Source organism: Pipistrellus kuhlii, unplaced genomic scaffold (assembly GCF_014108245.1).
Source record: "Pipistrellus kuhlii isolate mPipKuh1 unplaced genomic scaffold, mPipKuh1.p scaffold_m20_p_16, whole genome shotgun sequence".
NCBI classification, from domain to species: Eukaryota; Metazoa; Chordata; class Mammalia; order Chiroptera; family Vespertilionidae; genus Pipistrellus; species Pipistrellus kuhlii.
Window position 1 is genome coordinate 5,580,156 of NW_023425471.1, and position 144,179 is coordinate 5,724,334.

General features: G+C 39.0%; 1 protein-coding gene, 1 long non-coding RNA gene and 1 pseudogene across 3 annotated transcripts; 2 read left to right on the plus strand and 1 right to left on the minus strand.

Moving 5' to 3' along the window:
- Nucleotides 1-5,267: 5,267 nt before the first annotated feature.
- Nucleotides 5,268-112,130, minus strand: ADGRG2 (adhesion G protein-coupled receptor G2). 2 transcript variants are annotated; one of them, XM_036439779.2, is made up of 29 exons: nucleotides 112,057-112,130; nucleotides 77,684-77,726; nucleotides 67,406-67,521; nucleotides 48,147-48,179; nucleotides 45,528-45,572; nucleotides 45,398-45,421; nucleotides 43,707-43,745; nucleotides 41,814-41,855; nucleotides 39,498-39,551; nucleotides 33,024-33,079; nucleotides 31,970-32,025; nucleotides 29,471-29,510; nucleotides 28,962-28,999; nucleotides 27,181-27,275; nucleotides 26,181-26,247; nucleotides 25,312-25,697; nucleotides 22,631-22,802; nucleotides 22,292-22,448; nucleotides 20,881-21,024; nucleotides 20,042-20,164; nucleotides 19,399-19,444; nucleotides 19,171-19,274; nucleotides 18,251-18,372; nucleotides 15,295-15,563; nucleotides 14,367-14,466; nucleotides 13,487-13,770; nucleotides 10,891-10,992; nucleotides 9,502-9,654; nucleotides 5,268-6,055 (listed from the first exon to the last, which is right to left on the minus strand). In XM_036439779.2, the coding sequence occupies exons 3-29, from the start codon at nucleotides 67,518-67,520 to the stop codon at nucleotides 5,871-5,873; spliced, it is 3,051 nt and encodes a 1,016-aa protein (XP_036295672.1). In that variant the 5' UTR covers nucleotide 67,521; nucleotides 77,684-77,726; nucleotides 112,057-112,130; the 3' UTR covers nucleotides 5,268-5,870. The 2 variants fall into 2 exon arrangements, with proteins under 2 accessions (XP_036295672.1, XP_045438263.1); XM_045582307.1 differs by lacking the exons at nucleotides 45,398-45,421; nucleotides 45,528-45,572 and having other exon boundaries at nucleotides 112,057-112,129.
- LOC118720126 lies at nucleotides 33,310-35,262 on the plus strand (annotated as a pseudogene).
- On the plus strand, nucleotides 46,885-67,531 carry LOC123652431. Its single transcript, XR_006741779.1, has 3 exons — nucleotides 46,885-48,181; nucleotides 54,092-54,098; nucleotides 67,415-67,531. It is a non-coding gene; the product is annotated as an uncharacterized LOC123652431 (long non-coding RNA).
- Nucleotides 112,131-144,179: the final 32,049 nt, after the last annotated feature.

The following is a 144,179-nucleotide window of genomic DNA, read 5'->3' on the forward strand; positions in this document are numbered from 1 at the left end:
GGATTGATGGTCTGATCGCTGCTTCTCTGTCTCTGGATCTGTTTATGTTCATCAGTTTATGTTGTTCATTATATTCCACAAATGAGTGAGATCATGTGATATTTAACTTTCCCTGACTGACTTATTTCGCTTAGCATAATGTTCTCCAGGTCTATTGGAAAACTTTCTTAAATTACTCAGCAATTCATGTGATGTACCTCCATGCAGAATTTACTGTGGTCTAGGGCAGAGGTTGGCAAACTCATTAGTCAACAGAGCCAAATATCAACAGTACAATGATTGAAATTTCTTTTGAAAGCCAACTTTTCTAAACTTAAACGTCTTCTAACGCCACTTCTTCAAAATAGACTCGCCCAGGCCGTGGTATTTTGTGGAAGAGCCACACTCAAGGGGCCAAAGAGCCGCAGCTTGTCAACCATGAGTGTAGGGGTAAATAAAACTAGACATTAAGTTATTGCCAATTAAACCTCTTTTGTAATCTGAATATGTATACTTACTAGAACTCTGATATATTCTGCATCTAAGAGCTGGGATCATTGCTTCTTTTCATTACTGCTTTACTCACATTGAGTGCTTCTTCAAGAATCCATTTTGCAGCCATAATAAATAACTGATGACCTTTGCTTATTACCTGGCATTTCCATCCAGTATAGAAACATTTTCATTTCCTGATCTCATTTTTTACACATATACACCCTTTTTGGTATATACCCAGCCTACATTCTTAGGCTTTGGTCTGTGTGTCAATGTATATTATCATATGAGCTATATTTTTCAATCAGCTTGAAATTCAGGAATAAAACCAAGAAGGAAGACTATTACTTATTAACTTTTAATAAGTAATAATAGTAATAATTAATGTCTTTTTTTTACATTTGTTTAAAATCTTGCTTGGCGTTGACTTGTATTGACATAACCTTCAAACACGTGGTATCTACAGAATGTGTGAAGTGCAATTAACAAGTTTTGCTTGAAAAAGTTTGTGTTTGGTTTGGTTTTTGTTGCAAAACTAGGGCTAAGAAATGGCCGATGAAGAGCATATTCGGCACTGCATGCTTTACGAGTTCCAATTAGGAAGAAAAGCAAGTGAGGCTGCAAAAAACATCTGTAGTGCTCTTGGTCAAGATGCAGTTAGCGCCAGAAAATGCCAGCGTTGGTTTGAGAAATTTCGCGAGGGAAATTTTTCGTTAGATGACAAGAGTGGTCGAGGCCGTGTGTCCAATTTTGATCAAGAAGCTCTTCAAGCTCTTTTGGTGCAAAATCCTCAAATTACCCAACAAGAGCTTGTGACAACTTTAAATTGTTCACAAAAAACAATTTCCAATCAATTGCGTGCACTTGGCAAAGTCCAAAAGTTTGGAAAATGGGTTCCTCATGAGTTGACCGACAACAACCGTAATCAAAGAGTCACAATTTGCAGTTCACTCCTCTCTCGTCAAAACCGTTTGCCGTTTTTAGAGCAAATTGTTACCGGAGATGAACAATGGGTGCTGTATGTTAATTTGAAAAGGCGGCCTCAATGGGTGGACAAAAATGAGGCTCCGCAGCCCACGCCAAAATCTGACTTGCATGCGAAAAAAGTGATGTTGTGTGTTTGGTGGAATTTTAAAGGAATTCTTTATTATGAACTTTTACCATCTAACCAAACCATTACAAGTGCAGTGTATAGTGCCCAATTGGAAAGGTTAGCCCAAGCTTTAAGAGAAAAAGAACCCGCGCTGATTAATCGGAAGGGCGTAATTCTTCACCACGATAACGCACGACCGCATACTGCAAGAATCACTGCTGAAAAACTGCACCAGTTGGAATGGGAAGTTCTCCCTCAACCTGCATATTCTCCTGATATTGCCCCTTCCGATTACCATTTGTTTCGTTCTTTGCAAAACTTTCTTCTTGGAAAAAAATTTAATAATGAAGAATGCCTCAAAAATGCATTGACCGAATTTTTTGCATCAAAATCACAAGAATTTTACAACAGAGGGATTAAAATGCTTCCTGAGCGTTGGGCACAAGTAGTAGAAAACAACGGCAACTATATTGTTGATTAAATTTTGTTGTATTGTTTAAATAAATTCGATTTAAAAAAGTATTAGAAAACGACATTAATTATTACTAGACCTAATAGAAGCTGTGCTATATAAAAATGAGACATGTTTTAGTATCCTTGTGTCCCTGAGATATAAAACCTCTACCTCTTGGTCCCCATACCCATGAAGCCTTTTTCTGGTTGGGATCCAATAGAAACCTGTTTCTTGATCATTTCTCAAATTTTTGTCAGAAAGCAAATATGGAATGTGATGGGGTATGTTGTTGTTCTGTAGCTGGTTCATGATCTTCATAAAGGTGAAACCCCAGAACTGGATCCCGGAGTAACAGCAGGTCTGATTTCTCCGATTCCAGTCAGAGTATCTACCCATTGTCTTGCCACAGGGACTTCAGCCAAGGAAGTCCCCAGAGAACCACATGTCAGCATCCAAAACAGAAACCAATAAGTGGGTTCAAATCTTTGACTTTAAAGAAAGGCATTCCATCTCTGACACAGAAGAGAGAGTCCATTCTAAACCAATTTGCTGAAAATAGACAATTAGCTAAATTTAGTTAATTGACTGGAAATAATTTTGCTTTTCATCACTGCTCCAGCTTCCTATAGCTAGTTTGAGGTTGAGAAGTAAAGATTTCTTCCTGGTGAAGAATATAGGTATTTAAAAGAACATATTCTCAAGCAATGTGTTCAATTTTTGTCCGCCTTAGCTTTTTGATACTGTACCTAGGACTAAGGTAAAAAGAAAATACTGATAAGAATTCTTCCTGTTCAAAGTTATGTTCATATGACGAACATATGAACATAACTTTTATTATCATTCAGACTCCAACCATAGCAGCAAGGAGCTGAGGCAGAGGTAAACTGAATAGTCTTTAAAATGCTGTTATGGAGACAAAATGACAACATACAACTCCACTTGTTAAAGCGCCCTTTTAGTAAATTAGCTCTCTTCAAAATGGCCTTCAACAAAATAACCTGTCTCCTGGGTAACCTCATTAGATACAACCAAGTATCGCAAATGAAGCCATTTCACCATTGCTGCCGAGAGCTGCTCATTGAAGTTAATAGAATTACTTTATTAATTAATGATTGCAGTGTGTTTGGGGAAAAAACTTATTGAATGTTCTGAGGAAATAATTCAAATACTGGCCACTCCTGTGACACTCCTCACCTCCTTGTATTGGCACCACCTTCAGTAGAGTCACAAATTGTGGGACCAATTTTAAACCCAAAGGAGGATGCTTCTCAGGAACATTCTCTGTCCCACCCCTTATCAGTCTGAAGTAAAACAGACAAGACAATTTGACTTAAGGACACAAAACAGGAAAAATAAGGGGGGTGGGACCTAAAGGACACCAGACACTGTGCATCCTGCTGTGTATACTTTGGCCTCATAATCTGCTTCATATTTGGTTTCTGAGACCTTACCTCTCAAATCTAGAGTGTCTCACCATGTTGGCCATGTGGGCCAATGGCAACATGCTAATGCTGCGACCCTTTAATACAGTTCCTCGTGTTGTGGTGACCCCTGACTATAAAATTATTTTCGTTGCTACTTCATAACTGTAATTTTGCTACTGTTAATGAATCGTAATGTAAACATCTGTGTTTTCCAATGGTCTTAGGCGACCCTGCTAGCGGTTCTCAACCTGTGGGTTGCGAAATTACAGTTATATAAATTGCAGGATAGTTCACATTCCCAATAGTTATTCCCCCTTGTCACTATACACTCTTTGAGACTAGAGCTCTTATTAAAAAATAACTATAGCTCCGGCTGGGCCAAATAGAAAGGTTGAGAACCACTGTGTTAAAGAGATAAGCTTGAAAGAATAAGAGGAAAAGGAGAGAAATCAGAAAGTGATTTTCATGAGACAGAATAAACCTTGCTCTAACTTCGAAGTCGCAGTGTGCCTGTTGTTTGCCAATCTTAAGGTCATCTTAATCTGGGCTGTCCTTCTACTTCCATGTCACATCTCCAGGGAAAGGACCTGAAAATGTTTTCTCTTTCAAACTTAAAAGAGTTAACTGCAAATTTATGGTTTAAATGTATTTTTATTGGTTTCAGAAAGGAAGGGAGAGGGAGAGAGAGATAGAAATGTCAGTAATGAGAGAGAATCATTAATCCGCTGCCTCCTGCATGCCCCCCACTGATGATCAGCCTGCAGCCCCGGGCATGTGCCCTGACTGGGAATTGAATCATGACCTCTTGGTTCTTAGGTCGACACTCAACCACTGAGTCATGCTAGCCAGGTTGCAAATTTATTTTGTCAATTTAATATTTTGGTCAATTTTAACATATAAATACAAGACAATTAAATAAATTGGCGAAGAAATATTGCAAAGGCAAATCAGTACTCATAGAAGTATATTACACTATTGCGGTGGTTAATCTGGGATACAACATTCACTTGAAATATATGCGAGGGAACCTTAGTGAAAGACTCAACCAAAAGGTTTTGATTAACTAAAGAGTTGTGAAATGCTCTGAACAAGAACACACTTGAGACACTGCTCACACAGCTGTAGGTGGGAAGCACGATAGACTATAACTAGGAGCAATAGGGTTTGATACATATGAAAATAATAGCATTGCAGGACAGTTCACCATTCCCAATAGCTAGTCCCCCTTGTCACTATACACTCTTTGAGACTAGAGCTCTTATTAAAAAATAACTATAGCTCTGGCTGGGCCACAGTGTACCAGTCATAACAGTCAACAAAGTACCATGCAATTGCTTTTTAAAGAACAGCAATATGATTTTTTCTTTATATACATCTCCTTTAAAAAGTAATCCTTTTGCTACTCCCCTTTTCTGAAAGGCTCTGGGGATTTGAGAAAGAGGCAGTGTATGTATCTCCTCCTCATTCACGATTTTGCTGACATAGACTATACTTCCATCCCTCTCTGTGACCATGGCATTAAACTAAACATCTTGGTGCAGATTCCATAATTTAATGATTAGGGATAAGGCCAGGAGATGGGTATCGGATGCCATGTTTCCTGGTGTATACAATTTACACTCTGTACAAGGGTGCACCCTAGTGGGGCTAAAATATGGCCCCCACTCTGCCAAACCATGAGCCCATGGGGCTGTGTCTGTCTAGTGGGGTACCTTTTTTTTTCTTTTTTTCTTTTTTTAACTTGCTCAAAGGCATTGTATAAGCTAATTGTGCCATCATCTGCTTACATTTTTTCCAGTTTGGCTGGCATCATTATTTCTTAATTTGAATGAAGTTTCTGTGTTTCACATCCCATGTAATCTCCAAAAGGAATTTTCCAACTCAGTGAACCAGCAAGACTTTTTTTTTTTAGTTATCACATTAGACACAACAACACAACCATGATTCTACAAAGAAATAAATTTACACACTAGAAAATAAATACAAAAAAACGAAGAAGTAATATTGCTAATGTGTGAGTCACTAGAATTTAGCTTAGTATTTACAACAAAAGCATTCACAATTAAACTCACCAACAGGCTGACGTCAACAGTTGCTTTATATGATGTTATCAAAGATAACACAACTTAACCTCTTTAAAAGGTGGCTGGAAATGAACTACTTATATTTTCTTTAAAGAAATCTTTAGGAAGTTGTTTAAAACCAATCTTCTTTTAAAATGAAGGATAAGAAACCAAGTTGCAAATGTCTCAGAATGTCTTGGCTTTCTCTTCCAATTGTAACCACTGCCCTCACTTAGCTTATGCTCCTCCAGAAGTTGCTGAGTATAAAATGAATTGATTTTCGTACATCTCACATTGTGGAAAAGGTAAAAATGGACATTTTCACACTATCAAGCGTCATGCTTTGATTTCAGAGAAAGGAATCACATTTGCTCAATAAAGTGTAAGCTTCCTCGTTTTGAAGTCCTTCTGAGAGCGATGCGACTTTTACCATTACAGGAATCTTCTTTCTCATTAAACATGTGCTGTTTTCCAGTGAAATCATGAAGGCACACATCTCCATTCTGAACACTGAAAGAAACACCATTCTTCTCTGTAGGAACATTCCCTATGTAATGGAAAACAAAATTGGTGTCATGAAGTATCCACAGAAAGCATTTTAAAAATACACAATCTCCAACATCACTTTATTATGTTTTAAAATGTTCATGATATATTATTTTATTTACTTTCATTCCTTCCCTAAGGCCACTCAAAGTAAGCAAAACAAATTGGAGAATGTTTCCTCTATGACTGTTTTTAAAAATGCAATGCTCAAAATATGGAGCAAAACAAATTTGATTTTAAAGGGCCCATTTCCTAACTCTGGTTGAACATATTAGTATATTGACTTCTTCAAGTGGTAGCCCATATTTAATATAACCTAATATGATAGTCTGATCTACCCCAAAAGGTTAAGGTTAACAGAGATGCCCATATGTCCTCTTACAAGGTTCTTGGTTCCCTAAGCATCCTATAAAATAAAACTTTGTACCAGAGAAATCCAGAGCAACAACAGTTATGACAAGAAAAAAAATCATTTCTTGTAAACTAATAGTAAACCAGCCCCTCTGACTGGATCAGGATAGGCTTGCTTCCCAAGGGGAAACCAATTCCTACAATAGAGTCTAGGCCAGGGAGCTGCTGGGCATGCAGAAACTGTGGTTTGGATCTGGGCCTCCCTGACCCCAGGATGACCCTGAAGTGTGTGTGTGTGTGTGTGTGTGTGTGTGTGTGTGTGTGTGTGTGTGTTGGGTGGGATGGGCAAGGGGACATGCACAGCAGCTGAGACTCTCTGGTTACTTTATAACATTTTAGGCTGAGCAGTATTAAGCTGTCAGTGGGACACCCCCCCCAGGGGTCCTAGACTAGAAGAGGGCACAGGCCAGGCTTAGGGACCACCCTTGAGTGCATGAATTTCGTGCACCAGGCCATTAGTTAGAAGACAATGTGGAAAGCTGAATAATAAGCCAATTTGTTCATTCCATAACTATAATAATGATAACAGTGCTGAGAACTTTAGAAGTATTATGTCATTTATTACCCTACTTGATAGTGCAATTATTATCTCCATCTCAAGGTGATGATGAAACTAAGGTTTTAAAATTTAAGTGCTTTGCTTAAGGTTAAATGGCTCAGAAGTGATGGAGTCAACACGTGATGTTTCTTCCAAACTGAGCTTGTGGCCCCATGTATCAAGTGAGAGGGCTATTGGTACACAAACCTTTAAGCCAGCCAGTAACTGAAATATGTAATATTCACACAAACTACGTGATAAATATTGTTAACACAGCTCCATCTCTGACATAGCTGAGGCAGCTGTCTTGATTTAAGCATTTTGATTTGAGGACATTTTGGTGCAGGAACAATTTTACCTGGTATAATAAAGCATTAAATTTCCAGAATTTTTGCAAGTGCCTATCCCATCCCTTGCCCATTCCAGATCCTGGTGTGCAGATTGAGGAGTCGGGGATATCTATCTGACATGTATTTTATGTGGTATTAAACACTTGGCCATTTTGTCGGCCTAAAATGCAACCTCACTCCTATCATCAGGCATCAAAAATAGCTGTGCCAAATCAGCAATGTTAGACAGCTGTGCAAACTCTGCTGCTTCCCTGAAGGATGGCAACATATTGATGGCAACATTTGCCGACCACTGAGATAGGGACTTAATCACAAGGAAAAACAACAGCCTGTAATTATTGGAATCGAGAGTCTAGGTCAGTAGTCGGCAAACTCATTAGTCAACAGAGCGGCAAACCACCGCAGTTTGCCGAGCCGCAGTTTGCTGACCACTGGGCTAGGCAAATGAGGCTTCATGTCAGCGCTTCTAGAATATGCAAAATTCTGGCTTTTAAGAGCCCCTAGCACTTCTATCTAAGCCAGTGTTTCCCAAACTTTTGACATATGTACACCCCTTCTATAATTTTTGTAACGCTGAGTACCCCTTGTACTCGTGAGAACGAAGAATTAGGCGCAGCTAAGCACAGTGCAGTGCATATCCCCACCAAACTCCGGTGCAACGCGTACCCCCACCTAACTCTTCCCGTACCCCTGGGGGTACGCGTTCCACACTTTGGGAAACACTGAAGTAGGCTTTACTGATATATTGTAATTCTTGATTCACCTCGCACCTCTGATTTGTCTACTTTGAACTTGCTTTGTCATAATAACTTATGAATCAGCATTGTCACTGGCCCACCCTACACAGAGGACATTTCCCAATGTCTAAAGACATTTTTTAATATATATATTTTATTGATTTTTTTACAGAGAGGAAGGGAGAGGGATAGAGAGCTAGAAACATCGATAAGAGACAGACATCGACCAGCTGCCTCCTGCATACCCCCTACCGGGGATGTGCCCACAACCAAGGTACATGCCCTTGACCGGGATTTAATCTGGGACCCCTCAGTCCACAGACTGACGCTCTATCCACTGAGCCAAACTGGTTTTGGCTAAAGACATTTTTAATTGTCATAACTAGGGGTGAATGGGGAGGGTTCTATTGGTATTGGTTGGATGGAGCCAGAGATGTTGGTAGATATCCCAGAATGTACAGGTTGAGTCCACCGCAACAAGGACTTAACTAGCTCCTAATGTCAACTGTGCCAAGGTTGAGAAACCTCAACTTACAGGCATCTTCGGGGAGGTTGGAAAACTATTTGGTAGGTGTATGTATGAACTTACAAATTTATTTGAATTCATCATGAAAATAACTAATATCCTAAAACAATGAATAAAGGCAAAATCTCCAGGGAAGGAGAAAGTATATAAGCATCATTTAAGTTATTATAAAAATGCAGAAGATATATTAAGAAGCCAAAGAAGACAAGCTTTTATGAGTAATAAACAATACACTCTTATGAAAGAAAGAAAATGTAATGGAAGTTTTATCTAGATGTGTCAGAATTAGTGAGTAAGCCAGGTGCAGCAGCAATAATCTGTTCATTATTGACCATGTTGTGATGACTCATGTGGTGACAATGTATGTCACCAATACTGGTTATAGTATTTGATATATTTATGGGGATTTGGGCACTGTCCCAAGGCAGCTACACTGTGGAAAATAATGAACAAACATGACAAGTGAAAAATAGGAAAGTTTAAAAGGGTCAAAGATGTGTATGACTATAGATAAAGTAAAATTGATATAATTTTATCAATTATCTTAGGTACTGCTTGCTCAGATTTAACACAGAAGTCTTTGGGTAATACTTATATCGGGATTTCAAATGTTAAAACTTTTAGGTTTGTCATCAATTCCCATCATAAAAAAAACTGAATCTTAAAAAAACACACAAAACAAAACAAAAACAACCAGATGTCCAGGTATTGGCTCTAAAGTGAATACATTTGGATAATCTTTCTATTTTATAAAGTAACCACACTTTGACCCACTTGCCATATATGTACTTGCTTGCTTTGCTTAGCAAAAATGTCATTCTAAGATAATCATACTTTAATAAAATAAACACTAGCTTGAGAAATACTATATTGAGAAATACATACCATTCCCGCTCACAAGTCCTGAGCAATCATTATTCACTAGCAGAGTGGTGGAGTGGGTGGAGTTACTATTTGACTGTAGGGAATTTGAAGAGCTGGACACGCCTTGGTTTACAGTCTGCTTCTTTAAACCATTAGTAGCCGTTTTACTCCAGTCTGTAGTAGAATAAGCATTACAGAAAAACAGGGCGGAATGTTGAAACTCAAAGGCAAGAGACAAATCACAGTGTAACTTGTTCTAGCGACTGATCTCCCACTTCCAGATCTTATAGAAAAGTCATATAGTTCACAAGTTGGTGTGATAACATGTATTTTCATTTGAGGCTATATATTATGTATTTGTCCTTTAAATGACTACCTGGTTAAAAGTAACATATTCTCATGGAACTAAAGGCCAAGTTAATTTGATTATGTCTATATACACTGAGTGGACAGATTATTATGATCTCTGAAAGCATAATAATCTGGCCACTCAGTATATATAATAGAGGCCCAGTGCATGAATTCGTGCATGGGTGGGGTCCTGCCAGCCTGGCCAGGGGGAGAGGACATGGGCAGTTGGCCGGCCTGCCAGCTGGTCAAACTCCTGGTTGAGGGGACAATTTGCATATTAGCCTTTTATTATGTAGGATATATACTGAGTGGCCAGATTATTATGCGTTCAGAGATCATAATAATCAGGCCACTCAATGTATATCCATTGAATTAGGTAGTACTTCAGAGCCAAGGACTGTCGTAAGAACATATTGACCATGTTGTGATGACTCATGGTTCTTAAATTCATGCAAATGACTAAACTACATTTACTGTTATTTTCTAAATATAGATCTTGTGCAACCGGATTTTGCAGTTCGACAAAGGTTGTATTCATGGGTGGTAATCATGTGAAAGGAATTTAGTTTTCAGACAGTACTTAATTTTTCTTATTTTCCTAAAAATGACCTATTTGCTCTACAAGCCAACAGGATCTGAAATATTATAACTTCAAAATAACCAAATGTATGCTATAACCAAACAACCAAATGTATGTAAGTTTATATACAAGGTTGAGTCAAGATTTAAAAAGTTATGAAGGTAAATATTAAAAATTAGTTTGAGTAAATGGGAAACATTAGCTCAAAAGGAAATAAATTCTAACATGTTCACTGTTGTTTCAATCAAGAAGCCAGACATTAATTCTATTGCTCACTAAGTTCCCAGATATGAATAATTATTATTTTTTAATTCTTTAGGCTTTTTTTTTACCTCTAATGTGCACAATCAATATTTTTTATTGTGCATGTTCCATTCATTGATTTCCATATCCGATAACCCTTTGGCATATATTGCTTTGAATCTTATACATTTTTTCCCTCAAAATTTAGAAGGATAAAAAGAAAAGTAAATCATTACCAGAATTTTCAGCCAGCCGTAACTTTCCACAACAAAGATACCGCCTCCATTGCTTTCTGACATTCTCTTTTGCTACACAGTAAAAGATGAAGATGAAGAATCCTATGGGGGTGGGGGGAGAAGACCCATAACACAATAAATTCCAAATTATGACCTTAATGTCATGAGCTTCCTTTGCACAAAAGATAAAATCTTTGGCAAAGATATAGGCAAAGTGAAATTTACAAATTCAGACTGTCAAATTACAGTGGAGAGGGGAGGAAGATCTGGGGGAGATAATAGATCAACCGAAGGACTTGTATACATGCATATAAGTACAACCAATGGACATAAAACTCTGAGGAGGGAGGGTATGTGTGTGAGGGAGGGAGGGGGGCAAAAAAAAATCGATAAAATATATTTTAAAAAAAGAAAAAAAAGAAATTTACAAATTGGAAAAAAAATTTAAAGTCTTGGATAAGTTTGCTTATCAAAAAGCACCCTGGGACACTTTCTATGTATGATTAAATATATTTATCTGTATTTCTAATATTAAGCTCACTGTCTCTTCTCACATTCTATCTGTGGCCTTCCCTGTCTTTGGAAGTACAAGCTATCCACTCGGATGCCTGCTCAGACCTAAGCTCCTACCTCCCAGCTCCTCCGTATTTATAATTGACTTCCAAGCTCTGTCTTCACCATAGGTCTCAGATCCCTTGCTCCTCCTTTCAGGCCCTCGCCAGGTCTTCCCTCTCTTCCTCTCAAGCCTGGGGCACTGCAGCAGCATCCCCCTGCCTTCCTCTAACCTGCTCAAGGAAACTTTCCACTGGCGTCCGGTTAAGAAGAAAACAACACTCTAGTCTTGAACAGGCCCTCAGGCTCCACCTCCTACATACCTCTGTCCTAGTTTTGCAATCACAGGCCTCACCACACAGCCCCGTTACTGTGACTCCTCAATGCTTTCCCCAATAAATATTTGCTGAATGAAGGGGAAAATTTGGAGTTCTCCGTCTCCCCAAACCCCAATTTATCTGCTTTAAAAATCTTCATTTAAAAACAAGAGGTGTTCCTTTTCAGGTGCCCACTCTGAAGACTGGTATTTTGAATACTGCATGCACACCTTTGTTCATTTGCCACCCTCGGTGGCTACTCTTGGTTGCCTTAGGGGAGAAGTAGCATGTATGAAAGAGATCAAAACGGGGTTAGGCAAGTCCCAAACCAGAGCCTATACCTATTTCTCCTTTAATCAATACCAAAGCCCTGCAAATTAGTTTCCCTTTTATAAATGAAATAGTACATTTCTTCTATCCGTTCATATTCTAGTGAAAAGACATTCTGGGGAAATGAAGAGACAGGCAGGTTCAGTTTCCCTTCCTAGGCTGATGCTCTAACCACTGAGAGCACTGGCCAGGGCAGCAGTTCCATTTTTAATTTTTTGAGGAAACTCGATACTCTTTTCCACAGTAGGTTGCAGCAGGCTGCATTCCCACCAGCAGTGTACTAGAGTTCCCTTTCTCCACCTTCTCGCCAGCACTTCTTGTTTGTTTTCTTTTTCTCTCTCCAAGTATCTCTTACTTATAGCATGCCATTGTTGACAAATAAAACTTTTCTATTTAATACTATGCAGTGCAGCATCTAGATATACCAATTCAGGAACTGGTATGTTGTAGGTTAAAATTCATAAATGTATGTAAACAACAAGCATGTTAGACACTTGAATTCATTCTCAGGTTGGGTTTACTTCGAAAACAAACAAATTGATCTCTTGCCTAAGAACTATAGGAGAATGCTATGGAAGCTAAAAGTAGCAGGAAAAGACGAAAAGAGGCTAATGAGAATGCAATTATCGATAAAAGGCATCCCAACAGAGGCTTTGGAATAAAAGGGAACCAAGGGATATGGATTATTGTTATTTAATGTAAACCTATTAGGCTGCTTGGCTTTTAATGCCAAAGTACTGTACTTCCATTAAAAATTAATTAGAGCTGGTAAGTCTTTTGTAACACTGGTCTAAAAGAATTAGTATTTTGCTTTTCCACAGAATATAGCGAAAAGGGTTCGAAATGACTCCAGCTGGGCTTCATTACCAAAGGGAAGCTCTTAAGTAAAGGTGACACATGAAACCTGACCCTTTCCTGCTGCGTGTCCCACAGAGCAATGTCTCAGGTTAGCCACTGGTCAGGCTGCTGTCACTTGGGTCTCTATATTGACTCCATATTTATCATTGTCTCCAAAACACAGCCCAAGGAGGTCAGAATGGTGAGACCTCACAGGACCATTTATGGCACATGTAGTTTTCTCTATGGATGTTCTATTTCAATTTAAAAAAAAAACTTTTTTTTTTAAAGTAAGAAACCAAGTGAAGGAAGAGTAATTGACTCTCAGAAAGAGTTCCTGGCAGGCTCCCTTCAGTGTGTTCTCTTTGAAGGGATGATGGAAAAGGTGGGGGAAAGTACCACTTATTGAATTGAATGAACATCTCTTCCAAAGATCTCAAAGTGCCCTTTCAAGGATGCATCTTAAGCAACTAAATAAACCATGTTGATACTCTTTTAGTAGTGATATTTTTAAGTTCAGCTGTGATCACTCAGTGGAGATTTAGTACTGTAGAGCTTACCTTGTAAAGTGTTAAAGATGGCAAAAAGGTACATGAAGGTGATGTTAACTGGTCCCCAGGCAAAGAAGGCAAAGCCCCAAGTAATTCCCAGTAAAAATGTAAGGCCGGCAACGCTCCGCAGGTCTTGAATACTGGTTTTTCGCTGGGCTCCCAGTTGCTTCTTCTTTTTAATTCGACAGAGTTGAATCAGGACCACAATGAACATGCTGACATTCAGCAGAAATATTACACAGAAATATCCCACAACTGTAATATAGAATACAGCATTGCTGTTGATCCAGCAACTGTAATTTGGAGGGGGAAAACAGGAAAAAACATATTACCATACTGAAATATAGTTCAAAATGCTGCAATGAATTTATATCAATTTACTGAAACAGTTCTACAAGTAAAAAAGAAAAGAACACGATAAAATCACTTTTCTCCACAATCATTTGTAACTCTAGGGAAAAAAGGCTAAAATAATTTATTTTAGGATACTTGGTGGCTGAAAGTATTTAAAAATTATTCTTTGATAACTTTCAGGATTTTGCTCCCTTTAAATCCTCGTGATTTTATTTCATGAGTTTTTACTAACATAACTGGTATGTCATTTTTATCAGAGACTTATAAAAGTATTTTCAAAATATTTCCTCCTAATTTGTTTGTTTTAATGCTTAAAACAACTAGTTTTATCTAACTAGTTTATCTAACTTCATATATATATATATATATATATATATATATATATATATATATAAAATCTTCAAAGGTTGCTGTAAATATTACTGGATTTTATTAGCATGAGAGCTGGAGTCAATATGCTGATTAGACCCTCCACTTTCTTGGGGAATTCTGTTTTCCACTTCACTAAATAGTCCCTTGGGGACTTTGTACTTACAAGTCATCTGATGAGCCACTAGGGAATTTCCCATAGGATCCAAGCCCGTAGTTATCTGGGGATATAGTCAGGACAATGGTCACAATCACAGCTGGTACTCCTGGAAGATGGGAAACATTGGTCACACATAGTTCTAATAACCATAGGTGGTGAGAAGAAAAAATAGAGATCACAGTTTATTTTCTTTTGGCAAAAGGGCTGGTGAACTGTTCACCAAATCCAGTTTCTCTTCCTCCTTGGCACACAGCTGGACATCTCCCAGCCTCCCTTGCAGCTAGATGTATGTGGCCACATGACTAGGTCTTGGTTTATGGAATATGGACAAGTGATCTACTCCACCTCTAGGCCTGTTGCATAAAAGCCTCCTGTGACACCTTCCACTCTCTTCTCCCAAATTCAGGGCAATTTTGGAAGCCCTGTGTTGAGACAGAGCAGAGTCTCCAGAGGCCTGGATCCTGAATAACTACAAAATAAGTTAACTGATTCTGCTAACTATACTGTTCATGTGTGAGAAATTATCTTCTTCTGAGATTTCAGGGTTTATCTACTACAGTGGCTTATATCCTTAGTTATAGAACTTCTGTTCATCTAGACTTCAAGTGGTTCTCAATGATGGCTATTCTGTAGTTTAGTTATAATTTTAATGTCATGTGAGGAGGTGAGTGCTCCATTTACCTACTCCATCATCTTGACTGGAAGCCCTCCTAAGAGTTTTGTGTTCATAAACAATCCAGGGGAAATATACAGGCATTCTAGAAAGAGACATGACAAGGTTGCTCTTTGGGCAATGCAACATATAAGAAGAAGAAAGCTGTTTTAGAAGCCTGCCAAGTATAACCTGTGTCATCAGTCTCTGTGTGATTAAAAATCACAACACTGAAGAAGAAGCAGAGAAAGCCAAGGTAATGTATAAGCAAATGATACGTACCCCAACCGACGATGCAGAATTTAAGGATGTATTTTCGGATGTAAGTATTAAACACTTTGACAAGGGCCAGATACATATGGAATGCTTCTAGGCCCATCCATGTAAATGAGACCAAGAGAAAATAATGCAAAAATACAGCTGCTGAGATGCAGAGGCCTCGCCAGTCATACAAAGCAACCCATGAGTCCAAGAGAAAAACCAGGTTCAGCAGGAGCAGAGCTGCACAAAGCTGGATGAGAATTTTGGAAGGATAATCCCTTCGGATCTTTCTAAAAGGAAAGGACAATAAAAGAATTAGCATCCCATTCTCCTTTGCGTCCATATATGAGTTTTAAGCAATTTAATTTTATTCTTTAGTAAACCTCTATAGTAGTCCCTCCTTACCTAACAGGAATATGTTCTAAGACCCCACCCCCCCCCACCCCTCACAGTGGATGCTTGAAGCTGTGGATAGTGTCAAACCTTATATAGACTATGTTTTTACTATAAATATATACCTTAATAAAGTTGAATTTATAAGTTAGGCCTAGTAAGAGATTAAAAAATAACTACCATGTTTCCCCAAAAATAAGATATCCTCCAGAAATAAGACCTAGCGCATGGAAAGATAAGACATCCCCTGAAAATAAGACCTAGTGCAACTTTGGGAGAAAAAATTAATATAAGACACTGTCTTATTTTTAGCCGAAACCGGTTTGGCTCAGTGGTAGAGCATCGGTCTGCAGACTGAAAGGTCCCAAGTTCGATTCCGGTCAAGGGCATGTACATTGGTTGCAGGCACATCCCTGGTAGGGGGTGTGCAAGAGGCAGCTGGTCGATGTTTCTCTCATCAACGTTTCTAGCTCTCTATCCCTCTCTCCTCCTCTCTGTAAAAAATCAATAAAATATATTAAAAAAAAGACACTGTCTTATTTTCAGGGAAACAGGGTAATAACAAAATAGAACAATTATGGCAATTTAGTAATAAAAGTCATGTGACTTTTTATATTTTTTAGTTCAAACCTATTCCTGGATCTGTTAACCATCTCTTACTTGGCTTGGTGTTACTTGTTTCGGGAGATCTCTTGCTGAAGTCTTCATACAGTAGGTTCAATACTTTCTGGTGCAACATGTTGCCATCAGTCAGAACATGTTTTCTGTTCATGTCTTCCACTCACAAATGTAATGCCTTTTGCATCTTAACTATCATGTAGTTGTGGCTATACCTTTTATAATTTGACTTATGACAGCAAAACTAGTACAAATTGCTTTTCCTTCTTCATAATTTCATAGATAGAAGATTCGTTCTTAGTAACCTCAGCATACAATTTTTTTCTTGATTTATTAAGTTAAAAACTTTTACCTTTTCACTTAAAGGAAGCACTTTACAGCTTCTCTTTCACATATCTGAATTTCCAATATCACTACTCTTATGCTTTGGAGCTAGTATTAAGTAAAATAAGTGTTACTTGAACATAAAGCACTATGATAACCAAGACAGCTACTAAATGAATAATTGGTGGGTAGTGTACTAGCATACAGTGTGGATATACCAGACAAAGAGATGATTCATTTCCTGAACAGGATTGAGGAGTATGGTGTGATATTTCATCATGTTATTCACTCAGAACACTGAGAAACTTAAAACTTATGAATTGTTTATTTCTATAATTTTCCATTTAATACTTTTGGACTGGAGTTGACAATGAGTATTTGAAAACTGCAGAGAGCAAAACCGTGGATAAGGGAGATTGTTGAATGTGGGTAAATTTCCTCTCTTTGAGTATCTCTGTAGGCATTAAAACCAACAACAGAGGGAAAATCTAAACAGAATCATTGGTGGAACCATATGGAAATTTTGTGTTCGTATTTCTGTGGAACCTTTTACATGCTGACTGTTGACCCATCCTTTTAAATAGTTTGTAGTGGAATCTACTGAACAACCCCCTCCCCCATTTCTCCCAAACTACTTCTAGAAGCATTGCTACTGCTTCTCATACAATAGGTTCCTATATTCAGATCTTTAAAACATAGCCAGATTTCCCTGTTATGTTATTAGTGAAAATGAGATCATGGAAAGAAGAGTTTATACTATACCTAAATGAAACAGACATAGGAAAATACAGCTAATTGATGACAAGTGCATATTTATATGTGTGAAATTAGATCTGGTGAAATCATTCTGAGTAATGGTTGGCTTATGGTAATTTAGTCTCATTAATAATATTTTCAAGGGTCCACTAAAAGATCTGTATTCACAGCTGGACCTTAAGTTTGGCATTTAAAGTAAATTTGTGCATTTCTTGATCATGGTCCAAAATCTACATTTCAGAACTTACATATCATTTCACTTAATGTAAGAAAAATACATATTTTCTTCTTTTCTAACAGAATTTGTTGGAATTCCCCCCCCCAAAAAAAAGTTACCAAAGGGACCCTTCTGTAAGCTGAGAAAGAGATGCTATTACTTGGAATGTTATTCTTGCTTTGACCTACAAAGCCACACTTATCAAGTATCTATATTTTTTAAAAGTATGTATATCTTTCAGTGGAGCTTTACACTCTTTATTCTTCTTCACCCAACATGTGTTAATATTAATCTTTTGTGTTTGCTAAGTATAATTTAGAAACATATTATATTAAACATATCTCTTATTCCATACATTAATCTATAGTCTCTTTCAGATTTAAGCTATTGGGTTTCTGGGTGTTCATCTTTCATTTTACACTTATTGTAAACTAAGTACCAGGAATCATCTTAGGGTATGAAGATGACTAAGGCACAACCCTTGCCTTCAGAGAGTGCATAGACTAATGGAAGGAATCAAGTGTATAAACCAAAAAGAATCATATAGGTGGCTCCACTAGATGGTTGTACAGGATAAGGCAGGCTGAGGAGTGCACTTAATTAATATATTTTGGCAATGGAGGTGAGCACTGTATCATATCATTCAAGTTTCCAGTTGTGGATACTCACTCAAAGGCTATGTAGGTTATGAGAGTAACTGACAGAAAAATTGATGAAAGCCCACAACCAATATATGTGATAAACGTCAGAGCCATCATTTGAGCCGCTGGCAAGGATGTTCGAGATAGGTCCTAGAAAATAAAATATTGTTTTCAAGACCAAATATTTTCAAGTAAATAAAAGAATCATAACTTACAGTGATTGAGTGTTCTAAGTGCCCATCCATAGTTCATTCAATAACTGGTAAGGTAGCCACAATTATTATCATTAAGTAAAGATAATGATATTGAAACCCAGAGATTAAGTAAATTGCCCAAGGTCACACAACTATGAAGTGGAGGAGCCAAGAACCAAATTCAGGTCTGGCTAATTGCAAAGCCCATGTGCTTGATCAGTGTCTTATAGTACACTAGAGAAGCACTGGGCTAGGAATCTATAAAGACTTGAATTTGGCTTCTAGGTCTTTTATTTTTTAGTTCTATGACCGTGGACAGTTACCTAACAAATGAGTCTTAATTCTGACTTCATTAAAATGACAGTAACAATGCTGCATTCTACCTGTCTTGCAGGACTGTTGGAGAGATTTAAATAAGATAATTTATATCAATGTGTTTTATAAAAAATGTAAAGTGCATTGCAAACTAAACATTTTCATTACCCACTTTAATCTGAATTTCCTAGTCCTCCTAGCTATTTAAATAAGTAAAACTTAAATGTAAAAATAGAATGGGAAAACATACTTCCATGATCAAGTATTTTCCTTCAAGTACACTTGCTTAATTAGAAGAGTAATTTCATTGGTCAATAATTTTGCCACAATACTGTATCTGCTGATTTTTCAAAGTCATCTAACAGATTAGACATTATGGCATCATGCCTAGCTACCTCTCAGACCCAGAATCTAAGGCCAGGTAATTTGGGGATATTACCAGTAGGACGCCAAAGCTCGTAAGGTGGCTGCAGCTACAGATGGTTTCGTTCAGCCTCCTGTCTTTGACGGAGCAGCCATTGGATGACCAGCCTCCTCTGCCACCTGTTGGCATTGGGAAGAGTATTTGTTCAATCAGCAAGGCCACAGCACTCATGACTGCCCTTTCACCCATATACCCCTTCCCCCACCCACTCAAGACTTTGAAAAAGGTATGACTGGAACCTACCATTTCTGCCCAAGTCCCAAAACACGCATCTTACTGTTAAGTAATCCTGCAGTAGAAAGATACATCACAAATAATTAATTTATTGTACTGAAAAAGAAAAGCCATTGGAAAAATAACTGAGTTAAAAAAATTTCAGAATCTCATTCTTAATTTTTGGAAACTTGTTATTTTACACTAGGAGCAGCTCGGGAGCCTTTTATAGGTCAGCACTTCTTAAACTCAGCAATTGTGCTAAGAATCACCTTGAGGCATTATTAAAATGCACATTCTGATTTAGTGTGTCTGGAGTGGGGCCTAAGAGTGCAGACTCCACTTTGAGTAGTGAGATCATAGCCGATGCTCAATGTGAACTGAACTGTTTTGTTTTCTCTTTGGAGGTGAGGATCAGATCTGCAGCCACATATTGAAATGCACTGAAATCTGGCAGTTGATAAGAGCTTGCTTTTGCATTGTTCCTTTTGGACATTAGGTGGTCAGTTATTAGGCATGTTGAAACCCAACGGAGTGACTAAGTGATTCTAGCCTTACACACTGCCCGAGTTTCTAGGTTCTGCTGGATCTTTTGTTTTCAGGCCATGTCTTCCAGGTATAGTTTGCACAAGGTGTTTCTGGTCAGTGAACAGCCCAGACAGGACTTTCCCACCTGGCTTTGGTCGATGTGCTTTAATGTAACTGTCACGTTTCTCGTCAAGTTCTTGACAGTCAGATTTGCAACACTTGATGATATGACATAGCTGATCAGAGAGAGGTTCTCCAGAGAAGGGTCCTAGCACACAAAAGAATCAACAGGATGGCAAGGGAAAACGAAATGTTATCAGAGAGTTTTAGAGCTTGAAGGGACTCAAAGGACTATTTAATCCATATGTTTATTTTATGACTTAGGTCAGAAATTGAGGGTCAGGAATAAAGCGACTTTCCCAAGAACCATAATTAGAAGCAGAACTTGTTGCACTCTACAGCGCTCTAAATACCAAGTTAAATTTTACGGATTGACCCAATAGGGCCTTCATGAATTTTTTTTAAATGTCTTTATTTATTAAGATGTTACCTATGTGTCCTTCATGAATATTAAAGGAAACATAACATTAAGCCATTTAATATATGTGCTGTCAAAGGTAGCACGACATCAAGCCACTTAAGCTGTCTGTCTTTGAGCAAATGACTTAACCTCTCTGTGCATACATGTCCTCATCTATAAAATGGGAATAATATATAGTTTAATAGTTCCTTCCTCACAGAGATGTTGAGAGTATTAGAGTTAACATTTATAAGAGCTTAGGACAGTGCTCAGCATTGGTAAACAGTATCAGTTATTGTTATGTATCATCACTAGCACTCTTAGGTCCTGTTCAAAGATAAATTGCAGCTTTTCAGCAATTCTTTTTACTTATACCGGACTTAAGATGTGTGAGGATTAAAATAAGCATAAATTCCCCACTCCCAAATAAAACTTAAATTAAAACCAGTTCACAGCAACTTTACCTGAAATAGGGCAGGTGTTTCAAAAAAGTTGAACTGAACCCTGGAAGCTAGCTCTACATCATTAGCTGGTAAATTACTCATCAGCGATGAGGGCAGAGAAATAATACCAATACTATTCTTAGGAGCCTCCGTTTCCAGAGAAACCTGAAAACCAAGTAAAAGATAATAAAAACATCTGGGGCTGGTATAAGAAGAAGTTAGAAAACATAACCAATTAAGATGAAGAATCATGTAGGGGCATTTCTGTGTGGTGTCTCTGTGTATAATCAGTTCTTATTTCTTTGCTGCAAAATTAGAGAGGGTGTGTAATAGGGAGAGGAGGCTTTGGAGTAGGAAAGAAAACATTTTAAATATACACAGAAACAGTCAGAAAGTATAAGATATTATAAGTCAATTATATTGCAATAAAGTTGGGGGGCGTTGACCCCAAGGAGGGTCTACAGTGTATGACTTATCATATATCATATGGTAAGTCATACACTGTAGACCTCAAGGAAACCACAGCAGCAATATACCAACTTGGTGACTTGTTAGGGCAAAGTCTTCATAGAACCACATGCACTAAACTTGTAAATTAAATTAATAGGCAGGACTTGGTTTTATGTGGGTGTTTCCAGCCCCCAATCCCTCTAATAGGTGGCTAGAAAACAATTAGAAGCAAGATTGCTATTCAGTACCACTATTCACACCAGGGTAGTCATAACACTTCTTAAAGTATCAGAGTGGGTTGATAAGTAGCTAATGCCCCTGCTCTCTCCCAGCTATCTAGAACCCTCCACTGGATACTTCCCCCAACTCACCCCACCTCAACTTCCACAATCCAACTGCTCTAGGTCCAACAGTGACCTCTGAGACCAGCCAAAACCAATGCCCTTGTTTTATGTTTTTATTGATTTTATTTTATTTTTCAAACTGTAATAGAACATTAATTGGAAAACTACAGGGGTGGAAGAAGTAATTCCTAATGGTGCTTGGGAGAGGGAAAGGGAAGGAAAAGGAAAAGGCATGGGCATGCTCCCCAGAGGGGACTGTTTTTATTAATTTTCAGGACAGAATAAGGGAGAGTGATAGAGAGAAAAACGTCAATGAGAGAGAAACATAGATTGGCTGCCTCCTGCATACCTGCTACTGGGGATCAAGTCCCAAACCCAGCATGCGCCCTGACTGGGAATCAAACTGGTAACCTCTTGGCTCATGGGTCGACACTCAACCACTGAACCACACCAGCTAAGCAATGTCCTTTTTTAAAATTTTTATTCTGTGGTGACTCATTGTTCTAGAGTTTAAATATTTTTAATATCATCCCTGACTATAAGCAGTAATTGCTTCAATTATATACTCTATCATATATCATGATATATGAGAAATCATATACAAGAAAAGGCTGTTTCCACATTAAATTAGGATATACCTGAAGATTAGTAGGGTCTTGAGCAGCAAAGGTAGTCATGTTGAAATTACTGGAATTCACTCTGATCACAGCCAGAGCCAAAGAAGGGGAGGTTAGACTTATGGTCTTGGTTGAAAAATTCAGCTGTAAACCAATGTCATCCACTACTTTTAGCAATCTGTAAAGACAAATGGCAGTTCAAATTCAACACTCCCACTTTGTTTTTCCCAGTCTAAGCAGAAATAACACAGAGTAGCAATTTAACATTATGAAACTCATAGTGGGAGAAAGATACTTGGCTGTAATTAATCATGTAAGAAGCATTGTTATCACTATATGGGTCAGTTTACTAAGTCATACCTTTGGGCCAGAGGGGCCAGCAAGGCGGGTGGGGAATGGAGGAGTTTGCTGACTTGATTTATCATTTCTCCTGCAAGGTTAGGCTCCAAGCTGCCCAAGGACAGAATTTTCTCCATCTGAGCCACTTGGCCCTCAAGGTCAAGAGCAGTGATGCCACTGGTGTGAACAGTTTCTACAACAGAGAACCAAATCATTTTATGAACACATAATGAAAGAAATCATTAACGAAAAGAAACACAGACCTTGTGATCTAGCAAACCCACTGCTATGTATTCACCCCAGGAAAGTGAAAGCATGTTTATTGCAGCCTTTTCCAGCTTTGTTTCCAAAGTGGAAGCAAACCAAATGTTCATCAACTACAGAATAGATAAACAAACTGTAGTCCACCATACAACAGACTACAGTATTCAGTAATAAAAAGGGATGAGCTACTTATATATGCAACAACATGGATGAATATCCAATGTCTTATATTAAGTGGGGGGAAAAAGCCAGACTCAAAAGGCTACATACTGTATGATTCTCTTCATATGAAATTCTAGGGGGAAAAAAGTACAGTATAGGGAAACAAAACAGATTAGTGGTGGCCAGGGGACGGGCAAAGTGGGTAGAAGTTTGACTACAAAGGGATAGGAGGAAACTCTTGGGTTAGTGGAAATGTTATATATTTTGATGGTTATATGACTGTGGTGTTTTTCAATCTCATAGAACTATAAAATTTTCATTCATCCATAAGAATTGGATAAAATTTAGCGTGTGTACATTATATTTCATGTATACAATATACATTATACATTGACATCCTTAATATTGTCAATAGTAAAAAATATATTTAAAAGGAAACCTAACTAAAATAATATGTAAAAGCATATCAGTGTATTTAGTGTATATTCAAGCATAAATATACTTATATTTAATTTATATCATGCATACAGGAATTTATATGGGTAACTAGAAGTGCTTTTTATGGAAAACATAATGTTGTTAAAATTACAAGCCTGATTTTTAATAGTGTTTTTAAATAGGAAACAATGATACAGACCTGTCTAACAACAAAAAAGTCTCTTAATTTGACCACTTAACTTCCTATTTCTTATTTTGCATGTTCCTTTCTAATCTTTATCCATGTGTTATAATATACTGTTATGAGCATGGTGTGCAAACTATTTATTGTTATTTTCACTTCACTCAAGGCTTGAGAAATGCCCCCCAAGTTTTTGTCTAGTTGTTCTTATGCACAGTTGTGTAATAGTCATTTTGTTATGTGAGTCATTGTGAGAATATCATATTTCATCATCCCTCTTCTATGGAAACATTAAGTTATATCCATTTTTAGCTCCCAGATAATACCCCAGCACATCTTTTATGTATATGCTACTTTGCTTCCTCATTGCCTGAAACTCAATTATTGAGTGGAAGCACAGTCGCAAGAGGCCACCTTGCTGGCCTTTCTGTGTAGCTTGCTAGGTTGATTCTAAGAATGGAAGGGGATAGCTTTGGAAAGGTAGACAATTTTAAGCTCAGGCTAATGAACTTTATTTATTTTTTAAAATATATTTTATTAATTTTTTACAGAGAGGAAGAGAGAGGGATAGAGAGTTAGAAACATTGATAAGAGAGAACCATCGATCAGCTGCCTCTTGCACACCCCCTACTGGGGATGTGCCTGCAACCAAGGTATGTGCCCTTGACCGAAATCGAACCCGAGACCCTTGAGTCTGCAGGCTGACACTCTATCCACTGAGCCAAACCCGTTTCGGCTGAACTTTATTTTTCATCGCCCACTAGAATAGAGCCCCAGTGACTTTATATGGCCTAAAATGTCCATATTTATTTTTAAAATTCTGCAAATATGAAGAAATATCAAGTCATTTGGCAGAAGTCTAAACTTCCTGGGGATGCTGGCATCGTGGTGGAAGGGGCAGGGATCTCAACCTGAGTGCCAATCTCATGACACCAAAATTTGATTTTGCCTTGAAACATCTGAATTCTAGAGGAAGACCTACTTCTTACTCACTAAATTGAAATTCTGGAGAGTGTCCAGAATTCTTTCTGCTTTCTTCCTTCTTCCCTTTAGCCTTTATCCCTAAACCTACTTTGTTTCTGGGGAGCCCTTTGCAGTTTCCAGGGCTTCTCATGTATACCATTGTTCTCAACCAAGTGCTGTTAGTGTGATTATTTTTATCTTTAATTTCATAGGCTGAGTCAGGAGGAGCAAAATGGCTTATCCCAGATCACACCTCCAGTTAGAGCCCGCGCAGACCCAGGACTAGGCCTTCTGAATGCTTTTCTTTTCCTTGTGGCTATCTTGGCTCAGTCCCAGCTGTCACTCTGTGACTGACTGATTTTCAAGAACACCAGTTTTTATTGTTTTCTGTCTAAATGGGGTTACTGTGTTTAACAGTTCCAAAGTTTTCACTTAAGAATGTTTGAAAAGAGTGACCCAAAAACTTTTTGTAGAAGAAAACTATAAAATAGCTCAGCTTGATAAAATGAGATCTGTGTTTGCCTCAAAGCTGTTTCTCTATTTTATGAATGCCTGGAAGAAATCTCTTGAAATAAGAAGACATCATAAAAAGAAATGATCAGTGTGATCTTATAGATATTTACAGATTGGCAGCTGCATTTCAGGGACCCAAAATTAAAACAAAATTAGGAGCAGCTTAGCTCCTCATATTTACCTGTCTTGTCAGGAGGTGCGCTGGTCATGATGACCTTCACCAGGGCAGATGTGGTGGGAGTGGGAAATGAGGATTTCCCAGGTGACAGGGTGTAGGAAAGATCAGTTTGGGGACTAGGGGTAGAGATAGTTCCAGATTGGGGGAGCATGTCAGTGGTAGGGCTAGAAGCTATGGGAGTTGAAGACTGGACAGAAGGAAGGTGCATCGCTGCTGTTGGGCTCTGGGAGATGACAGCTGGAGACTTTAGAGGTGTAGCTAAAGAGAGGGCACTGGAGACCTGGGGGGAAACTGTGGCCTGAGGAGCAGCTGGGATAGAATTGCCGGAAGAAACTGCTGGGCCCTGTGGATAACCAACAGCAAGACACGAAATTGGATCCTGCAAGTCACTAAAAGGAAAGAATCAGAGAGATGCATGTGAGACAAATGAGCTACAGAGAAGTGAATCTCCACCTCTAGCAACCATCTGATACCACCCGGAACCCTGGGCTGCACCCTAGACCAATGACATCATCATCTCTGAGGGTGGGAGGCAGGCATCGATGTTTTCAAAAATTCCCCAGGTGATCCTAATGTCCAACCAGGCCTGAGAACCACTGCACTATAGTCTGGACCCATGCTGGAGTCCATGAACCAGCAGCATTTGCTTCACTAGGGAGTCTGTTAGAAATGCAGAATCTCAGGTCCTGCCCAGACCTACTGATCAGAATCTGTATTTTAACAAGATCCTCAGTGATTGATATTTGCAGTAATGTTTGAGAAGTGTTGAAATTGAAAGCCCTTATGCATTGTCAAATTTCAAAAATTTCTTAGCCAACATGGCAATTAAATGTTATTTTGTTAGGAAAAGGGTCAGCATGTTTGCTACATACCACTGCAGTTTTTCTAATTCTTCTGGGGAGGAAGGGCAGGGTATTCTGACAGAACAGCAGCACTGTTCTGGAGGAGACAAAAGGAAAGAAGAAAATGCATGGTTAAGAATATGGCAAGATAGAAGCTCAGATCCATCAAGTATTATGGTCCTTACACTGACTGCATTTTAAAGAGCATTTGTCTAAAACAGGTGATAAAATAAATTGGATGGCATTATATTGAGTGAATAACTTGGGGGAGGGCTATATGCACATAATATCAATCACTCTTCAGCAATTTCTAAGAGTAATTCAGAAGTAAACAGATCCCAGTGGCAAGTGATTCAACACTCCAAATAGATCTTTCCTTCTCAACAGGGTTTATAATGTTTTCAAAAAGTACACTGAAATTTTATTAAGAAAGAAAGGCCCAGCTGGTGTTGCTCAGTGTTTAAGTGTCAACCTATGAGCCAGGAGGTCATGGTTTGATTTCCAGTCAGGGCACATGCCTAGGTTATGGGCTTGGTCCCCACTGTGGGATATGTAGGAGGCAGCCGATCAGTAATTCTCTCTTATTGTTAATGTTTCTACTTATCTCTTTCTGTCCCTTCCTCTCTGAAATCAATAAAAACATTTTAAAAATAAAGAAAGGAAAAATCACCTTTAAAAAAAATTTATTGATTTTTTACAGAGAGGAAGGGAGAGGGATAGAAAGCTAGAAACATCGACCAGCTGCCTCCTGCACACCCCCTACTGGGGATGTGCCCGCAACCAAGGTACATGCCCTTGACCAGAATCGATCCTGGGACCTTTCAGTCCGCAGGCCGATGCTCTACCCACTGAGCCAAACCGGTTTTGGTGGAAAAAATCACCTTTTAGAGCTCCCTAAAAACTTCCTAAGAACAAATGAGTCAAAGTAGAAAGCTGTAACATATGTACGTTTCTTAATTATATCTTCAGTTTTAAAAAGAATGCATCAAAGCCATATGAAAATGAACACAGCAACATAGAGACAACTTACCCATCGGGTGAATCTTTACTTTTTTCAAAGTCGTCACTGCATCACATATGTTCCTCGTCTTATTCAGTTTTATTGTGAATGTGCAATTCAGTGTGCTATAAAAAGAAAAATATACAACTATAATAGAATGTTTCTAAATTGGAAACCTATCTACATATTTGTAATTGCTTTTTGAAACTTAGAGTGAGGAAAAGAGACAGTGACAATGTTATCTTGCAGTGTTACCTATAAGCTTGTAAACACCCAGCTACCATGGTCTGAACTTTATACAAAAGATTTTACAGGATAAGAAATTTATAGGGGTTTACATTCACAGATGTTGCAAAGCAGAGGACCTGCTTTATTTATTTTGTCTACCTGCACAATGAACAGGCAAGGGTGAAACTTGGCTGCAAACACACGTATCTTGACATCTAGAGTCTTACCCCCAGCTTTAGGTATTTGAGTTTCCATTGTAAGAGCCCTTTCAAATACCAGCCTAGATGAATATCAAGGACTTAGGCCCAAATTCTCTCTGGCAATCCAATCTGGATTATCAGATAACTAAGAATTTAAGACATTCTCTGTTTCTTTCTACTTTAATCTTGGTTTATGTGGAAAAATATTAATATTGCAAAGAACAAAAAGAGGTAAGTGAAGTGAACTAAATACATATAGTGGATAGGGATTTGGTGTACAATTTCATAGAAGACTTGCCATTATTTGTATCAATGAATAGTTTGATGAGTAGAAATCTGTCATTTTCTAGAATTTTTACTCTCATAGAATGCTGAAGGTTCAGGTAGTGGAGCTTGTTGGTTTATGCAGTCAGGACAACCAATGGACGCAATTTAAGACGATAATCTACACATGCTCAAATAATTGTCGGGCAATCTCAAATTCACCTTTGCATGCACTTTTTAATTTCTTCTTTTCTCTTTCTTTCCTACCCTTTCCTCCCTCTCCATCTTCTCCTGTGTTCCAGATTATGTTCCTGCTTCTTTGACTGTCCTTATCTCTGATTGGACCACTGTGAACCATTTCTTGGTCAAATTGGTGGCCCTTAGGGCTAAGGAACTGATGATCCTTAGCCTCATAAAACCGAGGCCAGCATCCCCAACAGAACCCTTCTCTGTGTTTCACAAAGAAATGAGAATATACTTGTGACAGACTGATGAATGTTTGGAAGAATAAAAATTCATATATCCAAAATGTCATTAATATATGTTTATTTTAGAAGAATACCTTCAAATTTGCAACCTAAGACTCCTCAATACTTTATTATTCATGAGTCAAGAATAATCTACAATATATATATAAAAGCCTAAGCAACTGAATGGCTGAATGACCTCAACTGGTCACTATGAAGTGCACTGACCACCAGGGGGCAGACGCTCAATACAGGAGCTGACCCCTGGTGGTCAGTGTGCTTCTACAGCAGTAGCACTGCTCAGCTGACCAATGGACACCAGACACAGGGCTCATGGCTGATGAGCACACTGCGGCAGTATAAGCCTCTCCCAATTGATAGGGACTGACTTGGTGTGGGCCTAACTGGGTGCAAGCCCACAGCAAGCACAGCAGGACTGGGATAAGTGGGAGTGGCAGGCAGGAGCTGCAGGTTGTGCTGGACTGTGGTTTCGGCCTGATCCCCGCAGGCTGGGCCGAAACTGGCAGTCCGACATTCCCCAAGGGGTCACATATTGCGAGAGGGCACAGGTCAGGCTGAGGGACCCCAATGGTGCATGAATCCATGCACAGGGTCTCTAGTGATATTTATAAAAGTATTAAAAATAACTGACCTTTGAGCTTCTGCTGTGGCACACACTATAAAATAAGTCTGAAACAAACGAAAAAAAAATATATATATATATGTTACTTTGACAGTTGAAAGTGTCAGACAAGACAACCCTGGACTAATCAAGCATTACTGAATCTTAGAGCCCAAGAACTCCTAGGGATCACCCAATTCACATTTCTACCAGATTTCTGATTTATGATCAAAGCTATTCAGACTATACAGCCTCTGCTTAGATACCTCTAATGTCACGGAGCTCATTACCACACAAGAGAGCTCATTCTTCTGGGTCCTTGTTTTAAGAGACTTTCAGTTTTACATGAAGGAAAATCCACCTCCTTGTAATGTTTATCCATTGTGATTTTTTTTTTTTTTTGTAATGGAACTAGTCCATTCATTATTTTACATAACAGATTTGGGGTGATTTGAATACATATCACCCCAGGAATGCAGAACTCCATGCTTTCCCCAAAAAAACAATCATATGCAAAGTACAGGGTGTACTATGATTACCTCACTTAGGGTTTGCAGGGTTTTGTTGAGCTCTGTTCGTCTGTTAATAAAATGAAAGAAATTGACATGAAGGAAGCTGTTGGTGATGTTAAATTCAAAACAAGTTAGGTTTTTAGCAAATGCATTAGTCATATAGTATTTATTGCTTGTAGTATTCACTTTGAAGAGATACTGGGTATATTAAGAGACTCCTATGTGGAGAAAATAAATTATTTATATGACAAGGGAAACGAACCAGACAGAACCTGTATTGGTACCAGCCAACAGTTGCAAGATAGAAATTTATGGTTGAACAATCGTGTTATTCATTAAGTTACTGCAACTCCCAGGCAGCCTCTGGCAGAAGGCCTGAGGAAGAGCTGGCTGGCCCAAGGCAAAATTTCTGAAACAGGCCCGCCACTCACCCTGGAAGCTCTGGGCCTATGGTTTCTTCATTCTCTCTCCAACTGACCCTGCCACCCTCTAGCACTCTCTAGCCCTGCCTTCCCCTCCTCACAACTTCTCTTTAGGAACCTTCCTTATTCCTCTCCTCCAATTGCACTCTTACAACATTTGCATTTTTCCAATGTGGCAGAGCTTCATGTGAGCTTAAAATAAAATAAATCTAGTTTAAAAATTCGTCTATGGCCATACCATCCTGGATGTGCCTGATCTCATCAAATCTAGTTTAAAAAATCACTCTAAGGCAGTGGTTCTCAACCTGGGGTGACCCTGCACCTCAGGGACATCTGGAAATATCTAGAGACTTTTTTTTTCTTGTTACAATTGGGAGGGGGAGTGCTACTGGCATCTACTGGGTGGAGACCAGGGATCTGTTCCACATCCCATAATATACAGGACAATCCCATATGACAAAGAACTATCAGGCTCAAAATACCAATAGTACTAAGGCTGAGAAACCCTGCTCCTAGTAATGGGCAATTGGTTGCTCCAGGAAAGATCTAGAGAGAAGAAGGGAAGGATGGTGGCAGTAGTAGTCAGCTTTTTGAGCTGTCAGGAACTACTCTTCCATAACTATGCTCAGAGACCACCTACTTTTTGGGGGTTCCCTGACCGTTCCAGTCATGTCCAACCTGTTCTACATTCAGACAGAACGTACTTTGGTACCTTGTAAATGTGACCTTCACTATAGGGATCATATTCTAGTGTTATCATTTGTTACCATTCTGCATCTTTCCTACCAGACTCCATACTCCTTTTTCTCAAAATGGCCTCATGCTGGAACCACCAGCGGAACACTAAAAACGCTCATGCCTACATCTCAGTCCCCAAATCCTGATTTAATTGGTATGGAGTGTGCCTGGGCATCAGTGTTTTTAAAAGCTCCCCAAGTGGTTTTAATCAATTTTCAGTCTAGTTTTCTATTTCAGAGAGTTGAGGTTATTCCCATTTGTATTCCCCAGCACATAGTAGTTGATCAACAAATATTTAGTGGCTTTAAATGAACTCATCTCTATTTCAAGTCTAGTAATTAAGATGAATTGCAAGTATGCTAAGTTGTATTCTATTTATAAATTTTTGAGTTTTAAAAAATGTTTCCTATCACTACTATTGCCCATCTAAAGTTTAAAATCCCATTAAGGCATTGGTTATTTCATACATATTCTTTGAATACTTAGAAAAGCTAGATTTTTATCAGGAGGCAAGAAAAAAAAAGACATATAAAGGACATGAATGACATCCCTGCCCATCCCAATTAGCACTATAACTTTTTGCCACTATAAACTCACAAGAGCACTAGGAATGTTTGCTATCTACCACATGGAATCATGAATTATTTTTCTCTCTACCTAGACACTGCTGAATCATCAAAAGCAGACAGGTCAAAATGCTAATTAAAGAATGAACCTTAAGAACAGTTTTGTTTTGTTTAATTTGACTTAGGAAAGGTTTTTCTCTTCAGTGTTATCACAGATACTCATTAAAGCTTAAATTTGGTGAAAAAATTATGAAACCTTCATTTGAGAGGTAGTAGTAAAGTGGAGAATAGATGAATTTTTTCTCTGAGGCTGCTTCCCTGCCATGAGGGCAAAACATGAAGTTTCTCCTGCCAATGGACAGGGTAAGACTGTCCTGGCCTAAGCCAACTGCTGGCCCATATTTTGATCTACTGTCTAACTGGGGCATCTATTTGTAAACTGAGGTCTATTTAACAAAGACCTCTCTCTGAGTTGTAAATCACTGATGCTTCGTGAAAGCATGAACAAATGGTATACATGAAGTCTTACCTTGAACCGTTCTTTCAATCTTGATGGCTATCAAGTCATATTACTCAAATAGTAATTCAAATGGAGGTAATTTAATAGCATCAAAGAGAACAGCCTCACAGGGATGTTAATTGATGACAGGTAATATGTTTATAGTTTGCAAAGAACTCAAGAACCTTCTCTACAACCTTTAGGTCTCTTTCCTATTCAGTTTCCAAAAGCAAAGATAGCTCAACAAGTATCTTTCCATAGTTGATTTCTTAAGATTTAAATAAAACAGCACATTACTCACTTCAATTCACTTTGAGACAGGACTCCAGTCAAGGTTCCATTAGCCATATTCGGATTCTGTTAGAAGCACAAAATCATTAAGAATACAACAAATATTGTTTTTTAAATATGTTTTTATTGATTTTGTACAGAGAGGAAGGGAGAGAGAGATAGAGAGTTAGAAACATCGATGAGAGAGAGACATCGATCAGCTGCCTCTTGCACACCCCTTACTGGGGATATGCCCGCAACCAAGGTACATGCCCTTGACCAGAATCGAACCCGGGACCCTTCAGTCCCCAAGCCGACGCTCTATCCATTGAGCCAAACCGGTCTTGGCTGTTTTTTATACTCTCATACAAGAAGTTGTTTAGTTTTGTTGACCGCCCAAAGAACTACACCCTAAAGACTATAAATACTAACTGCATGAAATACTACCTAGCAAATGATCAAATCTATATAGATAGAGCCAGTTTTTTTGTTTTTTTTTAATATTCTGAATCAACAAGTGTGACGTGCAAATAATTTCTGGTTTTTATTATTCTATTTTGTCTTTCATTATTCCCCCAAAAGAATACTATTAAAGCTCTCTACATTAAAGGTCCCAGATTTAAGTAAAAGATCCCAATGTAAAGGGGGAACATGATAGCAGTCATCATTATATATCTAGAACCTAGCTCTTTGCGAGGCATATAGTAGGTACTCAATAAATAGTCACTGAATGAACAAACCATGTGTAGCTGAGATCCTCTGAAGCACTCCAGGTTACAGAAGACTGATACTACTAAATCTGAATCCCCCATAGGGCAAATAAGATAAGTTTAAGAGACTGTTCTTATATTCAATATATATTATATTTCTTCTTATTAGGAGTTTCTAATATAATTTCACATTTTGACTGGTCATAGAATTACATCATATAAACATTCAGCAGAAAACCCAATGAAAATTTACTTATACTTGGCCATAAAAATAAATAAATATGTCAAATATCATAAATCTAAGCCTTAAACAAATATTAAATACATCTGAATTCATTTTTTAAGATTGTAATGAGGAAAATCTTTAAAACCTACCTGAGTAGCATTGATTTCTTCATCATATTGAAACATTATCTCACCTCTGTAAAAGTCTAAAAATAAATTTTTAAAAAGAAAAATTGAGACTTGCATCCTTAGAACTTGAGGATTAATATCTCACAGAAAAAGATTATCAAATTGCTTTATAAACAAAGTTTCATCACATTTTTTTGCTGTTGCTCACATTTACTCTTTTATTTATTTTTTAATTTTAGAAAGTTACTCAATATAATTTTCAGAAGATATAAATTATAAATTTTATGTAGGAATGCAGAAATAGGGAATGCTTGTTCCCTTGTCAAGGAATTTTATCCCAGCCTACTTGAATCCCAGTGCCCGGGATTTGGCCAATCCAAAGGCTCCCTTGATAAAATCGCTGGCACCTGCCAGTTCACTCCTTGGTGTGCTGCTTTCGAAGGCCCACCATGCCCCTGTGGCCAATGGCCTCAGGGTCGCAGCCTCTGTTGCCTCTACCAAGACCTGCTCCCTTCAGGTGCCAAGGCACGCAGACATGGGCAGCCACACCAGAGCGCACTGCGTAGCTGGGCACTGGACTTCACCAGGCTCCTGTGTGCCCTGCTGGGCATTGTGGTGATCATAATGTGCCCTCCATTATCAAACTGCAGGTCCACAAGAGTGTGTGTATTGACTCCAGTAGCCTGTCGATTGGCATATGGAAGGAGATTCCTGTTCCCTTCTCTATCTCCATCTACTTCATTGACATTGTCAACCCCAAGGAGATCCTCCAGGGCAGGCGTCTTCAAACTACGGCCCGCGGGCCACATGCGGCCCACAGAGGAGTCTGATCCGGCCCGCCAGGTTTTTTGGGCAGTGAGCGCAGCCGAGGTGTTACAGTAGGAATTAGTAGTTCATATAGTCCGGCCCTCCAGCTCTCTGAGGGACCGTGATCTGGCCTCCACTTTAAAAAGTTTGAGGACGCCTGCTCCAGGGCAAGAAACCACTGTTGTGGGAGCGCAGGTCCTATGTGTAAAGGGAGTTCCAGCACAAGAGCAACATCCCTTCAATGACAGTGACAGTGTCTTTCCTCGAGTATTGCAACTTCCAATTCCAGTGAGAAGTCCAGTGGCTTGGAGAGCTACTACATCATCCAGCCCAATATCCTGGTCTGAGTGCAGCACTGATGATGGAGAATAAGCCTATGGGGCTGAAACTGTTTATGACCTTGGTGTTCACTACCTCGGTGAGTGTGCCTTCACGAACTGCACTATAGGCAAGATCATGTGGGGCTATGACCATCCCCTCATGCACCTTATCAATAAATAACTTCCCAGGCATGTTCCTCTTAAAGGGCAAGTTCGGGTTATTTGCTGAGCGCAACCACTCCAATTCCAGGCTCTTCACTATGTTCACAGGGATCAAAAACTTCAGCCAGATCCACCTCGTGGACAAGTGGAACTGGCTCAGCAAGCTCAACTTTTGGCATTCGAATCCGTGCAACATGATTGACAGGACTTCAGGGCAGATGTGGGCCCTGCTTATGATTCACAAATATCACTGGAATTCTATAGCTGCTGATTTAGAAAAGAGGCCTGCTGACCCATAAAGGTCATCTACAAGGAAGTAGGCATGCTCAAAGGCATCCCTACCTTTTGCTTCATACATCTTATTTGCCAGTGGGTCTGTCTACCCACCTAACGAAGGCTTCTTTCTGCCTGTGTCTGGAGTGTGGAATCCAGAATGTCAGCATTTGCAGGTTCAGTGCACCCTTGTTTCTTTCCCATCCTCATTTCTACAATTCCTACCCTGTCCTGGCCGAGGCAGTGATCAGCCTCCACTCTAATGAGAAAAAAATATTCCCTATCCCTGGACATGCACTCTTTCATAGGAACCCCTATGAACTGTTCTGTGAAGCTACAGCTGAGCCTCTACATCAAGCCCGTCAAAGGCATTGGATAAATGGAAGATAAAGCCAGTGGTTCTGCCACTAGTGTGGTTTGAGGTTGAGAAATGCTATTTATTTGGGAGTAGTAGGAAAAAGGGCTCAACGAATAAGGAAGCCATACAGACTTATTCTGAATCCCTGATGATATCTGCCCCAGTTCTGCAAGAAGCATGACTGTAGGGCCCTGGAGATGCTCAGAGCCAGCCTAGCCCAACCATTCATCCAGACAAGCTCCCCAGCCCCTGCACCCTGCTTCTTCAGGACTCCCTCAGGGGACAGTCTGCCAGTCCTAAAGTCTGAGCTTCCCAATTGCCACACAAGTGTGTCCACACACTGCACATAACCCCACACCTGTATGCATATGCCTGTGCAGGTATGTACAGACACACTCATGAATGGAGATGGTTATGAGGGGACTCAAGGAGAGGCTCACCCAACAAAGACTGTTTCAGAACCTTCTCTCTGAGGCACCCATAGGTGTGTGGGCATTGGGTCCTGTCCCTGTGGTGAGCCTGTTCAGCCACGGGGCTACTTCTCCCCAGTTTCCCTCTCCATTAGTCTGAAAACACTGCAGACCTTGTTTGATGGTTCACCCAGAAGCACTGGGCTTTTACTCTGAGGGGCCACTATTGAGGTAATAAACCTTTTCTAAAAGTTGGGAAGAAAATAAAATTTATTCTTACATGCTTCTCATCAGATTTTTTTCTTTAAAGATGCTAATTGAAGGAACCATGGGTCTAAAGTTAATGTTTAAAAACAATCTTTTAAAATTGTTATAGTTGCAGTTACATAGATAAGGGAGGGAAGGAAGAGTGTTTCTCAGAAGCTTAGCAACCTTATGGAAGTCCATTTATTCCTTGCTGGTGTTTTGTTTTTGTTTTTTTAAACTACAACTACCAATTGCCAGTATCTTTCCTAGGAACAAAGTTGAGATTTGCTTTGAAACCTGAATGGGCTGCAGGGCAAGTCTTTTCTTCAGTTGAATAATTCATTGGGACTTTCATCCCATATATGCCAGAAAACCTTTTTTTTTTTTAAATGCTCATGTTGGGTAACATTGAAGTAATTTTTAGTTAACCTATTTTCTGCAGGGTATACTTGGAGGGCCTTTGACTCTATCTGGAAACAAATAAAATAGAGACCTCTTAAAGGGTACATTGTGTGTATTTCATAATATAGAGATAAAAAAATGGCCTCTTGAGCAAAAGGGCAAGGGTATCATATAAACTAGAGCATAGGTCAGCCAACATTTTTGTGAAGTATCAGACAGATAATAAATATTTGAAGTTTGTGGGTCTTACAGTCTCTATTGAAACTATTTAACTTTGTAGTGCAAAAGTAGCCATAGACAATATGTAAATGAATAGGTATGGCTGTATTCCAATAAAACTTTACTTTAAAAAAGGTAGAAAATATATTTGGACTATGGGCAGTAGTTTACCAACTCCTGTGCTAGAGTGTTGAAGGCTTCCTCATCTTTTTTATTGTACCCCAAAGTACAACTGATTCCCATAGCCCTGTTCCCAGGGGTCCACTTACACTTAAAACAGCCAACAAAGCCACTAGACCAAAGATTAACATTATTTATCTGTTTAAGCAACTTCTCTACCAAGAACTTCAACTCTGATACTGAAATTTCAATTAATACAGTACATAAATATTAAAAGTAAAGACTCTTGATATATGCATAGAATTACTTATCCATTTTTAAAATTTTTAAATTTCTTTATTGATTAAGGTATTGCATATGTCTCCTTATCCATCCCATTGCCCCTCCCCCACTCCCACTATCTGTTTAAAAATCAATAAAAATGTAATTTTTAAAAAATATATATTTTATTGACTTTTAAACAGAGAGGATGAGGGAGGGATAGAGAGATAGAAACATAAATGAGAAAGAAACATCAATTGGCTGCTTTCTGCATGCCCCCAAGCTCTAGCATGTGCCCTGACTAGGAATTGAACCAGTGACCTCTTGGTTCCTGGGTTAATGCTCAACTGTTGAGCAATACCGGCCAAGCTATTAGTTTTCACTTTTTGAAAAGAAATCTTGCTTGTATAAGTGTGTGTGCATATAGTTGGCACCTATAATTTCTTTCCCTCACCCTTCTATCCTTCAAGTTCATCTTTTAGTCTTGTTGAGGGCAGTGTGAGTTCATAAATGTGCTGGGAGCACAGTAGTAGCAGAGCAACCAGGAAACCACCTCCTTTTTACTTTTAGCCTAACTATGGCTAGTCAGCTCCCCTTTCTGCATTAGTCTCCATTTCCCTTAAAGAACCTGGACTGAAACCTGCAAGAAATGGAGGTTTCTAGTTTCTGGCAGGATATCATGGGATTTCTGGTGCCAAAAGAGTTGGTTCCCTGGTGAGGTTGTTTTCAACAGGCACTAAAACAAACAATCAATTCATCTACTTAATTAGGGAAAGCATTACTCTAACCAGCTTTCTGACATCTGTTATTCAAGATGACCAGTTTTTTTTTTTAAACTAAATGTTCAATTTTCAAACAGTTATCAAACATCTTGTAAACACAACACTAAAGTAGACATTAGTCACCAGTTCAAATATAGATGAAGCACAAAAATAATAAAATTATGGAGAATTCAGTAAAGAGAGGAGGGAGGAAGAAGAAGAGAGAGTTACACAGTATATGAAAGTAAAATGTGTTGTTTTTCTTGAATCAAAACCAGATGATATTTTTCCGCTATATTCTATCAGGAACATACTATCAGGAGAAAGCTCACATAGGCAAATTTCACATTCACACAAATACAAAGTCTTTGTGGAGCATTCTTTCAACAGAAAGTTTTCTTGTTTTCTAAATTATCCAACCTTAACTTGTTTTACTTGTAATTGTTTTTTTCTTTCTTTCTTTCTTTCTTTCTTTCTTTCTTTCTTTCTTTCTTTCTTTCTTTCTTTCTTTCTTTCTTTCTTTTTTTGCTATATTTTCAAATGTGCATTAGTTCCATTCACGGAATGTTCCTATGTTTTTGAAACAAGTTATTAAATTATTAAAGGCCTGGTGTATGAATTCATGCAACAGTGGGGTCCCTTGGCCTGGCCTGTGGGATTGGGCCAAAATAAGCTCTCTGACATCCCCCAAGGGGTCCCAGATTGCGAGAGGGTACAGGACAGGCCAAGGGGTCCCACCGGTGCATGATCTGCGAGGGATACAGGAGGTTGGCCAGCCTTGTAGGGACTGTGGCAGGTCTCCAGGGCATGTCTGGCCTATCTTGCTCAGTCCTAGTTGGCCAGACCCCAGCAGCAAGCTAACCTACCCATCAGAGTGCCTTCCTCCTGGTGGTCAGTACATGTCATAGCAAGCAGTTGAATGGTTTAGAACACATGTGTCAAACACAAGGCCCGCGGGCCAAATCCGTCCCGCCAGGCCTTGCAATGTGGCCTGCACCATGCTGTCATCACTGCACTCCGCTGCGTTTCCATCACAATGACAGTTTATGACTGTTCAGTAAACCATTCGGCCCGCGATTTAGGCTGGATTTTAGATTTTGGCCCCTTCTCTGATTGAGTTCGACACCCCTAGTTTAGAATATCATTAGTATATTACATTTTGATTGGTTGAATGGGCAATTAGATGACCAGACACTTAGCATGTTAGGCTTTTATTATATAGGATTAAAGGGAACAGAATAAAATGATTCCTTCCTCTGATGAGTGTTTCTTTTTATATCAATGGAGTCATACTAAGACTTGAATAGTATAAAATATTTTGTTACCTTCATCGTCTCTCTTCTCATGATCCAATTCTGACCTGCCACACCATGTTTTTCTGTTTATTACATCTGTTTTCATAGGTTTCAACAAAGAAGGGAGCCCAGAGAGCCAAACCAATGTGAGAAAAGTGGTTGTTTCATTCTTTCTGGCCCAAGGCAGGAGGGAAAATATCCTCATTTCAAAAATAGCATGTTCTCAAAAGATTTCCATCTCAATTTTTAAAACTAGTGGGCAGTCTTAGCTAAAGATGGCAAAATCCACTATGGCACTACTGGGATTAGCACCCAATTAACTAGGTGTACGTGAGGTTTTCAACATTCTAGAAGAGCAGTTTGTTTTAGTTTTAGAAAAAAACAATATCCTGTTTCTAAGCTATAATAATACTTAAGGTCCTATGGAAAAGCTTAAAGGATTTGTATACAAGAAGTGGCTTTCAATAATTAAGTTCATTATTAATTATGTTCATGAATCAAGTCTAAGTGCATTAGTTATGGATTTAAAGCTATGGTGAAAAATGTTTTGTGCACAGCTTCATGTTCTCATATTAAAGAAGTTAACCCTTTATTTCACTAGGCAATGGGAAGATAATTCCAGCCAAATCTAAAATTTGCTTTTGTTTTCATTCAGGATTCATAGTAGCCAGGTGGTATGAACTTGATTCCTCACTATTCTTTAGTATGTTAGTGTCTGATCCCTTATTCCTCCCTGTAATTTCTTGTTCCATTCATTCCCAATCAAAGAGGCACACATCACACATTCTCCAGGAGAAAAGCAATCATTTTTCTCTATGAAGCTAATTTATCTGGTAACATATAATGTATATAAGTACTAACCTGAGTCATTGCAAATAGATGACAAATTGCAGCTATTTCTCTGAGGTTTGACTCCTGCAAAGGAAACACAACCCAGCTGATTAGCATGTCAATATCTTCTCTTATATATACTATAGTACATTGTCAAGAGAATTAATAAATTTAGGCTTCAAATGTGGACCAAAAATGCTATATTGGATATAATTGGCTGGATGAATTCCACTAAGACTAAAGGAATGAGAGTTTTCATTTCTTAGTTGGTTAGCTACGAACTTGATTCTTCACTATTCTTTAGTATGTTAGTGTCTGATCCCTTATTCCTCCCTGTAATTTCTTGTCCCATTCCCAATTAATCCCTCTCCTGTCCAATACAACAGAACAATATGAATACTAATCTATCATATAGGCTTTAAATGAAATAGCCCTTACTCTTACATTCTCCTTTCTTTCTGGGTAGGGGAGTACATGATCATTCTAATGATGGTCTCAGCCCCTCATGCAAATGTATGTGTGAAATAACATCAAAGTCATGATATCATTTCACATGGGCAAAACTATAAAATTCAAAAAATATTTGTGAATTTCTACCATATTCTGTAGGCTTTATGAGGTTCTAAATATGGATCCTGCCCTCAAGGAGCTTACAATCTAATGGGTGATACTAGGCAGAAAAAAAAAAGTTATAGTGAAGACAAAATGGAGTAATGACCAGGACAACAGACTACACAGGCATACACATAGACAGAGATGAATGGGAGATGAAATAAGTCACATTAGAACAAAAAGCCAGACATATTAACCAAAAAACATTTTCACCAAAGGTGAAAGGAGAAGTACATCTCTGATTTGAAAAGAGTTCAGGGTTTACTACTCTAAGAATCTTTCCTTCATTAATTTCATCCTTTTGGCAGAGTATAAGAAATCTTTAGTAAATGTGAGGGGGAAATTCTACTAAGCAAACTACCAATGGGAAAAGGTTGTTACAGTAAGGAATATTTTTGTATCTTGCTATGTCTCTGGTTCTATCAAAATTATGTACCCAGTACTTGATTGCTATTTTATTTCCTTTGCACTTATGAGTGCTTAATTCTTTCCTAAGAGAACTAGTTTGAACATGAACTAAAATTACAATTTGAATAAGTGTGTATGATATGGTTTCTGCCAGCATGATTTAGTTGACATTTGGTGTGTAGGCATCATGGTTCAGCTAAAGTTTTGACTATGAGCAAACTGAATTTAGGTGCCAAAAGTTATCAGACATGTAGAGTTCTATGTTGTTCCACAGCAATGTTACCAATATCAAAAGAGAAAGATTTCATTTTAAATATACTTGCTAATGGATATAACTCACTAGAAATATACTATGCAATCATACAATATGTAGATGCTGAGTAGTAGTATTTTAATATTTCTTACAACTATTGGTCTATATAGCTTACTAAACTTTTCATTCTATCACATCTCATCTTTCTCTAAATTTTACTGGCACCTTCATTTCTAGTGCTGTGTGGCATTTGCTGCTTATTTATACTGAGAATTTTCTTTCTTTGCTAGGGCTATTATATCTGTAATTTCCTCCAAGTACATGGCCATAGATTGTCCTTCAAATCATGAGTGAGAAAACTTCGTCTGTAAAGGGTCAAACAGTAAATATCTTAGGCTTTGTGAGCCATATAATCCCCATTGCAACTACTCAACCCTATCATTCATTACAGTGAAAAAGTAGCCATAGACAATATGTTAAAAAAAAAATGGGCACAATACTTTTCTAATAAAACTTTACCAGTATTTACAAAAAGAAAAAAAGGTGGATTTGGCCCATAGCTCATAGTTTGCCAACCTCTTTCTGGTTTTTAAATCAACCAGAAACCTTTAAGTATATCATGTATCCCTAGTTTTGCACTAGGTACTTAAAAGCGCATCTTTTTTTTATTACTTAAAAAGAGATTGGGATTCACTTCTTTAAGAATCTTTCCTTCATAAAATGCATCCCATTGATAATTGTCAGTCCTTCTATCTCCTATGCTTCATAACCATGTCAGAAATAGTTGCGTTTATGTTCATACTACATATTCATGTTAATTATCTGTTTATTTGCTTTATCTCACCGCACAGACTAGAAGATTCTTGAGGGTAAGCATTGTGCCTAATCATTGCTATTATAATCCCAAACACTTAGTACAACTTTAGGTACCCAGTGAATAAACATCTATTCATTAAAAACCAGTTTCATTTTTAAAAGGTAGGATAAAGACAGAAAGAAAATGTTAACATCAACCATTTGTTTAATTTTACTTTAGTTGTAAAAAATAAAGTCTTGATATTGATAAATCATACCTGATGCATTGAAGGTTTTTACTATAGTGATTTTAGTTTTTTCTGCAAAGAAGCAATTTAAATATTAGAGCAGAATTGTTGCTTGGTTTTTTTAAAAAAACAATTTGCCATGAGTATCATTTTGGTGAAGTCCTAAGAAAATCATACTGTTGATACCTTTAAGACACTATTGGTCATCTCAGCAGAATGAATGGGAATCACATACACAGATTATAAAACATTGGCCCAGGGTAGGTCTGGGATTTAGATTCCCATGTTTACCCAGTTAGATCACACATATTACACACCCACTGCTTATGTAATTCTACTGCAGTTTCCATGCTCTGCTGCTGCTAGACAAAGTAATGCAGACTTATACTTCAGATATGTAAAATTAAGTTACTATCAGGACCTTCAGGTGTTAGGTTGTAAAGATCAGTGATTCAGAATAATAATCTAAAATATTGCTATTATGTTCTACAAACAAGGAATTGCCCTGCCATTTTCTCTAAGAGTTAATATAATACTATTCCAATCATATTGATAGATGAAATTATTCTCAGAGAGGGTGAGACTATCCAACTGCAGTCATACAACAGGCTCACAGCAGAACCAAGACGTAACTGTTCAGTCAGTGACTCACAGGTTAATATTAAAACACACTGAAAAAGCAAATCTTAGAAATATCTTTCCAACACACTTTTGGGACAGAGCCCATGGTTCCTTTCCCAGATTATGGAGAACCAGGTTCAGAAATCCTGGCTCTAAGGATGGCCAATTAGAAGAGGCTGTGCTCAGGGCACAGATTTACAAAGAAGCTCTGTCTCCTAGAATGAATGACAAATTATGAAGAAAACACAAAACTCAGATCTTAGAAAAGCACTAAAGAATTATGTCATTATACCGACACTTTCAGAAACCTCATTTGTGTGCGCGTTATTGATGAGTTTCTGTTTCAATGTGTGACTGACCCATGGGCAATGATTGGTGGTAATTATAGAGGCTGTTATCATTTATATTATCAGAAAGAATCCTTTAAATACATTATTTTGTTTACCCTGATACTTTCCTTTCCAGAATAATCAAGATATAACTGCAAAATGAGCTTCTAGTTCTAGTCATTCAATCTCACTAATTAAAATTCAAAATAGAATTTTATGGAATTGAAAGTTTAATAATATATGATACAGACTCAGCTTTCAGCAAAGATACAGCAACATGGACATTCATGTCCACATTCATGCCCAGTACAAGCTTTCTAGAAGATAATTGAGCAGTAGGTATCAAGGGCTTTAAGATATCAAAATGCTGACCCATTAAATCCAATCCTTGTTATGGATCCTATGGAAACCAGGATGGATGCAAAGATGTTGACACAAAGATATCTATAACAACAATTTCTACTAAAAAAAATATAAACAACTCTGATAATGGCGTATTATCAGGTCATTAATAGCAAGGGACTCTAGAAAATACTTGTAACTTAATATGAAGTCAAAAGGGTGAGATATAACAATGTACCTAAACTATGAGGGTGTATATGTACATATGATACTGAATGGAAATATACCAAATTAACAGTAATAGTCTTAGGAAAATAACACTAAAGATGAATTATATTTTCTTTTTATTTTTTCTATATTTTCCATTTTTATGAGCTAAGATATATTATTGTTATTATACTAAAATATTATTTTAAGTGGAGTGCTATTGCCATAGCAGTTTGGAAGGTCAGCAATGTGGGGACACCAGAATTACAGTTCAATGTCAAAATAAAACAAGTAATAAATCAACAACTGAAGGCATAGAAAATGGGCGAGGAGATAACCTTTACTAATCCAAAAGACCACACAAGTGAGAAACGCAAGACGCCACAGGAGACATATATTGTGTTTAGAAATAACTTGATATTACCTGTCTTGTTTAAAGTAGATAGCACAGTTGAAGTAGCATCTGAAATAAAAGAATAAAAATTAACCTAATCATTGGCATGATTAATAAACACATGCATCTTCCTAGGTTCCCTAAACATTTCACTCTTCCCCAAACCCTGGAGAAGTTAGAGCATTTTTCAAAAGCCAACTGGACATTACCAAATGTATTTGCTGCCACCCCCCTTCACCACACTACCCATTCTTCAACCCCCAGAGACAATTCCTGAGCAAATATTCATTTGTTCAAAATGTGTTTCCTAAACACGTTATGTGTCTAAAACATAGCAACATTCCTGTAATTATTACATTTAAATAAACTCATTTATGTAGTTTAATATTTTGCCCTTCTCTATTATAATGAAAGTCCATAAGGGATATGATATTGTCACAGTTAATACTAACTTTATAGTACTATGGTTGCTTAATATATTTTTACCTAATGTAGTTCATTCTTATGAAAGAAATTCTAGTTTAAATTTGGAATTCTTGATTATATTCAACTAAATTTTAGGGAAACCTCATTTTCATCTTGTTTCACTTAAAATTCAATTTAAAATCTATTCTATCAGTATTTACTTTAATGGAAAGCATTCTAGAATTTATGATTCTGGATGGAACTTTAGGGGGGAACGGCATGTATTACATTATCACACTTCTTAACCACATAAAATAGGACACAAAAACTGCTGCCAAAGCTATTTTGAAGATGTGCTTTCACTGTAAAAAGTAATTGCATATAAAAATGACAATGCCTGGCCCTTCCCATTAGACCAAAATTGAATTTATACCAGTTTCAATCAGTGTGAGCTGCATTTATGATTGTTTAGCTCTTAGCTGCCAAACACATGGTGAATTTTTATTTTGACTAAAGGGATTGTGAAAAGTATTGGGTTTTGACTGCAATAAGATGGAAGGCTATCTACCCACTAAGGGGAGGGAACAGAATGTGCTGTCCTGCCCCCCTCCCTCGAATATAACCCAGTTCTTTGTCCTTTTCTTCAGCATAATGGAGCTTGTTTTTTTATTTATTTTATTTTATACTATTTTAAAATGATAAATCATCTGTAAAAAGGCTGTCTTTGAACACTTTGTGCCTCCAAATCCATGCTGAATCATATTGAAGTCACTGGATGTGCTTTTCACATTTAAACAATCTGTCATATAAAAAAATGTGTTGGAATTGTGTTGGTGAGCAAGCGAAATGGGGTACTCAAAATGTGGTCAAAATTTATTTTAAAAAATAGATTTTTATTGCTTTCAGAGAGGAAGAGAGAGAAATTGTAACATCGATGAGAGAGAATCATTGATTGGCTGCCTCCTGTACACCCACACTGAGACCTGAGACGGTAACCCGTGTATGTGCCTTGAACAGCAATCTAATGTGACCTCCTGGTTCATAGATCAATGCTCAACCACTGAGCAATGCTGGCCTAGCAACATTTCTTTTCTCTTACAGAACAGCTAGAGAGATGGAGGGCTATCTTCCCTCCATGATAATAAGAATTTTCTCATTTAACCAGAAAGTTTAGATTGCCCTCCAGGTTGTCAGTCTTGGGTTTCTTTGGGTTTTTCTTTTTTTATTATTTGAATATAGAAACTGCAACACCATTCATTATACTTATATTCATATTCATGGTTATCAATTTTCACTTGCTTCGGAAAAATTCTTACCATTTAGGCTTGTAGTTTCAACCTCTTTTGTCCCAAGGGGGGGGGGGGGGAAACAATACAAAGATATAATTAAATAAAAAAATTAACAAATTGGGCTAAATCTAGATTTAAATTTTTTTCAAAATCTTGCCTGGAGTACCATTGGAGTATGGGACAAAACCAATAGGAGAGTCGGCTGCAGGAGAAAACACACACGTTTTTCAAATTAATACTTTGAAACAATTATTTATTGAATTTCAAGGAGTTAGATTTTGAGATATAATCATGAAAAGAAGTAGAAAACATGAGACCAATATGTAATTAAATCCGCAAGTCCTATAATCACTAGTATGCCTTTAATCAGAGAATTATAGAGAAAGAACCCAAGGGATGATATTAGTGCAATTGTATCATTTTACAGATGAAGAACCTAAGGTTCATGATCACAAAGCCTGCTCCTACTTATGGGATATTTTGGAAATAAGTTTAGGGACAACAAAATATAAGATATACTACTTTCGAAAGTTTCAGCCAAAGAGTTCTAGAAAACATTTTATACTTTAAATATTTTTCAAGCTACAATCATGACACATATTGGTACACTGGGTCCATTTGGTTATAATGACACCTAGCAATTCTTCCCATAGGATTAAAAAACAAAATAAAGCATTGCTATAAAAACAAACAAACATTGCTTTCACTCAATACTGTATTACCTAACACAATTTCCTGGTATGTTATTTAAAAATATGGCTGCTATTAAGATAATCGAGTTGTAAATTTACCGTAGAATAACTCCACTTATGCTAAGGGCTCAGTGTACTACACACACTTTGCCAGTTTATATATTAAAAAAGATCCCATGGCTTGACCTCTACATATACACAAGAAAAGTAAACACACATATTTTACAAGGAAGCCAAGCTTTGCAGTAGGGAGCGTGATATTTAGCCCGTAAGGACAACATTTGGGTGTGTCAAGGCACTTGGCTGGACTGTCTGTTTTAGACCGCTCATGCCTTGGCTGAAACACACACACCCTGTCTGCCCTACATTATTCATTCCATATTTTGTCATTTACTACATTTTTTTAAATTACCAAGGATATTTTTTCAGAAGTAAGACAGTTCCTGAGCAGTAAGATTCAAAGTGTGGACATGGAATCCTTTGCTCTTGTGGCAGAACAAAATAATTGGTCAAAGCTGGTTTTTAATTAATGACTCTCGGTTTTTCTAAGTATTGATGACTGGTGATGCCATCCAAAGAAGAGGCCTGCAGGCAAGATGCCCTTCCATCCCTGATGTGCACTGGCTCTTACCTTCCAATTAGTGCAGCTCTCCCCCAGGTACCCAGAACCCAGGCTGTGACTGGACCCAAAGGCCCATATACCATTCCATGGAAACAGAATGTTGCAAAGATATTGCTCTGGTTAAGTCTGATGAAGGCTATTGTACCAGAAGAAACATTACAGTGGTTTATTTTACCCTAGAAGCTTCACAATGAGGAGGCAAAATGGCACAGTAAAAAGAGCTTGGGATTTGGAAACTTGCAGTCCTGAGTTTGAATCTTTGCCCCATTGTTTAATAGCTCTGAATAATGATAGTTACTACTTATTGAGGATTTACTCCATGTCAGGCACATGTTTTATTTCATTTAACCTCCACAATTACCCTATGAAAAAAGTTACTATCATTCTTCCCAATTTACAAAGAAGAAACAGAGGCACAAGAGAGGTGAAGGAACTTGCCCAAAGTCACACAGCTAGAAATGGGGATAGGAGAATGGTGGCTGAATTCATACCCAACTAGTCTGGCTTCAGAGAATGTGTGAACATGGACAAGTTTTATCCTTTCTGACCCAGGTTTTCATCTCTAACATCAATATAATGATTCCTATGTTGCAAGATTGAAAGCAAAATGAAATTCCTGAAGACTCCCTGACATGTAGTACATGCACAAGAAGTAATAGCTATTATTATTTTGTTTAAATGAATTAATAACAATAGAATCTCATTTTCACACAACTGAGAATATGGTGTGAGTTGTCTCACGCCTTACCACAGAGGATTGTTCTATAATATATGATATATCAGAAATAATACAGAAGTCAGAGTCAGAGAAGCCACCTCTGTGTGCTGTGGGGTAAGAACTGTGTGACCCTAGACAAGGTACTCAGGTGCTCCAGGCTTCATGTCATCAACTAAGTAATGCAGGGCTGGACCACTTTATCCCTGAGGTCCCATTCCAGCTAACAGACCTGAGTATAGATTCTGTTCCTGGTTCCCATCAAGATGGGCCCTAGATATAAATTTCTCTTTACTGTGTTTGCCTCTCCATTCTTATGAGTGCTAAGCCCTCATAAGCCTTTTGAAAAATATTCATTCAGTGAAGGAACTTAGGACACTTAAGAGAACATCTCATCCTTCAAATATAAGAACATTAGCATGTTTATGTTCTTGATGCTCTTTAGACTTGTGAACTATAATACTAAAAACAACATTGAAGAACTTAAACAGTTACTGTAATGAAAATCCACAGTTTACTCCCCAGCTTTGTCCAGCCATGTGAGGGAACAATATGCTTGTCCTCTTATGTTTGCTACTGGCTTTTCAGTTATAGATTTAATTCAGAGTTTAATGTAATTCAGAGTCATGAAAAAAACACCACCACCACCACCACCATTTTGTTGTATCTGACTACATGCCATATTGCATGGAGAACTTTTAGACTATTTTCCTGAAATTCCCCAAAGTCATGAAATAACAGTCTTACCAGACGGTGATAAACTGGGATTATCAGCATTGTCTGTTGAGGAAAAGGGTGATTTAAAATTAATTTAGTTTGTATAAATCCATAGGAGAGTAACATCTTAAAAGGGAGTGAATGTAAAATAAGTTGCAAATAGCTACCAAAAGAGGGCAGTATGTTAATTTATTATTATTTTTAACAGCCTAATCACTACTTCTTTTCAATTCTCTACAAAGGCATATCTCAGGTGAAGCAATTCTTCCAATTTAACTGTTAACTGTGTCTATATGTTTTGTTATATAATAGTTTATTATGTTTTAAACTAAAAATGATTAAGAAGACCTTTAGTTGTTGGCTAACATTCATTATAATTTGTAAAAGTAAATGTATACATCTGCATAAATTAAATTCCCATTAACTGTGTTTCCATTTATACCTATTAGCACAGACTTTATATTATTAAGCTACTTCTTTCTTATGAGCTAAACTAAATCAGATACCTCTGGGTGTATAAACTACAAGAACTGCTGTATTATTTATTTTTTGAGGGGATAGTCAGATTCCATAAAAGCAAAGTAATTCTATTTTTTATCTATTAACAATAATACATACTTATTGGAGAAGCTTCAGAAATTACAGATAAACAAAAAGGAGAAAATTAAAACCACCTGTAATTTCACCCCAGAGATAAATTACATTAACATTCTGACATATATTCTTTTCTCTTTCTATGTATATATGTATATGTATATATTTATATGTATATATTTATATGTATATATAAATATCTATATATCCATATATCCATATATCCATATATCCATATATCTATATATCTATATATCTATATGTCTATATATCTATATATCTATATATCTATATATCTACATATCTATCTATATCTATATCTATATCTATATCTATATCTAAATCTATATCTATATCTATTCTGTTAACCCTAGAATAAAGTGGGGATTAGGAGCAATAATCTCCTGCACAGTTGAAAACTCACATATAACTTTTGACTCCCAAAAAACATAACTGATAATAGCCTTCTGTTGACCAGAAGAAGCCTTACTAATACATAAACAGTCGACTAACACATTTTTGTATATGTATTATATGCTGTATTCTTACATAATGTAAAGTAAGCTGGAGAAAAGAAAATGTTAAGAAAATCATAAGGAAAATACATTTATGGTATTTATTGAAATTATCCACATATAAATGGATACAGTTCAAACCAATTTTGTTCAAGTTCAACTGTATAAAGATAAATGGATATATGCATATATATATATATATATGTGTATGTATGTTTTTATATGTATGATAAGAAAGATCATTTCACACAAACTATAACCTGATTTTTCTCCATGTACCCAGAGTAGTTAATGACTTGATAGCCTAATTTAGTTGAAATTGCCTCCTCTTAGTCTTTGCCCCTTAATATATCCCTCATGTTACTTTAATATTCTACCCGTCAAAGGATATGTTAAGTTAGCAGAAGTTTAATTTTTAAAATACTCTTGGGAAAGAGCTGGTTCTTTCAAAAGATAAACAAGATTGATAAACCTTTAGCTAGACTTATCAAGGAAATAAGAGAGAGGACCCAAATAAATAAAATCAGAAATATGAGGGGCTATAACAATTGACACCACAGAAACACAGAGGATTACACAACAATATTATGAACAACTATATGCCAATAAACTGGACAACCTGCAAGAAATGCATAATCTCCCAAACCTGAATCAAGAACAAACAGAAAATCTGAACAGACCAATTTCAACCAATGAAGTAGAAGCAGTAATAAAAAAAACTCCCAATAAATAAAAGTCCTGGACCACAGTTGAATTTTACCAAACATTCAAAGAAGAATTAAGATCAATCTTTCTCAAACTATTCCACATAATTCAAGAGGAGGGAAGACTCCCAAACTCATTTTATGAGGCCAGCATTATCCTAATTCCAAAACCAGATAGACACTACAAAGAAAAAAAAAGTATAGGCCAATATCCCTGATGAACATAGATGCCAAAATCCTCATCAAAATATTAGCAAATCTAATCTAATAATACATTTAATAGATCATAAATCATAATCAAGTGTGATTTATTTCTAGGATGCCAGGTTGGTACAATATCTACAAATCAAGTAATATGATACACCACACTGAGGAAGAGTTGAGTTTCAGGGAAGAAGGATAAAGAGTGATGCTGAAGGGCAAAAGAGGCTAATAATGGCTGTTATAGCCACCAATCGTTCCAACCTTCTCCATTGCTAAATCCTTTGAGCAGAGCTGTGATTTGATGTTAGATGTTAGAGGACACGGACTAGTCAAGCATAAAATTGGTTGACCATCTCTGTGTTGGATAGGCATGGGCTCACAATCAGGAGGTAAAACCTGATGAAAATTTAGCCCAACTGTTAGACCGGTCTAATCCACATGCAGAGCTCCCAGGAGCAATGTATAGTGATGACGGGAGGAAATCTTGTAAATAGAAGCTAGAGATTTAAAAATTGTTTCTGCCATTTTATTTCTTTTGTCATTTTTTTCTTCTTCTAGGGGACTGATTGCTCAGTGACTAATATTTTATTCACTTTCTGCCTCTCATTATGGTGCTCCACATCACTCCTCCTGTTGTAACATAGAGATGTCCCCATAGGCCTTACATTTCCTGAGTATCAGCCTCTGTTTCTCTTGGGCTCTCTCCTAACTCACTTCCCATTTATTATAACCAAAGAGGTGGTCGACATTTCCAGTGAGTCATATATTTGAGTTCCATGCCATTCTTAGGAGACAAAATATTTCCATTGTTAAAAAGATTCATAAACAAAGAAAGGGAAAACAGTTAAATTTTTCAGATTTTCCTTTGGAAAGCAACAAAGAGAAAATTTTAAAGCATTATTCATTTATTGAAGTCTTGATTTAAGTCAAAAAATAAAATTATTGTGATGTGTCTATAAAATGTACTCAGTATGACTCCCTAGTGATTTAAAAAAAACACACAAAACACCAAAGTCCATATATTCCAATTATGATGAGCAGGAGTTTGGCACGCATAAACTTAGCATGGAAGCCAAACAGAGGAATTGGAAACTCAAGGAACTGGCTCCACTAATGGAGCTTCTTTCCTAGTTTCCTCCCTGAGACTTGGTTTCAAAATTATTGCTACCTCCCAAACTCCAATCCCACATGGCCAAGTGTGGTCTGACCACTGCCATGTAAATGCCTGTCATTGGCTCTCCAACTCCATATATCTAAGAACTTATCTTTCATCACCTCACATCATTTTCATATCTAATCAGTTCTTGAATTTAACAGTATTGCTGGTAAAAACCAGCCAAATAATTTAAGCTGGAAATTCCAGTATATTAGTTTTCTGTTGCTGTTGTAACAAATTACCACAAATTCAGTGGTTTAAGACGACATAAATCTGTTATGTTAGAGTTCTATAGGTCACCAGTCTACAACAGGATTCATTAAGACTAAAATCAAGGTGTTGACAGACTGTGTTCCTTTCTGGAGGCTCTAGTGGAGAATATGTTCTGCTTTTTGAGGGTTTTGACAGAATTCAGTACCTTGAGGTTGTAGGACTGAGGTCCTCATTTTCTCACTAGCTTTAAATTGAGGAATTTACCAAAATCTGGAAGCCACCCACATTTCTCATGCCCCATTCTTCCATCTTTAAAGCTAGCAACTGTGGGATGGGGTGGGGAGTCCTTCTCATGTGCCATCTTTCTGACTCACGCTTCTGCCTTCCTCTTCCACTTTTAAGAGTTCTTGTGATTAGATTGGGCCCATCTCCCAGTCCGTAACTTTAATTACACCGAGAAAGTCCCTTTTGCCATGTAAAATAATATATTTACAGATTCTAGGCATTGGGACATGGATATCTTGGGGGAGCCATTATTCTTCCTACCATATTCAGAAAGCCAGTATTTTAAAATTATGAATAATACTAGTGTCACAAAATTCATGCACATTAAAAGTAGATTAATTAAAGGAAATAATTCAATATTGCTATTTGCCCTTTCTCTATAATAGAAGTGTCAGAGATGAAAGAAAATTAGTAAAATGTATATGAAAACCTTCCTCCTGTCAGAGTTTGAGGCGCACCATGGGACCCAGAGTCAAGTCCCTGCCCACCACATGCGCCTCAAAATCAAGTGAAAGACCCAGATCCGGCCGCCTGCCCCCCCCCCAATTGGGCTAATTCAGACCCCGCCAGTCCCACCCTTGTCAAGCCCTGCCAGGCAGGGGGAGTAGCCTCATGTCGCCTGGCCCAGAGCAGTGGGGGGTGGGGGGGTGCCTTGAGGTCTCTGTCAAGCCCCGCCAGGTGGGGGACACGGCCTGATATCTCCTATCAAGTCCTGCTGGGTGGGGGCTGATACAGCTTGAGGTCCCCAGGCCTGGTGCTGGGGTGGGAGGCGCAACCTGAAGTCCCCTGTCAAGCCCCACCTGGTAGGGGGCACAGCCTGAGGTCCCCTAGTCGGGCACCAGGATGGAAAGCACACCTTGAGGTCCCCCATCCAGCCCTGCTGGATGGGGGAGGGGGTGGCCTCAGTTCCAGATCACTCTATTTAAAAATCACAGCACTTTCCCCCTTAGCCTGATCCTTTCCATACTCCTATTCACAGCACTCCTTGCCAACTAATGAGTACGTATATTATTATCTATGTGTGTGCAAACACACACAAAACCCCAAAAGTGGGTGCCTTCTAACATTTTTCACTTGCTTCATCCTAGTCCCAGCCCTCTGTAATATAGAAGGTTTTTTTATGCCTACAAAAAACAATTTTCACCCCTATGAGGATGATATTGCCCCCGTAGAGAATGCATACTCTAGGATTATCTCTGTTTCCTCCTGAAAAGATATAGCTTATAAAAATAATACTTGCTTGGGTGCACCCTCCTCCCTGAGTCCCACTAATGTCTAAGGTGACTCTGCTATTGGTTGACATATTCTTTCATGACAAAACACCTGTAATTTATGGGTTAGTGTGAATTTCTTATGGTAGAGTTTTAAGTGCAGAAGCACTTGGTGAGATGGAGGTGAGGGCACTAGGGGTTAGGATATGGAGTTTCTGGTCTCCCTTAGATCACACCACTCTTTGCCAGCTCTCAGTTGAGCAATAACCCCTTGGCATCTTAGTTTAGGTTATCTGGGGTTGCAGAGTCAATGATAAGGACTCAGTAACAAATGGACTCTCTATTCTCCCTTCTTCCCAGCCCCTGAACCATTATCCTTTCTCCCCAGCCCCTGACACAGAACAATATTTTTATATAGCTATGAAATAAACAAGGAGAATGATCTGAAGTGGGAAGGCCAGAGTGTGCTACTGCAATAAATTGAGCAAGACATGATGAAGACTTGAACTTGTGCTTCAAAAGCTAGCATAAAATCAGAAGTTCAACAGATACTTCTAAGGTAAGATGAGAGGATCTGGGGGTGGGGGCCATTCAGATGTGGGGATGAGGGGGATGCAGGATTTAGCTGCCAATGGTTAACCCCTCAAACCCCAACAGTCCATGTGACATTGCCCTGAATCCCTCAAGTGTGGTAGGAAGGTTAAGAACCTAGACTCTGAAATTCCAAATCTACCACTTGTTAATTTTGTAAACTTTTGTAACTTTGGGTAATTTATGTAATCCACCTGACACTTGAGTTTCCCATCTAGAAAATAGGGGTGAAGATAATCATAATATGACATACGTTATAGGTACTACTATTACAGCATTGAGAAGAATACGCAATAAAATACTGCTCATGTAAGTAATTAGTACAGTGATGTTCTATTTCTCATTTTCCTAGTGACTTTTTAAAAAATGATTTCTCTCTTCTATTGAGCAAGACTGCCACTTCAGTTTCTTTTCTCTTTATCCCACTTGTGTCAAACTGCTCTTGGGATTTTCAAAATGCCCTTGAGGTCATTTTGGAAACATGTGAGGAAAGAGGCAGAAGTCAAAGGGTTTCAGATCTGGTGACCATATCTTGTTTCCTAAGTTCTTGTATACAAGTCAAGACTCAGCAAAGTTTCAGGGAAAAATTGGAAAGCACAGCTGATCATGTTATTAGGTTGTCCTCTAGTTGGGTGCACAGTCTCCCTAGGTGCCAGAAGCCAGTTTCAGCAAGTCATAATTGCAAAAGTTTGATGGAATTTGGGGACTCAACAAGGGCTGAGTCACATATGTTATCACCTGTTGGAAATGGCTAAAGGCATTTCCCTGATCCTGAAAAGGATGATTGTTTCCTGCCAGACTGCTCAGGGCATCTTAATCTACATGTTATTGCCTCCTGTTGGCCAAACACCTGAACAGCTGAAGGAAATTCCCCAATCTGACCATACTTCTGTACGAAACCCTTCCCTGTGAAGTGTATATCTCCACCTTACCTCAGGACAATTAATGTTAATAAAAAACAAGGGGTCCTGAGACAAGGAGAACTTGGTTTCTTCAGCCAAGCTCCTCTGTCCCCCGGCCCCCATATGCCTTTCAACATTATATTTCATCTCTAGACTCTTATTTAATCTATGCACAGCCCCTACTCCAGATTCCAGAACGCTTCTAGATGCCGGATCAATACCACTGGTGTTAAATTGCACCCAACATCTGGCATTACCTACGGGTCATAGGCTGGTTTCTAAAAATTAACATTAATTTCTTTTCTGGTTATAGTAATGTGGGTTTACTAGGATGTGGAGAAAATTCTAAACCACAGAACAAATGAAAAAAATAATAACTTTTAAAAAATAATGTTGGCTTGTTGTATGGATCTTTAGAATATCTTTGGGCCAGTTTTCAGAACAGAAACAACTAAATATAGTATTGGGAGATGTTAGTATCATGTTTTATTTAGAAGTATTAACAGATACAAAATTGAGCTCATTAGCTTTCTAGTATGTGTGCTGGCTTTGTAATGTAACATCATGACTAGGCTGAGCTACATTTCCAGAATTCCTTTTTTTGTGTGTTTCTGGGCAGTGTGGAACACAGGGGAGCTTCTTGTGGGAATTTGGGTAGAAGTAAAGTAGCAGCCATTGTGTAGCTCTCACATGTTGACATTTATCAAGTGCTTCACATTATTAATATGAGGGAGCTAACAGCTTTGGCTTCTCAGATTCCTGGGCCAGGTATGTATTTAATTTTGTGCTGAAGGGTTCAGCTTCTGCAGAAAGGTCACAGGCAATAAGAACTAACACGGTTTTCAGTCTGTTTTGTGGCTACAACTCATGCTTGTTGTTTCAGCTTGTTCTTGCTCTCCCCATCTTAGATACATGCTCCCTTCTTTGCTGCCTGCCTTTCATAGATGTCAAGTTCTAGCATCAGATATGAATATAACAGCTTTATAGAGACTGCTTAACCAGCTTCCACGGTTGTATAAAATCAAATCCCTTTGACAAATGTGTGTGTGTGTGTGTGTGTGTGTGTGTGTGTGTGTGTGTATGAGTGTGAGTGTGTCTAGTGATTCTTATTCTCTGATTGAACCCTGACTTATACAATATGAAATAGAAAAGTTCTGAAGCAATTAGAGCAAATAGTTTATAGCCACACTGTTCAATACAGTAGCTACATGTGGCTATTTAAATTTAAAATAATTAAAGTAAAATAAAATTTAAAATTCAGTTCCTCAGTCACTTTTCAAGTACTCAACAGCACTTGAGCCACATGTGGTTGGTGGCTACTGTATTTGGCAGTATAGATATTTGACACTTCCACTATCATAAAAAAATTATATTAGACAGTGATGGTCTCTAGTGATAATGGCTAGTATTTCCTGAATGTTTACAATATCTCAGATGCATTGCAGGCATCTGTTTTACATGCATCAACTCATTTAATCTGCATATGACTATGAGAGGGGTACTGCTACTTTATAATAAACTGAAGCACAATGACCTTGTTACAGTCAGAGTTACATGCCATATTGTGAAGGTCCCAGTGGCCTAGGTTGGCACAAAGGGAGTAGGTGGCCTGGTGGAGGCTCCTGCTCTCAAATGAATCTCTTCTAATTAGATAATGAGCATCTCAGCAGTGACCATAATGGACTTTTTCTTAGATTGTATAGACCTGGTTTCCTATGTGATCTCAAAAAAGAAAAGATGCCTATCCCCTCCACCACCACCCCCCCCACACACACTTCCAACAACGCAATGAGATGTACCAAGAACCCTGGTGAAAAAGGCTCACACTCAAATTTATTAATTAAGATAAGGCAAGTTGCTGCAATAAATAAACCTGAAATCTCAGGGGCTTAAAAAGTCGAAGTTTATTTTCCATGTGTAAAGTGCAATCAATAGCCTAGAGTGGAAGGTAGAGTGGGGCAGAGAGAAGGGTATCTGCTCCCTACAGTTACTTAGGGGCCCAGATTGACAGAGACCCTGCCATCTTCAACATGAAGATTCTAAGTTTTCTCTGGAGAACAACATGCAGCAGGCAAACAGTGAGGGGAATTAGGTGGGAGATATTTAATGGCTAGACCTGGAAGTGGCAAACATTGCTTCTGCCCACATCCATTGGCCAGAAATCAGTCACATGGCTACTGATTGCAAAGAAGGCTGAGAAATGTAGTCTTTACATGTGCTGAAGGAAAAAAAAGTTTGATGAACTTCCACATCAGATTTAATTTGAATGCTGTGGAGTAATGAATACCCATTAAACTAATAATGGAACAAAATTAATGCTAAAATCACTTTCCCACCTACTGTTTTCTCTCTTGGTCAAAAGTCAGGTAATCAATGTGAATCAAAAAAGACTTTTGCCACTTTGAGAGTAAATATATATCCCCCCCCTTTTAATTTTATTGATTTTGGTATCACATAATTGTCCTTCTCATCTCAAACCCCTCCCCAAATATGCCTCCACCACCCTGTTGTCCATGGCCACTGGCTAGGCCCATATGCATGCACACAAGTCCTTTGGTTGATCTCTCCCCCTTACCCTCACCCTCCCCTACTTTAAATCCCCCCATTTTTGTGACTCATCTTCCAGGCTTTGTTCCCAGAAAATGTCCATATTACGGTTTTGTCATGAACCTCAAGAGTAGGACTCTCACATGACGAACCAGTCTTATAAACAGATACATACTAGTAAAAGGTACTACAAAAGACTGGGATTATGGATAGTTATTCTGCATCCTACTTAGTTGGAAATGTAGTATTTCTGAGTTGCCTCTATTTTGAAGCCTAATCTTAGCTGTTGCACTTCTGGGTAGAAGGTCCTTAGCAGGCCCTTAAGCCTTTGTAATGTTTGTGACTCCTGTTCTAATGTCTTATTATATGTCTTTAGCATGTCATGAGCCTTGAAAGTCTGATCTGGGATTACTCACTTTAAATAACATCAAATTCTTGACATGGTAATATTTTTCATATGAATAAAATGTGCATGTCCATTTTTTCCAATGGATGAATCCTAGCTCTGTATGGAGTAAGTTTCTAATATTTCTCTGTTTATATTTCATCATCTGTAAAATGAGGTTGGTTACTTTTAACGTAATTACATTACATTTATAAATATTTTATCACAGTTCAACAATAAGTTACAATGATTATTAATTCAGATTATATGATTTTGTGTTCCTGGATAAAGTTTACATTTATGTAATAAATTGTTTTGCATCAAGTAAAAAAGATGGTTACTTTCCAAGATTTGCATGCATATAATTTTCATTCTGACTATAAAACATTCTTATCTATTCACTAATGCTTGGTTAGTGAGGATATCTATATATCTATATAGATATAGATATAGATATAGATATAGATATAGATATAGATATAGATATAGATATAGATATAGATATAGATATAGATATAGATATATAAAAGTCTAATATGCTAAGTGTCCTACCTATCTGTCTACCGGTTGGTTAACTGCTAGGCCAGTTGCTATGACACACACTGACCACCAGAGGGTGGATGCTCCAACTGGTAGGTTAGTTTGCTGCTGAGGTCCAGTTGATGTGGACTGGGTGAGATGGAGCTGGACACGCCCTGGATCCCTTCCACAGTCCCTTCCTGGCTGGCCGGCCCCCATTGACCCCAATCGGGACTGGCTGAAACAGCCCCGATTGCCAGCCAGGCTGAGGGACCCCACCTGTCCATGAATTCATGCACCAGGCCTCTAGTCTATTGTAAAACTGTGTTTATCTAATTTAAGTTTGGTAGTTTATAAAGACCATCGAGTTCCATCTTTTCACATTACATATTAGGAAACTAAGTTCATATAAATCCATTTCAAAAAGGCTTAAAGATGACTGATACAATACTGTAAATCTAGAAAACTGGCAAAGGTAGTCCCTTATATTATATTTCATTATTTCAAAAATTTTTTATTTACCCACAATAGACAGCATGAAAAATTTAGAGTGTGATGTTTGCTTTGTTTGAAGTTATGCTCGTACTGTTTTTTGCTGCTGATTATACACACTGGAAACCGTTATATATGTCTTTGCTCAACACATAAATGGGGGGAAAAATTTTACTTAAATCACTTGAAAGTTAGTATCTTTTAGGACTTGGAGTTCACTAGAAGAAAAGAATTACAAAATATGTCATATGTAAGCTAGTCTACAAGTAAGGAAACAAGCTCAGAAATGTGAAGAGATTTGCCTAAAATCTATTTATTTATTCCAATTTTTGAAGGCCTACTATATGCCAGACACTGGGCTTATGCAGGGAATAAAACAAAACTCATGGCCTCAAATAGAGTTTTTATCCTGGGTATATTGTACAACCCACTTAAAAGTGTTAAAATTCTACTTTGAAAAAATCCTATAACTGAAAATTCTTCAATAATTCAAACTCATCTCTCCATGCCAATATGCTAAAACCCAGATTTTGTTAGACTTAATGTGAATTCAATTCACTATGATAATAAATCATATTTTCTAGTAGGAACAAGGCAAAAAAAAAGGCTATATAGTTAAAACTCAACACAGCCCTGTGCTCAGTTCTTGTTTATTCAAGGAATCAGATAATCGCTTATAATTATAAGCAATTCTAATTTATTCACTAAAGCAAGACTACTGTCCATTTTATATTCTTAATTTCTCTCTTAGAATTTACAAAATTCTATCCTATATCAAATTCTATAGTAACAAGAGAATGACTTTTACTTTATGCTGTGTGAATTTTTTAAAGGAAAGAAGATGAAAGTATAAAGGTCATATAGACTACTGATATTGAAAACTAGCATAATTACCACAGACATCATTGCAAAAGAATCCTCAATTTATCTTGATGGTTTTTTACAGTACTGTGATCTTATAACACAAGATTTCTTGCCAAGAGCAATGTTATTTCCTTAACATCAAGGTACATTTCAACAGTTGTGTTCTCTTGGAACATCAACTTAGTCTAATAGATTACTTTAGGTACTCAATGTCCTCTCCAGATATCTCCCTGATGCTGCAGGGTTCCAGGATATTCAGCTGGCATCAACTGCCAAAGGCTGTGTCCAGTGGGCACCATGGTCTAGTTTTCCAGAATCCTACCATGGCCTGGGGTCCCTCTCTTATTGACCCAGGTGTAAACTTTCAATACTATCTATCGCATCCTCCATGTGGCCCTTGGTCTAAGTTGTCCACACCATCATGTTTGTAGTTATGTCCCTGTCCCTGTCTCTGGCTCTCAATAAACTTAACCACTAGGGATATGACAATTTAGAGTCCCTACCCTACCATACAAGATATGAGAAAGACTTAGAGAGAATACCATGTCCAGCCTTCTCTCTATCTAAATACACCATGCCACCATTTCTCATCTCTATCATTGCCCTGTGCTGATATACAGGATCCTGTGAGGAGTTCTCACCAGTTTTAAGTAGAAAGTGGGACACAATGTTCTCTGCTTCAGTACAACCTCAACCTATCTACAGCATCTATTATTCCTTATCACCACTTCTACCTGCCAGTGAAAGGATCTGGGCCCAACAGAAATGGCCTCATGCCTATGTGTGGGGAGTGAGATTTTGGGGGTTGCAAGATTGGCTGAGGATCAGATCAATGCCATGGTATTTATAACCTCATCTTTATTGATACAGAATTGAGAGAGAAAGGGACCAGCACTAGGTTTAGTATTGGAGGACAAAGTCAAACAAGAAGACAGGTACCCTGCTGCCAAATGGGAGGGGCGTTGAGGAGATGGGTAGAAAAAAGTGAAAGGAATTAAGAAGTACAAAATGCCAGTTATAAAAAAATAAGGGGGTATAAAGTACAGCATAGGGTATATAGTCAGTAATATTGTAATAACTATGTATGGTGCTAGGCGGGTACTAGAAATATCAGGGGCATCACATCCTAAGGTATATAACTGTCTAATCACTGTTGTATACCTGAAATTAATTTAATACTATTTATCAACTGTAATTGGAAAATAATTTTTAAAAGATAGGTGCCCTGCCTTTTAGGATCATTTACTCTACCTCCTACAGCTCTAACATGTGCTGCATGAGGAAAAACCAAGACTTAGATGGACAAAGCATGAGATGGTAAGAGGAAACAAGACAGTGAGGCCTTGAAGAATGGGGATTTTTAGAGGAATCTATTACTGGAAATGCCTGCAGCACAGAAAGATCTAGGTCCAGCCCAGAGAAAGAGTATGTTGGGGATTATAGCTTATGAGATCACCAAATTGGCTCAAATTTGTAATTGTTTCCAAATGGGGAAGACAATTCTGCAAGAATGAAATTATAACTATCTTCCACTATTATGTCATATAACCTTCTGGGAAATAGTTGTACCTAAAAGAAGATCTCCTTCAAAGACTTTTCAAAAAAAAAAAGAAAGGAAGGACGGAAGGAAGGAAGGACAGAAGAAGGAAGGAGGAAGGAAGGAAGGAAGGAAGGAAGGAAGGAAGGAAGGAAGGAAGGAAGAGAAAGAGAGAGAGAGAGAGAGAGAGAGAGAGAGGAGAGAGTATAGGGAAGAGAAGCGAAAAAAGGAATGAGGAAGGCAGGAAAGGACTATGCAGTAGAAGGAAGGAAGGAAGGAAGAAGAAGGAAGGAAAAGGAAGGAAGAAGAAGGAAGGAGAAGAGAGAGAGATAGAGAGAGAAGAGAGAGAGAAGAGCATAGAGAGAGAGAAGGAGAGGACTCCAGGAAGGAAGTAAGAATCTATAAACGGAATCGGAAGCCTTTGGATGAAGGCATTTCCTGGTCTGGGAGAGCTAGGCTAGATGTAAGTATAGTTACCTGCCCATTTGGGCTTCTGGTAAATCAAGAATGACTCCTTTAAACAACACTAAATCACACAACTGGAAGTACTAAATTCTAAGGATTCACTCTATTGGCCAGTGGCCTAACAAGAAAGTGTCAGACGTATCTCTCCTTGCTGTCAAGAGCTACTGAGTCATCTCTCAGGCTTCCAGTGTAAAGCTACTGTGTTTGCAGTCCAGATTCCCCAGAGCCAAGGGGAATGACTGCTCTCCACTGGCTTACCCCAGGCTCCCTCTTCATCTTCTCCTCATGCCTTAGTGACATGTTCATTCAGTCTTCAGACACTTACTGAGCAGCCTGGTATAGTATAAAGAGTACAGACTACAGATTCCGATTGGGTATCCTCCAAGCTGTGTGACTCTGGGCAAATCACCTCATCTCTTGGATGCTCAGTTTCTTCATCTGCACAATGAGACTAAAGATACTTGGTATTTATGAAGACTTTTTATGCAGATTAAATGAGATTATGTACATAAAGTACCTAAAAGGGCCTGGCCTTGAGCAGGCCCTAGTGCTCATTCATTTTTCTCCCATTAATTTCCCACCCACCTCATCAAACCTCCATTCTCCCGTCTCACCTGACACTAACAATGCACTGAAAAGAGTCATGATGCCAAGGAAGTACATAATGGAATGATACAAAGTGACAAGTATAAAAAAGTGTTTAAGGGGAAAGGAGCACTGGGGAGAGAGATTTAATTCTTCTGAAGAGGTCAGGGCAGGTTTTATAGATGTAGTAATATTTGGCTGGACCTTGGAAAATGTGTGTGTTTCCAAATGGGCCTGTTCCTTCAGAGGGAAGAAGTATGGAAGTGAGATGAGAAAGGAAGTAAAGTGAATAATGGGTACATTAATGAGCAGGTTACTACTATGGGAAGCTAGCATAGGTAAATACCAACTCCCATCTCTCACTGTTGTGGGGTGTTAACTCCCTGGTACTTCCGGCTTTTTCTATGCATAGGTTAAATATGGTCCCATGGGCAAAGACCATTCTCAGTCAGAGAGACATGGCAGGCATCAGCATATACAGGTTCTATCTGTAGGTGACCTCTGGGTGATACGGACAGGGATATTCATCAAAGACCAGACCTAAGCCATTCTGAACTGAAGAGAACCTGCCTCAGTTCCAAGCTGTTCAGGGAGATGGTGTCTGTGAGCCATCTGGATTATCCAATATAGCATTCAGTGATTCTTACAATTATGGAGTCCCCCATTATTATTAATCTACTAGAGGCCCAGTGCATGAAATTCATGTGTGTGTGTGTGTGTGTGTGTGTGTGTTCGTGTGTTCCTCAGCACAGCCTACATCCTCTCCAATCTGGGACCCTTTGAGGGACATCCCTCTCACAATCCAGGACTGTTGGCTCCCAACCACTCGCCTGCCTGCCTGATTGCCAGCCTGATCATGCCCTAACTACTCCCCTGCCAGCCTGATTGACACCTAATTGCTCCCCTGCCAGCCCGATTGTCCCTAACTGCCTTCCCCTGCTGGCCTGATCACCCCCAACTGCCCTCCTCTGCTGGCCTGGTCACTCCTAACTGGTTGCCCCCAACTGCCCTCCCCTGCTGGCCTGGTCACCCCTAACTTCTCTCCCTTGCCAGCCTGGTTGCCCCTAACGGCCTTCTCTGCTGGCCCGATTGCCCCTAACTGCCCTCCCCTGCCAGCTTGGCTGCTCTTAACTGTCCTCTCCTGCAGACCCGGTCCCCCCCCCCCACCCAACTGCCCTCCCTTTTAGTCCTGGTCCCTCTCAACTGCCTTCCCCTGCCAGCCACCTTGTGGTGGCCATCTTGTGTCCACATGGGGGTGGCTATCTTGTGTGTTGGAGTAATGGTCAATTTGCATATTGTCTCTTTATTATATAGGATAGGTGCATTACCACCAAGCTACTGAGCCTAGTATAGCAGAGAAGTTAAGGTAGTGCAGTACTTAAACACATAAAGATTGGGTCATATGACCTGAGTTTGAATTGCAGCTCTGCAACTGAAATGATTAATCTAGGGCAACTTGCTTACCTTCTCTGTGCCTCAGTTTCCTCATCTATAAAATGGAGCTAATAATAGTGCCTACCTCAAAGGTTTATTGAGTGACTTTAAATGAGTTAGCCTTTTATAACGGCTCAGAAGAGTGGCTGGGACATGGTGATATCAAGGTGATCATTAAATAATGAACTCTTAGTGGGAGTTCTGAAAGATAATAATAAACTTCTATTTAGCCCCTTCTAGATCCCTAATTCAGAAAAACCATTACATATACAATGTTATATGCTAATTATATGACAATAAAGCTGGAGAGGAGTGGGAGAACAATGTTTGTTTTCATGGGGCTTCCTTTTTTTAAGCATAGAGAGTCTTACAAGAACCCATTGGGGGAGCTCATGGTAGCCCCAATTTTGAAGAAGAAGAAGAAGAAATATAGGTTCCAGTGGTCTAATGGCAAATCAAAATTATGCAAATAGCAGGTGGCATGGGGAGGCTCTAACCCTAAAGCTCACCATCTTTCTACTATGTCATGCTGTCAGCAGTAATATTTTAAACAATTCTTCACTTTGAGTATTCATCAGCATCACCTGGAAGGCTGATTAAAACACAGACTGCTGGGCCCCACCACCAGAGTTTCCAATCCAGCATGTCTAGAATGAACCTGACAATCAGCACTTTTAAAAAATCTGAGGTGATGCTAATACTGCTTGTCTGGGGCCACACTTTGGGAACCACTGCTTTCAGAATTCAATTCATATGACAATCAGAGCAAGAAATTCAGCCCTGGCTGGTGGCTCACATGTTTTGAGCATAGTCCCATACACCAAAAGGTTACAGGTTGAGAGAGAGAGAGAGAGAGAGAGAGAGAGAGAGAGAGAGAGAGAGAGAGAGAGAAGAAGAAGAAGAAGAAGAAGAAGAAGAAGAAGAAGAAGAAGAAGAAGAAGAAAGAAAGAAAGAAAGAAGAAAGAAAGAAAGAAAGAAAGAAAGAAAGAAAGAAAGAAAGAAAGAAAGAAAGAAAAAAGAAAAGAAAGAAAGAAAGACAGACATTTAGCAGCCTTAAGCATCCACTTAGGTTTTCCCTACTCAGGTTTGTTTTAGAGCTATGCACTTTCTGGTTTACCTGCCCTGTTTCACCATTTTAAAATATTCTTTTTCAAAAAGACTTATTTCTGCCAAGCAGCTTTCATTTTGATGATTTTCCCCTGCTGTTCCATTTTCATTCCTCATCTACCCCTGTGGTGGAAAAAGCACTGAAACGTGAGACCAATGATCTAGTATCTAGTCTGGCTCCACCACTTCTTAACCAATGATGCCCTGGGGACATTTACTCATCAGTAAAGTAGGGATATTTGATTTTTGCTTTGCTGATCCCACAGCAAGATGATATATGTGAGCATAGTTGACATGAATGTCACATGGCCACACCAGAATTTGTATCCCATGATTGATAATCTGGAGGAGTTTTCTCACTCTACTTCTGCCAGTTGTATAGGCAGCAGTTCTCAAAGTGTAATCTCTGAACCAACATTGCTTGGAAGCTTTTTAGAAATCTCTATTCTCAGTTCCCATCCCAGCCCTACTACATTTTGGGAAAGGACCCAGATATCTGTGTTTTAACAAGCTCTCAAGGTGATTCTCATGCATATTCCCTGATTTTGTGATTTTGAGCACAAAATTCAGAGGTAGGTACAAATCCTTGCTTAGACACTTCTTTGAGCAAGTTACTTACCTCTCTAAGCCTCAGTTTCTTGATCTAAGAAATGTAGCTAAGATTAGAATCTCCCTTTCATAGAATTGGTTGAGAAGCTTAAGAGAGTGAATGTATGTAAAGTACATAGGGACCTGGCACACTATAAGAAGTCAGTGCAAGTTTAGCTCTAATCATTTTTAAACAAACTATTGTGGCTTTTTGACAACATGCCCCCAGTGCTTACTTTTTGAAGGACTACCAATTGTGTTTTACCCTGTTGAAAAGTTCTCTCTAGATTTTATGTGCATGTATGTGTGTTGTGTGTATATTTTATTTATGCTATTGTTTGTTTGGAACTAGCAAATATTTGCTTTAGCCAATGTAGAGTACTTGGTCCTGCTACTTTTTTGAATAAGAAAGGTATTTCTCTGTCATTAATAATGCCTCTTTAAATAACATTCCTAGGGAGTGTGTTTTTTACATTAGCATCGCACTGTATTATTTTGGCAGTTGTACTCAGGATTTCTAGCCTTTTTACTGCCTTCCTCAGATACCTTTTCTCATTGTTTCATAATATATAGATCCTGTTTTCTGAAATATATGCTGCTTCATTTTGCTAATTCTCTACCTCTCTTAAATTTCCATGCAGAAGTGTCTTCAAATAGATACTTAAAAAACACACGCACAACTAAATATCAGAAACAAACCCTCACATGTGTGGCCATTTGTTATTTTACAATACAAAGGTGCCCATATCATTTGATGGGGAAAAGACAGTCTTTTCAACAAATGGTGCTGGGAAAACTGAATATATGCGTGCTAAAGAATGAAGTTGGACCCGTATGTTACACCATAATCACAAAATGAACTCAAAGTAGATTAAAGTGTCTAAACATAAGAGCTAAAACTATGCAAAATGAAATAAGTCAGAGAAAGATAAATATCACATGATCTCACTCATTTGCAGATTATAATGAACAACATAAACTGATGAACAAAAACAGACTCAGAGACAGAAAAGCATCGATCAGATATTCAAACCTCTGACGGAAGGTAGGGGAGGGTGAGGGTTAGGGGAAGAGATCAATCAAAAGACTTGTATGCATGCATATAAGCCTAACCAATGGACACAGACACCAGGGGGAAAAGGGCATGTATGGGAGTGGGGTGGGGGCAATGGGGGATATGGACACCTATATAATACTTAATAAATAAAGAATCAATTTAAAAAGCTAAAACTATAAAACTCTTAGAAGAAAACAAAGCGGAAAATCATGACATGATTTCTTAGATATTACAGCAAAAGCACAGGCTACAAAATAAAAATAGATAAACTGGGCTTCATCAAAATTAAAAACTTTTGCGCATCAGAGCACACTATTAAGAGTGAAAAGAAAACCCATAGAATAGGAGAAAATACTTGTAAATCATAGATCTGATAAAGGATTAATATCTAGAATATATATAGAGCTCCTAAAACTCAACAACAAAAAACTCCCAACAACCCAATTTAAAAAATGGGCCAAAGATTTGAAGAAAATTCTCCAAAAGAGATATACAAATGGTTAATAAGAATATGAAAGATGATCAACATCACTAATAATTAAGGAAATTCGAGTCAAAACCACAAGGATATGCCATTTCACACCCATTATCAAAACAACAGAAAATAACAAGTGATTGTGAAGATATAGAGAAACTGGAATCCTTGTGCCTTGCTGGTAGGAATGTAAAATGGTACAGCCACTGTCCAAAAACAGTTTGGTAGATCCTCAAAAAGTAAAACAGAACTACCAAATAACCCAGCAATCCCACAAATATATATATATATATATATATATATATATATATATATATATATATATATTCCAAAGAATTAAAAGCAGGGACTCAAACAGATACTTGTACACCAATGTTGAAGATATTATTTACAATAGCCAAAGGTGGAAATAATCCAAATGTCCATCACCAATGAATAAACAATATGTAGAGTATTATTCATCCTTTAAAAAGAATGAAATTTTGATACATGCTACAATATGGATGAACATCAGAAACATTATACTAAGTAAAATAAGTCAGACACAAAAGAATAAATATTGTATGATTCCACTGATGTGGCAAATTCATAGCAACAGAAAGAACAGAAGTTATCAGAGACTGGGGGAAGGGGTATGGAAAGTTATTTTTTAATGGGTATAGAGTTTCTATTTGAGATGATGAAAATGTTCTGGAAATAAACAGTGGTGATGTGTGCACAAAATTCCAAATATATTTAATGCCAGTGATTTGTATACTTTAAAATGGTAAGTTTTATGTTGTTTATTTTACCACAGTAAGAAATTCTTAAATAAACACACACATGCTTACACACCAATGAAGGAAAACAAGTACTTTACCTTCCAGAGATGTAGCCAAAACAACGTGAAGATGAATGACAAGGAATATCTTGAATATCAGTAAAAGTTCTTCAGGTCTGCCAACATGGCCACACTGCCCGCCAGAGAAAAACATCCTGGAATAAAATAAGTGGAAAATATATCATCACATCTTGCCATAATCACAACAAAGCAATACCAAAAGGTCATGTCTTCAACCAGGAAAACTGCAATCCTGCTTTCTTTAAATAACTATAGTTATAAATCAATGGCAATGCCAGGTGGCTGCTGGCTACAAAAAAGCAAAACCTATGTTTATTATAGGAGGACCACCCAATGGGATATTATATTATGTTAAAAATGACAAGCAAGGTTGACCATGTGGATTTATGGAAATCATCAACACATGCAAAATATCAAGAAGAAATTAAAATCCAAAATACTGCATATATAGGGTGTCCCCTCAAAATATATACACACACTTCATTTTTTAAAATGTATTTTATTGGTTTCAGAGAGGAATGGAGAGAGAGAGGGAGAGAGAAACATTAATGATGAGAGAAAATCATTGATGAGTTGCCTCTTGCACACCCACACTAGAGATCAAGCCTGCAACCAGGGCACATGTCCTAATGGGTAATTGAACCATGACCTCATGGTTTACAGGTTGACACACAATTAATGAGCCATGCTGGCTGGGCTGTATACACATAATATGAATTATTATAAAGGCAGTGTTTATTAAAGTACATTTCATTTTCAAAATTGAGCTATAAGCTGGTAAAGTGTGTACATATTTTTTGGGACACCCTGTATAATTATTACCAAATAAAATCGAGTTAAAAACTATGCTAAGAATTAGAAGGGATCAAAGAATCTTATAAATAATCTACTCCTGTTTATATGTCCTAGATTATAAAAGGATGGGTACATTACATTTCCTCTTAATTACATATTAGTTCATTATTATTGCTTCCATTTTTAGTAGTCAAGAGGACAGTCAACATTTTTTTAAAAAGCAAAGTTTACATCAGAACTGAATCTAAGAACCGATTTTACCAGTCATCATTCATTCAACAGATATTTATTGAAGGCCAACATTCATCATATGAGAGGTGAGGTCTGAATAAGAGATACATGTGGTGGAGGCAGGACAGAGGCTTAGGGGAGGTAGGCACACAGAGTTAGAATTGTAAATGCTAAGTCTGTGTCTGTCCCTTTCACAGCAGGAGGCAATGACAGCCCAATGAGAAGGCTTCCTCTCTGTGACCACAGGGGAAGTGGCTGGGACAGTCCAGGCTGTGTGTTCTCAGCTGGTAGAGCTCCAGGCCACAGGGTACCCATAAACCCTGCCAACTCTGCCTTCTACCAAATTAAGATAGAGTGTGTGTGTGAAGCAGTGAAGACTAAAGAGAGTAGTCACAGGTCCTGGCCACTCAATATCTGAGTGACATTGGACAGGTTATGTACAATGGTCAGGATTCCCCATTTAACAAATTTTAATAAGAGCACAAACCGACCTGATAGTGTTCTTGTATTGAGTAAACAAGAGATCTTTGCATAATGGCTGGTACTGTGAAGGCACTATAAAAGCTAGTTGTCCTCTGTACTCAGTCAAATAATATTTGCACCTAGTATGTACAGGGTCAGAGAGTGCAGGGATTATAGGGTTGAGGGCATAGAAAGATTGGGATAAATCACAAATTCTTAGTCTCAAAGAAAACTGGGCAATTTTTAAGAATCCTATATCACCAGTACCAGGGTGGTGATACTTTCCTGGTCTCAGACCAGGAGGTAAATCCTTCTTCCAAAGAGGGCTTACATGTTTTAAATCAATAAATTGTTACATATTAGTCTCTCTATATAAAAGCCTGATAAGCAGATTGTCCCCTTGAGAGTTTGACCAGGAGACTGAGTTCAATCGCTCGCTATGATATGCACTGACCACCAGGGGGCGGCGCAGAACAAAGGAAGGCCCTGGTAGGCAGCTGGAAGGAAGATCCTTATTGGCCCTGATCGTGGGCCAGGCCAAGGGACAATACCCATACAAGAATTTCATGCACCAGGCCTCACGTATATTAATATGCTACATTAATATATTGTAAACTGCCTGTGGTTTGTTGTTCCTCTTCAGCACTTTTACCTTCTCTCTGTTCATAATGGCATATTATTGATCCTCAATAATGAGTCACTCAAAAGAGAATGCTAATATAATTATGCAAAAATGTAGCAATGCCTCTCTGGAGGAAAATGTGTCTGCTACAGCTACACACAATATTAATGAACCTTATACATAAAAGAATGCACATTGTACATGATTCCATTCATATGAGGAACAAAAGCAGACAAAACTAATTGATGGAGTAGGAAGTTGGAAGAGTAGTTATCCTTGGAAGAGGGAGGGGGTGTAATAATTAGGAGTAGGCACAAGGGGGCTTCTGTTACATGGATGTGTCCAGTCCCTGAAATTCACTGAATTGTACAGTTATATGTATATTATAAAAAGCTTCATTTAAAAATTAAAAATATTAATTTATATCTTATTTCTGAACTCAGTTCCCCTGAGAATTTGTTTCATTAGAGAGAGAGAGAGAGAGAGAGAAAGAGAGAGAGAGAGAGAGAGAGAGAGAGAGAGAGAGAGAGAGAGGTTATAATGCATGCAATTATAGCAAACATCGACATGAGAGAGATCATTGATCATTGCCTTCTGTTCTTGCCCTGACCAGAGATCAAACCCATAATCTAGGTATGTGCTCTGACGGGGAATCAAATCCACAAATTTTCAGTATATGGCCTGACACTCCAATGAACTGAGTTACACTGGCCAGGGCTGCAAACACATTCTTGAGTTCTGCCAACTCCTAGGGTAGGACCTAAGTGGCATATAAAATATTGACAGTTAAATTAGTCATGGTACACAGTGACTAGTTATTATGGGCTAGAGCTTGGGCCTCTGATCAAAATAAACCATGCCGTTCATTGAAGAGAGCTTGTACTCCACTCTCAAATGAGAGCAGGAAATGGCAGAATGAAGGGTGATTCCAGCCATCATCCTGAAAAGAGAATAAGGATCAAGAAGAGCATAGTACAGCCAGGCCAGCATGGCTCAGTGGCTGAGCATCGACCTATGAAATAAGAGGTCACAGTGTGATTCCTAGTCAGGGCACATGCCCAGGTTGCGGGCCCAATCCCCAGTGTGGGGCATGCAAGAGGCAGCAAATCAAAGGTTCTCTTTCATCATTGATGTTTCTATCTCCCCCTTCCTCTCCCTTCCTCTTTGAAATCAATAAAAGTACGGTATATTAAAAGAAAGAGCTTAGTAAAGACCAGGCATCATTGAAAATATTGCTTTCAGTTGTTAAGCCTGAAAAATGTTTCCTTAAAGCTGAATATTTACTTCATAATAGAGACGTTTTATGGTATTTGAAGTAATATAGCTTCTATTGCCTTTTGCATAAACTAGAGAACATTCTGTTAGGTCATAAGGTTCCTAGGATCTTTGATCAAAGAGAAAAATCTGTGGCTTTTTAAACTCTTACTCATTATACATTTAAGGCATTTTAATCTTTTCAGCTAGAACTTTTCTTCATCTTCTGGTGCAAGTTGTATTAACTCAGTCCTATCTAGGTAATCAATAAAAATTATTTGAAGAGTTACTGGTTCTTAGCACATTTTTAAGGTGCTAAGGACGGCTGGTGAGATAGTATCAATTACGGAGAAAACTATTTCCTAGCATTTAAATAGTGAAATCTAGACCTTGACACTGGACAATTTCTCATTAAAAATTATCAAAGAATTATCTTGGTCCAGGGCCCCTTTTATGTTTGTGGATTCTTATGTTAGTGGCAACCTCTAGGATTGTATAGTGCACAAGCTACATGACTATATGCCATGGCCCTACTTGTAACATTCTAATAAATTGTTCTAGATCTTTTCAATTTTATTTTAAATAGTATCACTGTTATATTTTTAAAATCTGTATCAGTATAAGCTTGAATGGCAATGAATGATAAATCTATCCTTAGATATAGAATAAAGGATAAGATTAAAAGGGGGAAATAATTTGATACGATTGTAGGACAGGTCTGGGTAAGATTTACTTTCTGTTACCTCTAGTCAACTGGCATACTTTGATTATACCATGGCTGTTGTGATGAATGCAATGATCAATATTTTTACTTCAATAATAAGATATATGATAATTGTTCCCTACATTAAAAAAATTTTTATGCCTTTGAAATATTTACATTGAGTCTTAAGTGTTGGCTAGCAAGACTAGCACAAGGGGAAACTAAAAAGGGAGATGACAGAAAAGGTTCTCAGTGCAGATAAAGCAAGAACTAAAAGGTGAAAAAGCAATTAAGTTAGATCATTCAACTGTCAAAAAAGTCAGAGAAACTCAGGGTTGTTTTAGATTCTTTTAGAGTCTTTGGTTTCATTAGTTTTTTAAAAGAATCGGGAAACTTAGTAAAAGCATAATTAAATTTTGATTAAGCTCTTAAGACCCTGATATAGCAAATATCTCATAAAAAACAAATGTCTTCAGTGTTCCAGGAATATGTTAGATTCAATTATTTTGACCAAACCTTAGGCTAAAGACAATAAAAAAGCATTTTCTTAAACACATCAAAGACTTGACAAGATAGGAAAGAATCACCAGGCCAAAGGTGAAGCCAAAGTAGGAACTCAGAAGGGTAATTTATGCAAAGGAGCTGCTTTTGCCTGAGTACATGAATCTACTGAGGCAAACTTGAGCTCTAGATATGAAATAAAAAGTAAAGTTCAAAGACATGAAGAAAAGTTTGACATGTACTTAAATAAAACTCAAAGAGTAGAGGGTGGGGCAGAGTCAATGTTTGAAATGATAATAACTGAATGACCCCAAACTAGTGTTAAACACCTACCCACAGATTCAGGAAGCCCAAATAATCTCTACAATAAATAAAAGAGTTCTATAGCTAGTGAAATTGAAAAAAAAAATCCAAAAAAAAAAAACAAAGAGGAAATCTTGAAAGCAGCCAGAGAAAACAAGACAGTTAATCTTCAAAGGACTGGATGTTAGACAGACAGCTATTTTCTTAGAAGCAACAATGGAAGCCAGAACACAAAATTGTTACATTGTTCATTGCCTTCAAATCTTTACTGAAATAAATCCTAAAGAATATATTCAGGCAAAAGTTGTAAGATATGAGATGCAACAAGGAATAAAGAACAAAGAAAGTGGTTAGTATGAGACCTGACCAGGCCCATTCCTGACATTTGTAATACACAGCTCAAAAATTTAAAAGGAGGTCCAGTTTTCCCTTATCCTTCCATTGAGCCTCCTTCTCAAACTATTGTACAAGGGACCTTGTGCACATTTATGAATACTCAAATCCGCATAGTCAACCCCCCATCTCCTAAAAGCAGTGTCATCCTTTGTACACCTGGCAACATGGCTTGCCCTGGGTAAGAAGCCTGCAGGTCCTGGAAATAGGTACATAATGTTTGGATAGAGAATTCTAGGGTCCTGGATTCCCAGAGCGAGATCTAGAAGCAAGGGTTAGAAGAGAGGGAGGGAGACTCCAGGTGGGAATGTCTTCTCACAGATTTCTCATCCTCTAGAGAGGTATATGACTAGGAAAGGGCCAGAGGACCTATAAAACATGAGACATAGGCCAGAGACCCACATTGCCCAGAGCTAAGGATGGTACTATCTATTGGTATATCCAAATTAACTGACCATATAAAACATCTATAATTATAAAAGGGTAATATGCTAATTAGACTTGATGTCCTTCCAGATGTCCTCCCTTCCAGACAAAACTGCAGTGGGCAGGGGCTGTGGCAGAGGCTCTTGCACAAATTTCATGCATCGGGCCTCTAGTCTATATAATAAAAGCCTAAGCGACCATTCACTGTGATGTGCACCGACCACCAGGGGGCAGACGCTCAATGCAGGAGCTCACCCCTGGTTGTCAGTGTGCTCCCACAGGGGAAGTGCTGCTCAGCCAGAAGCCGGGGTGACGGCTGGCAGGTGCAGTGGTTGGCAGGTGCAGTGGCAGTGGTGGGAGCCTCTCCTACCTCCACAGCAGCACTAAGGAGTAGCTAGCAGAGCAGTAAGGAGCAGTGAGCAGTGAGCAGTGAGCAGTGAGGGGTAAGGAGCAAAGGGTCCCAGCCTGCAAGAGGGTACAGGCCGGGCTGAGGGATACCCGCCCCCCGCCAAGGGCACAAATTTTGTGCACGGGGCCTCTAGTTCATAATAATATCTTATAGAGATAACTGAAACTTGATAGAATAAAAATATGACAACTATATATAAATGTATACTAGGTGTACCAGTTAATGGCAGATTTTATGATAAAATAAAACATGATAATTTCAAGAGAAACATCAAAAGTGCTTTATTCAAAGTAATATCCATGCTAACTATACATATAAGAAATAATATATGTCAATTAGGAAATGAAAAATAAAATTAGTCTTCCAGGATCTTTTTATTATCTTAGAGGAGACTAAATGTATTGATTATCTTTGACATTGTAATCTCTATAGTAGCTACTAAAAAATAGAAGTGAACTATATAATTTCCTAACTAATGGAGGAGAGGAAATGGTTTCTATAATATTTAATCAATCTGAAAGAAGGGAAGAAAAAATAAAGAATGGTTAGAAAAATAGAAAATTGTAAATTTAAACAATAAAAATTAATGACTCATTAAATATAAATAGACTAAACTATTCAATTAAAAGGCAAAATTATCAGACTGGAAAAAAACACAAAATCCAACTATATATGCTAACTATGCTATTTACAAAGACACAACTAGAACATGATACAGAAAGTTGGAAAATAAAAGATGGAAAAGATATGCAATGCCAATATTAATAAAAATAAATTAATATGTTTATACTAATATCAGACAAATTATTCTTTAAAGCATTACCAATAAATCAAATGGTTCATTCATAAAAGCTTCAATTCAATGGGAGCTGAACAAATTTACATGTGAATGCAACTAATAATATAACCACAAATACACAAAGCAGTATTTTTGACAGAAATCAAGGAGAAAGAGAAAAAAATTATTATCATATTGAAAGATATTCATGCATCTGTATCAGCAATAGATAAAATTCAAACTAAAAAGTCACACAAAAGATATAGAATAGTTCAATATTTAACCAACTTGACTTAAAGCCCATGAGTACATAATAATTTCAAGTGCACATGGAATATTTACGAAAGCCAACCAAGCCAAACAGAAGTTTCAAAAATATTTTACAAAATTGGAAAAAGAAAAGGAGAATGTTCTCTAACCACAACACAATCAAATTGTCACAACAAAAAGTTAAATTGTTATTCAACAAATAACTTAGGTGTCAAAGAAGAAGTCATAACATATATTAGAAAATATTTGACTTAATCAATAATAACAACTCCATAATCAGGACATGGGGATAGAGCTAATGATTTTTAGAGTGAAAATTATATTTTAAATGTATATATTAGAAAAAGAGAATGGCTTCAAATTAATAAGTTAAGCTCCCAATAGAAAGAATTTCAAAAGCAACTTAACTGAAGATGCTATAAAAATGATAAGAGGATCTTAGGGACAACTTTATTAATGTTGGAATCTAGATAAAAATGGGCAAATTCTTAGAAAAATATAACTTACCAAGAAGTAATAAAGAAGAAAGAATAAACCTGAATAGACATATAACCATGAAAAGTCTCAAAATTTTCCCCACAAAGAAAACTACAGACCCAGATGTTTTCACATTTGCTCTATCGAATACTTAAAGAATAAGAATTCCAATCTCGCCAAAACCAGTTTGGCTCAGTGGATAGAGCGTTGGCTTGTGGACTGAAAGGTCCCAGGTTCGATTCCGGTCAAGGGCATGTACCTTGGTTGCGGGCACATCCCCAGTGGGGGGTGTGCAGGGCCACTGATTAATGTTTCTCTCTCATCGATGTTTCTAGCTCTCTATCCCTCTCCCTTCCTCTCTGTAAAAAACCAATAAAATATATATATTTTTAAAAGAATTCCAATCTCACAAGAACTCAAAAATTAGAGAAAGAGCATAGCCTACCTCATTTTTACCAGGCTAGCATAACCCTGGTGCCAAATCCTGACAAGGCAAGTCCTCACAGTTTTACCCATTTTATAAATCAAATGAGACTATTTGCAAAATTCTCTGGAATGCTCACAAAAAATGTCTAGCAGCAATTTTGAATTGTGTAAATTGGGGCAATGTGAATAAATATAGGGCAAAATGAATTATTTTGAACTTCCAACAACATTTTTGGAAGATCAAGTCACCAAGAACTAAAGCCAACAATGCTGCAGTAAGATAAACGGCATCCCATACGAAAGAAAAAAAGCACACACCACAAAAACAAACAAAAAAACCCCCGCAAACCAATGTCCTAAAGACATCAGAAACTGGGTTAACTGCTAAGTGCTGGATATGAACTCCCAAATGGCAGCTTTGTATATAATTTGTCATAACACGAAATAAAGTCAATCGTGAACTAGACAGGATGATTGTAATATAAAGCCTTCACATTTCTAGAAGCAAATGAAAGGAAAATTATTTGTTTGATCTTTACAGTGCTAAATGATTTTCTTAATTAGCATTAAGTGCTTTCCCTTTAGAAAGCACTTAATGCTAATTTTACTTTTTATTTACTCGATTATTAATGCTAATTTTACTTTTTATTTACTCAATAAAACAAGTGAATCAGTATCAGACATCAAGATTAGAAGTAAATTATGCCATTAAAGTAAATAAATATTCATAAAACCTTGTGAAAGGTGTTATATTCTTCAACTCCCTTGCTTATCTCCAAATTTCCCCTACTTGCAATCTACCATCCTCATGATAACCCAATGTGTGAATTATCCAAGACAAAATGAAAGCCTACTTTATCTCTCTCCCTTCACTCTTCCGGATCCTCTCCCAATGTACACAGTAAATGTGTTCAACAGCCAAAACCAGTTTGGCTCAGTGGATAGAGCATTGGTCTGAGGACTGAAAGGTCCCAGGTTCGATTCCGGTCAAGGGCATGTACATTGGTTGTGGGCATATCCCCAGTAGGGGGTGTGCAAGAGGCAGCTGGTCGATGCTTTTCTCTCATTGATGTTTCTAGCTCTCTATCCCTCTCCCTTCCTCTCTGTAAAAAAATCAATAAAATATATATTTTTAAATGTGTTCAACAACACAAACAAGCACAATAGCATAGGATACAAGAGCATGAATGGTAGAGCCATATGCCTTTTTTCAAATCCAAGCTCCACCACTTACAGTGTAACCTTGGCCTGTTCCTTAACCCCTCTGGACCTAAATTCTTCATCTGAAACAGTGGAGGTCATGACTGGATCTACCTCATAAGGTTCATGTAGAGATGAAATGAGGTAATAAATATATTGAAGGTCCTAGTATAATTAAGAAATATTGACACAAATGTAATTAAAAGACAAGTTTACAGTATTCTCCTGGGCGGAGCAAACAGCAATGGCTGTGGGGTCTCAGGGAATCACCAGGGTGGAGCAAACAGCAATGGCTGACTGTCAGTCCTGCCTTAAAGAAGCCCCCTGGTATCTGGGTCCCACGACCTTAGCATACCATTAGCATATAATGCTTTTATTATATAGTATTATAATAGGATAATTATAATTTAGAATAATTGTAGTAAGTACTTGTATTGTTTTAAGATTTCTATTATTTATACCAATGAAGTCCCAGAAATAACCACTATTTGTGAGTCTCAAAGGAACAGGAAGTATACATCAATCATGGCTTCAGAATTTCTATGTAGAAGGGAATTAGGAGCAGAAATGTGGTTGGGAGGAGCCTTTGGAAGCTGCATGCACACAACACTTTAGGTAAGAGAGAGAACATTTCAATGCTTTATTTCAAAACAGGAGAAAAGCTGTTGGAAATAAGGAAGCCAGTCCAGAGAGAAAGAAAAGGAAAACAGTGAAACAAAATCCTGAAGAATTATATGTACTAGTAAATGATCACTCTCCTTCCCTAGATTTTACTGCACTGTGTCATTTCAAAATATGTACCTATAAAAACAGTGGGATTATAGAAAAGAAATGGTTCAGCTATGAAATCCCCATGGAAAAGAAAATGTCTGAAGAGAAGAAGACTCCAAGTGGGTGGGAGTAAGGAGTTAAAAACAAAACAAAAAAGAATACAGCATTTAAGGGGGTGGGAATTGGGAAAGAAGGAGAGTAATTTGAAAGAGAAAAAAACAACAACCAAACAGTTCATTATTTCTACATTACCTCTTAGAAATAGCCTCACTTACCTGACAGGAGATTCAGAAGGAAATGGAGAAATTCTGCACAAATCTGAAAATGAAGAAAAGAAAATAGGTGAATGGAAAGTGGACCTTCTTAGCACCATAATGCTTCAATACTACAGTCAGCACATCAAGCAGAGGCCGTACAGAGACTCCTGATATATACCAAGGCTTAAATTGGCAGCAGAGTTACAAAAGAAACAGAGGATGCAAACCCTGCTCTTAAGGAAATATTACAAATTGGAAAACAAGCCAAAGCCAGTTTTGAGCCTGACCTTGTTAATGTGTTGGTAGTATTGTATTATTGCTCAGTCTCAGGCTTCATTAACAGCATCACACAATGGTGTCCTCTCATGTTAAATATAAACATAACTAGGGGCCCATTTCAGGAAGATTCCTGTAAGTGATCACGGTGGCCCCCACCCTGCCCTCGCTTTCCCTCTGGCTGTCGCCTTGCTTTCCCTTTTCCCTCCCTCTTCCTTCTATGCTGTCTTTGGTCTTCACTTTTCCCTCCCTCCCTCAGTGTATGCAAATTAATCACCATATTTGTTGGGTTAATTTGCATACTTGCTCTGATTGGCTGTGGGCATAGCAAAGGTATGGTCAATTAACATTTTTCTCTTTTATTAGTGTAGATAATTTTTAAATCAAGGTTTGCAAGAAGAAACCATCTACAGGGTGTTCTTGGAACCAACTGATCTGGCTTCAGTCAATAGAATGTTATGACAGAAGTTCAATGCTCAAGGAGGAATCCAGAATATAAATTCAAAGAAGAAATAAGGAGTCATGGTGAGTTTCTATTGACCACAATATGTTCTTTAAGAGAAACAAAAGGAGTTGTTCTTAATAGATTAAAGTCCAATATGCCAGAGAAACCTCATTAAGCAATGTTTAAAGAAGACAAAAATGAAGGCCAAGCATGTTGTACTGTCCTAGGATGAACAAATTACAAACACATGTCCCAATGCTCAATGTAGAACGAATGTAGAATTAACAACTGAAAAACATTAAAATAATCAAACAAACTAATCAACTGTGACTTGAATACAGAAATAATTTCACTCCACATTTGTGTGAATAAGGATTTTCTTCATAGATATTTTTGATGAAATTTCACAACTCAAGCACATTGCCTCTTCCAAAACCTTATTGATAATCACAAATAAGCATACTTAATATTTCCCAGTTATCTAGTTTATTAATAAACAACACAAGACTCTCTTTGATCCTTTGGAACACTGTCAAATAGAAAAATATGCAAGTAACAATGAAATGTGTTACCCTCTGGATGAAAAAATGTTAAAAGCTTACTAGTATACAAAGTTAGAGAGCATGTGGGAAAATGAAGCCTTAATACACTATTGGTGTAAATGTAAACTTTGAGAGAATAGTTTAGCTGTGTTTCAGAATTTTAAATGTGCATACCTTTTGATCAGAATTCTAATCGCAGAAATGGTCTCTATAGAAATATTGACACATATACACAAAAATATACAAAAATTGTCACTGCAACTTTAAATGAGGGGAAATATCCATCAGTATATGAATAGTTAAATGAATGATGGTCTAGCCACATTATAGAATATATTTAATTCTTTAAAAATCAAGTTGGCCTATATGTATTGACATATAAAGATTGTTAATACATATAAGTCAAATGAAAAGAAATCAAGTTTCTTAAAATATATATGAGAGTATGTTAAGTAAAACTATATATATGGCTTATTTATATAGTGACATCAGTGACTGTATCCAAAAAAGCCCTGAAGGAAACCCATCAAGCCTCCATAGATAGAAGTGTAATGGAGAAAAGGATTAAGCCCAATTTTTCCTCCATAGAATACAGACATGTATTCATATCTTACTTATACAATTAAATATATTTCTTCTAGCAGAGAAAAGCAGAACAAAGGGAGAGCCAAGCCATTCAGGTTTTCCAAACGGAGCTCCTAAATCAAGCTCAGAGAGAGGTTAACTGGAAGGTAATGCTATCACTTGCTCAGCTGATGCCATCTCCCCTGGCCCTGCTCTAACCCAATTAGAAAGGCTCCATTGAAAGCCCTACGGTTTCTGGTGTCAGAGCCAAGAAACCAGCTTTCCAGTCGAGGAGCAGAAACTCACTTGAGCAAGTTGTGGAAAAGAATGTCAAAAGCAATGATGTGAAAATGTCTGATGGACACAGAGGTCTAAACTTAATTAAAGAATTATACATCCTTCAGCCTACAGATGCCTCCTTGTCACTGTCGCCACCACACACCCACCAACCTGTATCTCCTAAAAAACTAAACAGGAATCAGGATCCGATCAGCACCAGCACTCCAGTAACAAAACATAGTCACTGCCAATGTTTGGATTTCTTACATCATTGAAAGAAAAGGGCAAGTCAAAAAAAGGAACCATATGGACTTATGTAAGACATGGCAAGGAACAGAGAAGCTTCTCAGAGAAGAACGGCAAACTAACCAATTGCTAGGATTAACTGAAACCTCCCCCAGTTGCAGACTGCCCCAGAGGATGACATCAGGGAGGCTAGAAATGCATCCAAGTTCCTCTATTTACCAAGCTGGCTAAAACCCAGGGCAATACCAGCATGACCAGAAGAGAAAAAAAAAAGGAAAAAAAAAGGTGAAGGGGGGGAGGGGGGAGCAAGTAGACTGTACCAGTGGTTTGGGTGGGAAGAAAATTAAATCTCTATGTACTTAGAGCTCTCCAGTGTAGAGGAAGCTCCCAGAAAAGCTGTATCCAAGAACAAGAACTCCTGTGCTCAGAGGCCTAATCAGAAGCCATGGGTATCAGCTACATGGCCCATAAATCCTGGGGATAATGAACAAAACAATGTGCAAAATACACAGGTAACAGCAGCCACAGACATTTGTCCCACTGCCTTGTGGTAATGTGATTCCAGCCCCAGGATCAACCAAAGACAAACCCAGTGGTATGCAGAATCCTGGAGAGCTCACCAATTCATTTAGAACCTAATGATTAATTAGTGGCCCAGATTAAGGAGCAGAGTCTCTGTTAGTTCCTGGCAATAATACCGATACCATAGAAGAAAGGACCAGAAGAAAATGAAGCCTTGAAAAGTTGGGAATGGGGACAGATATACGCAAAGAGAAACTTCTCCACAATGGTAGGAAAAGAAAATTGCACAGACAGAAATGATGGTGAAGGCAAACTGGGAGGTAATGCCTTCCAGTTACAGGAAATGATTGGGGTTATGCAGGTTCTTGACTGTAGAGTGGTAGGTATGCCATTGAGGAACAAATAAGTATGGTTCTAGAACTTTGTGGTGGCCCCATTGCTAATAAGACCCTGTCTAATGGGACATTTACTTGCACACAATGGTTTGTTCAGTTCTGGGTGCTATGATTCAAGGAGTTAAACTGTGAGATGACTCTGGAAAACCAAAGCCAATTCATTCAACAAACACTTACTAATGCCTACTATGTACCAAAAACATGGCCACACTGTACGGTTGTGCAGGTTGTGCTCTGCACAAGGGCATTTGGCCAAGAGGACCATTAGAGTCTGAATCCAGAATGTCAGGCTTTATGCAAGTGGCATATGAACCAGCTGTGAGCTCGGTCACAGTTATAACGGGAGCTCTAAAGAAGGACACCTAATCCAGTATAGGGAAATGCATCAAGGAAATTTTCCTCAAGGAGGTAACAGTTACGCTGCCTCCTAAATGATGTGCAACTCCCTTTGTGTGAAGAAATGGAAAAGGGCATTCCAAAGCGAGGAAATGGCCTAAACCAAGACATGGAGCCAGAGATTGGCATCAAATGGGCATGACTCAGAATCAATTTGATGTTGCTGAAGCATAAAGAGCAAAACAAATGCTGGCCAGAAAGGACCATGGAGATACGGAGCAGAAACCTGATGGAACATATTAAAAATATAGTCTGTGAACAGACTAGGGAAAATCCACTGTCCAGATGGAGGTTGTGATTGATTATAAATAATATCCACTATGTATATAAGGCACTCACAGAAAGAAAATGGTAACTAGGTGTGCTCTTGTCTCTACTATGGGCAGAGATGATGTCTAAAAGGTGGTTTAAACCACAGCCCAAGGGATTTATTAAACAGCAGGAAGAATGTACTGGTATTGATCATTATTATATTGTAGAAGTGGCTGAGAGAGCTTTTGGAATTGCTTTCTGAGACATCGAAAAGATGACATATTAATCACTGGCAAGGCTGCATGCTGAGGTGGAATGAACCAGGCCAGGAAAAACAGCTGGTGTACCTCTTGCAACTGTTGGTACCAGGCTGTTATTCTGCAGCAATGAAAGCTTTATTTTCTCTCCTCCCCTTTCTCCTGTCTTTTATATATCCTTTCTTCTACTCTCTTTCATCCTACACTTTCCATCTTTCCTTTCCCTCCCCTTACCTAGCTTGAGACTTGCCAAACATACTCCAGGGACTAGAATGTTGCTGGTTACCTCTGCCCAGAGCTGAAGAAGAGGGAACAGTATTAAAGACTACCTGGTGAGAAATCCACTTTGAATGACTCCATAATCAACAGACCAAACCCTCCTAGTGAGGGAACCACTGTCCTACACCCTACATGTTGGAAGTAAAGGTGTTCAAAACAGCATGACTTTCTTTAGGGTGTAAATAGTCACCAGCTTAAAAGTAAGTGCACATGCAAGAACATACCAATTAATTCCTTCTCAGAGCATTAATTTGCTATTTCACAAAAGAAAAACAACAATACATACTTGATTTTTTAAAATGCAAGTCTTACATTAAGCTGTATTCATACAAAGTTAACTAGAGGTAAATTCTCTTCCATTTGCACAAAAACACTTTAACAGGAAAACTGATTTTAGATAATTACTGCAACCTTAAATCCACCTCAATTTCCATGCCTGCTATTTTTCTAGTTAACTCTTAACTTCTCTTTCCACTGGGAAGCAACAAATACTGAGCATTTTCCTCTATTTAAGCTGTTTTGATATTGCATTTTCAATAATGAAATAAAATACATATATGAAAAAGAAACAATTTGCAAATGTTATCACTGATAAAGGTTTAATCTCCAACATCTACAGGCAACTTATACAACTTAATAAAAGGAAGATAAATGATCCAATTAAAAAATGGGGAAAAGACCTAAATAGAATCTTTTTGATAGAAGACAGAAGGAAGGCCAAGAGACACATGAAAACATGCTCAAAGTCACTAATCATCTGAGAGATGCAAATCAAAACGACAATGTGGTACCATCTCACACCTGTCAGAATGGCTAACATCAACAAATCAACAAATAAGTGCTGGCGAGGATGTGGAGTAAAGGGAACCCTCGTGCACTGTTGGTGGGAATATAGACTGCTGCAGCCACTGTGGGAACAGTATGGAGTTTCCTCAAAAAACTGAAAATGGAACTCCTATTTGACCCAGTAATCCCACTCCTAGGAATATATCCTAAGAAACTAGAAACACCAATCAGAAAGGATATATGCAACCCTATGTTCATAGCAACACAATTTACAATAGCTAAGATTTGGAAACAGCCTAGGTGCCCATCAGAAGATGACTGGATCAGAAAACTATGGTACCTCTATACAATGGAATGCTATGCTGCCATAAAAAAGAATGAGTTCTTACTATTTGCAGCAATCTGGATGAAACTGGAGAACATTATGCTAAGTGAAATAAGCCAGTCAATGGAAGAAAAATACCATATGATCTCATTTGTGAATAATAAAGAGCATTATAAACTGATGAACAAAAAGATAACTAGAGGCAGTAAAGCATCAAACAGACTGTCAAATTACAGTGGGAAACTTAGGGAGATGATGGGGAGATAAGAGATCAACCGAAGGATTTGTATGCATGCATGCAAGCATAACCAATGGACGCAAAACACTGGGGGGTCAGGGCATGTATGGGAGTGGGGGGCAATGGTAAGATATCTACATATATAATACCTTAATAAAAAATGGGGGGAGGAAGAAACAAACAATTGTATAAGTAGGATGGGCCCCACCAAGTAACTAAGAAAACCACCATGTCAGTTTTTCCTTTGATAAGTTTTTGTTGTATATTTGACACTTGGACTAGAAATTAAGGCTGGTGCATTCAAAATTTTTTGTTTCTAAGTTTATTTGCCACTTGAGATGTACTAAACACTTAACTGCTTCTTAGTCCAATCCAGGGAGAAAAAGATGAGGAAACTTTTACCCATAAAGTTTTTATTGTTCCCACTGGAAATGAGTAAGAAGTTACATTATTATCTAGCCCTATTTGACAGATAAACTATGGAAGATAGGCACTTGGTGATTTATTGATATCATTTTTTAATTCAATGTGAGAGCCTCATATTCAATCTCTACACTGTTGTGCCTCAGTCAACTTTCCCAGCATAAGAAATGACTAGCCCTTTTCCTTTTGTGGTGAATTACAAAAATGGCCATAAATTCTCCCTATCCCAGTCTGCCTGTCCATATGCAATGTGACTGCAGCTGTACTTATCAAAAGGTGGTCTTTTTCTCCAACCCCTAATGTGGGCCGGCCTTGCCAATTGCTTTGCCCAATGGGACATTAGCAAATGTGACACTAGCATTAGTTTACAAAGTATTTGTACATGGAAGTTTGCTTTCTTGCTGCTCCTGGAACCTCCAGCCACCATGTTAGCATGCAAACAAGCCTGAGCTGGCCTGACAGATGATGGATGGCACATGTCCAGTCACCATCTCTGGGCCAACCCTACTAACTGGCCACTGACTAAAGGCACCTGAGACCAACTGAGACCATCAGGACCATCCAGCTGAGCCCAGCCCAGATTGTAGGCTCCAGAATTGGGAACTAATGAGATAGATGTGGCTTTATTTAAGCCCCCAAATTTGGGATGTTTTGCTTCACAGAAAAAGCTAGCTTGTATACTTTCCTCTTCATTCTTTCTCTTCCCCTATATTCTTTCTCTTCCTCTCCATCTACCCTTCATCCCTGCATGCCCCCCCTCCCCACTCCCAATGCCTCTTGCTTCCTTTTTGTCCTTCTACAATAACTGCAAGTACCCATTTAAGGGCCCACTGGGTATAAGACACTAGCCTGGGCTAGTTCTAATTCAAAGCCTGCCTCATTTTCTTCTAACCTGCACCCTCTGAAACCCATATAAACAGACTCTGCAGACCTTGCATGGTCTATGGGCCCCACTCATGAAGTGATTCAGCAAGGTATTTCTGGGGACCAGAAGACCACAGGGTTGACTCTTGGCAGTTGGCAGCCCATCTCTAGGTATTTGCTGGTGATTATCTCTCTGGGAGAATAATTTGTCACTGTGACCTATTGAATGGACTGCTGAGGTACACTCTAGCTAAACCCTCTGCTCCTTGCCACCAGAGGAGAACTATAATAAGAACTTGGACCTTTTTTTTTTCTTATTAACCAATGTCACCCCAATCTATTTAATTAAAATAAATACAAATAAATAAAAAATTAAAACGAAATTATTAATCATATTTTGACTCATACTTGTTTCTATTAAAGTGACTCACTTTCTCTGCTTTTTTAAAAATATATTTTATTGATTTTTTGCCCCCCTCCCTCCCTCCCATACATACCCTCCCTCCCCAGAGTTTTATGTCCATTGGTTGTACTTATATGCATGTACACAAGTCCTTCGGTTGATCTGTTATCTCCCCCAGATCTTCCTCCCCTCCCCACTGTAATTTGACAGTCTGCCTGTTGCTTTACTGTCTCTATATCTGTCTCTTGGTTCATCAGTTTATAATGTTCTTTATCATCCACAAATGAGTGAGGTCATATGGTGTTTCTCTTTCATTGATTGGCTTATTTCACTCAGCATGATGTTCTCTAATTCCATCCAGGTTGCTGCAAATGATGAGAATTCCTTCTTTTTTTAAGCCAAATATCCAAGGGTTAAGGAGTATACCCCTTCTCTTACGTGGCTGCCCTGGCTGCCCAGGCTACTTGAGCAGAAAATATATTTATAACTACAGGAAACAACCCACTGTGAGTGGTAAAACGCTTAGCTTTCCATTTGTTTACTACACGAATAAAAGAAAATCAATAGGCTCATCTTGCTAATGACATCAAATCGCTCAAAATAACTCAGAAGCCAGAAAGAAGGTCATTTCTTAAAATGCTTTTCTTCCTCTCCCATATTTAGAGTGTACTTTCTTCCCATTCTAACTTATTTTTCCCCTGACTGATGTGTTGTTTTTTTTTCAGACTTTTAAAAAGCTTACTTTTACCTCATGTCCTGGAACCTGCCATTTGTGGTTACAACATTAATGTTTAGAAAGGTCAATTTAGGTTTCGGGGTTGAAAAAATGTTCATTTTTTATATGATTTTTAAATGGGACTCTTTTTCCCTCAAAATGCCCTGAGGAAGTTTTCTTCTTTTATATGTGCATATATAAATGTATTTTGAAACAACACCAAAATGTCAGGTGGACAGAGATTTTACAGGCTTCTTTCAACAAATGTAAATCAGAAGTATACCCTCTGGAGTACACCTCTAAGATTTTTCTCAATTTCTCAATGCAGTTTTCTGGCAGAGGAAAACTGTTTTGCCTCAAATGTCTTTCAGTGTCTCCCTTTCGATGTTCTATTTATAGAGCCTCCCTGTTTAAAAAGAATTATTTTTCTCCTTCTCACCTGTTCTTGATAGGAATTATGCCTTCCATTTGTACAGTGATTTATGGTAGACAAGATGCTTTCTAGTTTGGACACAAACGTTTACAGAGTAGCAAATTCCTAGTCTCATGCTATGTACTGGGGATACACTAGAAAGTAAAATAAGCCCTGCCTTAAGGAAGCTGATCATCTACGGGGAAACAAAGATGTGGTACAAAAAATTAACAGCAAGAAATGCAAAACTGCAACTGTGATAAATGCCACCAAGGAAAGTGTGTGGACCTCTGAGTAAACACAATGGGATTTGACCTACAGAGCCACAGCAAAGAGGCAGGGAAAGACTATACCGAGTAGAGGAAGCAGTATGTGCAAAGGCACTGTGGTGGGAGGGATTCTAGCTCATGTAAGGAACTAAAAAAAAAAAAAAAGGTGGCCAGAGTGAACAGGACACAGAGGGGTAAGGAAGCACTCTGAGAAATTAGGCTGAAGGAGCAAGCAAGGCTCAAATCATACTGGGGGTTGGTGGTCAAGGTGAAGATTTGTATCTTGTTCTGAGAGCAAAGAAAAGTCATCAAGAGGATTTTAAACTGAGGGATGTGTTCACATTTTGATAAGATTGTTCTAGCAGTTGAGTGGAAAATGGATTAGAGGGGAACAGAGTGGGAGTGTGGTTCCAATTTGGGATTTCTTCTCTCTGCTCTCAAACATTGTTCTGAAGTTCTGAGCAATCATTAAAACAAAAATCCAAACTAAGAGGTATAATCAAGAAAGAGGAGACTATAGATTTGTTTATATCATGTTATACTCATCAAGATCTACTGAAGTATTATGGAAATTACAGTTCCAAAAAAGGAAGATTCAAAGAGGAAGATTCAAAACTATACAAGTCAGTTTTCTTTTTGCACCAGGAGTCAGCAAACTCTATCTGTAAAGGGTTAGATAATAAATACTTCCAGCTTTGAAGGCTATGAGACCTTTGCTACAACTACTCAACTCTGCCACTAGCAAAACAGCCATGGACAAAAATGTAAATGAATGGGCGTGACATTGAAAGGTAACCAGTTCAATTCCCTGTCAAGGCACATGCCCCGATTGCAGGTTCAATCCCCGGTTGGGGCACATGCGGGAGGCAACCAATCAATGTTTATCCTTCATATCAATGCTCTTCTCTCTTTTCTCCCTTTCCCTTCCTCTCTCTCTCTCAAAATAATAATAATAATAATAATAATAATAATAATAATATCTCTGGTCAACTCCTATGTGTGGATGAATAGTAAATATTACAAAATGTGCTCATAATCATAAGAACCTGCTTTGAGGATGCAAAGATAAGAGTAGCTGATTCTATCCTTTGTGTGTTTGGGAGGTAGAGGACATAGAAATATGTTCTACATCAGAGGGACTGAAGGCGATGATGGTGACCTAGAAAGCCTATTAAAGATTGTGTGGAGTAGGACTTCTCTCCTACTCTGAAAGCTCTTAATTTTTGAGATATGTAAAAGACCACGTCTCAAGGCTTATCTTTGGTAAGGTATTGCCACTCATTAAAGAATACAAATTTGTCACATTGATCATTAACAGATGAGCTGGACTTAATTAATCAAGCCAGCTTTGATTGTGAGGAGGGAGACTTGATAGGCAAGGAGGCCTGGCCAACGTGGGAGCATTAGGATGGTATCCTGCTGCTAGCTCAAGAGGGCAGAGGGGAAGGGGGGAGTAAGATACTCCCAAGGAAGAGCTTTGCCTACATTAGAGGTCTACTCAGCTGGTCCTTAGAAACTGAAAGGCAATGCCATTCCAAGCAGTTCTCCTATATTCAAGAAAATATCCCAGTTGCTAACTGGCTTTCTTATTTTATTATTTTTCCTCCCTCATAAGGATGTTCTCTTAAACTTAAACTTAAGACTTAAAGCATCAACATTGCCTTCTCCTTTTGCTTACGTCGCCTTCAAATGACTACTTGGCTCCACCGGAAGTGGAGTTATTTTTGCAGACTGGATGGTGTGAAGTAGGGTGGGGAAATCCTCTGATGATGGAAATTCCTCTCTCACCGGAGAATTTGGCTGCGGCACCAAGCCCTGGCCTCACCAAAGCAGAGCCATCCACTTTCTTTTTTTAGAACTATCCTCATTGACCCGCCCAGTGCTGAGATTTGTCAGTGTGTTTTTCCAGGATACCTGGCAAACAACAACTTGACAAGTTCAATGATTTTCATTGACAACCCCAAAGGAGTTCTCTGAAAACTGCAAAGCTAGACACACAAATAGCCCATAAAAATCATACCTCCCACAAGTGTCTGGACCCTGCCTTTTCCTAAATGACTCCCTCCAGCACTGATGCAGCATGGGTGGCTTTGCAGCATTTTTTAAATGATTTTCCAAAACTGAGATGTTCCAACTAGTGTGGGAGTATTATTTTTCCCCCTTGCAGTAAGATACCAACTCCCCAGATAGTTTGGGAAAATGGGAGAAGACCACATGGGTGAAATATCTCCCAAAGCTAATCTCTTGCCACCAGACCTCAAAATCTGCACGAACCATGAGGTGCACTGGGCCCACCTGGTACAAGGTGTGTAACTCACTTTAATACACTGCAGGGAAAGTAGTGTGGTATTATGTGTGCACCAGTTAGTTTGACCTTGAACTCTAAGAGGGGCCAGCAAACTTGATAGCAGAAAAGACCACTCTCCAAGAAGCAGTTCCTACAAATCCTTCTGCTACCCAGACATGGACCAACAATCCACACTTTGCTAATCAGAATACATACTGAAAAAAAAATTCCACTAGTGAAACTAATGACTCAACTAGAATGATAAATACAATGCCACGGAAAATAATATTATTTCTTTCATCTGAAGTATAATAGTCACATAGATTAGTCTCAGGGATGGATGGACATTTTTATAGTAAAAAAAAATAAATAAATAAAAAATAAAAAAAAATAAAAAAAAGTGCAGGGTGAATATAAAACAGAATCTTTTTGTTAGTCTCCTGGCCTCTCATTAGGAAGAATTGGGTTGAAAGGAAATGGACCAAAATGGGAAAGTCAGGTTACTGCTAGTGGAATTGTTCAGAAAGTAATCTTACCTAATAATAGACAAACATGTAAATTGACTGTACCTCTGCTATGCCACCAGCCAATCAGGAGTGACATGCAAATTAACCCAACAAAGATGGCGGTTAATTTGCATACACAGGCGCCTAGTGGCAGGGGCGGGGACTCAGGCGTTCTGCTCCACCCCCCACCCCCCCCACCCTGGGTCTCTCAGGGCCTCTGGACAGCATGGGGCTGGAGCGGAAAGAGGCGGCCCCTGGGACTGAGAGGAAAGGGGCTGGGCCCAAGTGGAAAGGCGGTGTCGGCAGCCAGGGAAAGGAAAGCCCATTCTAGCACGAATCTTCGTGCATCAGGCTTCTAGCCCTTTGCACTCCGCTGTCCCCTCTCAGGGGACATCGGAATTCTAGCATATCACTCGGATGTCCCCTCTCGGGGGACATTGCAGTTTATTAGTGATTACGGGGAATTGAGTTAATTCAACGCACGTGTCCGCCGCAAAGTAGCGTCGAGTAGCTGGTAGCCAATGTCCAGAATGGTTCGGAGTGCAAAGGGCTAGTATTCAATAATTTTCTAACTCCTTGTGAATTGTCAGTAAATATTAACCAGAGGAAATAAAGGTTGCTGCACCCAATCATGAAGCAAATGGCAGAACATTTCAAGAAGCATAAGTCCCTGCCTTTGAATTCTGGCTTTGCCATTTGCTGGCCCTAAAACCTAGGCCAAGTAACTCAGTTTCTCTGTGTGCCTTAGTTTCTCCATCTGTAAAATGGAGATAATATCAATACTGTCCATCTCCCAATTATTGGTACACATAAATATGTCAATCCATATAATATGCCTAAAACAAGTCCTTGCACATAGCAAATGCTCAATAAGTAGTAATTACCAGAATCATAGAAATATAGATTGAAAAACAGTACTTAATGTAAAAATAATCCTGCCTGAATAAAGCTGTAGTGCGCTCATGCAAGTAAAAATGGATGTACAATATCTCCAACTCTTTACTCTTAAAACTCACATTCAAAAGTATTATAAAGTGATTTTATTCTATAGTAATAATGCCAAATCATTTGAAAAATTGTCAAAGCGTTTTTATATACAGGATATTGCAGAGAAAAGGGAGGTATAGCAAGGTAGTGAGATATTTTTACTGAGTTATGATAAGAATAACAAATAGTTAATTTTAGCCAATCACAAGTTTCAGGATGAAGTAGTCACAGATATTTAAATGCCTCTATCTCTACCTCAAGATTCCTTACCTATATATGTGTCTGGAAATTCTAATGAAGGAGTAGTAAGTATAGAAAAAGTGCTCAGCTATTAGTGTTTTCACCATCTTTAACTGCTCAAGTGTGTCAAGTGCTCAGCTACTAGCATTTGCTTCACATGCCTGGGCTGTGGGTGAAATTGAATGTGCTTCTCCAGAAAACACTGTGTAGGCAGTGGGCCCACTACCCTTTCTGCACCCTTTCCTCCCTGACCATCCCCACTAGCCCAGTCCTTATTCTGTCACCCTTTACTGTGTTCTTCTCCTCATTGTCAGCCTATCATGAATGCCCCCAAAAATGTAGCTAATATCTATTCTTGATCCCAGAGTGTGAAGGCATTCATGAGCTTCCAGTCTTAAATGGCACTGGCACTTTAAACCAACCTCATGGTTTAAATTAGTGACTTTGTCATTTGTTAGAGGAATTTGAGACCTGGGTGAGAAAGTGAGGATGATGCTTGAGGGGTCAGCACCCCCTTTCAGGGGTTCATTCTCTCATAGCCAAGGACCTTACACATGGGTTGTCCTCCCCCACCCCCGTGGCCCAAGTGGAGTGCAGTCCCAAGGCATGGAGGGTGAGTGTACCTGCCATGCTCAGGTGCCTTCCTATTCAATAAATATTTAATGAGCAAATGCCATGTGCCAGGCACTCCATGAGGGGCTAGGAGCATGCTCGTGAGCAAGACAGACACAACTGTGCCCTTCTGGACTGTACATGATAGTGGGGCACTCAAACAAATAAAAATGTAAATGGACAAATATATGGAACGATGATAAATTTTAAATAAGGCTGGGAAGCGAACACATAAGGAACTGAATTATATTCTTCAGTGAGACAGTGACACCAGAAGAATGTGCAGCTTGCTCCATATGTTAAAATAAGTCAGCAAATAGGAAATAGGAAGTCTCTACATTATCATTTCTATTAAGATGTTCATATTGGCAGGAGTCAGGCTTTGCAAACGCTCCGAGAAACCTTAACTCCAAGTGGGGGAATGTTCGTTTTCATTCAACTTCTCTTCCACTATTTTTTTTTTTTACTTCTAGAGATGGAACTAGGCTGGACAGTGTTTTGATAGTTTCTCTCAGACCAGTTTCAGACGAAAACATGGAGGATAAAATTTTATCTCAAAGGAATCAAAATTATAATAATTATAGAACAGAGGAAACCTTCATTGGCTTATAAGCTACTTAGCTAAACTTAAATGATTAAAGTGGAAAACACATTCCCTCTAGAGCTGGTATAAAATTGATTACCTAATACACTTCAAAATGCCAACTCTGAGGGCAGGAGTGGGACTATGGGTGGATTATATTTATTTCACTGCAGTTTTCTGTAATTTCTACAGCCTTAATGATAAAAATACATTATTTTTTAAACCAGAAAAGTAAATCTTACAGAGCATGGCGAATTTTGTGATTTTTATCTACCAAGAAACAGCAACACAAAACTATACTAAAGCATTATTAGTTGCTCAGTAGAATCTGCATGATTAGTAACAAGTACTAAGTATAAAACTAAAGCGAGGAAATAGGTATAAAGTGTGGGCAGTGGTGACAATTTTTGAGAGGTGCCTGTGAAAACATCATGAGAGGAGGACATCTGAGCCTAGGCCTGCTAAAGGAGGTCAGGGAGTGAGGCAGGATGCTGGGTGGGGGATAAGCACTGCAGACAGAAGACACTGCGCCCTGGAAGAAAGGTCCTTGGTGGACTGTTTACCCAGACATGCAAAACTGCTTCAGACAGGAATCAGTCTGGACTTAATGAAACCAAGTCAGAAGAAAATGAAGTGATAGGTTGGCATGGTATTGAGAGAAGAAATGGCAGCCAAGGTCTAGTAAATGCAGGCTCTAGTTAGGCAAAGTTCTAAGTGTTTTATCTATACTAACTCAATCCCTGCTATAACATACCTAGGGCACTATTTTAATTTAATGCCCAGGATAGGGTACCTTAATGTTAAATGAAACACTATTAATGCAGGGGAAAAAAACCAGGCATAAATCAGGGGTGCTTCAGGCAAACTGGGATATGTCACCACCCTACCCAGAAGGCATACTATTATAAATGCTTTATAGAAAAGAAAGCTGAGGCATAGCACAGTGGTTACATAATTTGCTCGAGGTCACAGAGGTACAAGATTTGAACTTAGCTACGTTTCAGAGCCCACACTCTTGATGCCTACACAGTATTACCTTTCTGTGTTTTGTGTACTACATAAAGCTCCTGGTGCTAAAAGCCTGGGTTGTATTTATCATCAGGGATAGGAGATTAAGCTGGAAAAAACCACCAGCTTCTAGAGTTAAATACCAAGTCAGCAGCCTTGGAGAACCTCTCCAAGCAACTGAGACCTGCCTTACAACACTGCTGCAACACTCAGATGAGGCTGTGTTTGTGAAGATGCATTGGAAGCTAAAATGCACATCATGAATATTAATTCTACAAAAATATAAAAATATGTAAAATCTGCATTTTCTCTGTGTAGAGCCAAAAAGTAATATTTTCTGTTAAAGGCCAAACAGTAAATATTTCAGGCTTTGCAGACCACATGGTCTCCGTCACAACTACTCAACTCTTCTGTTGTAGAATGAAAGCAGTCATAGACAATCTGTAAAGATGTGTGACTGTGTGCCAATATAACTTTATTTACAAAAACAAGTGGAGGGCCACAAGACCATAGTTAGGCAACCACTGACTCAGAGGAATGCTATTTAAAATTGCAACCACTCGATGCTCCCTGTGTCTCTTCTGGTTCATTTTTCTTCATAAGTAGCACTGTTACCATATAACATAATTTGTATTTTACTTATTTATTCTTTGCTTCCCCCACTAGAAAATAATCTTTGTCTGTTTGTTTAACTGTCGATTCTCCAGTGCCTATGAGAGTGCCTGACACATAGTAGGAAGTTTATAAATATTTATCAAAAGAATGCATGGATGAATGAGTGGGAAATTTTTGAAGGAGTTGAACATACTATTGGAAAACAAGGGCAAATTTATGGCAAATAAAAAGAAAAAAAGGAAACATAGAATGATATCCGAAAATCTAGGGAAGAAAAACAACTGAAAAGTAACTGAAACTCAGCATTGTGATTCTTTGCAGGGAAAGGGAAAAGGATTATTTCCCAAACTAATTTTGACTTGTGAACTAAAGCCTTACAAAAAAATTTCCAAAATACCTGGTTAAAATCTAAAGGAATTATTGGCTTGATTTAGGCTAAGAAAATAGCTTGAGGTTTGTTCCAGATAAACTAATTATGAGTGTGTGTGTTTGTGTGCGTGTGTGTGCGAGTGCGCGCGCGCGCGAGCGCACTTAATCCCTCCTCCCTCCTCAACACTATCCTGACAAATATGGGTTGAGTTGCTCACTGGGAATGGTCTGGGGAGTGGTATGAAATTGATTCAGCATGCCGCGGTTTGCTCAGTGGATAGAGCGTCGATCTGTGGACTGAAAGGTCCCAGGTTCGATTCCTGTCAAGGGCATGTACCTTGGTTGCCGGCACATCCCCAGTAGGGGGTGTGCAAGAGGCAGCTGATTGATGATTCTCTCTCATCAATGTTTCTAACTCTCTGTCCCTCTCTCTTCCTCTCTGTAAAAAAAATCAATAAAATATATTTAAAAAAAAGAAAGAAAGAAATTAATTCAGCAGGCTTTGCACAGGAACATATACACTGAGTGGCCAGATTATTATGATCTCTGAACACATAATAATCCAGCCACTCAGTGTATATCCTATATAATAAAAGGCTAATATGCAAATTGTCCCCTTGACCAGCAGGCAGGCCGGCCAACCACCCATATCCCCTCCCCCTGGCCAGGCTGGCCGGACCCTACCCATGCACGAATTCATGCACTGAGTGGTCAGATTATTATGCATTCAGAGATCATAATAATTTGGCCACTCAGTGTATATTGGTGTTTAGTTCAGGGCTTGACAAATTGTAGTGTCAGTCATTCTGATTTATCTTTGTATAATAGTTCAATGCAAGCTCATGGTTAAAATTAACAGCAAAATGCCCTGACTGCTGTGGCTCAGTGGATGGAGTGTTGGCCTGCGGACTGAAAGGTCCCAGGTTCGATTCCGGCCAAGGGCACATGCCCAGTTGCGGGCTTGATCCCCAGCAGGGGGTGTGCAGGAGGCAGCCGATCAATGATTCTCTCTCATCATTGATATCTCTGTCTTTCTCCCTCTCCCTTCCTCTCTGAAATTAATAAATATATATATTTTAAAAATTAACAGCAAAATTTTGCTTAACTGAATAGGAACTTTTCTAAAGAGAGAAGGGTTCTTTACATAAAGTGCTTTATGCTACTCTTTTAAACTAAGATCTGTATAACACATTCATTCATTCATTCATGTTACCTCATGTTCACTGGAAGAAACACTACTTCTACAAAAGTGTGCATATCTAATGCACAGCTCACAACCTAAACAATATTCAGCTTTTCAGACACAGTGCTTAGCAAAAGTTTGGAAAGTTTCTTCTGAAGAACTTTGATGCTAATCCTCTAATCTGGTACACTCAGCTCAATGTTTGAGTGCCTAACGCATGCCAATAGGGAGTGAGGCTGAAGAACTTCATTGTTATGTTCAACCTATATAATAAAACACTAATATGCAAACTGACCAAACAGCAAAAGGACTGGTTACTATGATGCACACTGACCACTAAGGGACAGACGCTCATTGCAGGAGCTGCTCCCTGGTGGTCAGTGCACTCCCCTGTGGGAGCACTGCTCAGCCAGAAGCCAGACTCATGGCTGGAAAGCACAGCCATGGTGGCGGGAGCCTCTCCTGCCTCCACTGCAGGAGGGTGGTAAGGAGAAAGGGGTACTAGACTGCCAGAACCCCGGACTGCAAGAGGGATGTCTGACTGCCAGCTTCAGAGCCCCAGACAGCAAGAGGGATGTCTAAATGCCAGCTTAGGCCCGATAATGGCAGGCGGACATCCCCCAAGGGGTCAGGACTGCAAGAGGGTGCAGGCTGGCTGAAGGTCTCCCCCCGCCCCCCGCCACCAGTGCATGAATTTCATACACCAGGCCTTTAGTGGGTAATAATTTCATTGTGTCCTTAGTTTCTTGAAGAAACAAATTTCTACTTACTGATTGATTTAATATGTAACTGTGAGAAGAGCACTGGATTTAAAGTCAAAAGACTTGGCTATGCTTGGCCAGTGTGGCTCAGTGGTTGAGTATAGACCTATGAACCAAGAGATCACTCTTTGATTCTAGTCAGGGTACAGGCCTGGGTTGCAGGCTCCAAACCCAGTGGGGATTTGGGGCATGCAGGAGACAATTGATCAATGATTCTCATTATTGATGTTTCTATCTTTTTCTCCCTCTCTGAAATCAGTAAAACTATATTTTTAAAAAAAGACTTGGCTAAAAATAAAAACAAGATTGGGCTAAAGGACTTAAGGAATGAAGAAAAAGAAATGGGATGAAACATAACAGATGAAAATGAAGAAAAGAAAAAAGGAATGGTGTTCGGAATCATCACATGGAAGACTCTTGTGAAAGAAGCCAAACACAGAAGGCCACACATCATATGATTCCGTTTATATAAAATGTTCAGAAAAGGCAAATCTATAGAGACAGAGAGTAGATTAGGGGTTGCCAGGGTCTGGGGGAAAGGAGGAAGACATAGGCAGTGACTGCTAAGGAGATGATAAAAATGTTCTGCAGTTAGATAGTGGTGATAGTTGTCAACCCTGTGGATATTCTAAAAACCATTGAATTGTATTCTTTAAAGGGGTGGATTTTATGGTATTGGGTCTAGTAATAATTAATATCGTTTTTAAACATTCGTTTAAAATCTTGCTTGGCGTTGACTTGTATTGACATAACCTTCAAACACGTGGTATCTACAGAACGTGTGAAGTGCAATTAACAAGTTTTGCTTGAAAAAGTTTGTGTTTGGTTTGGTTTTTGTTGCAAAACTAGGGCTAAGAAGATGGCGGATGAAGAGCATATTCGGCACTGCATGCTTTACGAGTTCCAATTAGGAAGAAAAGCAAGTGAGGCTGCAAAAAACATCTGTAGTGCTCTTGGTCAAGATGCAGTTAGCGCCAGAAAATGCCAGCGTTGGTTTGAGAAATTTTGCGAGGGAAATTTTTCGTTAGATGACAAGAGTGGTCGAGGCCGTGTGTCCAATTTTGATCAAGAAGCTCTTCAAGCTCTTTTGGTGCAAAATCCTCAAATTACCCAACAAGAGCTTGCGACAACTTTAAATTTTTCACAAAAAACAATTTCCAATCAATTGCGTGCACTTGGCAAAGTCCAAAAGTTTGGAAAATGGGTTCCTCATGAGTTGACTGACAACAACCATAATCAAAGAGTCACAATTTGCAGTTCGCTCCTCTCTTGTCAAAACCGTTTGCCGTTTTTAGAGCAAATTGTTACCGGAGATGAACAATGGGTGCTGTATGTTAATTTGAAAAGGCTGCCTCAATGGTTGGACAAAAATGAGGCTCTGCAGCCCACGCCAAAACCTGACTTGCATGCGAAAAAAGTGATGTTGTGTGTTTGGTGGAATTTTAAAGGAATTCTTCATTATGAACTTTTACCATCTAACCAAACCATTACAAGTGCAGTGTATAGTGCCCAATTGGAAAGGTTAGCCCAAGCTTTAAGAGAAAAAGAACCCGCGCTGATTAATCGGAAAGGGCGTAATTCTTCACCACAATAACACACGACCGCATACTGCAAGAATCACTGCTGAAAAACTGCGCCAGTTGGAATGGGAAGTTCTCCCTCAACCTGCATATTCTCCTGATATTGCCCCTTCCGATTACCATTTGTTTCGTTCTTTGCAAAACTTTCTTCTTGGAAAAAAATTTAATAATGAAGAATGCCTCAGAAATGCATTGACCGAATTTTTTGCATCAAAATCACAAGAATTTTACAACAGAGGGATTAAAATGCTTCCTGAGCGTTGGGCACAAGTAGTAGAAAACAACAGCAACTATATTGTTGATTAAATTTTGTTGTATTGTTTAAATAAATTCGATTTAAAAAAGTATTAGAAAACGACATTTGAATTATTTGAATTATTTTTTAAGCAAAGGAAAAGGGATAAAAAAAAAAAGTTCTGTTTTGTTTTGTTTTAAAGATCTGACTGCTATCGACTGTGGACAAGACACTTAACCTACATCCCATTTTGTTGGCAAAACACAAATTAGATATCTATATGCAAGTAATTTTGGGGGGGAAATGTATAATGCTGCAAATTCAAGGCAATTTCACTCAAAATCTTAATAAGGTTTTTTATGGAAATTTATGCTAATTATAAGGTACTTATGTAAAATCAAGTGGCCAAGTCAATTTGAGAAAGAACAAGAAATGATTGCTTGACTTACCAGCTCCAAGACTCATTAGAAAGGTACAGCAATCAAATATAGTATTCCCTCAGGGTTAGACAAATATGCCAGGAAGCCAAATTTGAGTGAGCTGGAAGCAGATTCACGCTTATATGGGCACATATAACAAAGGAGGTGCCACATAGATGCAGTTTAGGAGGGCAAGCATCAGCTCTTTAATAAAGGACGTTGGGATAACTGGTTTTCCACGTGGAAAAACTACACACAGATTGCTCCCTCAATTCCAATTAGACTAAAATTATTTCAAAAGCCAACATTTAAAACTTTTAGGAGAAAATATAGAAAAATGTCTTTATAGCTTTGAAATAGGAACACAAAATGTACAAAATATAAAAGAAAAAAAGAAGAAATTTGGCTACATTAAAAGTAGGAACTTTATCAGAAAACACCATAAAAAATGAAAAATAAATAAGCCAAAACTGGGAGACATTATCTATAACATATACCACTAAAAATTAGTATCCAGAATATAAAAAGAATATCTATAAATCAATAAAAAATACAGACAATCTGATCCCCCCCCCCAAAATGGGCCAAAACCCTGAAATTTATTTTTTATTGTTTTCAACATATGTTTATTGATTTTAGAGAGGAAGGGAGAAGGAAAGAGATAGAAACATCAATGATGAGAGAGAATCATTGATTGGATGCCTACTGCATGCCCCTATTGAGGATCAAGCCCACAACCCTAGGTATGTGTCCTGACCAGGAATGGAAACATGACCTCCTGGTTCATAGGTTGCCACTCAACTACTGAGCCATGTCAGCTGGGCTAAAGATGAAATCTAAATAGCCAATGAACACTGGTACTCAGAAATGCAAATTAAAACTAAAAAAGATAAAATATCATACCAGGCCTATGTCTTTTGGGGCAATCGATTGTGGGGCTCCCAGACTGTGAGAGGGCACAGGCCAGTCTGAGAACTCCCCCAGCCAAGTGAAATAATTTCATGCATCAAGCCTCTAGTATAGAATAAGTATAAAGAAATGTCTGAGAAGACATTTTCATACCAATTGCAGGATAGTGCATACCTCTGTGTTAAATTAAAAATGTTTTCACTTTTTTAACCTAATATATGGCCAGGACTAAAAACCTCTGACACCATTGGTGGAGCATGGAGATGGAATTCCATGCACTTTCCTCAGCAGAACTGAACCAGTACTCATCCACTATCAGTGGGTTCCCATAGGAGCAAAGGTCACATGTGTCAGACTGATTACCTGAACTAATTATCCACAAGTAGCTGATCCCAGCAATAACAAGCCACAAATGGGCTCACTTTGCCATTTTGATGCTAGCAAAGGAGGAAGATGAAGTATTCAAGTGGACATATCCTGGTTGATAAAGGATTGTCATTTAGTAACAAACAGTAACCAAGACTTTATCAAAATCACAGTTAATATGAAAATCATCCCATACATGATTTAATCTGTGATAGTTTGAAAAGTACATAATAATCTTTACTGCAAACATCAGTTGTCATTATACATAATTTTCTGGCTATTAAGAAGTTTGTGTTATAGAAGGCTGGATAAATGAAGAGAAGTTGTACTACTTTCTTTTGTATACAGTCAATTAGACTCGTTAAAAGGCAATGTCTTTCAAATTGCTCATAGATCCAATGAAACATGATTAAGTAGCAATGTCTTTGATTTTAAGGGTTATTTTTGAAAAATAAAAAAGATAAGAAAATGATTCTGAGGAGTTGAATGGGTCTTGCCAAAGTGAACAATGGGACACATTGCTTTGAGGAAAACGACTTCCACTTTAGTGCCCTTTCTCTCCCCTAGGTGGAGCCCATTCCTAACCTATAGGTGCCCAGTGACCTACTTTTTGAACCCTTATCTGCTCTCAGGAGACCTCACATAGAGGCATACCAACCAAAATCTGTGCCCATTTGCATTTTAACAATTCCTTAAACCAAACAAATTAGTCTCTAATTGTGTATTTTCAAGATTCAGCTATCAGTGTTTCCCAAAGTGTGGTACGCGTACCCCCAGGGGTACAGGAAGAGTTTGGTGGGGGTACACGTTGCACAGGAGTTTGGTGGGGATATGCACTGCACCGTGCTTACCGTTTCCCCGAAAACAAGACAGTGTCTTATATTAATTTTTGCTCCCAAAGATACACTAGGTCTTATTTTCAGGGGATGTCTTATTTTTCCATGAAGAAGAATACGGTACACATTTATTGTTAAATGAAAATAAAGGAAATTTATTACCTGTATATGGTACGATAGTACGGTAGTTGTCAACACAAACCAGACAAACTGAATCCTACAGTATCAAGAATTTACTCATTTATTCAATGACAATCATGTCATCATCTTCTGGAACATCATCAGAACAATCCAATTCCTGAATTTCCTGGTGAATTTCTTGTGACTCCATTTCTTTCAGAATCAGTGGACCAAATCTCTTCTCATGTTTAGCAATAGCACTGTCTTTAAATGAGTACTTCTCTCAGTGCATTTGCAATGCAACTGTTAGTGATTTTCTCCCATGAATTCTTCACCCAAGACACAACTTCTTGCAGTTTAGGTTTCACAAAGTTTCTGAGACAGAGCCTAGGGGGGCCTTATTTTCAGGGGGATGCCTTATATTTCACTCAGAAGGAAACCTGTAAGTAGGTCTTATTTTCGGAGGATGTCTTATTTTCAGGGAAACACGTTAGCCGCGCCTAATTCTATGTTCTCATGAGTACAAGGGGTACTCAGTGTTACAAAAATTATAGAAGGGGTACACATATGTCAAAAGTTTGGGAAACACTGATGCTAGATAAATAGGTGAAATGTTGGTGGGGGAAAAGAGGGGGCACAGGAGGAGCAGGGAAGCTGGGCAAAGTTATTGCTATGGACCAATCCTGCCTGGTGGGCTGGTGTGAGCTCAAAATTCATAACCTCCCATATTACTATAACTGAAGACAGTGTTTTAGGTGGTAATTAAGGTTAATTGAGGTAATAAGGGTGGGGCCCTAATCCAATAGGACGATGGCCTTATAAGAGAAAGATCTCTCTCTCTCTCTCTCTCTCTCTCTCTCTCCCTCCCTCCTTCCTTCCCTCCCTCCCTCCCTCCCTCTCTCTCTTTCCACCCATCCCCTCCTTCTCCCCACTCTCTCTACCATTTGAGGACACAGCAAGAAGGTGACAGTCTGCAAGCCAGGAAGAGAACCCAGAGTCCCAGTGAAACATTCATCTTGATGTTTTCACAGATGTTTTACATTAAAACTACCCTCGCTAATGTACCCTGTACCCTTAAAATACCAAATCCCAAGAGGTCAAAACAAAGATGTGATGTTCAGCCTGGTGGGCAGAACACCCTGGTAGAGATACAGTGAGACTATGAGAAATTTAGTACAGAGTTCCAGCTCAGGCCACCTTCCCAAATATCACTGCCTGATGTGGGCTCCAAATATATGAAGAATCACAGAATGGAGAATTCTGTGCACAAGGTCTTGAGGGAAGAAAGGTGGGTTATGGTATCCTTCTGAGCATACAGAAAGTCTAAGAACCCCATCTGGGTGCGGGCAGCTCTAGAAAGCCCTCAAAGGCTTACATTATGCAAAGGTTTGGATTCACTTCCCATGTGGGGAAGAATACAGGAGGAAAGGGATAAGCTGAAGACACAGTTACTATGAGCATTGATCACTGATGCAAAGCTAGGAAAACAGGTGTAGGCACATCTTTGAAACTTAATGTTAGGAGCCTCCAGACAATAAAGGTCCAAGAAAGGACTCCTTGTCCCAAGGGGATAGGCAGAGAGTCCACAGTAAAGAGCCTCTTGAAGGGAGGAAGATGGGAGTAGGATACAGCCAGGATAAGATAGACCCTCCTATGAAGAGGAGCCTGGGAGTAGGATACAGCCAGGATAAGGTTTGCAGAGGCCACACAATGTGGTCAAGGGTTCTGAGACAAAACTGAAAGAAATCTCCCCCACCCGCTGAGAGACTCAGAATGATCAGAATCAACTCTGTTGGGGAGCCCAGAATATCAACTCTGTTGACATAGTGCCCAAATAGCCCAGGAACACGGAAGTATTCTCTCCACTATCGGGCTTATTTCCAGCCATTCAAATGGTTGGTGTCATGCCAACAGTGAGCACCCCCCCTCTCAAAAACAAACAAACAAACCATGGAGCTCCCTGTTGTTTTCTTGCAATAGGGTTTTACTAAAATGAACAAAAGTACTTCCCGACTGTCAGCTTCAAACAGCTATAGCTTCCGTTCCTCCAGAAGGTAACTCTGAGGCAAGGATTCAAAAACAAAACGTTTATTTAGGATGAGATCCCAGGAAACAGGAGAATGGGGAAGTGAGAGCAGCAGGAAGGCAGCTAATACAGACAGATGTATTATCAAGCCAGTTACCACTGGGAGCAACTGAAGTTCGATCCTGGGAGCCCGGGAGAGTAGACCGACTAACCCTCCCTCTCAGAGTTACCCCACTATAGGGCAAAGAATCTGGGCTGTTTATCTACCAGCTTTCACTGAGGGCTGCTGGCAGGGTGGGGTTGGGAGGGGAGAGGAAAGTTAATTCAGTGTTAATTCCCTGCCACTCCCAGTCTGCTACAAGGGCGGGTAGAGCAGGCTCATGGGCAGAGAAATGCTCAACGAGTGGCTGGAAGGGGGCTGGTGTGTATTCAAGTGGTCAGGGTCAGGGTTGTTGAAATGGATACACAGTCTCTCTGGAATGAATGAGGAAGTGAAAAATATTGAAGCTAGGCAAGAAGAGGGTGGTTCCATGCCTGCCCTGCCTCACTCTTTTCTTCAAGCCAGGACAGGGAGGACAAGTCCAGAGAGGCACTTGAGCAGGGATGTTTATCATCTGAAAATGGGCAATGGGCAAAGGTTTCAGGTAATCCCCAGATGTGCTCTAAGGCCTCACTATTCAAGGTGTGGTTCTCAATCAGCAGAAATCTCTGGCCCCACCCCAGAGCTACAGAATCCACATCTGCATTTTATGGAGATCCCCAGGTGATCGATTTATACATTTGAAAGGCATTGTTGTAGAGACTATTGAGGCTCTCAGCACAGAGTACATTCATCCAGTGTCTCCTACCAAAACCAAGTGGAAGGTATTTGCTCTATCCAGTTTGTCAAATTCACTTCACATTTGCTGAATGGAGTTATGCAATTTAGCACAAAAGGATATACTAGTGTCAACTTGCCCATCTCAGTGTAATCACAGCAAAATAAAGTATACTTGAGTTTTTCAAAGCATCCTTCATTTACTTCATTTCCCCTCCCTTTTTTCCCTTGCCAATTTTTTTGAGATATTTTTAAATGACATTTTTATATATGTACTTGATAAAGGAATAAATGAGCATAGACACAGACTTTTAGGGGGAAAGTAGAAAAACAACTGATGCTAAAACAATAAAAAGCCTCAACATTGTACTAGTTTATAGATACAGATTTGTCTGTCCAAGGTGGCTATTAATGCTAACTGCATTCAGAGGAAAAATAATTGAAAATTGTGAAAACAATTAGAAATAGATTTAAAGTATTCCTTTAGGGGGAACAGAATATGGCATCAAAATATATGCCTATTTGGCATAAGGATTATCTTGAGGTTGATTATTTTTAAGAAACAAGACCCAGCCCTAACTGGTTTGGCTTGGTGGATAGAGCTTCGGCCTGCAGACTGAAGGGTCCCAGGTTTGATTCCGATCAAGGGCATGTACCTTGGTTGTGGACACTTCCCCAGTAGGGGTGTGCAGGAGGCAGCTGATTGATGTTTCTAACTCTCTATCCCTCTCCCTTCTCTGTAAAAAAAATCAATAAAATATGTATATATAAAAAAAGAAAGAAAAAGATCCAGGAGAAACTCTAAAAACTAAGTAGAAATTATGCTCTTGTAAGAGACATTTACATTTATAAGAAACATTTGCATTTCTAAGGATGTCTCCTCCTCAGTACCAAAAGAGGAGATGACTCTAAATCTTTAGAAACTCTAATAAATGGAGAGGGCACTGATCTAAATCTAGGCTGTGACTTGGGCCATTTGGGAGAGTCACTCAATTTTCCTCGGTCTCTCCCATGTATACAGAAGGTATTCATGTTATTAAACTTGCTTGTTTTTCTCCCCTTAATCCATTTTTTATTATAAGCAGGGTCTCAGTCAAAAACCTAGAAGGGGCCGAGACCGGTTTGGCTCAATGGATAGAGCATCGGCTTGGGGACTGAAGGGTCCCGGGTTCGATTCCGGTCAAGGGCATGTACCTTTGTTGCAGGCATATCCCCAGTAGGGGGAGTGCAAGAGGCAGCTGATGGATGACTCTTTCTCATCAATGTATCGATGTTTCTAACTCTCTATCTCTCTCCCTTCCTCTCTGTACAAAATCAATAAAATATATTTTTTAAAAAAAACAACCTAGAAGGGTAGAGGGAAAATTATTTTTCTTCCTCCACAATGCCAACGTCATTAAACACACACACACACACACACACACACACACACACACAAAGAAAGATGTACCAGATTAAAAGAGGCTAAGAGACCTAACAGCTAAATGCCATAACAACTCTAGACAGGATCCTGTACTAAAAGTAAAAATGCTGTAAAGGATGTTATCAGGTCTATTGTTAAGGAATACAAATGGCAGATTAGATAACAGTTACTATACACTGAGTGTATAATAATCTGACCACTTGGGGTGTGTGTGTGTGTGTGTGTGTGTGTGTGTATTAGAGGCCTGGTGCATGAATTCGTGCATGGGTGGGGTCTGGCCAGCCTGGCCAGAGGGAGGGGACATGGGCGGTTGGCTGGCCTGCCTGCTGGTCGAACTCCTGATTGAGAGGACAATTTGCATATTAGCCTTTTATTATATAGGTTATACTCTGAGTGGCCAGATTATTATGCGTTCAGAGATCATAATAATCTGGCCACTCAGTGTAGTTGATAACAGTACTGTGGTTATGTAAGAGAATATTCTTTTTCTCGGGATATCCATACTGAAGTGCTTAAGCATAAAGGCCATAATACATGTAACCTTAACCTCAACTGTTCAGAAAACATTTATGTGACTGTGAATACAAATGATAAAGCAAATGGGATAAAATGTTGCAACAGATGAATCTGAATAAAGGGTATATGCGTATTCTTTGTACCCTTTTTAGATTTTGCAACTTATTTGTAAAATATGGCATTTCCAAATAAGTTTTTTAATTATAAAGAAAAGAATATGTCCAGAGCTCAGAAAAGAAGCCAGTCTTACTAGTAGATACATTGGGGATGGTTCATTTAGGTTCACAATAGTGGGGGGTATGTGAGTATTTGTACAAATGTGGGTGTGTTAGGAGTTTGGGTGGTGAGACTATGAGGAGGTTGCTATCTAATGAGAAGCTGATGTAGGAGTGGCAGAGGAAATAAAGGAAAGTATCAAACAGCTGTTTTGGACAACAGAAATGCAAACTCACTATGCAGGCATGGTAGGATGGCTAGGCAATACTAAAGGCCCACTTGAGATTTAATTAAGGTCAGGAAATGGACCAAGATATCAGTATTTATTCTGAAAACAACCCAAATGATTTGAATGGCCTTTCAGAACTGCTGTGCTAAGGCAGCATTTCTCAACCTCAGCACTATGGACCACTGAGCCAGGTAATTATTTGTCGGGGAGTAAGGGGGTCAAGGGAGAGAGTTCTCTGCATTATAGGATGTTTAGCAACATTCTTGGCCTCTACCTACTAGATGCCAGTAGCACTGGCACCTATGCCAGTCATGACAACCAAAAATGTCTCCAAATATTACCAAATGACCACAGAGGGCAAAATCTGCCCTAGTTGAGAACCACTATGCTAAGGGAACAAAGGCCATAAGCATTACATGGGTATAAAGGTCAGGAATTGTGTGTACTCTTTGTTGCTATGAGCATTGTGGTTAAGAACACTAGCTCTGAAATCAGATGGTCTATGTTCAAACCCCAGATCTACTAGTTACCTTTTGTATGGCCTTGGACAAGCTACTTGACATCTCTGTGCCTCCGTTTCCTCATTTGTAAAATAATAATAATAGTACATGCCTCAAGAGGTTGGGAGGATTAAATAAGTTAATATACAAAGCAGTATCAGCAGTGCCTGGTCAATAAATATTAGCTATTTGCTATTGTTATTTTATCACAGAGCCAGAAACATAGTAGATACCAAATGTACGTTGATTAATAAATTGCTTACATTAAAATATACTTCGTGCTTTACCTAATTAAGTTTCCACATTAAAATTGAACAGAAAGGCAGAGTGCATTGAATTTCTCTTAAGATTAGTGCTTGATTTTTTCCCTAGATTCTAGGTACACTCATCGTCCATTTGACAAATACTTATTGATTACTTACTGTGCCCCACTATTCCAGATCCTGAGCATACAACAACCAGTGAGCAAGATATACAAAGTCCTTTCCCTCTTGGAACTTATTTCTAAGGGTGGGGGAAGACATGGAATCAGAAAACAAATAATTCAATAATATATAACCTCAGATTATAGTGGTACAAAGAATACAAAAGTGGGATGAAGGGATGGAGATTTATAGTGGTAGGTGGCAAATTCCATTTTAGAATGAGGGTAGAGAAGGACCAAGTGAAATACTAGTAAGGGAACAATTTATGTGAATACCTGATCAAATGGTGCAAAGGCTGGGAGGCAGGCAAATGCTTGGCTTGAGTGAGGATTAATTAGGAGACTGGTGTGTTTGAAGAAGTGTGAAAAGAATAGGAGTAAAGGCCATATAGGGCTTCAGAGGCTACAGTGAGGATCCAGGGTTTTATTCTAAGTGGGGTAGAGATTATTAAAGGGTTTTGAGCAGTGGGTTTATAAGACTACATTTACTGGATATTCTGTGGGGTCAAAGGTGGATGCTGGGAGGCTGGTTTAGAAGGTACACAGTAATTCAAGAGAGAATTGTGGATAGCTATGATTAACTGAGAGTATTATAATTCAACCCACTTTGCAAGATCTGATATAAAATGAATTTGTCCTGGCCCTACCGGTTTGGCTCAGTGGATAGAGCATCGGCCTATGGACCAAAGGGTCCCAGGTACAATTCTAGTCAAGGGCACGTACCTTGGTTGCAGGCTCCTCCCTGACCCATACCCTGGTGAGGGCATGTGCAGAAGGCAACCAATCGATATGTTTCTCTCACATCGATGTTTCTCTCTGACTTTCCCTCTTTCCACTCTCCCTAAAAATCAATGGGAAAATATCCTCGGGTGAGGATTAACAACAACAACAAAAAAGAATTTGTCCTGGACAGAGTTCAGCAGTTTGGGGCCTAAAAACTAAACCAATAATTTTATAAAACAGTGTTTTATGAAAGAATGGTCAAATCAATTTAGAAGATCATGATGATTGTTTTAAAATGATATAGAATGGCCTAGCCAATATGGCTCAGTGGTTGAGTCTCAACCTAAGAACCAGGAGGCACAGTTCCATTCCTGGTCCAGGCACATGCCAGGATTGTCAGATCAATCTCCAGTAGGGTGCTTGTGGGGGTGGGGGGGCGATGATTCTCTCTCATCGTTGATGTTTCTATCCCTCTCTCTCTCTCCTCCTCTCTGAAATCAATAAAAATATATTTAACAAATAAATAAAATGAAATAAAACAAAGGGAAGAGAATTGAAAATATTAGCATATACTGTACAAAGAAAAAGTGTGTATTTTGTGAGATTCATAACACTGTAAGATTTTTGTTTCAATTATATGTACATATGTTCATTCTGGTTTAAATTTTAAAATATGCTTCTCACTTTGGATAGTGGGCAGGAACATTTGAAAACACTATAAAAAAGCTATCTTATTTATGCATAAGTAAGTTATAAACTATCCCTTTATTCTCTCTCATCCTCACTGTACCTTGCATCCCCCTCCCAAATAATAATATTATTAAAAAAAACAAAAACTCTAAAGGTAGTTTCTTCATAGTCTAAGTAAAGTGAATTGACTTATGCTACACTAGCTTCTCCTCCGGGGAGCTCAAAATATGACCATCCAAAGCTGAGAAGACTGACTCATCTCTAAACTGTCAAAATTTTCAATGAAAAAAAAAATCCAAGCAAAACAAGAAATTTTAAAATGAAATTTTAGACAGTTTGAAGCTAAAAATGGAAAGAAACCGTCTGGAAGTCATAAGGGAAACTACCAGAACTCTACAAAAAGCATAATTAATACCTAGTGATACACTATTAGAAGCATCCCCACCCAAATAACTGCCCTAGAGGGAAGCTTAGCCACTAAGGCAGGCAAAAAAATAAAAATTAAAAAAAAATGAGGAGGCAAATAAAATTGGGGGAGTGGAGTCCCTAAGTTATTGCCATTTGTAGACAGTTTGAATATCTACTTTGGAAACCCAAGAAAGTTGACTGAAAAACTATGAGAGCAAGCAAAAGTTCAGCAAGATGACATGAATATGATAAACCTACAAAAAGCTAGCCTTTCTATACAATAGTATAATAATTATAAAATAAAATGAAAAAAATATATAATTTCTAAAAGCAATAAAAATTACACACAAAAAAACAATCTAAGAATTCATCTCACAAGAATGTCTAAGACCTACAATGTGGTATTTGCATAAAGATAGACATACAGATCAATGGAACAGAATAGAGTTAAAAAATAAGCTCACACTTATACAGTCTATCAATTTTTGACAAAAGGGCTAAGAGGATATAATGGGGAAAAGTACAGTCTTTTCAACAAATAGTGTTGGGACAGCTGGCTATCAATATAGAAAAGTGAACTCTGACCCATAAAAATTAACTCAAGATGAAACCATAAACCTACATATAAATGATATAAATATTAAATGTCAAAAAGAAAGTAGAGGAGAAAATCTTGGTAAACTTGATGTAGACAAAGACTTATCAGACAGGTTACTAACTGAGCTATCCATAGAAGAAAAATAACCTGATAAATTTTCATAAAATTTTAACATTTATGCTCTTTAAAAAAATCACTAGTTCCACTTTGTATAAGTCAAATAAAATAGTGCAGCCACCTGAGAAAAGTTTGGCTGTTCTTATAAAGTTACATTTACCACACAATATAGAAATCCTTCTTTTAGTTTTTTACCTGAGTAAAATGAAAAGTATGTTCCTCAGAAAGATGTATGTGAATGTTTATATTATAATCACTGAAAGTTGGTGAATGAATAAATGAACTGTGAAATACTACTCAGCAACAAAAAATGACAAATTGTTGATTCACCCAACAATAGGGAGGAATCTCGAATGAATTGTGCTATGAAAGAAGTCAGACTGAAAAGGCTATGCCATGCATGAATCCATTCACAGGACATTCTGGAAAAGACAAATTTATAGGGAGAGAAAACAAATCAGTGCTTGCCAGGGGCTGAGAGTACTGGGAGAGATTGACTACAAAGGGTCAATAAGGATTTCTTAGAGTGATGGAATTCTCCTCCATCTTCTAAAAAAGGTGAACGTTATTATACATAAATTGTACCTCAATTTTTAAAACATGAATCAACTCATGTATTAAGTAGATTTATAAAATGGAACAGTGTTCATAGAATCTTATTTGATTAGGGTCATTTATTTGGTGATAATTTCCCCCGATTGTTTAGCCCATATCTTAACTTCCAGTACTCCCTCAACTCATATCATACCCCCAAAATAAGTTCCATGTGAATTAAAGACCCACATATTTTTAAAACCATACACGTTTTTACAAAATCTAAAAGAAAATGTTTTTCTCTATCTTAAAGAAGGGAAGGCCTTTCCCAGTGAGGCATAAAAACCAGCTCCCAAGTTTTTTATTAAAGGCAAAACTCTCCATCTTCAGAAGGATCAACATCACAGAAACATTTTCCCCCAACTCTTTTTCATTTAAAGGTGTTCTTCCCACTTTGTAGTGCGTATTTGAAAGCTACTTGTCACTCTCAGACAGCAAAATGGAAAACGTATTTGTCAGTTTCGTGTGAATCCTGAAGGCACCAGGAACCTATCTCGTCATGTCCCCGTTCTGAGCCCTAAACCAGACTCAGCCACACCACAGCCATACCAGAGGCCCTGGAATGGCCACGTCAGCCATGGAAAAGCAGCTTCTTTACTGGCTCTGCCTAACACCTGAGCAAACTCCCTTTGCAATTTCTGGAAGGCTGTTCATGGTACCAAAAACATGAATGTCCCTGCCAAACCCGCCAATGAAATGCCATTTCTCAGACTTATTCTCCCTCTGTGGAACAAAATCATATCCAAAATTAAAGTTCAATTTTTTTCTTTTCTGTGTTTCCAAAAAAATTTTTTTTTTCTAGATGAGAACACACACCTGGAACTTGTGGGTTTGGGGCGAGAATTATTCATGGAGAAAACACGGATGCTAGCCTTGCATTTCTTCAGTAGTTTTCAATAGCAAAAATGGCTCTATCCCCCTTTTCATGAAAGTCACCTTGCAGGGTGTGAGGAATGATAAAAGCAGAGGGAACCCGATAGGGTCTGGCATCAAGCTGAGGCCTTGTAAAACAATACCCCTGGAACAGCTACAAAATTTGGGCATTTTTGTTTTCCAGCTTTGCATTTGAGCTCCCCAAGCAGCCGAGCCAAGCAATGTCCAGCTTCATTTTAGATCTTAACAGAACAAAACTTTGAGACACCAAAAAGGGCTCCCCCAAATCCTCTGGAAATGACACACACTTTGTCAGTTTACAAATTATGACGACATCCAACTTAATTGTATTGTCATTAATAATTAAGCTCTTGATAAACTGTTTATTGTTAACGGGAATAAGACAATAAATAGTGTCATGCGGTGTATAAATGAGGTTATACTCGTGGGCTTACCTCTTGAAATGGTTGAAGAGAAACTGAGAAAGATGGAACAGCAACATCTAGCTAGTCTCTGCTTAATAAACCTTCACTCTCCATCACCCACCAGCTCTGAATCCCGTTAGAAGAAATGGATCCTTTTCCTGCCTATTAGACAGGATGAGCTACCTAATCTGAGGGGCCCAGTGCAGAAGGAAAACACGAAGCCCCTTATTCAAAATTATCAAGAAATGTGACAGCAGAGCCTTAAACCAAACACAGGTCGCATGCCCATGAAGCCAGCTCTACTTTTAGATCATGTATCTAGCTGGTAACCGGTAAGAGAAGTAAAGCCTGTCGTTACTAAATGAGTAGCAATCGTTTTAACGCGTGTCTTTGGAGTGGAAGTGGGATTGCAAGGTCTTAGGACCTCTCTCTCCATGGCCCACTTTTCCTAAGGTTTTCAGACCGTTGGACAAAATGTACGTCTGTCTGCAGGGCCTGTCCTGTAAGTGTGGTCCAAGGAGCAGCATCTGGGAGCTTGTTAGAAGCGCAGACTATCAGGCTCCACCCCAGAACCCACTGAACCAGATGCATTTTAAGGAGACCCCCTCAAGGGATGAATGTGGACGGTTCACACAGAGAAGTGTCACCCTCGAAGCAGCCACGGAAGAAGCTGCCGCCTGCCTCCTCTAGCTTCTGGAGGCCTGTCTGCTCTCCTCCTCCTCACCTATGCAGTTCCGGAGTCTCGAAACAAGTCCCTAATCTAACCCCTCTCAGCGGAACCTCCAGCCTTCTCCTTCCCTCAGGATCACCCCTGGACTCCCGGCTGCCGCCCCTGCCCTCCGCGCCACCTGTTCTGGGTGCCCGGGCGCCTTAGCGCTCCCCCGTCTCCACCGCACCCACTGACGGGAGCAGTAGACTGAGTGCACCCCGAATCGAGTCTCCAAGAGCGACAATGCGACCAAGACTCGTGGCTCCGTTTCCCAGCGCGATGGGGAGAGTTTGAGTCTGAAGTTCTTAGATACACAGCCATCCCCTCGGACAACGCGTCTCAGGAGCCCCCTACCCCTCGCAGCGCGCTCTCCCACACTCTCCGGGTGTCGCCCTCAAAGCTTGGTCATTTCTCTGCCTTTCAGGGCGGCCTTGGGCCCCGGTTCGGAGCCGCAGCTGGGCTGAGGGAGTGTTCCCCGCTGTCCCGTAACCGCGAGTCCAGGCGCCCAGAGGGAACCGCCCGCCCCGTTGCCAGCTCCCTGAACTGGGTCTCGGAACGGAACCCGAGGGTATAGACCCATCCAGGCGCCACGCGCTTACCTGCCGGTCCCCAGCGACGGGCTGGCTGCTGACGCCCTCCGGCCCTTCTTTTTCTCTTTCCCTCCCTCCGTGTCCCTCCTCCCGCCTCCCACTGGCTGGGCGCCGCCCCCGCCGCTCCCGGATCGCTAACCCGCCCGCCCGCTCTCCAGCTGCCCAGCCTGGGGCGTCCAGTGCTGGTGGCAAAGAGGCTGGGCGCCTAGGCTGGACGCGGAGGTGGGGAGCGGAGGGGTACAGGAGGAGGAGGATATGAAGGAGCCTTGTGGCTGGCTGAAGCCCTACGGGCTGAGAGGGTGGAAAGAGAAGTGAAGGCTGTGGGCCAGCCGAGGCTCCTGCGGTGCTTCTGGACTCCCCAACCATGATAACCTCAACTGTGGGCTTCCTGGGGGAACCCAACCTCGCTCACCTTTAGGGGTCGCCCTGATACCCTAATGCCTTCTGCCACTTTGAGCTCCCTGCGCTGGGATGGGTGGGAACCCGGAGAGGACTCCTCTGAGGTCAGACCACTTGGAGGGGGTTTCCGAAAGATTGGTAAGAGGAAAATGTCCTGGGAAAGGATTAGCTTGATAGCTATCTGGTGAAGGACATGTTACACCGGATACCTCAAAACTGGGATCCCCAGTGCTCTGCCTCTGGGTGAAATCAGTTGTTTCTGGTTCCCTCTACCCTTTCTGTGTCAGTATCTCCACTATCTGCCCCTTCATAGACTAGATTTGGGTAGGTCTTCCAGATCACCTAACCAGCTAGTCAAAGTGACCCATATTACAGATGCCAGAAACCAGAGGCCTAGAGGGGGCTTGGCTCTGTTTTGCTTACAATCGCTTGCAGAGACCAGGAAAAGAATAAACTGTGAATTCCTTCTCTGGCACCTTTTCCTGCCCCCACAACCCTCTTTATAGTCAAATAACTCCTATATTTGCAAAATGCTTTATCGTTTTAAAACTACCATTCTCGCAGAAATTGGTCTGGCTCAGTGGTAGAGCATAGGCCTGCGGACTGAAAGGTCCCAGGATCGATTCCGGTCAAGGGCATGTACATTGATTGCGGGGGTGTGCAAGAGGCAGCTGGTCAATGTTTCTCTCTCATTGACGTTTCTAGCTCTCTATCTCTCTCCCTTCCTCTCTGTAAAAAATCAATAAAAATATATTTTAAAACTACCATTCTCTTCTGTTCAAACCCTCAGAGAATAATCCATTTTTCTTTCCCACCAAAACAAAATTCTACATTATGAATTTCATTCACATCTCTGGAGAGGATGTTCCTCAAGTGCAGATCTACCGAGCTCCTCAGGGCTGACTGCCATATTAGACACCAGGGTGAAATCCATACCTTGCTTTGCAGGAGGGATTGAATTTGTTTTGCAAATAAAAACTTATTAACACTCACAACATTCTAGCTGTATACATGAATGGAAAGTATACAGAGAGACTTTTGACTGGTTAGAGGAAGTGGAGATCAGGAAGCTCATCCAGGTTACATAAGAAGTTTGAGGCAGACTTACGATGAGGGGAAAAAAGTGTATTTTAATCATCAGAATCCATGTTACTCCAAAGGGTTCAATGTAACCTTTTGAAGTAACTTAACACTTGCATATGTTTGCCTTATTACAAAATAGATTTCATAATATGTAGAGCCACCAGAACTCTCATACACTGCTACAGGTAGCGTAAATTATTCAAGCACTTTGGAAAACTATTGAGCAGAATCTAATAAAATTGAGCATACAGCTACCCTATGGCAAGCAATTCCCCTTCTATGTGCACACTCAATACAAATGAGTGCATATGTTTACCAAAGGATATGAATGAGAATGTTCATGGCAGTGTATTTGAATAACCCTCAGGTTAGAAGCTACCTACATGTCTATCAACAGTAGAATGGATTGTGGTGGTATGGTCACAAAATGGAATACCAGACAGCAATGAAAATGCATGAATCACTTTCTGCGCTGAGTATAGACAGACTTTATAAACAATATTGAGCAAAGGAAGTCAGACATGAAATCATACATACTATGATTCCATTTATAGAACAGACAAAAACAATCTGTGAAATTAGAAGTCATGATGATGGTCATTGGGGTTTGGTGACTAGAAGGATACAAGGGAGGTAAGAAGAGTTTATGGAGCACAAGTAATGTCTTGTTTCTTGACTTGAGTGCTACTTACCTGGATCATTAAGTTTGTGAAAATTGATTGATCTGGTCATCTATGATGTGTGTACTTTTCTCCATCTATGTTTTATTCAATAAAAAGCTAAAATATGTATAGCTCATTTGAAAAGTTGCATTCACTTCTAAAGAATCATACCAATACTAGAGGCCCAGTGCATGAAATTCGTGCACTGGGTGTAGAGGGGTGTCCCTCAGCCCAGCCTGCACCCTCTTCAATCTGGGACCCCTCTCACAATCCAGGACTGCTGGTTCCCAACTGCTTGCCTGCCTGCCTTCCTGATTGCCCTAACCACTTCTGCCTGCCAGTCTCATCACCCCCTAACCACTCCCATGCCAGCCTGATTGATGTCTAACTGCTCTCCTGCCAGCTTGTTTGCCCCCAACTTCCCTCCTCTGCTGGCCTGGCCACCCCTAACTGCCCTCCCCTGAAGGCTTGATTGCCCCCAACTGCCGTCCCTTGCAGGCCTGTTCCCTCCCAACTGCCCTCCTCATCTTGTGGTGGCCATCTTGTGTCCACATGGTGGGGGGGGCGGATCTTTGACCACATGGTAGCAGCCATATTGTGTGTTGGAGTGATGGTCAATCTGCATATTACTCTTTTATTAGATAGGGTAATTCTTATATTGGTATAATAAGTATGCTTTTCCTTTAAACAACCTTGCTGTATTTAAAAAGTCACTTTAAGGAAATAAAGACACCCCTTAGCCTAAAATTTAAAATTTCACATTTTGATGCACTTCCAGCCAAACTTTCATTCTCCATGAAACACAGTCTCAGGTCAATATAACTCTGCCATCAGGATCCACAGAAGAGGAAAGAGGCTGAGACTGAAGGGGTACCTCTGCTCTCCATGCAGGGGCTCTTAGTGTTTTCCATGAGAGGGATCCCTGGTCACATGCCTCCTACACAGTCACTGTCTGGTGACATGAAAGAAAGTGGTGGGTGCTTAGGACTTGTGGTTAAATATTAACCAAAACCTACAGGTTGATGTCCCAGCAATTGAAGAGGGGGCGACTTTGAGCTGGTGATAGAGTGTGATCCCCAAGCATCAGTAAGTCAGGAAACTTACTGATGCTTGTAAGGAAGGACAGAAGTCCTTGTCTCATTTCCCTCTCCCATTGGTGGACCTCTTAGTGTAGGCTCTCAGCAAAGAGAAATGGGTGTCAGAGGAGAACAGCTCATCAGTGCTCAGGGTCAAGCCCTGTCCTTAGAACTTCAAAGGCAACTTTACCTGTAGCCAAATAATCTAAAAATATACCACACAATGGTCTCAAAGAGATTCATTATTTTCCAAGGGAAATGATAAAAAAGAGAATATGGGCCCTAGCTGGTTTGGCTTGGTGGATAGAGCGTTGGCGTGCAGACTGAAGGGTCCCAGGTTCGAGTCCAGTCAAGGGCACATGCCCAGGTTGCAGGCTGGATCCCCAGTGTGGGGCATGCAGGAGGTAGCTGATCAATGATTCTCTGTCATCATTGAGGTTTCTTTCTCTCTCTTTCTTTCCCTTCCTCTCTGAAATCAATAAAGTTTTTTTTTGTTTGTTTGTTTGTTTTTTTGTTTTTTTGTTTTTAAAGAGAGAGGACATGGGATCAGGGTACAAGTCAAGATAGTAGGATTGGGAATTTAAATGATGATGATGATAGTGATAATTATTAACATTATAGTTACTGTGTGCTGGGCATGTTAGTTTCTTTATACTTTATACTTTGTTACTAAATCTGCATGATAACTCACTGAGGATTGATTGTCCAGCTGAGGAAACTAAAGCACAGAGAAGTTAAGTAGTATCTCTCAAGGTCACAGCTAGTAAGTGGTAGAGCCAGGACTGGAATCAGTAGGAGGGCGACTCTGAAGCTTCTGCTGTCTTAATGACTGGGTATTAAAGGTGGGATGTTGGGATAGAAAAAGCACAGAGAGAGAATCAGGAAACAAGGGTTTGGTGTTTATCAGGTATTTTACTAACTAATCAGTGTAGTCACTAAGACTACACTGGGTCTGGCCCTCAGTGCCCCATTTATAAAATTGTGGGGGCAACAAGGTCCATCTAAACTCCAGAGGTAGTGCCAAGGGTTGGTTTTGGGTATTTTAGGCCCCCAATAATTTCCATCAACACTCTAATACCACAAATAAAAGACATCTGACAAAAATAGTGTACAGTACTATATGAACAAAACAAGAAAAATCCCCTAGTCAACATAGCCTCCACTTCCCACACAATTATAATCAGATCACGATACCTGAATTTCTCCTTAATAGAAATTCTAAAGTTGCCCAGCTGTCATGGCTCAGTGGTTGATCGTCGACCTATGAACCAGGAGGCCAAGGTTCAATTCCCAGTCAGGGCACATGCCTAGGTTATGGGCTCGATTCCTAGTGTGGGGGCGCATGAGAGGCCACTGATCAATGATTCTCTCTCATCATTCATGTTTCTATCTCTTTCTCCCTCTCCCTTCTTTTCTGATATCAATAAAAACATTTTTTAAGGAAATTCTAATGTTGTCACTGCTCAGAAGTCCTTTCTGGTTTAAGTCATCCATTCATTCAACAAACATTTATTTTATGCCTATGATATCAGTGAAGATAGCCAAGGTTATGTTGCAGTAACAAACAGTTCTCAAAATCTTTGTGGTTAACACAACAAAGGTTTATGTCTTATATTACATGTTTATCATAGGTTTGGGTAGGGGGCTCACTTATTGCAGTCACTCAAGGACCCTGGCTGACTGAATAGCCACCTCTCAAATGTTGCTGATTGCTGAGCTAGAAGAAAAAGAGAATTCTAGACCACAAGTATTTAAATGCTTCAGCCCAGAAGTGATGTGTAACACTTCTACTCCCAACTCTTCAGCTGGAACTATTCACATAGTTGCACTCAGGCACAGAAAATGCAGCCTACAGGACTGGAGGAAAAGCAGCCCTACGAAGACCCGGAAGCTGGAGATGCAGAAGTATTGGAGAACAGTACTAATGACTCTCACACTCACTATGTGCCAGATTCTGGGAAGATGAAGAGGGGCAAGATGTGGTCCCAGCCCTCTAAAGACTCACAATCATACCAGAGAAATATCTGGAGATGTGATTTCATTCCTTGTGGTGTAGACTTTCGTGGATCTAGTAAAAGACCAATCACTGCCAATGCGAATGAAGTCACTGTGTGACACAGCACAATTTTTCTCCAGAACATTGAGCTATTTGTAATGGTGGTGAACCTATTGCACAATGGAGGAGATAAATAAATCACACACTCTCCTGGGAGGCAAAAAGACTCTCCTTGTGAAAATACTGAATGAAGACAGTTGGGCATGTTGTCATTCTGGTCGATGAAAGTTACAAATGACAGTTTAATGAAAAATGAAACCAGACGTTGGCCTCAACCAAGATGAGGATGGTGGGACCAGCCCTTTCTGAGAATGTGTTCCAACTTGGGAAGAGCTGAGCATGGCCCCGTGCCAACACAAATAAGCCAAGGACCCAGAGGAAACTCAACGCATCCCAGTAGATCTGCACACTGGCATTAGCTTGTGCAACTCACCACCACCTTGCCTGTGTGGAGCAATCATAGGTTAAAGACTGGGTGAAGGAAAACCAGCCCATTAGGTTCTCCAGTAGTGAGACAGGGGATTACATTCTGGGCCAGACTACGTTCAACTCAGTCTTAATCAAAGGTCTGTGAATAGCGATGGCCTTTTTTGTTTCTTGGAGGAACCCATGAAGTCCTGGCCATGTGATTTTAAACTGAATTTATTGGTTTACCTGTTTCTGAACCCACAGAACATACTTCAGGGGAGAAATTCTGGTTAGACACACCTCTATAAGCACCCTAATTTGTCTTATGTCTATTTCCTCTTTGGGGAAGACTATATATATATATATATATATATATATATATATATATATATATATATATTTGATTTTGGAGGAAGAGAGAGGGATAGAGAGTTAGAAACATCAATGAGAGAGAAACATAGATCTGCTGTCTCTTGCACACCCCCTACTGGGGATGTGCCCACAACCAAGGTACCCTTGACCAGAATCGAACCTGGGACCTTTCAGTCCACAGGCCGACGCTGTATCCACTGAGCCAAACCGGTTTTGGCTGGGGAAGGTACTTTGAGGCTATGCAAATACCCTGTTCCTCCTCAAACCTTCTCCCATCAATTTTAGCATCCATTGGTGTATCATGCCTGCAACAATGATTACTGTGGTGTTCTAAGAGGGGTTTTCTATTTCCCTCATTCTTTCTGATTACAGTAATTCATTGGGATTCTTCCACAGGGAAGAACTGTACCTTCACTCCCATTTCTTTATTTATTCAACTATTTATTTAAGTATAGACTCATGGGTAATTATTTTAGCCTCTGGGTTATAATTCAATGTTATAATTATTTATTTTGTTGTCAAATTGTCTTGGCTTCAGTCACTGTGAGCTCTTTCAGGTTGGCTCCAGTGTCCCATCCTTTTTGGAACATTTCCTTACTTTCCAGAACCACAATATATTTAGGACTCATATTGTATAATACTCCCTTTTTATTTCATTTCAAAATGTACCTTAAGTCTTTCTCTCTTTTAAACAAAATTATTTGTGTATTTTTAGCCAATTCACCAATGGGGACCTACTGCATGAAGTAATGCTTCATTTTATTTGTCCTAAGTTGCCTTTTTCAAGCTGTAACAGTTATTCTACTTGGATCTAGTGTTTGGGAACTTGGTGAAAAATAAAACAAAACACGGCTGTCAACTAAATACATATTTCATCATCCTAGAATATTTTTGGTATGCCCATTGATCCCATACTTCCTTGGTCTTATCTGTAGTTATGACATTTTTGGCTATAAGCACAAGAAACTACAAATGCAACCAGTTTATATCATAAGAAAAGGAAATGTGTTATTTCGGGAAACAGGAAGAGCAGAGGCTCAGTGCAAGGATTCTGGCTCCTTTTTCTGTAATCCTTTCAGCTATGCCCTCTGCCTGCTTTACTTTATGGGTATATGCTGGCAGTCAGCAGTGAAGAAGGAACAAGCTACCTTGGTTGTGCCCATCAAGAAGGGGAAGGAGTCCTAGCATGTTTGGCTGAGTGAACAGAGTGTCGGACTGTAGGAGCCCAGGTTTGATTCTGGTCAAGAGCATGCACCTTGGTTATAGGCTGGATTCCCAGCCCTGGTCAGGGTGCATCCAGGAGGCAACAAATCAATGTATCTCACATCCATGTTCTCTCTCTCCCTTGATTCCAATCTTGATAAAAAATAAATATGAAAATATCCTTGGGTGAGGGTTAACCAAAAAAAAAGTAAGGAAATGAGCAGGTCATGGAAGAGGAAGAAGAAGAAAAAAACTTTCTTCAACTATGTAGTAAATAGCCTTCTCTTCAGTCTGATTGGGCCAACTTAGGTCACATGACCACTTCTGAACCAATTCAGCTGCTAGGAAAATGCTAGGCACTAATTGGCTTGAACCTAGGTTCATAAACCAATCACTATGAAAGGAAATATGATTAACATGATTGGTGAGGACAAGTGGTTCTCAAATATAAGTCTGCATCAGAATCAATAGAAAGGCTTATTTAAATACAAATTGCAGGGCCCCAGCCCCAGAGTTGCTGACACAGTAATCTTGAGTGGGGCCTGAGAATTTACACTTTTGCTATAGATTCTAACAAGTTCCCAAATAATGCTGACATTGTTATCCTGGGAGCCACACTTTAGAGAACCACTTCGATAGACCCATCAGACTAACTCGGTAGCTAGAGATGGGATCACTATAACCTGAGTCACATGGACTACATGAAGGAGGGGTGAATGCCAAACCAGTGCTCCTCAAGCTTGAATGTGCATGAGTCACTTGGGGATTTTGTTAAAACACATATTATCTGTCAATAGGTCTGGGTTGGAGTCTGAGATTCTTCATTTCTACCAAGCATTGCTGATGCTGGTTCATAGACCTAAGTCTGAAGGAGGAGGCACTATAATCCCCTTTTCCTGGTCTAGCCTTTCACTCCCTCAGAGCTACATGCTGCAATAGCTTCCTAAGAAAGTCCCCTGAATCTCAAACGTGAGTGGTCCAATTGTCCTCTTAGACCAGTCCACAGGACTCCTATTAACTACAGAATCCAGCCCAGACTCTTGGCTTGGCATTTAATGCCCTTGGGGATCTGTCCTCAACTGAGTCCCCTGTGTGAATCCTCAATTCCAGTTAGAATCCCTGTACACTCTGCCTGTAATGTGCCTTGCCCATTCCCATAGTTTCATCTTTGCATTTGCTTTCTTCCTTACCTACACTGTCCTTCCTCATCTTTTACCTCTGTGAATGATGCACTTTTCTCAGAGTAACTTCAAAATCTACTTCTTCAATACCTCCTCTGCCCTCTCCTCAAAGGATTCTACAATTATTTGCTAGTCTCAAAGCTCTGGGCAGCTTCAGATATCCTTTTCCCCTTGAGTTCCTTGAGTACCGAGTGGTGTCTGCACCACTCATTAATCTCTGATAACCTAAGGCTTTGAATGTTGAGTTTAAGTTGCAGGTTTAGCCTTCATCTACAATATAAGCTTCTCAAGGGCAAGCTCTGCCACTTCCTTTTTTCCTTACAGTGTTTGCACCTGTATCTGGGTATAGTACATGCATTTGTTAAATAAAGTTAAGCCAGGCTGCAGTGGCAAACCTAAAATTCAATGGCTTAACTTGACAAAGGTGAATTTCTCCTTCACGTGGAGTCAGAGGTAGGACAGGATACCCTCCTTCACTTTGTGCCAACAAAATGGCTGAGGCAGGAAAGAGAAGGGGAAAGGAGGTACCTGGATTTTTAACTGCCCCAGCCCAACAGTAACCTCTGCTCATAGTTGATTTGCCTTTACTAGTGCTATGGCTCCAATTTAACTACAGGAAAGTCTGGGAAATGTAGGGAAGCACCTGGAATATTTGATGAGCACTTGTCCATACCATAGTAAGAATCAGTAGATATTTCTTGATTGATAGTTTGAATCTCTTTCTCTGGGGCTTTTCCAGTTTCAATATATCTTTCTTGAGTGGTAATGGCCAAGACCACACTGGATTCCAGTGAGGACTTCTCTGACCACCCTATTTATTTATACTTTCAAATTCCCTCCTTCAATACCCCCAGCTCTTTTCACTCTTTCCCTCTGTTTCATTTTGTTCTCCATTGCATGAATTGCAAACCAACTTATATTACTTGCTTATTTTGTTTATCACCTATCTCCCTGAAGAGAGAGAAAGTAAGTTTCATAAGGACGAGGATTTTCTTTCACTGTTTTTTACTCTAAATTATTACTACTGTCTCGCCAATGCCTCTACCAGTTGGTACATAGTTGGTGTCCAGTACATAATTGATGAATGAATAAATGAATGAGTAAGTGAATGATCATCTAATTATATAAGAGGTGATGCTTTTGGTGTTTTTCTTTAACCAGATACCTTTCTGAATGGCATTTTCCTTGCCTAGATAGATGAATCAAAGGAAAAGTGTACATTCATTATTAAAAGTTCATACTTTCTAAAATTGGCAGTGTCAGCAACTTCCCTTGATCCTTTCATTTGCTCCCTACTATGCCCTTCTGTACAAGATTAGAAGAAGAAGAGAGTAAGAGAAGGCTTCAGAAATATTAGTGCCAAGGCCTTTCTTTTCTTAGGTTTGCCTCTGGATGGACCACGTCCTTAAGGCAAGCTGGGCAAATCATCTGAAAGCAGGCTACCAAATAGAGTTTTCAGGGACATTCTGGAATACTGTTGTTCTCTTCCTCCATCTGAAAAAAAAAGGGCTAAAAAACACAAGTTACTCTCCAAGTCACCAGGTTAGATGCCCAGTTTCCCTCTGGGGAACTTCTGCCCTGGCAAGAACAACAATAAGATCCCTTTCTCCCAACTGGAGAGGTGGGACTCAGGAATAACTGCAATCCCTTGCTTTTTGTTTCATCTTTATTCCTTCACTCCACAAAGCGAAATGTGATAGTGGCATCATTTCTGTAGCTTTTCTAAGAAATTCCTCTTTGCTGGCATATAGAAATGACTCTCCTGGATTCCTGCCATTGGCCATGGAGTTTTAACACATTGTTGTTGGCTCAGCTGGGGAGCCAGGATGAGTAAAATATTCTCTAAACTCCTGTGGAAACACACAGCAAGTGTTTCCAACCATACTGTATTATTTGACCCAAAATATTTCCCCCCTCCTATATGCCAATTCATGTGTTACTTCTCTCAAAGTAACCCTTCTTTCCCAAACCCCAAAGCCTTTGCATTACTAAGGGGATCTGGGGTCACCTCTAACTGGCTTTGTGATCTTCAGCAAGTTACCTCCCTTTTCTGGGCTTCTAGTTTCATATCTCACATAAAGGAATATATTAGAACAGAGTTTTTCAAACTCTGATGTGGATCAAAATCATCTGTAAGACTTGTTAAAATTGATGGTTGGGCCCTCCCTCCAGACTTAGATTCAGTAGGTTTGGAGTAGGATTCCAGGATTTGCATCTCTAACTTAAAGTTCTCAGATGAAGCGGAGGCTGCTGATTTAGGGAATCACACTGCGAGAGCCACTGAATTAGAAGACTCGGAGGTTTGTGTTACTTGTTCATTCAGTGAGTCTATAAATCTGAGTCAGGGCTCTTTTGGTTGTAAGTGACAGAAACTTGACTCAAACTAGCTAAGTAAGAAAAGGAATTTATCAGTTTACAAATCTGGGAAAGACATAGATGAATTAGATTCTAGATATAGGAATTCAAATTGTTTAATCAGATTTCTCTTCCTTTCTTTTTCTCCCCTCAACCCCCCTCCTCCCTCTATACATGGCTTCTTCGTGTTAAGTGGCCTGAGGCGGGGCTGTAGATACCTCCAGCTTTTGTTAGCCTAGATAGCAGTCCTAGAAAAGAAATAGAACTCCCGTTCCCTAGTTCAATGTATATCAATCCCAGGGATGAACTCTCATTGCCTAGCTTGGACCATCACCTGATGAGGAGGACATAGTGTTATGATTGGCTAAGATTAGGTCACATGCTTCCTCTCAAAGAGGGAGCTAGAGCATTAGGATCAGCAGCAACCCTCTCAGAGTGTAACCTTTATGTCTGTTCTGTTCATTGCCATATTTTTTTTCTTTTTAAAAAAAATATATTTTATTGATTTTTCACAGAGAGGAAGGGAGAGGGATAGATAACAAGAAACATCGATGAAAGAGAATCATCGACCAGCTGCCTCCTGCACACTCCCCACCGGGGATGTGCCCGCAACCAATGTACATGCCGTTAACCGGAATTGAACCTGGGACCCCTCAGTCCACAGACCGATGCTCTATCCACTGAGCCAAACCAATTTCGGCCATTGCCATATCTTCAAGACATATAATAGTGCCTAGCACACAGCAGGTGCTTAACAAACATTCGCTGAATGAATAGATAAATCATTTCATGGAGAGTGTAAACTTTTCTTAGTGGATATAAAAATCTTCAAAATTGGTGATCCTAAGCATTCTGCCTGTAGATGTGAAATTTCTGCAGATTTTCAATTTTACTGTACCCAACCAGTTTACTGTTATCTTTTTTTAAAATCCCAGTAGAGACCAGAGGGATTTTGCTATGAGCCAGCATATCCAATTTACATTCTTTTGGGTTTCTGAGGCTCATACTGATCCTACCTTGTCTTTAGAAACTCAGTTATATACTCTTTTTTTTCTGAAAATAATGCAAATTAGTTTTAATTTATATCTTCTTTCATCTTTTTAGTTCCCTATAGGCTTTTGTTAATTGTTAGTTTAATAAGGTTTAAATTATAGCTTTTTTTTTTTTTTACAAAGATAAACATTTCCCTTCCTTCCAACCTCAACCTGTATTTAGATATTTACTGAATCAGGGGACCTGTATTATTTGTGATAAACACTGACTCTTTGGGGGAGGGGGATACTTTTCTTATTTGCAAAAAAAAAATGGGTTTGACCCAGATCAATAGTAACTCAGATTTACCATAAGAACCACAAGCTTAAAACAAATACCAATGCTTAGGTCCTATCTTCAGAGAATCTGATTTAAATTGTGGGGCATGCCAAAACCGGTTTGGCTCAGTGGATAGACTAGAGCATCAGCCTGTGGACTGAAAGGTCCAGGGTTCGATTCTGGTCAAGGGCATGTACCTTGGTTGTGGGCACATCCCCAGTAGAGGGTGTGCAAGAGGCAGCTGATCCATGATTCTCTCTCATCGATGTTTCTAACTTTCTATCCCTCTCTCTTCTTCTCTGTAAAAAAAATCAATAAAATATATTTTTTAAATAAAAATAAATTGTGGGGAGCACTACTATTGTGAAAACTCTCAAGGTGGGCCTCATGTGCAGCCAGAGTTGAGAACCACTGGCTCGATCATTCTAATTTTAAAATGTAGACTTAGAATCCAAATTCCAGCTCCACTGCTTGGAATAGTAGTATAATATCCCTAGGACTCAGTTTCTCTGTCTGTAAAATGGAGACATTAATAGTACATAAGGTTATTGTGAGAATTCCATGAGATGATCCAACTAGAACCTTACTATTAGAAAGGTGGTTTATATCCCAGCAGTATCTGCATCACTGGGGGTGCTTCTTAGAAATGCAGGATCTCAAGTTTCTCCCCAGACTAACTGAAGCAGACTCTTCATTTTAATAAGATCCCCAGATTATTCTTTGCACATTACAATTTGAGAAGTATCAATGTTGAGGATTTAGTGGCTTAGCTAGCACATAGTAAATGTCTGATCTATGTTAGTCATTACTAATGTTTATGCTAATAACTCTCAAGGTAAATCATTCTATTTCCATTCCTGCCTCTCAAATTCTTTCAAGACCTAGCATTAATATTTTATTCTTTGGACTGTTCTTTAAAATAAACATTTATTCCCAAAGCTACTCATTAAAGATGTAAAATACAAATGTGTTTTCATTATAAGGAGAAATATTCCAGAACCCAGTGTTGTTGTTTTTTGTAAATTAAATAAAATCTATTTCTGCATTGCTTATCTTTAGTGCCCTTGACAACTGTACAGTTCTTTTCCAGTTTAGAAAAATAAAAATATAATTTCACATAAGTAGGATTGTTCTTTAAAACTCCTGTGTTTGGTATATTTTACATAAAAGCAAAGTTTACTAAGATAACAAGAACATGATTATTTGTTTAATTTAAATAAAATGTCTTTCGTTCTACTGGTGTGCCTAGTAATTGAGCTTAAACCTATGCATCAGGCAGTCATGGTTCTAGGCCTGGTCAGGACACATGCCTGGCTTGTGGGCTCAAATGTGCAAAAGGCAGCCAATCAATGATTCTCTCTTATCATTGATGTTTCTATTTCTCTCTTTCCCACCCTTCCTCTCTGAAAGCAATAATAACATATTTTTATAAAATATTTTTGTTTCAAATATTGTATTTTTATTCTGAGGATAACTATATGCATGTAAAATTTGACAACCTAAAACCTACTAACATTATGATAAAAGAAGAATAGATTTGTGTTTTATGGACTCAGTGTTCACCTTATTATCAAACAGATTCAGAAATCAACACAACCCTAAATCTCAAGCTCATTGAATGTGGCATTTGCCACCTGACACTTCACCAGATTAGTCCCATAAGGTTATTTTCTGATTCTTTACTTTTTTGCCTAGGAAATGGTTAAATATTTTTATTGACCATGCATTTTCGGAATAGAACCATTTCTTTCACATTCTCAAGACTCAACCAGGAATAGAAGTCAGACACTGAGATGCAAAGATTTTGATGTTTGGGGGAAGAAAAGAAATCCTGTACTTCCTTAGTCCAACATAAGAGACTTGATATTGGCTGCTGATATCTATGCTTCTATTAGCATCTATGTGAATGAAGCAAGTGTCCATCTAAGATTTTCCTCAAACCTCTTCTTGTTCTTATGAGGGCAGAAGTTCTTTTGGTTAAAGTTGTTATGCTCACGAAAGTTAAGGATATTCTTATCTTGAATGAACAGAATTATAATGCCTGATCCTCTGACTTCTTTCAATTTCAGGCATGGTCCTGGAACCAGTATTGGCACCATTACCTGGAGTCTTGTTAGAAATTCATATCCTCAGGCCCACTCCAGATCTACTGCATTAGAATTTGTGGGAGTTTTTAATAGTACAACATATATATTTTTAAATAAAATAAGCAAATTTAACTATAAACAAAGCTCTTGTGAAAATTAGTTGTGCTACTTTTTTAAACAATTTAATTCTTTTTAATTTTCCCCCCAGATTTACCAAGATATAGTCAACACATAATATTGTGTGAGTTTAAGCTGTACAAAATGTTGACTTGGTACATTTATATATTGTGAAATGATTACCACCATAGCATTAGCTACCACCGCCATCCCCTCACATAGCAGACTGGGTATTTTTCACAAGATTCCCAAGTAATTCATATGCACATTCATATTTAAGAAATACTGTTTTAGATACTTTTACACAATATCTTCCTATTTAATATTTTAAAAAATTGATTTAGGAGAGTATTGACACCTATCCTGAATATTTTTTTTCCTTCAATAAATTTTAAAAAGTTAATACCTTCCATTTTTTCTCATTTTGAAGGAATACTTTTCCCCACATTATCCCCCTTGATTTTCTCACTTTTAGTCAGACATTTTATTCATCATTCCAGAAAGTGATTCTCTGAACTAAGAGGAGGACATAACACTGTTTGTTCCTGAGAGCCCGTGGGGACTATGTGTAAATCCATTGGTCACACCCCTTATGAGGCAACTAACTTCTCATTGTCAGTGTGAAGTTCTTTTGTGGCCTCAGGATGGCTTTTGTACACAGAAAATATTATTCAGAGGCTAATTCAGTTCTTGGAATAACATTTGATTCTAATTAAATTAACAAATTAAATAACTCAAAAACTGAAATCTTACTTTTAAGATCAATTTATAAGTGTTTTCTTTATAAATATTGCATGTTAACAATAATTTTACAGGGACTTATACAATTAAGTTCTTTTAAGTAGTTTTAAAACCAAATTTATACATTTAACATATTTTATTTTCTATTTAAATATATCAATTGTTTTCTAACAAACCAAGAATGTTTTCTAACATCCTCAAGAATGTTACTGATTCTAATAAATTAAATTCTAAACAAGTTCTTCTGGATGTGAGGGCGATCTGGCTGCGACATCTGTCACCCCATTGATCGCCAGGGTTGATTCGGCTGATCTGGCTGGCTAGGCGGGTGTCCCCCTCCTCCCTCACCAATCCAGACTTTCCCCCAAGAGGAGAGGACTGGTCTTCGGTCAAGGGTATACGAGTAGCTGCGCTCCCCTGCTAGAACCTCCAAACAAGCTCTCTAAACAAGTTCTTCAGTCAAATTTCTAATACTGTTTGCAAACTTGGTAAACTGGTCATCATAAGCCTAAATCAATTACTCGTGTAGACATTTTATTTTGCCTTTAAATATGCCTTCTTTCTTTAATTTTTTAAATTAAATTTAAATTTATTGGTGTGACATTGGTTAATAAGATTATATAGGTTTCAAGTGTAGATTTCTATGATACATGCTCTGTATATTGATTGCACTGTGTGCCCATCACTGAAAGTCAAGTCTTCTTCTGTCACCATATATTTGACTCCCTTTACCCTTTACTGCCTCCTCCATTCCCTTCCCCAATGGTAACCACCATACTGTTGTCTGTGCCTATGAGTTTCAGTTTTATATCCTACATATGACTGAAATTATATGGTTCTTAGCTGTTTCTAACAGACTCATTTCACTTAGCATAGTATTCTCAAGGTCCATCCATGTTGTCGCAAATAGCAGTATTTTATCTTTTCTTATGGTTGAGTAGTATTCCATAGTATATTGAAGGACATTTTGGTTGTTTCTATGGTGTTGGCCACCATGACTAGTGCTGCAATGAGCATAGAGGTGCATATATATTTGCAAATAAATGTTTTCACTTTTGAGGGGTAGATGCCCATAAGGATAATTGCTGGGTCATATGATAACTCTACTGTTTTTTTTGAGGAGCTGTCATATTCTTTTCCATAGTGGCTATACCAGTTTACATTCCCACCCCAGTGAATAATATGTCATTTATTGTTTCAGATCTTATATTTAGGTATTTGATCCATTCTGAATTAATTTTTGTACATGGGACAAACTGTAGTCTGGTTTCATTCTTTTGCATGTGGCTTTCCAATTTTCCCAGCACCATTTATTGAAGCAACTTTCTTTTCTCCATCGTGTGTTTTTTGCTCCTTTGTAAAAAATTATTTGCCCATATACATGTGGTTTTATTTTACATGTATATGATTACCTAGTAGATTGTCTTGGACCAGATCTGGGCTCTCAATTCTGTTTCATTGGTCTAGGTGTCTGTTTTTTCTACCAATACCATGCTATTTTGATTACTGTTGCTCTGTAGTATGATTTGAAGTTAGGTGGTATACTACCTCTGGCTTCATTATTTTTTTCTCAGGATTGCTTTGGCTATTTGGGGTCTTTTGCAGTTCTATACAAATCTGATTTTTTTTGTTCTATTTCTTTAAAAAATGGCATTTGGGATTTTGATGGTGATTGCATTACATCTGTATGTTGCACTGGGCAATATAGCCATTTTAACTATTTTCCGGCGTATAAGATGACCCCCTAATTTTACAGTTAAAACATAGGTTTAGGCCTATATTAGCTGTATAAGACTACCCCCTACTTCAAAGAAAAGACTTACTTTGCCGTCAAGATCTGCAGTTAATTTTTGTGCAATTTTGGTCTTTTGCCCCCGATTTTCGGTTGACTTTTTTTCATTTCAAAAGTCTTATGCGCCGGAAAATACGGTATGTTGATTCTTCCAATCCATGAACATGGGGTGTTTTTCCATTTTGTTTTGTCTTTTTCAATCTCTTTTAATAATGCTTTGTAATTTTCAGTATATAGGTATTTAATATTCTTTGTTAAGTTTATTCCTAGGTATTTTATTCTTTTGGTTGCAATTGCAAAATGAATTGTGTGTTTTTTCATTTCTTTCTCTGAAATTTTGTTGTCAGTATACAGGAAGGCAATGGATTTTTGTGCATTGATTTTTTTATCCTGAAACTTGACTGTATTTGTTTATTGTTTCTAATAGGTTTTTGGTGGAGTCTTTAGGATATTCTATATACAGAATCATGTCATCTGCAAAAAGTGGCAGTTTTAGTTCTTTCATTCCTATTTGGATACATTTTATTTATTTCTCTTGCCTTATTGCTCTGACTAGGACTTCCAGAACTACTATGTGGAATAAGAGCCATTGAGAGCAAATATCCTTATCTTGTTCCTGATCTACTCCCCCAAATGAAAACATGTGTCCACACAAAAACTTGCACATGAATGTTCATAGCAGAATTATTCATAATAGCCAAAAAGGGGAATAGCTCAAATGTCCATCAACTGATGAATGGATAAACAAAATAAGCATATCCATACAATAAAATATTATTTGGCCACAAAAAGGGCATGAGGTACTGATACATGTTACAAAATGGATGATCCTTGAAAACATGATGCTTAAGTGAAAGAAGCCAATCATAAAAGGCCATACATTATATGCTGCATGATTTCATTATAAAATGTCCAACATAGGCAAATCTATGCAAACAGAGAGTAGATTGCCTAGGACCAGATCAGGGGCAAAAGGGAGAGGTTTGAAAAAAGATGGGGTTTCTTTTTAGGGTGATGATATGTTCTAAAATTTATTGTTGTGATGGCTGCACAACTGTGTGAACATACCAAAACCCATTGAATGTTATACTTAAGTGGGTGAATTATATGGTATGTGAATAATATCTTAATAAAGCTGTTATTGAAAAATATTTTTAAGAAGGCATTGAATAAGTCCATATCTGCTGGAATGATCTAGAACTAATTTACCAAAACGAATACATCAGTGATCTCTAGGGTGATCAAAATTATAAAACCCTACATAAAGTATTTCTTCATAATTTATTTCTATAGGACAACAAAGTATTTGTCATGTGCACACATACATGCATATTTATATACAATTTCATGTAGTCCATATGTTCAAACAATAACACATGAAAACTCCAAAAAATATTGGGAGCCACTGCTTCCAAAAATTTTTATGCATTGTGAGAAATACCTTTCAGATTTGTCCCAGAATTCCAAAAGACAAATTATTTTTGAAGTTTCAATGTCTTCCTGCAGGTTTGCTCAGAACTAAGAAATTTTATAAAAGGAGAAAATATTAAAATAAAGAGAGAGAGGGAAACAAGCAGGTAATAGGGGAAGAAAATTGTCCACATTCCTTACTTTGGCCTTCTCTTTTCTATTCTTCTGGTATTTTTAGAAATAATACTTTTTAAAACTTCCCTCCTGCTTAAATTCTGCCTTTTTCTCTGTTCTCTCATTCATCAACTATCTTTGCATCGACCTTTGTATTAGGATGAATGCATTCTGGAGTGGGCAGATGGCGTTCATTTGCTATCTGACATAGTTGGTGAGAGCAGGGGTTAGAGCCAGTCCCTAACTGTGATATTAATAAATTATTGTTGTATCTTTGGACTTTTCTCTATGAATCTGTTCCTCTGGACATTATTTGTTGAGTCAACAAACATTCATTTACCTTCTGAGTACCAGGTACTATGCTAGGTTCCAGGAATCCTATATAATAAAAGACTAATATGCAAATTATCCCCTCGACCAGGAGTTCAAACTGGAGTTTGATCAGGGGTTCAAATTGGAGTTTGACCAGCCCACCAACTGCCCATGGCCCTTCCCCCTTGCCCCTGGACTACCTGGTTTGATTGGAGCGGGCTGGCTGGATTTTTGTACCGGGCCTCTAGTACAAAATAAATGAGAGAGATTTCTTTCCAGACATTAAGGTTGGCCAAGTTTAGTGTAGTGTTTCTCAATCCATTCCCCTTTTTCTCTTCCTAAAGAGTTTTCGTAGACCTTTCCCCAAAAAAAAGACCCCCGTCCATCATGAAATTTCAAATTCACAGATACATTTTTTATTTGTTATGTATTTGTGGCCCTTTGGAGGGCCATAAATCATTGTCAGATATAAGATTTTTGGCACCTTGGAGGTCTATTGCTCCAATTGAGAGTGTGTGGTTTAGTGAAAGAGAGTGATATAAACAGGGAGATGGAAAAATTATGTGACATTATTAAGGTAGAACAAAATATATCAGACCTGAAAGAAAGGAGAGACTTTACATCCCAAACTACTTTAATAAGAGCTGGTACTAGGGGATAGAAAACAGGTCTCTATCTTCAAAGTATTTTCAAAAGAGCTATCCTATCTTCCCCTCTTCCTTCCTCCCCCCTTCCTTAATTTCTTCCCACTTCCTTCGATAATTTTTCTTGATAGCTAGTAAGTTCCAAGCACTGAATATTTTCTGTAGCTTTCTTTCCCTAATCCAGTTTTTCTCTCTTCCTTCTACTCTCCTCAGATCCCAGTGCTCTTCTACTCTCTCCTAAAATTATTTTTTCAGGTCCCTATCTCCATGAATGCTTAAATGACTGATAAAAGATAGAAAATTGTATCCTTTTGTGGTTGAGATCACTCATTATCTTCCTTCCTTGGCTACAAAATCTTAATGTTATTCCGGATCCCAATGAGACCAGTGACAAGACTACATTATCCAACCTACTTCAGCTAGGGTTGACAGTTGTGATATAAAGAATTGTTGGATGGGATCTTCAGGAAGCCTCTTTAGAAGGAGAAAGAAGCTGGCATAGGCCCTTGTCCCAATAATTCCATAAGGGATGTATGCACAGGTGACCTAGGGTGCCTCAGCCAGAAATCTGACAAGTATGAACGTAGGTACTTAATTAATAATTCCACCGAGCATAAATTACACAGGAGACAAATATGCAATGCATGATTCACTCATGGTTTATTTAACAGAGTCCTGGTGAGTTCCAGGATCCTAGGCAGGCCACCCGGGGAACTGCACTGATAAGACACACACACACACACACACACACACACACACACACACACACACAGTTCGCGGAGGACTTTGCAGCTGCAGCTCGGCTTGATTGGAGCAGGCTGGCTGGACCCCACCTGTACACGAATTTGTTGTGACTTCCATGAATTGACGGCTCATGGTCCTCGGCTCAGGGTTCAGGGGAGAGCTTTGATGGGTGCAGGCAGGGGAAGTGGAAAGTGACCCTCTGTGGAGCTTCCTCTTTTTATGTGTCTTCAGTGCTCAGATGTGTCTTCAGTGTGTCTTATCAGCAGGTCCCAGGAGCCTTGTTATCCGGTCTTACATATGGGGTACAGATCACTTTATCTATTTCCTAATACAGGTCACTCAAGGGTGCTTATCAGTTTGTTTACATTATATTCCATACTTTCAGATATACACTTCAATTCCACACTTTAATACTTATTCAATATTGTATTTATCCTTTTTACTATTACTATAACAGCCCTTTAGCACTCTCTCCTGTTCTCCTTCTCCCCCTCCTCCTCTTCCCCTTTTTCTTCCTTCCCCTCCTCCTCCTCCTCCTCCTCCTCCTCCTCCTCCTCCTCCTCCTCCTCCTCCTTCTCTGCCCCTTCTTCTTCTTTTTCTTTTCTCCTGCTGGCTGAATATATACATATAAGGACTTGAGCTCTACCTAACTTGTACTCTGAGTGCATCTTGGAGATGGAATGCATGTGCTTAGGATGATAAAGCAAAAATACTAAAAGGAATTAGTTTTTTTGGTGACTATGTGACTTCCTTCCCAACATTGGACTTCCCACTTCAGGACTCATTATGCATGAGGGGAAAAATAAACTCCTTTGTGTTTAATGATGGCTATTTTGGATTTTCTGTTACATGCAGCTACAAATCTAATACAAACTACTACCCTCCAGTGGTGGTATTTGCATACCAACAGGCATTAAGAGTTTAACCTAAAAGCATGAAACTCTATCCCAAAGTTTTAAGCATAAATCAGCAGATAGGATTTTGATGTCTTAGAGCTTCTTTGAGGTCCCTTTTGGAATATAGTCCTAAAATCTATAAAATTAATAACTGTATTTTACAATTATTTTCTACCTTATTAACTCTGCAACGTTATTCAATCTATAATATAATATTTATGCCCTAACTGGTTTGGCTTAGTGGATAGAGCATCAGCCTGCGAACTGAGGGGTCCCAGGTTCGATTCCAGTCAAGGGCATGTACCTTGGTTGCAGGCACATTCCCCGTAGGGGGTGTGCAGGAGGTAGCTGATCGATGTTTTTCTCTTATCGATGTTTCTGACTCTCTACCCATCTCCCTTCCTCTCTGTAAAAAATAAATAAAATATATATTTTTAAAAATATAAAATAATATTTAGATAGTTAAGTACAAAAAGAACACTTTAAAGTAAGTATATAAATGTTTAATTACCAAGTTGATTGGTTTTAATAAAAATCCTGTACCTTCCTTAAAACTTCAATTCAAACTGTGTTTTATGTTTTCTTCCTGGGTTTGTGTTAGGGAAATTAAAACCTAGAATTGAACTTTGGTAATTATCATAACATATGCATGCCCATGGCAGAACATATTCAGGTAGTGAACAGGTGCCTGGAGCAACGTAGCTCTAGCAAGAAGCTATCTCTGCTTAGTCACAGCACCATTAAAAAAAAGTCAATCTTATCAACTGGAAGCCATATGTAGGAACTCCAGTGGCTAAAACAAAATGAATCATGAGGGTTGGGAAAAGGAAAATTGGATTACATTTGTGATATTTTAAATTTATTATATGTGTGGTTGTCTTATACATTGTTTGATACTGAGTTATATCTCAGGATATGCTAGTAGATTCTAGAACAAGGTTTTAAATATATTTTGTTAACCTCTGGGATTTCCTTTTTTCAAACTTTTTCATCTCATGGTACTCATAAGCTAATTACTAAAAATCTGTGGCACACACAAAAATATATTTTTGCTGATCTGACCAAAAAAGGATATAATTTTAATTCATTAACACCAGGCAGCTATTGTTGTGTTGGCTGGTATCATTTTTTTAAATTTGACAACTAAGGGAAAAGAGGTCAGTGTCCATGATTAAATAGTCAGTATTTCATGTTTTAAAAACTATTGCGGCACCCCAGTATGCCATGGCACACCAGTTGAAAATCACTACTCTAAGAAATTGGGAGCTAGTGTGAAGCTGCAATTCAAGCCTCTATTTCCAGTCCCTGCTCTGAGTTTTTAAAAGATATTACTTTGCCCAAGCACAAGAACATTTATCCATCTATAAGATTATATTGTAAATATTCAAATTTTCCAAGGAGTGCAGTTGTGCTGCTGAGCCCTTGAGCTACCAATAAATAAAGTCCCTCTCTAAAGCTATGAATAGCATCTTGCTGAAATTTGCCTAATTATATTTTCCAGAAATGCCCCCAAATGTTTATTTTGGATTAAAGGGATGAAAATTGCTTGCCTGTTATTATAATGTGTGTTGATGTCAAACTGAACATCAGCCCTTGAGACTTCCTAGTTACATTCATGAATAAGAAGTAACAATCCCATGGAGAGGATCAATAGCCATGAATATGTATATATAGCTACAGAAGATAGTTCCTACAATCAAGGGTCAAAATTACCATTGATGATCTGAAAAATAGGTACCTTTATATGTGAGATCAGCTTCCTTCAAAAAAGCCAAAGGGACATTTCAAAACAAAAAAATATATAGCATTTAGAAGAAGGCAGTAAGTAAAGAAGTTAAGTGGATAGGAACTTTGGCAGATAGTTCTGAGATCTAATATTAACTTATTAGTCAGAGCTCCACCAGGAAACAGAAGGCACACTCAGCTGGGATCTGTGAAGATGATTTAATGAAGAGACTATTTTATGGAGGTGTGGGCAGGTTTGGGATGTCAGGACACACAGAGACCAGCAACAGCAGGAAGCTCTTAACTACCCTTGAGCTGGAAAGGAGAAAGGCAAGAAATGGTGGTTTCAGCTCCCAGTGAGAGCTGGAGCTATAGAGATGGGACAACTAACAGAAACTATAGTTGTGAAGGGAGGCAGTTACTGCCATAACCATATAGATGGGAGTCTTCTGTGGTGACCCCTATTGGCCAAACCCAAACAGAATTCAGAGGACAAGGTAGTCCCAGGGACAGAGCAAGGCCAAGAGTAGATTAGAAATGAAGATTCAAGGAGAGACTAACCAGCATGCTGTGAAATGTGTAAATGGGAATAAAAACAGTACCTACCTCCTAAATTTGTTTTGAGGATTAAATGAGACAGTGTTTAATTCTTAACACAATGTCTAGCTTAAAAGATGCATACAACTAATGCTAGCTAGCATTTTTATTGTATTGACTATTGAAGATATAAGCTTACTTATTTGTTTCAAGTATGACCAGTTTCTCAGTGTTAAGAAGTATGACCTCATGAACATAATTCTGAAAGTTGGCTTACATGGAAGTCCTCAAGCTGTCTTTTCCTATTAAACTGCATGCATGACTTTATATTTCATGGCATAATATCAATAAGTGATACAGCAGACAGCAACTTCATCTAATTTAAGCCTGTACACTCATACAATCCATTTAAATCACAAAGCAGAAACAAAAAAACAAAAAAAACAAAAACAAAACAAAACAAAAAAACAATGTAGAAGAACTTCTTCCCACTCTGGAAAAAATATGTTCAAGTTTGTGTTTGTTTTTGTTTTTTTCTTTTGATTTTCAGGTGGACTCATAAAACATTAGTATTCTAGATTCTTAGTTCCCAAAATTATTCCCCACCTGCCTTGATACCTGTAATTCTTCCATAAAGGAATAAGCTTTCCTTCTACAACTTAAGTCAAAACATGAAATTAAAATGGCCCTTTGGAAAAGAGCATATTGGCTAAGAGTTCAGATGCTTCCTAGGCAGCAAATTTTGATACAGGCAGAAAAAGAGTGGACTGGCTTCCTTAACTACCCAAGCCCTGCTGAGACTGACTAAAACAAGATAAGTAGGAGTGCCCCCCACTGGCTGTGCCAGGGAAAGAAGGTTCTCCAGGACTGGGCTGAAATAAAAGGGGTGTGGCTCAAGGCAGTCTGAGGCGGTGCCACCAACTGCGTGGGAGAACCAGAGTAGTTCTTGTCTGGAACCAAGGTCAGAGCTGGGAAGTCAATTTCATGTGTGCCATTTAAAAGGTGAGGCCAGGACAATAGACTAGTATGGGATATGAACTGTGCTTAGGAGTGATGGTCAAAATATTTAACAAGTGAAATATTATAGAGATGCAGGTATAGAAAATCATTTATTAGAATTTTACATAAAATTAGTTGTCTTAATTTTAAAAATTTTGTTTTCTTAAAATCCAAAGAGACTCAAAGCATCATTTGGTCAAACCTCAGATTGCAATATTATGTTTTTCTCTCATATTTGTCATTAAACAACAAATTTTTAAAGAATTTTAAAGGCAAATGAATAGTTTTCTTGAAATTGGTATTGTGTAGTGTCAAAGGTTATGTCCCAATTCTTTATCTTTAATAATATCATCCACCTCTCTTTTATACTTTGATATTTTATATATGCAATAACTATTCCCTTTCATTTAATTAATCTTCCAGTTTTAATATCAAAAAATTTTTTTCTTGCAGAGCTAAAGAAAGTTACTGATACCTTAGGTGGAATATCATGGACTTAAGCCAAGTCTCTTAAATATTATTTCCAAATATTTAATTAATTCCATTTAATAATTCCATTTATTAAGGTGATTAAACTTTAGGCTAGATACCATGTTTCCCCTAAAACAAAACATCCTCCGAAAATAAGACCTACTCCTTCTGAGTGAAATATAAGGCATCCCCGGAAAATAAGGCCCCCCTGAGGCTCTGTCTCAGAATGGAAATTAATTTACCATAAACTGGTCGCTAGGGCCGCCCAGACTGGCATCTAGCAACCAGTGACATTACGCAGAGTCCTAACGTCACTGCTGTGTGGAGGCTGAGCGGAGGAGGTCGGAGTGAGCGGTGGGCGCTGGGAGGAAGAGGAGGAGACTTTCACATATGCGTGTAGAAGAACAGGAGAATTAGAGCGGACTGGTGGTGAGTGCTAGTCTGTCTCTGGTGACACTACCTGATGCTCGCTCTGCCCTCATGATGACTGAAGGTTCTCAGTCAGTGGCAGACCCTGCTCCAGCCCAGATCCAGCCCCCAGCAAGTCCAGTGACAGTCCCCAGGCAGGCCCCAGCGGGTAAATGTCTGATATAAAGGGGTATGAGGGGGTGTCTGGTGAAGGTGTTCAGTGGCACAGGGGTGGGGACAGGGGGATCACTTAAAATGACACAGGAAGATCAGATGGGGCAATCAAAATAACACAGGAGGATCAAAAGGGGTTACTAAAATGGTAATCCCTCCTCTGATTCTCCTGTGCCATTTTGATTCCCCCCTCTGATCCCCTCTATGTCATTTTAAGTGATCCCCCTCCCCCCACCTTGATACCCCAATTCCTTTTTTTTACCCCTAGAAGTGAGCGCAAAAAGAAAAAGCTACTCCATGGAGTACAAGAAAGGAATTGTGGAAGACTCTTGGGACCAAAATCTTACTGCTTTCTGCAAAGAGAAGATGTTGAGTTTCCGATTGGTCCAAAAATGGCGAGCAGAGTATGGTAACCTCATTGAACAAGTGGACAAGGGAAATGCTAAAAAGCACAAGTGTGGATCAGGTCAGCAACCATTATTTTCCGAGCTGGAAGACCTGATCTGTGAATGGGTTGTTGACAGGAGAGCAAAGGCTTTGGTTGTGAATAGGGCTCAGATTCAAGAATTTGCCCTTGCAATGGCACCACAGTTTGACATAGCCCCCAAGGACTTCAAAGCATCACAACACTGGCTGGATAATTTCCTTCAGTGAAGTGAACTGTCTTTAAGAAGATCTACCGGTACAAAATTGTTTAGGTTGGAAGATACTAAAGTTATTAAGTGAGCACTTGCATTCAAGTCCTTCACTGATGATGCTGACTTCTCTAAATACAATCTTTCCAACATGATTGCTATGGATGAAACTGCAGTGTTTATGGACCAATCATCTCAAACAACAATTGAACAGCAGGGTGCCTCCTTAGTGTACATTCCCTCCACTGCTTACGAAAGTGCACGTGTTTCCTGTATTTTGGCAATTCGTCTGGATGGCACTAAAATCCCACCTTTAATCATTTCTAAGGGCAAGAAGGAAAAGATTGAATGTGTTTTGGGCGTTTTTATTCTTGAAACTGAAAAAGCCTGGGCCACACAGGCAGTTATAAGGAAGTGGGTCAATTTAATGCTGCCGCTTGTTATGTGAGGGAGCCAAAGAGGTCTGCTAGTCCGGAATGCAGCCAGCACTCACCATGCTAAAGACATGAAGACATTTTTTCACGAAAGAAAAATAGATCAGATAATGTTTCCCGCAGGAATGATGGCCTATCTTCAGACTCTTGATATTGCAATAAACAAGCCATTCAAAGACAATTTGCGCATGGAAATTAATGACTACATTAAAAATAGAATAAAGATAAATCAGCATGGAAACTTTGTGAAACCTAAACTGCAAGAAGTTGTGACTTGGGCAAAGAATTCATGGGAGAAAATCACTGACAGTTGCATTGCAAATGCACTGCAAGCAGGCTACCTAGATAAGAAGTACTCATTTAAAGACAGTGCTATTGCTAAACATGAGAAATTTGGTCCACTGATTCTGAAAGAAATGGAGTCACAAGAAATTCACCAGGAAATTCAGGAATTGGATTGTTCTGATGATGTTCCAGAAGATGATGACATGATTGTCATTGAATAAATGAGTAAATTCTTGATTCTGTAGGATTCACAGTTTGTCTGGTTTGTGTTGACAACCACCGTACTACTATACCATATACAGGTAATAAATTTCCTTTATTTTCATTTAACAATAACTGTGTACCATATTCTTCTTCATGGAAAAATAATACATCCCCTGAAAATAAGACCTAGCGCATCTTTGGGAGCAAAAATTAATATAAGACACTGTCTTATTTTTAGGGAAACAGGGTATCATCTGCAAACTTTTGTAGCTTCTAGTCCTTCAGACTGCCTAGGAAATCCAAATATTCTCCTTTTCATTATTTCAGTTTCCAGATGTCTTATTTAATTATTTCCAATTATTATTTTTGCATGGTAGAATATTACAAAATTTATAGGGAAAAGATTTTAAACATTTTACTTCAGAGACTGTTGAACTTTTTTGTAATGGGCCAGATGGTAAATATTTTAGGCTTTGCAGGACACCGAGTGCCTGTATTAACTATTCAACTCTGCTGTTGTAGCATGAAAACAGTCACAGACAACATGTGAATGAATTGACATGGCTGGGTTCTAATAAAACTTTAATTCAGATGAGCTGAGCATGAGCACATCCAAATGGAACTATCCAGATGGGTTGACTCCATGGGTCTGGAATTCAGGAGAATGTTCTAGGCAGTTGAATATAGATTTCAGAGGGAAGGGTCTTCTAAATATGGGTGGTAGTTGAAATCTTGGCAATGGACTCATCTATGGGAAAAGGACTGGATGGTGAAAGGAAGGACTGGATGGAGAAAAGTAGAAATGTGAAGTGTGGAAGTAAAAGGAGAGGTGTGGAGAAGGGAGGAAAAGGTAGAGAAGGAGAGGTATGGGAAAGACTGAGGACAGGACCTTGGAGAACAGCAATATTTAAGGAGAGGGGTGGTAACCACAAGACCACAAAGAAGACAAAGAAAGACAAATCAAAGATCAGAAGGGATGTAAGGAGAGGATGACGAAGGTCACAGAAATCAACAAGAGTCCTGAAAAGAAGGCAGTGGCCAGCACTATGGTATGACCTGGATTTGGCAATAACATCCTTAACTGCCTTAGTGTGAGCAGTTGCAGGAAGTTGCTAGGGGCTGAAGAAAAATCAAAGTGATTTGAATAATTAATAGAAGGGAAAATCATAATAAAGAAGTTGGATTGAAAGAGAAGAAAAAAATGGATGTGGCAAGATGAGATAGACAGTATAAAGAGGGTTTGATTTGAAAGTGCTAATAACCTAGATGAATAAAAGGTGGAGGAGATATGAGGGTTGAAGATACAAGAAAATCAGGTAACTGAAATACCTGGAAGGGAGGGGAACCCCTACCCAGGTGGATGTAAAGTGAACACTCCCTCACAGAATGGATTATGAAGTAGGAGGGAAGATAATCTGTTTAACATGTGAGGATAGCATGAAGAAAATGGCTTTCTCTTTGTCTTCCATACTTTGTGTCATATGAGGAGATCATATGCTTGCAGAAGAGAATGGGAAGTGTATGTGGAAGTTTGAAAGAGTTGTTGTGAACAGTGGAAGAGGGAGGATGTGATCAGGAAGAGGGACTGTGGAGTTGAAAATTTTAAGATTCTGGATATGTGCCTCTACTTCTCGCCAACTACCTTGCCCTGGCTTTACTGATATTGCCAAACTGTGACGTCATCAAATAGGAAATTAAAACTAAATAGCCTATATCTTGTACCTAGGATTTTCCTACACCTGGCCAGCCATGTAATATTGAGAATCACCTCTCAACAGTGACTCACAGAATCCTAATTGGGAATAGGGAGGAAACAACCAAGCAGAGCCCCAATATCCCCCCATCAACCTTACAGCATTATGAGTCCCAAAACAATTTTGCTTGGGTTCTTTGTCCACCAACTTCACACAATCCAGTCATCAGCCACTGGTGTCCTGTCCTTGGATTGTGACCAAATTCTCCATAGGCCTCTGAGTGAATGGTTCTCTTTATACAATGATATTAAGTGTCCTTGAGTTCTGATTTCCAAAGTTACCAATCCAAGTAAGGCCCCTCAAGTGCTCCTTCAGTCCAAGAGATGTGAGCTCTCTCAGAGCCTTGTGGTTACTCCTAGGGTCTGGATGCTATAATATTTGGGCTTTCCTCAATCAGCCAATACCCTTCTTTGCTTGGATACACCTCACCACCATCACCAAGTGGGCTCCACTGGGCATGGCACCCCCTGACCAGTTCCACTCATGAGATTCACTTTAGCAGGTCCTTTCCAGCAGCAGCAGCCCCTTGAAGCTAAAGTCACACTGCCCCCTGTGCATGCATTCCATAGACTAGCATGCCTTTACTCTAGTTTCGCAGAGTTCTGAGGCTCCAGGGGAACCCAGCCCAGCACAGCCAGGTGGTACAACCTCACACTCCCTGGCCTCCCGAATGCCTCATATAAAATTTGTGGGCTGTCTGTCCCCTCACTCTATCTCCAACAATCACTTAGCTTCTGGAAGCAGATAGACCCATGGCTCTAGGCACTTGGCAGTAGAATACTCATTCTTCCTGGTTAGCAGGCCTACCATGTCACTGGCTATAGGCCCTCCAACCAGCCAGTTACCTCCAAGTGACTAAAGGTCTGTATTTGCAGCAAAGAATTGAAAATGTTTCTCCATCTTTGAGGGACCTATCCACCAGGCAAGGCAAAGACTGAATGTTACATCCTCCATGCAGCATTCCCTCATGCCTATGAATAAATGTCATTTTCAGCTTCTCTAAACAGCCACAGAGACTCACCTTTGCTTCAAGTTCATTCATTCATTCATTCAGTAAATATTTATTGAGAATCTTCTGGAACCAGTCTCAGTGCCATGTACTAGAACACAAGTCTTCTACCTCATAGAACTTTCGATAGTAACTGAGAAACAGTTGTGTACACGAAAAAATGAATATTAAAAAATTATTGTGTGGTATATAGAACAGTTAAGAGTATGGACTCTGAAGCCAAATTGCTTGGATTTGAATCTCAACTCCATCAGTGACTGGCTGTATAAAGTTGGGCAAATGTTTTAACCCTTTCTGTGTCTTAGCTTCAACGTCTGCAAGATAAGATAGCAATAATAGAGACTATTGAAAGTGCTCTATAAGTGGGCTCCTGTTGTTGTTGTTGTTGTTGTTGTTGTTGTTAGTTGTTTTAACAGTTACAAGTACAGAGGGATGTTAGAGCATAGGAAGAGCATTTCGTCTCTTGATTTATATTAAAGTTATCTTATCTCCCCTACCCAATTCTAAGTCCTCAAGAGCAGATTATCTACAAATGAAATAACATTTGAATCAGTTCCTTACACTTATTAGGTGCTCAATAAATATCTACCTACCTGTTTAATGAAAATGGATTCACCCAGATCTGGGTCAGCTCCCAGGCCACTTCATTTGGGTGTGAAAATAACAGGAGTTGCCTCCTGCCCTCCAGATAAAATCCTGAGGGTCTGCATGGGTCTGTGGATAGGGAAGAGGGGCAAATGAAAATGAAGAAAAAAAACTGCTTTACCCAGAGATGCCACATATTCATCCTGGGTTTTACAATTATTTATTCCTTCACATGAAAGCCATCTCAGGTTTGGCATTTCTCCTTCCATGATGTAAACTTCCAAGGGTTGGTTATTTGGCTTTGGAGTTTACTGGGTGGACCTCAGCACTCAAAAATCTATCCTGGGAGCTGTTAGCACTTTCCCACTCCCTATCTCCTTAATAAGCTCACTGAAGAGAACAAAAAAGTGAGTTTTAAGATCCACAAATTCAAGTAAGTTATTGTTTTCCTAAGAAAGTCACTTCTCACCCTGGCCAAGTAGCTCAGTTGGTTAGAGCATTGTGCCAATACACCAAGGTTGCAGGTTCGATCCCCAGTCAGGGAACATACAAGAATCAAGTGAATGTGTAAATAACCTGTGGACACAGACAATGAAGTGGTGAGGGTTTGGGGGGTGGGGAACAGGAGCGGGCTGGCAGAGGATAATGGTGAGGGGGAGGAGAACCTATATAATACTGTCAAAAATAAAGATTAAAGAAAATAATAAGTAGAACAAATCCATGTTCTATCCCTCAAAAAGAATCAATATGTTTAAAAAAAAAAGTCATTTCTATCCTTAATTTTTTTCTTTTTATAAAAATGTATCTTTAACACAGCTGGCATTTCTCAGTAATTGAGGGGCAACCTATGAACCAGGAAGTGGTTTAATTCCCGATCAGGGCACATGATCGGGTTGCAAGCTCAATCCCCAGTAGGGGGAGTGCAGAAGGCAGCTGACCAATGATTCCCTCTCATTGATGTTTCTATCTTTCTCTCCCTTTCCCTCTCTCTATGAAATCAATAAAAATATATTTTTAAAAATTATCTTTATTGGTGAAAGTATTATATATGCCCCCTTTTTACCCCATTGATCCCTTCTAGGTCACCCCACCTCCCCCGACACCCTCTCTCCCCACCCCAAGCCTTCACCACACTGTTGTCTGTGCCCATGAGTTATGCATATCCTATATAATAAAAGGTTAATATACAAATAGACCAAACAGTCAAACAACTGAACAACCGGTCAATATGATGTGCACTGACCACCAGAGGGTACACATGGAACATGGAGGGTATCAACAACAGGTGTCAGAGTGCAGAACATGGTGGGCATCCACCATGGCAGGATGGTGGAGCAGGTGAGCGGGGGCACCAGACCAAGGCAGGGTGCCAGTTGCTATCATCAGGACGAGCCTCTGGTAGTCACTGAAAGTTCTTTACTCCCGTGCACCATGGTCCTGCCTGGTGCTTGTACCTGCTGCTGGTGCCAACCCTGCTCACACCTGCTGCTAGCACCAGAGCTGCCTCTTGCACCCACTGCCAGCACCCAGCACCAGCCTCAATCTCCCCTCAGGGTTTCTCCCCCTCCCCCTGCTCCTGAGGGCTGGCAGCTGTTGCTCACACCCACTGCTGGCACAGGCCCTGCTTGCACCTGCAGCTGGTGCCAGAACCACCACTTGCACTCACTGATGGGACCGACCCCCAATGTTCAACGCCATCAGCGGGTGCAAGCAGGGCCAGTGCCATCAGCACGTGGGAGTGGTGGCAGTGGGGACATGGGGGGGGGGGGAGCCTGCCAGCAGACAGGGGACCAGGGGCCATGATGAGAGGGGCTGGAAAGGGGCATGGAGGATGGGCCGAGACCCGCCCCTGTGCCCACCGCAGCCTCACAGCCCACAGTTCCTTTCAA

Coding starts and splice junctions, on each gene's coding strand:
- ADGRG2 (XM_036439779.2), bottom strand. CDS start 67,520: ATGTTTTTCTCTGGCGGGCAGTGTGGCCATGTTGGCAGACCTGAAGAA. Junction 20,165..20,880: donor AAACACCTGCCCTATTTCAG/GTAAAGTTGCTG, acceptor TTTGTGTGCTAG/GACCCTTCTCTGGAGAACCT. Junction 13,771..14,366: donor AGTGGCTCATCAGATGACTT/GTAAGTACAAAG, acceptor TCCAAATTACAG/TTGCTGGATCAACAGCAATG.